The 118,547-nt window shown below is 39.4% G+C and overlaps 7 protein-coding genes across 8 annotated transcripts; 4 read left to right on the top strand and 3 right to left on the bottom strand.

Annotated features, from left to right (window-relative positions):
• Positions 1-8,189: 8,189 nt before the first annotated feature.
• Positions 8,190-18,231, bottom strand: necap1 (NECAP endocytosis associated 1). Its single transcript, XM_084739435.1, has 8 exons — positions 18,077-18,231; positions 15,319-15,419; positions 14,603-14,707; positions 14,362-14,443; positions 14,072-14,180; positions 12,329-12,476; positions 11,934-12,027; positions 8,190-11,116 (listed from the first exon to the last, which is right to left on the bottom strand). Exons 1-8 carry the CDS (start codon positions 18,169-18,171, stop codon positions 11,062-11,064), a joined length of 789 nt encoding a protein of 262 aa, XP_084595561.1. The 5' UTR covers positions 18,172-18,231; the 3' UTR covers positions 8,190-11,061.
• Positions 18,232-19,146: 915 nt separating this feature from the next.
• epn1b (epsin 1b) lies at positions 19,147-32,106 on the top strand. The gene is made up of 11 exons (XM_084739284.1): positions 19,147-19,244; positions 21,292-21,440; positions 21,563-21,670; positions 22,704-22,859; positions 24,636-24,764; positions 25,158-25,278; positions 25,406-25,581; positions 26,369-27,605; positions 28,363-28,509; positions 29,549-29,710; positions 30,227-32,106. The coding sequence occupies exons 3-11, from the start codon at positions 21,602-21,604 to the stop codon at positions 30,772-30,774; spliced, it is 2,745 nt and encodes a 914-aa protein (XP_084595410.1). The 5' UTR covers positions 19,147-19,244; positions 21,292-21,440; positions 21,563-21,601; the 3' UTR covers positions 30,775-32,106.
• A 4,645-nt stretch (positions 32,107-36,751) lies between these two features.
• LOC146313476 (germ cell-specific gene 1-like protein) lies at positions 36,752-47,432 on the top strand. Its single transcript, XM_084739802.1, has 7 exons — positions 36,752-36,905; positions 38,675-39,728; positions 42,339-42,533; positions 43,885-43,944; positions 44,096-44,254; positions 44,590-44,701; positions 45,857-47,432. The coding sequence occupies exons 2-7, from the start codon at positions 39,533-39,535 to the stop codon at positions 46,509-46,511; spliced, it is 1,377 nt and encodes a 458-aa protein (XP_084595928.1). The 5' UTR covers positions 36,752-36,905; positions 38,675-39,532; the 3' UTR covers positions 46,512-47,432.
• Positions 47,433-51,222: 3,790 nt separating this feature from the next.
• Positions 51,223-55,849, bottom strand: LOC146313475 (recoverin-like). Its single transcript, XM_084738648.1, has 4 exons — positions 55,790-55,849; positions 54,186-54,766; positions 52,757-52,868; positions 51,223-51,852 (listed from the first exon to the last, which is right to left on the bottom strand). Exons 2-4 carry the CDS (start codon positions 54,564-54,566, stop codon positions 51,767-51,769), a joined length of 579 nt encoding a protein of 192 aa, XP_084594774.1. The 5' UTR covers positions 54,567-54,766; positions 55,790-55,849; the 3' UTR covers positions 51,223-51,766.
• An 8,560-nt stretch (positions 55,850-64,409) lies between these two features.
• On the bottom strand, positions 64,410-66,078 carry tmem238a (transmembrane protein 238a). The gene is made up of 3 exons (XM_084738885.1): positions 65,932-66,078; positions 64,957-65,124; positions 64,410-64,856 (listed from the first exon to the last, which is right to left on the bottom strand). The coding sequence occupies exons 2-3, from the start codon at positions 65,105-65,107 to the stop codon at positions 64,693-64,695; spliced, it is 315 nt and encodes a 104-aa protein (XP_084595011.1). The 5' UTR covers positions 65,108-65,124; positions 65,932-66,078; the 3' UTR covers positions 64,410-64,692.
• A 133-nt stretch (positions 66,079-66,211) lies between these two features.
• LOC146313473 (coiled-coil domain-containing protein 106-like) lies at positions 66,212-72,712 on the top strand. Its single transcript, XM_084738884.1, has 7 exons — positions 66,212-66,498; positions 67,932-68,084; positions 68,337-68,528; positions 69,494-69,646; positions 69,762-69,965; positions 70,220-70,380; positions 71,975-72,712. The coding sequence occupies exons 1-7, from the start codon at positions 66,459-66,461 to the stop codon at positions 72,128-72,130; spliced, it is 1,059 nt and encodes a 352-aa protein (XP_084595010.1). The 5' UTR covers positions 66,212-66,458; the 3' UTR covers positions 72,131-72,712.
• Positions 72,713-75,160: 2,448 nt separating this feature from the next.
• LOC146313472 (CCR4-NOT transcription complex subunit 3-like) lies at positions 75,161-117,444 on the top strand. 2 transcript variants are annotated; one of them, XM_084738602.1, is made up of 19 exons: positions 75,161-75,314; positions 83,187-83,249; positions 86,971-87,038; positions 89,088-89,162; positions 90,231-90,320; positions 93,639-93,767; positions 95,709-95,804; positions 99,659-99,787; positions 100,166-100,256; positions 101,260-101,393; positions 102,258-102,314; positions 103,562-104,558; positions 105,575-105,680; positions 105,988-106,135; positions 109,047-109,143; positions 110,043-110,244; positions 112,533-112,665; positions 112,824-112,949; positions 114,478-117,444. In XM_084738602.1, exons 2-19 carry the CDS (start codon positions 83,225-83,227, stop codon positions 114,574-114,576), a joined length of 2,802 nt encoding a protein of 933 aa, XP_084594728.1. In that variant the 5' UTR covers positions 75,161-75,314; positions 83,187-83,224; the 3' UTR covers positions 114,577-117,444. The 2 variants fall into 2 exon arrangements, with proteins under 2 accessions (XP_084594728.1, XP_084594727.1); XM_084738601.1 differs by having other exon boundaries at positions 110,043-110,256.
• The last annotated feature ends 1,103 nt before the right edge of the window (positions 117,445-118,547 follow it).

Genomic DNA, 118,547 nt, shown 5'->3' with positions numbered 1-118,547 from the left:
CGGCCCAGTTTTTACAGCTATTGCACGTCTGCTAGCAGATTGAGAAGTGCAGTGCAAAACCCACAACGCTCATTTTTTGGACCGAGTTATGAAGTGTTTCAAAGGCCTGAAATACTCAGTAAATATCTTATATTCTTATATATTCAGAGGCACTTTCTGGAAGAAAACATTGATATATTGCATATGTTTTAGTAGCACTTGTGTAGCACTGTTCTGTAGCACTGTAAACATATAGTTGGCAGCTAGCAACTTTTAGCTAACATGAGTTTTGTATATTAGCATGTTAGCGCCTGACCTGAGCTGTTTGCTGTTGCTGTAGCATTTTGTACATAGTTACAAAACTATATCTCATTGTCTCGATTTTGTATGTAATTTATTATATATTTCAAATGTAATAAACTGCTTGCTTTTGTAAAAATCTCTGTTTTGAATGATTTAAAATGGTTTGATAGTTCAATTAACCAGATTTAAGACTCAATAAAAACAAATAAATTGATTTTTAGACTGATTGACCTTAAAAAATCATGGCCTGGTACGTTCATATCTCAACAATGTCCTTGTAAGTTTATACACCAATACAAATAGATCGCATGCACACACAGGCAAGCGTGCACAGACACACACGGTGAGGACCGTCCGGAGAGCTTAGCCAGATGTTTTCAAAAATAGATCCACGGTCGTCAATTTGACTCTACAACCTTTCAGCACCGAGTATGTGCTGACCCCTCAGCCTCGCAGTCACACACTGTTAACTCTTGCCAATACAATCAGCTGGATACCTACTGCAGAGGTGGAATCAAGCACACGCACAGTAAACCATGCCGACAGCCAACATGGATCTCTGACACACATGGACAAACATTGCTCTTTGAAAGACATAGTTTCACTGATCATATAAACAGACTTAATAACTAAAAAAAGCACAGCATTTAAATGCAACTGGAGCTGCATTGTGGGAGATACAGAGAAGAACATTATGTCCATCAAGTTTGTTGAGTTTAAAGGTTTATCCATGCAAAAGTATATATTATCTGCAGAATCGCCACTATTACATTTGCAGCTTATTAAATTCAGTGTTGAGATGGTGCATATTTTTTTAATTTGTGTGTAATTTCTTTCTACTACATTTCTCTTGTGTTCTTTCACAAAACACCAACAAGACAATAGCAGTGTAAAAAATATAAGTTACCTCAGATTATTCCAAGAAAGGCATACATGAGAGGGGTTTCCAGTATATTCTCTATCTTGTAAGGGGTCCTTGGCTGAAAAAAGTTGAGAATCTGCTTTAAAGATAATGAATGTTAGGGTCATAATGAATGAAAATGCGTGTAACATGATGTACTGTTTGAACAGTTTGTATGCCAAACGAGCTCTTGGAAACACATTTCCATATTTACATATCTAACTGCATGCTAGCTAGTTAGTTTATGCAGGCTTGTTTATTCACAGTGATACCTTTGGTCTCTGTTTTCCAGGCTGCGACTGTGTCAGGGCCGGCTACTGTACGATTTGTTTGCCAGAAAACATTTGATCTTTGACACCTCAGTGGAAAAGTGAGAGTCGGCAGCATTTACGGAGTGAGAGGACGGTGAGGTCAGAGGGAGAGAAGGAGCAGTGACAGACCGCAGAATGCCGAAACGCTGCCAGTGTAATAAAAAACCAGAGGAGTCGTAAATAACAAGCCGAGGTGTAAACAACAACGAAAAAACTGCTGTATCTCTTCGGCCTATGTAAGGATGTAAAACCGCGCTCACCCCCAGATCGCCTTAAAAATAGAAATACAACAGAATCATTAAAAAACACACCTGTTCAACATTTCCTGTTCAATTTCCTCAGAAATGTTACGCAGACCCTCTAGTGTGGCTTAAGAAAACCTCATTAAAATTCCTATGGACATTTGCAATAACATAAATACCTAAAGATCCTGTCTGAACTGTCATGTAGTTCACCCACACCCAGATGTTTCCATAGAAAGCTCAGGGAAGCAGCTGTGCTCTCTAACACTGTGGGGTCTTTTCTCTTGTAAAACCTTTCACTTGAGCATAAATCTCAGCTTTTTGTCCCACCTCCGTTCAAGAACAACACACAGCTGCTGCCCTGAGCTTTTGTGTGGAACACTACATATGTTTAGGGAAAGTTTGTTTATCCAGTATTTCAGTTTTTCATTTTTTATCTTGAACCTGGACCAATTCATGCATGGGTTGAGTTGAGGGTCCACAGCTTTGAATAACTCATGAAATTATCTCCAAATAACTTAAACAAGATAACATGAATATTTAATAGAAGCCAGTTCCAGCTTTGAAATAATACACACAGTACTTTTTGAAGGTTTTTTTATGTTGCCCCCATCCATGCTGCTCAGTGGTATGAATGTATAAGTCGCTGTCATAGTCTGTGTCTTCTCCTCATGCGTCAGCTGTTCTACCCCTCCCCTGTGTTTCGTGTTGATTCCCTGTTTGTCTCTCTCTCTGTGTCTGTGTGTCCTGCTGCCAATCTTGCCACACACCTGAAAGCCTTCCACCAATCAACCCCAGCAGTACAAATACCCCAGCTCTGCAATGCACTTGTCACCAGATTGTTCGGTCTGTGCATGTGGTGCTAAGGTTCAGCCAACTTGCTGCTCGTTTGTTTTGTCTCCTGTATTTGGATTTTGCTCTCACGTTTGTTTCTCTGTGTCTCAGAGCTACCACTCACCGGTTACCTGTTTACCCGCCACTCCAGCCTGCCTATGTTTCTCCATCTTAAAGCCTTAGATCAGCTTATAACCCTCATTTCATTCATGAGAATAAATCCACTTCAAACAGAAGTTTTTACTGGCAATAATGTGGCTGTATCATAAAGCACCTGCTTCTAAAATGGAGTTTAGTTTAACAATCTGTCCTGTTGAAAGACCACTGGGTGCAGAGGGTAAATTAACATCAATAATTCACATAAACTTAACTACTTTCAAATAATTAACCTCTTAGAAAGCATAAAGTAACATGGGGCTAAAACTGACCTACTTCTCTCAGCTAATAGAAACAGTTCGTGTAATAAGCACAAACTAAATTAAAAACAGAGACAGTAGCTGCTGTCAGAACCTTGATTGGTGTCATTAGTTTTTGTTTACCCCACCATCTCATGTCAAAATGGTTGCTGTGAAAAAGGTCTGTCAGCTAACACGAGAGGGACGTCAGCTGATTAAGCTCACCTGGGCCTTTGGGACCTCTCCCTCTCATAAGCTGTGTGCAGGCAGGCAGTCTGTGTGTGTGTGTGTTTGTGTGTGTGTGTGTCTATACACTTCTGTTAAATTGTGTTGACATGTGGGAGGGACTGAAGACTTTTAACAGACATTTCAAATGTTTCTAGGCATTAGTTTAATAAATGATTCTTTTGTTTATGCCAAACTCTTGTGTGAACTCCCTTTTTGTCACATTCCTTGAGTCAGTTTCAGACAATACACAGACACACACAGGACAACCCTCCCACCCCTGCTTGCTCCTGGTGGAGATAAAAATGAAGAGACCTGAGACATCAGAGGGTTTAAACACAGTAAACCTTTAGAAAGACGAGGTCTTGTTTACTTGATCCACACCTCCCCACATATATCATCTACACACACCACTCATACAGATACATATCATGTTTTAACAAATGCAACCTTGTAAATCCATTTTTAGTCACTGTCGTTTCTTAAGGTCACATCAAAGTTTGCTTGTTAAACTCAGTTCAGTTGGATGAACTCCAGCATACACGGTCATAAAAGCTAAAAACAAACGTGGTTTCCTTAGTTCCTGAAAAGCTGATTTTGGAAATATAAGAGTTTCACCCAAAAACAATAAACTGCTACATATATGAACACATACAGCCAAACCTGCACATGTTTTACCATATTTGTAGGGACCAGTCATTGACATAATGCAGTGTTTCTCAAACTTTTTACAACATGTACCATCGCAGAAAATTTGAGCTCTCCAAGTACCACCATATGACCAACGTTAGAACAGTTCACACAGGAGGCAGGTTTAAGTCCCCCTTCAGATGAATCCTAATTGGACGTAATTTGAGTCTCCTTCCTGTTTTGCACCGTTTGGCGCTGACAGGTACTGTGGACACTTCACTGGCACTTCTTAAGTAACCACAAGCACTTGTTCTCGGTTCACATGGCTGTTGGAAATATTCTCTTCCTGATCTGCACTTCTTTATGTAATGGTTCAGGTTTGGCGCCATGGTTACTATTTGTATGTCATAGATGATGCATGCCAAATGCATGATTGTGACTACAAGCTGATATTTAATATAAATACAGGAAATACAAACTTACTGTAAATTACAATTATCTCAGATTTTATGTATTTTCATTTGAAATTTTGCAATCCTCAAGACAAAGGGTTCAATTAAGAACCCTTTGTGGATGAAGGAGTTCTTCAGGGATTGTTAAAATCCTTGAACTCTTTGTCAAGGGTCCTTTGTACCATAATATAAAATGGTTCTGGGTAGAATCTCCTTCCTGGGTTCGGGACAAGACCCTTGAAATATAAATGAGTTCTCAGTAGAGGCCCTTGGTTGGGTTCTGCATAAGACCCTTGCAATACAAAGGGATTCTCAGTAGAAGCCCCTGGCTAGTATCTAGACAAAATACTTCAATCATAAAAAGGTTCTCATTAGAACCCTATGGGTGGGTTCTGGATAAGACCCTTGAAATATAGCAAAGTTTTCAGTAGAAGCCCCTGGATAGAATCCAGATAAAATCCTTGGAATATAAAAGGTTTCTCAGTCGAACCTCTCATTGGGTTTTCTGGGTGAAACCTTTCACAGATGGTTCTAGGTGTAATCCTTGGTGCTGAGTTCAAGGTAGAACTCTCTGAAAGAGTTCCCAGTGAAATGATTATAAAAGGTTCTAGCTAGCCCCTTTATTTATAAGAGTGTAACCCTAACCCAGACCGAGTTTTAACCCAGATCATTAAACTTAAGGGGTCCAGCATTTTGGTCCCCACAACTACAGTAAGCTACTGGTTTTTGGACCCCACATTTATAATAAAATAACCCACACCTACCCTACCAATCACAGTTAAGTGTGTAATCCCCGCCTTTATTCCAACTCTAATATAGCATTAATTCTTAAGGGTCTTAACCCTCATTTTGGTCCCCACAAAGCTGTTGGTCCCCACAAGAACAGTAGTCTTCTGACTAGTAGTAAAACAAGCAAACACACACTCTCACCTCCATCTAAATGGTGCTGTTGAGGTGTCGGTTTGTGATTTTAACCTTTAAACCTTCTGTCCCCACCTCACCCTCTGTTTATCCTAACAGTGCTGAAATCACGCCCAATGCCAATGACAAATTCTTCATGTTACTGAAGTGGCAGGGTTGAGATAAAGAGATCATCTGTGAGGACGAACAAGTTATCTCACAAACCGTCCTCAGCCAAAACTCATGAATTAGCAAGCTTGTTAAAGGGAGACAGTTTGACGACCATATCACATTTGAGCAGCAGGTCCAAGAGTCCGAGGGTCCTGAGGGGGGACACTGGCCGGTGCTCTGTGAATTCTTCAGATCCACGGTCCTCTCCTGACATTTCACCTGATATGTTGCATTAACGCAAAGTGTCTTCAGTATGCCGTGGTTGTGTAACAGTGAGTGTCACTGTGTGTGAATGTGTGTTTAGCCCAAGTGTCAGTGACAGAGTGAGAAAAGAAAGACAAGAAGGTAACAAGAGGACAGATCATAAATATGAAATTTTAACGCAGTAATAAATAAACGACAATATTTGAGAGAAAATGCAGACGTCACATTTGCATCGCTGTAAGTTTAAAGATCATTTCTTGTCCTGGCAGAGGATTTTATTAAGTAGACAAGATGATGAGTCTAGCAGACTGCAGTTTTATTGGACACACAGGGCAAATCCCCCGGGTTCAGTTTTATTATTAATGTTTTTTACAGATCCTGCTGCCAGGTATGACTCCTTGATTCACTGAGCATGTTGTGTCTGCCCCACGGTCTTGATCTGTGCACCACACAGCTGCATGTCTGACCAGCATTGTTTCAGAAGAGGAGGATTTTATCTGTCTGGCCAAAAGTGCCAGTGGAGAAGCCCCGCAACATTGCTATCCATTATCCAGCCAGTTTACAAAGCATTCTGGGAATTTTCTTCTACCACTCTGTTTGAAGTCTGTATCTGACACATTTGAAGGACTAGATGATGTTTATGCCAGTAGATCTCCAAAAGAAACAGGACATCCTGCCCTACATGTCCACGTGAAAAACAGAGAAGGGTCAAGGGGGAATTGGGCCTTGAACTTGGAGTTCTGCTCCAGAGCAGCACATGAACACACTGATACCTCATTTGGACCTGAAGGAGACAAACATTTCTCCTGTAATGGGTACGTGTCGTTTTCTGACTGTGACACCATCTCTGGGCACCTGTTCTGAGTTCCTCTTATCACAGCCATGAGCCAATTCAAAAATTTACTTGTCCACTTATTTTATGAAGTGCTGATATAGCTTTGAAAGTGATGCTAAGCTAAGATTAGACACAGTTACCTAAGTATTCCAAAAGCATCTAGTCTGTCTGACCCCTACCAGTGTGGTCAATCAGACAGACAGACTGTCTGACTCTGTGATAAAACCACATACCTGAATTTTGCAACTGGCAGTGAGGAGATGATGATCTTTTTATCATGTGTATTGGCAGTGTTGTTTCTGAATTACTGAGCAAAATATTATATTAAAAACTTTTTTTGAGAATTACCTTATTTCTAATACTATTAGTGGGAATGTTGGTGGATCAGTCATTCCACCACTTTGGTCCACATTTTACAAACACTGGGCAGACTGTCATTCGATACGTTAGACTTCATCTAGCATGATTATCAGGTAAAGTTTTTGATTGGTCCAATCCTTTGGTCTGCAAAATTAATGACATTCCCATCAAGTGGGACCAAGTTATGGTTTTGTAAGTCTACATCTAAGTCTCAAGTCCAAAGTCAAGTCCCCAGTCCAACGCTGGATGGGCCGCTACGTTCACAAGTTTGACAGTCCCTCCTCTTCTGCTACATAGACAAGATGGCAACCGTTGAAGGTGAAAAGTGTCCAGCATTCCACGCTCAACTTTTCGGCCGTTTGGAGTTCAACATCCGGGCAGTGCACTTCGTTTTGCCGTAACTTATGCACTCAAAACAGGAAGTGTAAGTACAGAAATAGAAGAACACAAATTGAGATGCAGAATTAGTCTCGTTAAACTGTGCTCTACACTCAGTGTGCATTTGGAAAGTTTTAGAAATTTGAAGTGCTTTCAGAAAGCGAGCAGTTCCTGCTGCAGATGCCGAGCTTCTGCATTTAGAATCGGCGGCAGCAGGGCGCAATGTCCTGCCGACTTCTGACCCAACCTGCCTGTACACCACAGACTGCTGCACCTGCCGTAACCTGCACAACAAGGAGACTGCAGCCTAAAACCGCTGAAATCAACATGACACAGTTAATAAAGCAAGTTTTACTCACTAATTTTTATGCTGGAGTATTGTAGCTAGTTTGTATTTGAGTAGCGTGTTGAACATTTAATCTGATCCCTCATCACACGGATGATGACAGATGGGAAAGTTCTTGGAAAAGGAAACAAAATCTTCAGCGAGCACGAGGAGATATCAAGTGTATTTAAAGTCCTGAATTTCTCTGTAGGTTATGTATGTTTGGCTGCGACACAGATCCAAATGAATCCATCAAAATGACACGTGTGGTGGCGTTTGGAGATTCGTGCTGCTCGGTGTGTGTTACAGAGCAAGAGGTGACCCAATTCAAACACACACACACCAAACACAGCAACACGTGGCCAAAAGCTCACACACATTCAGTCTTGCACATATGCAAGACTAATAAGTTTAAGACCAAAAGTACTTAAAAGGGCCTCAGAGTCGAAGAGTGGTGACAAGAAAATCAGAGGAAGATGAATCGCGTTCTCTCAGGAAAGGCCAGTGAGATCTGAACCTGTCACTGGTTTCCTCTTCTCACGCTCAGTCCGTCTGTCCAGCTGTCTGACGCTCTCTTTTTCTATCTGTCAGCAGAGCTAAAAGCTACTCCTCAGTGAGGTCATATCCTGACCTGACGCAATATTTCTCACTTCTACTGTGACTTTGTCTCAACCAACCCTAACTAGGTTACTGTCATGCAATGGCCAGGGAAAGCTGTGGAGAAAATAAGAACACGACATCACGTCCTTTGAAAGGATTTATTGCCTCTTTCTCATGAAACTGGTCATAAATCAAAAGTGTTAGTCCAGTGATTTTACAGCCAGAGTGGAATGAGTGAGAAATGGGACAATTCTTTTTATATTTTAGCCAGCAATGTAAACACAACACACATATCAACATATCATATCAATCAGCCCTATATCTTAATGCCAGTCAAATACAGTTCATGTGATTTTATCACAGCAAACCTTAAAAATTAATGCAAACAAAAATAAATTCACAGTTGAGAAATGTTCATGACAATTCATACGTCCTGTAAACACCATCTAACTTCACAATCAGTCGAAGCCTTTTCAGCATAAAATTAACATGTCATTTGCTGCCATTAAGACATTCATCAGATGAAGTAAGACAATCATTTTATTTTCCACACCTTCAGTTCTGAGACTGGTGTGTTCACATCTCCTACAGTAATACAGTGGGTTCAGTAATAGTAATAATTTTACAGTCTGAAATAATGGCATCAGGTAGGTTCTTCCCTTTAGGTTTAAGATCATTCGGTATTAAAATAAACGAAAGCGACAGTTCGACATTTTGGGAAATATAAACCAAGAGGTGCTGTTAAGCACATTTTGTTCCCTTTGGAAAGAGCCAGGTTCACTGCCTTTATGCTAAGCTAAGCTATGCTACCGAGCTGCTGGCTCCAGTTTTGTCTTAAAAGCACAGACACAGCAGTATCGAACTTCTCATCTATCTCTCAGCAAGACAGCAAATAAGCACATTTCCCAAAAAGTCAAACTTCTCCGTTGAGCTCAAATAATTTCATCAGATTGTCTAAATCTGCTGTCAAACCTCAGTACTGTTTCAGACTGATGTCAGACAGCTTCTACATCTGGAACTATATTTACTTAAATTCCTGCTCTGTCTATCAAGCTCTATTATTTCCATAAAACATACAGTATTTACGTTTGTATCGGTGCTGTTTTTTGCAGGTAAACTGCAGCTTCCTGCACGTTTTGCCAATTAAAAAGCCTCATGGTCATTTCACGAACATGAAAAATCCAGGTCAATTGATTGCATGTGCACTTCTGTAGCAATCACACTCCTTCCACTGTGCGTGTCAATTTATGGCATCCAGTCACATGGAAACTCAAAGCTGGTCAGAAAGAGGTCTTTCTTTCCTCGGTCTATTTTCTCTTAAACATAAAAGTGGTTGTTGCAGGAGGGGAACATTTAGGAGGTGCAGGGGGTGCAGCAAGAAGACTGCTGTCTTCACGTATAGATGTAAATCTGATGGACATTAACAGTTTACTATACAGTATATTTAATGCAAAAAGTGAAGCTAAGATTAACTTGCCAAGCCTCCCAAAATTCGATCTCCTCACCGAGGAGATCAAAACTGTGCCTTAAGATGAATAAGTGGTTTTCAAGGCAAAATAGTCCCATAATCCTGTTCTGGTTTACTTCACTTAATTCAACTGGATTTTGGAAAAGAGCGAGTTAATCTGAGTGAGTTGCTGATTTCACTTTACAATTTACTGCCAGCAGACAAACACCTATCATCAAATTCAGCAAAATATGATATATTACACTTTTAGCCATTTTTAACAAAATAAACAAACAAAAGAAACACAATAAAAGTAAGTAAAATGTAAATTACTGTCAGTAATGAAAACATGTCTGGATTTGGCTGCTGATTTCAGTGATACAGCAAAATAAACCTGCTGATAAGAAGCACGCAGTAGTAAACACAAACATGATTTTACACTGTAAACATAAATTTATACATTTAATATGCCAGAAAGGAATGCTGATGCTCCTTGTATATATGTCTATGAATATATCTCAAAACATTTTACCTACAGTATCCCAGTGAGTCTATAAACACTCTAAATATTGTACAATTGATAAATCCTTATTAAATACCAGCAGATGGCATGATAAAGGCGACTTAATCTGTGTTCAGAGAAGATTTCAAATCTTTAGTTTTCATATTTAGTTTAGTTTTCATACGAACATTTTAAATCCATTTAAATTATCAATACTTTAGACCTAAAGTAGTTGTGTTAAATACAGAAATTTTGAGACATGTGGATGAGGGTGCACTACTCCACAGTTCACAGTGTGAGGGTGAGAACAAGCGACTCATTTAATCCCCTTTTCAGTCTAAAAATCCTACTTTCCTTGGTGAAAAATGCTTGCAAATGAGGTAAAATAGTGTTATGTGTCTGAAACTGTCCTTTGTTTTGGATTTCTGATACGTAAAGTTGGACAGACTGCTGCTGTAATCTGCAAATTATTCAGGAAAATGATGATTTCATTAGACATGATAAGGCTGATTAACAAAAATAGGACTTAAGTGCCAATTCTAGAACAATAAAGAAAATGTCTGAAGTTGACAGTTATTGTTTCTTTCACTTAAGGTGAGCCTTGCAGCTGTTCGCACTTTATTCACAGCAGGTTACAGAAAGCACTGGTGCCTTTTCTCGAGATGCAGCATTGTGCAGTGTCTGCAGGGGGAGCTGTTGCAGTGACACAAACATGCCAGATTAAAGATAAAGCTCTGCTCAGAGAGCCACCTACTGGGGAGGCGATGCAGACACACAAAAGAGGAACTCAGGACGTCACACATAGCCCTTAAATATTATTGGAAATGGCTCATATCATGTGATGGCTTCAACAGATTAATGCTTCGTTTCCTGCCAGGAGTATCTGAAAGAACTCTGATTCTTTCTGAGTGAAATGATGACATGAGTTTGTTTCTACAGCTCTGTGGTGTTTCTTTGCTTTGGGATCAGTGTGTGGGAGTTAATCTCAGTGTGATGATGCACAGGAAGCTACAGACACAGATGCAGGTGAGATGGAGGTCACAACCGACGTCACAGCAGCTGACGACTCAAAACTGGATCCAGTTTCCGGTGTCCTGTGGTCGTGACGGCGGTGGAACGGAGCTGAAGACACATATATTTATGTTAGTGTTTTTCTTTGTATTTTGATAAAGGACAGTTGCAGTGTTTTGTAGTGTTTTTGCTTTCTTATGACAAATAAATCTACTAAAAACAAGGAATTGTAAGAGATGAGTATCAGTGCTACTGTTCATACTGTTGTGTATTATACAATTTGCACAAAAATGTATTTTTTCTTAGAACATAGTTGCACAGTACAGTTACATTATATGGCCAGAAATATACGGACACTCTTTCTGTCATGCATTTTCCTGCTTAGAGACTATGTTTTACTATGTTTTACAGTTTTACTGCACCAGTCCAGTTTTCTAAAACCACACCGGCTTTCAACTGCAAAGCTCACTACCAGAACCTGCCTCTTACCTGCTATTATCTCCCTGTCAAATCCAAACCTGTCATTAGAAGTCCCACGACCAGACCCGTGATTATACACACATACACCGTCACTCGCTCGTGTTGTCAACTGGCGCAGCAGCTGTGCTCACTGTTACCATCTTTGGACTGTTTGAGTTCCCTTAATTATTAATGTGATCATTTTATTTTCTCTGTTGCAGACATTTCATGTTTTACCCATTTATTTTCATTTAAATTATTTAAAATTTCTTGATAGAGGACTTTGTTTGGTGTGGAGGAACTTCATTGGCCTGCAGAGTCCAAACATCAGTATTCAGCCTTACTAACGTTCTTGTGGCTGATTGGGAACAAAATCCCTGCAGCCATGTAAAGTCAAATATGGGTGTAATGTTTAGGTGTCCACATATTTTTGGTCACGTGCTTTATATTCACAGAATGAGTTTTGTACCTTGCAGGAGCAGAGAAGTCTCCCCAAAGATCTGAACTAGGGTTTGACTGAACCACTGTGTTAGAGTTACTACTGTCCAGCTCCAGCAGGCAGCCTGACAGAGACACAGAGAGAAACACAGAGCTCATTAACTGACAAACTGACACACATTTCACTTCATTTTCCGCAGCCTGAAGCTCTAATAACTAACAGCAACTAATTAACACAGTGATTAAGAAAATGGGTCAATCCTGTAGGTTAAAGCTGCACAAGATTCACACAAACAGCAGCTGTTAAGTTGCTCTATTTGCTTAAATTAAATGTACATGTTGTCTGTGATGACTGATACAAGAACTGATGGTTATGTTGAGGCACAGTCTGACTAGATTTAAAGTTTAACTGAGAGCGCCATCTACCTGTCGCTGTGCCTCCCGTCTGAGGGACTATGTTGTGATTGGATGAGCCTGACGAAGGAGGAGGGGCTATCTTGCCTCCAGGTGGCGGTGGAAGGAGTCCAAATCCACCTGAGCTTTGTGGGCGGGGTTTATCCCTCTTTTTACCTTGCTAGAGAGACAGAGAACAGAAAAATTATATCCTGTAGAAGAAAAGAAAACATCTTAGAAGTTCATGACGGATTTTAGGAATGTTTACAATTTATCTTTGTGTTTTACTCTGTTTTCTTTACATGAAATTTAGCTTAATCTCTTTTAACACATACCTAAAATCATATGTTTATTTCCTCATGTGTTTTTGTTTCACTGCTGCAAAATTGCCTTTTGGGGAAAAATGAAGCAGCTGCTTGAGTGAGAACATTTGATTTTTAACAGTTCATGATGTGGGACAAAACAGAAAAATTGGCAATTAAATGGAACTTATAACCTGATGGATTTGTGATCTACAAACACTTTAGGTCTGCAGTTACATTTGAGCAGCATAAGTTATTATTAAGCTGCTAAAAGCATGTGACACTTCTGATTTATTCTGACTACTTGCAGGCAAATTCAATTATAAAACTGCTGACAAAAACACCATTACTTTCTACACTCACCAACGGTCCTGTTTTGTTTTAAAAGTTTTAAAAATGTAGTAAAAGTTGGACTTTTTCATTTTCGACACAGGAAGGATTTCCATTTTTCCAAGAACAATAAAAATATCAACTGGGACAGAACTATACAGTGTCTGGGACAATTCTGAACGGTAAAGAAAATTACTTCTACTACCTCTAAAATTGTCAGGAGCCAATTTGTTTTTTATCTTTGTGATAGTTTTACAAAGGTGCATACAAAGGTAAGGGTGCATTCAAAGTTTAATTCTCACGTCAACAACATTATTAAAACTTCCTTTTTTAATCTTGCTAATATATTGAAATCTTGCTAAAGTTAGACCCTTTTTAACTCAGATGGATGCAGAAATTCTTACCCGCGCTTTTATTACCAACCATTTAGTTTACTGCAATTCCGTTTTTACTGGTTTACCAAAAAAGTCAGTAAGAAAACTACAGCTAGTGCAAAGTGCTGCAGCCAGAGTTTTAACCCAAAAGAGAGAAAACTGATCACATTACTGCACTGCTACACAAAAACACTACACTGGCGCCTTCGGTTGTTACGCTAACCCTTAATTCGACTTTTATTGATTTTTTGGTTGTAATTTTATTCCTGCCACTTTTTTCCATTTATTTGTATTTTTAATTATTCTTTGCATGTTTTTATTTGTTTCCTGACTGTCATTTTACTCTTAGGGCTGCATGTGTGTATTAAAAGTGCAGGAATGAAAATAAAGCTGAGTTGAGTTTATACAGATAAAAATTTTGTCCACATGTTGCATCCTTGGTTGTTAATATGCAGCTTTATTCAAGGTTGTTTTGTCATAATATCTGTGCCAGAAAAGTAGCGCGTTCTAACTGAGCTGCACCATATCGGTCACTGTCAATAGATGTGTTTTCTTACATGTCATCTAATGTGAAGTGCATGAAAGTGTCTAAATATTATTTGCACTGTTCAATTGTGAACAACTTAGTGTACTTGTCTTAATGAAAGGTTGAATGAGCAGCAATTTAAGTCAAAAGAATTTATGACAATGGTTGTCAAATTTGGGACAGTTGCAGGACACTGAGGAAAAAAGTTAATTTTAAAATCCTAGTTTGACAAACTGGTTCTTACCCCTATGTTGAGTGTGATGGTCTGCCCCTCTTTAAAGCCCAAGTCCAGTTTGGGACCTGAATCCCCGAGCTGGGCGCTTTTACTGATTTCATTCTCCTGTTTCACCCATCTGCAGGGAGGCAGGGACACACATCAGCACACATACAGAAATAAACAATGCATCTCAGCAGTCTGAAGAAAAAACTACAGTGTGCATCTTTTAGCGAGTACAGTACAGTACTGTATATCTACGAGACAGCATCCTGTTTTCAATCACTATTTTACACTTAAACCACAGAGTCGCTGCTTACTTGAAATGGTCCTGCAAAGCCACGTTGAAATCGAAAGCGTCCCCTCGGTCCCCGAAGCCAACGCCTATGAAAGCGCTGCGACCTGCGGACGAGAAATGACATTAAATTAACTGACATGAACAACAGCCAACATAAAATTCTTCAAATCCGCATTCTTAAAGGGGATCAAACAGACACGATCAATGAATTACTAAATAAAAATAACTCTTAGTATTCAGTTTCATGACATCCACATCCTTACCGTTGTCATCCTGTATCCGTAGAACAAAGTACCGGCTGGAGTCACTGACCGTTTCCACGGCAATGCCAGGATACTCCTTCACTGGAGCCTGGGCAAACAGCTCCCCTGCAGGACAAGAGGGAAAATGACAAGAGATAAGTGCAAAATTGTGAACCATCCATGCATTTATCAATCTGTTTTACGAATCCTGGTCAGAGTCCCTGGGAGCTGGAGTCAATTTGAGGTAAAACTTGGTAAGGTACCCAATATGTCACCAAGAAAACTCTGGACTTCTGAGGGTTTGTGCCGGGAAAGTCGTAGTTGGCTCATGTGAGCTGTAATGTAATTGAGTATAACGTAATAGAGTTGCACAGGACCACAGTGTAGGATTTAGTGGCATCCAGAAGTGAGGTTTCAGATTCCAACCAACTCGCCTCACCCTCCCCTTCCAAGCAAGTAGGAAACCTAAGGTGAACACAAAAAGATCCATTCTGGGCTGCTGTAAAAACATGATGGTGTAAAATGACAGACGCCATGGAAGAGGATCCACACCCACCCTCTGTAGATATAAAGGGATCATTCTAAGGTAACAAAAACACCATTATCCTTATTCTTAGGTGATTATACACTGATAAAAAATATACTTATGAATATAATATTAAATGTTTGCCACATTCTGCCAATAGAGCCCCCTGAATCTTACACACTGGCCCTTTGAAGTACAATGAATGTCATACCTGAGACCTTGTCCTCCAGTTTGATGTACGCCACTTTGCCCTTGGCTGTGATCCTCATTCGACCGGACCAGTCTGGAGTATCCAGCTTCCAGTCAGCTGCCCTGCAGACAAACAGGGTGTTTCACTTTACCAGTGTTCAATGTTAATGTTTTATTTTTTAATAGCAACAAATCATAACACAAGTTAACTCAGGACACTTTTCATATACAGCAGGCCGACAGTTCCCATCATGAGCACGCACTTAGGCAACAGTGACGAGGAAAAACCTCCTTTCAACAGGCCGAAACCTCGAGCAGATCCACACTCTCGCTGTGAATATGTTGTGATTTCAATAATCAATGTAGTCTTTAAACTGACAGTCATTTTTAAAAAGCTGATCATCCAAAACACATCACAGCGTTTTGCATAAATATTACCATAACAACAGAATGTGTGAGGTTATTGATTAGTCAAGTGACAGAACATTCAAATTAATAAAATCTGTGAAATTCTCTCTGTCAAGATATCGTGGTATGTTTAGTATCAGTGTGAACGACAGATGATAATTATTTTTTATAGATAACAACACGTTTTGTTGATTGGCAACAATATGACATAATTGTTTGTCTAGCTGGCCATAGGATTTAAGCTCCTAACAGCACATCCTTATTTTTACCTATTAAATCAGGAAAGAATTAAAAATTTGTATTTACCACCAGTCAAATTAGAAGAACTGTTTTCACACAAAAAGGGGGGCAAAGCACCCAGATGGTGTGCTTTTCATCTGTAACAATAAAATTATCACTGTCTTGCAATCAAGTGGCTCTGACACCAGAAACAAATAACTGCAACTGTGAGTTACTGAAACTAATAGGACTGCAGTTAATGATCATTTTCATTATTGATTAAACTGCAGATTACTTCCATAATTAATCCAGTAATCGTTCAGTCTGTAAATGCAGCAACATCTTCAAATTGCTTCTTTTGTCCAACCAACAGTCCAAAACCTAAACAGTCTTTATTAACTGTCATAAATGGTAAAGAAAGGCTGCAAATTTGAACCAGTAAATATTTGACATTTTTGCTTGAGAAGTGACTGAAATGATTGATTATCAACTTATTTGGTGACTGATTTCCCACTGACCGACTAATACTGAGACAAATACCACTCAATGTATTTTATGCTGTTTTTCTGTGCGCCATTACTTTATATACTAAGCTAAAAGTTTTGAAAACTTGAATAATGACGCTTCCTTTGTCTCTTTTGTCACGGGTCAAATGTGCCCCTCTGACAAAACAACTGGCCCCAGCCTGAACCCCCCCACCATAGTAACACTGGTCTACACCACCGCCACTTAATGTCAACTTGTGTGACCACATAACGCAACATGGATGTGAGTTATGAGCAACTGAAGACATATTTTTGTTTAGTTTGAAAGACTTTTAGAGACATAAAAAGTTACTTTCAGATGTAATGTTACTTCATACTGTGCAATATTTCACAGAGGTGAATTTTTATTTTTATTTTCATCCAGTGTGTAATATCTATATCTCACTCAGAATTATGATAATACACCTGATTATTGCACACTGAAATTAAAATTCACCTATAGGCAATATGAATATTTCCTCTGTGCATATTATATATATTGTTCCTATTTTTAGATTTCCTCTATTTAAACTGTTAATATTTTTAGTATTTCCTCTTAGATTTTACTTTCATATTTTTTATTGTTCCTTTTTTAATTTTTGCTATCCACTTTGCTGCTGTAATGCTGTAAATTCCCCTGTTGTGGGACTAATAAAGGAGTATCTTATCTTACAAAAGGAATACAGGCAAGAATTAGAGAAAATTTTATTGTTTTTCATCCCTCATCCTTTTAATCATCTTCAGGGCTGCAACTAACAATTATTTTCATAGTTGATTAATTTGCTGATTATTTTCTTAATTAACTGATTAATAGTTGTTTGTTTTACAAAGTTAGAAAAGGTAAAAATAAATAAATAAATAAATAAATAAATAAAAAGTCAATCAGTGTTTCCCAAAAGTTGAGATGACATCTTCAAATGTCTTGCTTTACTCACAACCCAAAAATATTCAGTTGAAACCAAAGAATATTTACATTTAAAAAGCTTAAATCAGATGAACTTGACTTATACTGTATCTCAAACGGGACAAAAAGTCTATCACATGAGGGAGCTGGTGTCCATATGGATCTAAAGGTTCTTAATGGAAATTTTTATGATTCTCAGTTATCATCTTTCCCTGCTTGACCATCCAGTCAGTGTTTCCAGGCTGGCTCAGATGCGCCTGTATGTCTAATACAGCGCAGACACAAAGTTTTAATCAGTATTGACAGCTTAAAGCACAAACTATCCGTCCCAAAAACCCTGAAAACGCTATTTTTTTCAAATTCAGTAGTTTCCCTGAGTAAAGAGGACATCCAAGCTGTCACACGAGCGAGTAGGACCGTCCTGGCAAATCGCCCGTATCGACCCGGCATGATGACAAATACCCCCGTCACATCTCTGACAGCTCTACCGCTCCGAACAACAAAGCGACACAGAAAAGCAGCCAACGAATCAAACCGTGGCGACGTTATTTTCACCCCCGGTCCTCCAAAATGTACAACGTCCAGCCAGTGTCCGTTATTCGCGGTTTACAAGCGTGTACTGACTGCGAGCGGCGAAAGTGAAATGACCACACCGGCCGTGCGACACCAAACCCCGTTAAACCATATTTAACGGCGCCGTTAACGAGCGACCGTTATTTCTTTACCTGTACGAGCGGTTTGAAGCTCGCGGCGGGATGCGATAAACGTTGACATCGGGTTTCACGCACAGGATCGACTCGTACTCGCCCTCGGCCGCCATCTTGATTCAACTGTTATTGATGTGGGAGTTGTGGTTGTGACTCATTTATTCAGTTCTTTACTGAGGGGGGCTTGTGTGTGTGTGTGTGTGTGTGTGTTAGCTAAAGCTCACTCAGCTCATTTTACTGTCACAAAACTGCTTCATAATTTTGTGTGATGGGAAGAAATGTTTCCGGTCATTTATTTTTCAGTTTCAGAATAAAATACAAAGAAATGTATGGAGTCATATGAGTACCATAAAAAAGAAATATAAAGAGGAATAAATTAAACTAAATTAATAAGTAAGTTAAAATAAATTATAAATAAAAAAGAATTTTTGAAAACAAAATGAAAATGAGTAAGAATTTTCACTTATTTCCACATTTATTGGTTAATTTATGTATGTGTATTTAAATTATTTTTGAATTTAATTTTTAATGCCATTTATTTGTCTTTTATATATATATGTGTGTGTGTATACATATATATATATATATATATATATATATATATATTTTTTTTTTTTTTTTTTTTTTTTTTTTTTTTTTTTCCTTATTCTCTCCCTACAAATTTTTGCTTTTCCGTTTTGCTTTTGCTCATTGAAGGGTCAAGTTGTCAATCAACTAGCTTTGGGTGGGACTTCCTGCTCAGGCTGAGTAATCCAGGCAGAATTTGTGTCTTTATTCGAGCAAAAGCAATAGGAAAAAATAAGAAAAAAATAAACAGATAAATATAAATTAATGACATGTGAAAATAATTAATTAAAAATATTAAATATACAGAAAAATCAAGTAACATATGAAAAATAAACCTTTTGTAGGTTTTTAATGTATAAATACATTTAAATGAACAATCAGTGAGAGAATTAATGAAAATGCCTACAATTATTCTTTTGCATTTTGTTGTTTGTCTTTATATTTTTCTTATTCTTTTTATTTTTCATGGTACCCTTATGACTCCTTATAACTGGCTTGTTATCAATGTTTAACTGTTAAAAAAAGAGGGGGCGTGGCCTGGCAGGTGCTGAAAACTGCGGAAGCGGAAACGGCCGTGTCGTGTCGTCTCCTCCTCGAAGATTCCTGAAGATCTGTCAGGGTTAGTGCTTTATTTCTGTTGCAAATGCATATATTTAACACACAATATAACGCATGACGAGTTGGTGTCGTTTTGAACAAAAAAAGCAGCGTCTGTTTCTGTAGCACAATCCTTCCTGTGATCGCTAAAGTCTGGTATTTAAACTGGTTGTTGCTGGCTTAACAACATCGCTTGACCGTTAGCCATATTGACGGCTGCTGGTCGTCTTCAGTCGCTCTCCGAGGTGCTGAATACACGATGTGTGGCTCCTGACAGACACGTTACATGCAAGCACGTCGACTTGCAGTTGAGATGTCTCAGACTTAACATCCAGGTGCACTATAGAAGAGGTTTTAGCTCATATTTTCTCATTGCAGCCTCAGGAGGCTGGGAGCTAACTAGCTTGTAGCTTAGCTTGATGGCTGTCCTAACGCTATGTGAGGATCTGTGTTTTGTCGCAGTGGTTATGACAAACTGACAGGAGCTGTCGCACACAGCAGGTGTGGGCACACCTCTAGTCTAGATGTGTAATCATACGTTCATAATTGTCTGCTTTCCATTGTTAGTGCCATACATGCAATATTGAGACCTTAACATTAAGTCAGATTTGAGGGGGGTCCTAGACTTTGTTTCCTGGTTACCGGTGCTTTCCAAAGAATGCAGATAAGAAAACAATAAGTGCACATTTTATTTTTCAAACAGATGTCTGCTGATGACCTATAGCTGACTCTAAACAGCTGTAAAACACAATGGGACAACAGCATGTAGCCTTACTTAGCTTATTTCAAATTTGATTATAATAACAGATAATTATTTTTTTACAAATGTGTTTCTGAAGGTATGTTAGTTAGGTCAGGGGTTTCCAAACTTTTTAGTGTCAAGGACCCCCACAATAGCTGCATTTCAGACCACAGGCCTCCAATGAGAGGATTTTGCCATAAGGAATTCCCACTGAGTATTTTTTTTTTAAGTTTGAACATAATGAAGTCTTCAGAGTCAAAATGTACTCAATGTAGGATCCCTATCATTTACAATCAACCAGAACAGCCAACCCTGTTTCTTTCCTTGTCATTACAGCTTCCAAAAATGTGATAAAAATTAAAATATTCTTTTCCCTTTTGCTGGGGACCCCTTACAACCCACGCAAGGGCCCGTGTTGGTCCCCAGACCCTAGTTAAGCCACTTTTAGGAAAAATGTGCCCCCTTCTTTTAAAGCTAGAGGCAGATCAGTACTGGATATTCGGGGGCGATATCAGGGAGTAAACAAATTGACATATTGTTGTATTGACTGATATTCTTTATTTATATAAAATCCAAAATAACATCAGGACACTGAAGCAGTGTTATTTTTACTTTTAATCATTCTAAATAACGATAAATACACACATAGACCAACTTGAAATAAGGAAGAATAAAATATGCATAAAATGCTGCCTATAAAACTAAAAAAAGGGAAAATTCAAACTACCCGTGTTATGTTTTGTAAAAAATCTTAGACAACTTATACATAAAACCGATATAGACAGAGCTTTAGCTGTGCTAGGTCAATACTGTGCTGATAATATTAGCCAACCAGTATATCTGTCTGGCTGTTTTTTAAAACTTTCCAGAGGAAGAGAGTTTTTTTTTCTTTCCAGGATGTCTACAATTTGATTTCATATTTCTTTCTCTTAGTACTCTCCATGTCTCTCTTTGCCTCTCACTCACGGAGGAGGATGAGGCATGAGCATGGATGTGTTAAGGAGAACTGGATTCATCTGGTAGAAGCAGCTCTTTTATGCATCACCTGTGCGCCAGGAAACAACATTTGGTGTAGTTATATTGTCATCCAGGTGTAAACAGTAGACTTTAAGAGTTATAGGGCTTATACACAGGGTACAGTGCCAAAAGCAGGTTGTGAGAATGAAAAGGATAAAAAAAACGTGTGAAAGTTCGTCATCTGTAGGGAGGATTCGGGAGAGGCTGATTAAAAAAAACAGGAGTCTCCTGGGAAATTTGGATTGGAAAGTCTGCTCAGTGCCAACCCGTGCCTCAGCTCCTTTTATTGTTGACTGGTTTCTCCCTGCAGCTGTGGGATCTGGTTTCTGACATCCTGAGACAAGCCAATGCAGTCAGGGGGAAGAGAGACCAGCAGGATGTACGCTCACTGAGCCAGCAGCTGCACCCCATCGACATTAGAATAAGTGTATAAGACAGCACAGCCAGACTTTACAAAAGGTATGAGGGTTTGCATGTGGTTTTTGTGAAGTTTGATTATGTGTAAGCATTTATAAATTTTTGTATCCTTTACCAGTTCTCTGTAAGCGTTCATCATTGGTCACAAGTTTTCTCTGAATCAGATCGTGGTGGTTTGATTCCCCACCTCCCCCCAAGACACCATGACGTCTTCTATGCTCCGCCGGCAGCTGAAGAACCTGGTCCAGAACTACTCTGAGGCTGAGGTCAAGGTAAGAGACACTGAGATCAAGGGGTGTAGAAGTATGTGAACCCCAATATTCCCTTCGGTTCACCTAAATTTTAACTAAATATTGGATGTATTGTGCTTATTTTTAGATACATTCTCTCTGAACATCATATATTTAGCATTTTACAGTTCTATGGTTTTGGAATAATTGTTGTCTGAATCATTTATTTAAAGTTTCTGCATCAGTTGACACATGCAGTTCTCTTAATTCATAGTTGGCCCTTCTCTTAAATCCTGACCTTCAGGTTTTTAGAGTTAGGGAAATATGGGGAGATGTTTCTTGCTAAAATGCTGATCTGATGAAACATATCCATAATAACTTGGCCAAACAGATTACTTACCATTTTTGCTAACATGATGAAATGGGATGACGGCGAGGAGGACTTGCCACACTCTAACCGCTGCCACAATTTCTAACTGTGCATGTTTTTGTCACAAGCTGGCATCTCTCACCTTTGGGCCACTGCAACCTTACATTTCTTACACACTGACCTTTCTTGCTTTGTTTGTATATTTGTTTATTTGAAGTATTTCCTTTCACTGATGCCATGGCGATCAGTTTATCTCCCTAGGGTCCGTACCTAACATACAGTACATACATAAAATAACATCAGTATATATTAATACATTAAAACCAGCCCTCACTGTAACTACATTTAGGTAGAAAACTAATTAAAACTACAGTTATACTGCTGTCTGCCATCTGCATACCAATAAATTCCTCTGTATATTTATTTAAAGGATGATTATTTTTTATTAGGCAGATATTAAGTTGTAATTTATTCCAATTTGTTATGGCTCCCAGTTAGTCCTTGGGCTGAGCGCTGCAATATATCCTTTAGCAGCAAATCTGGTATTGCAGTTATGTCTTTTGTTGCAGTAAACTGTTTGGTCAAATATATATGTTGACATCTTTATGATATGAGTGCAACTTTTCAGTACTTGTTCTAATAGAGCAGCTCAGAACAAGTCTAGCAGGATTGTTTTGTGCAACTTGTAATTTTCTTCTTTTGCAGGTGAGAGAGGCGACGTCTAATGACCCATGGGGCCCGTCCAGCTCTCAGATGGCCGACATCTCCGATCTGACCTACAATGTGGTGGCCTGCAACGAGATCATGACGATGCTCTGGAAACGCCTGAAAGACGACAAGAACTGGAGACACATCCACAAGGTAACAGTCCCTTACCTTATGTTCAGACTGTGGTTTAAATGCCATTCATTGTCATTTTTGTAGCTGTTGTGTCAAACTTACCATTTCAGTATATTTATAGACACAGGACATTATCAAATACATCCATCATCTACTGGGGCTGATGGGTACCTGTACTAGCAGACCCTCTGTGGTGTTTGGTGATGGATAGGATATTATTTAATTATAGCCTAATAAGGTCACAAAAATATTTACTTGTTGCTTTCTTTTTGAAACAAGGTGATGATCAACATTCCTCTGGTGTCAGACAATAAATATATAGTGCCTCTGTTTTTTTAATTACAGCATTTCATACATTGACTAAATGATACAGGCTTTTGAAAGCCAACTGAAGTACTTTTGTACTGAGCCAGTCCACAGACATAATTTTTATGTCGATGTTCAGTATCCTGTAATATAATCATCTTGAACAAACATGTTCAATTATGTTTATACAGTGTTTTTAGTGCATACATCATGAGACACAAAAACTTGGTTCTCAATCTCAATTTATTAGTAGCTATATGATAACCTAAACCATGTAGGATGGATGCCAGAATAAACTTATAAAAGAAGCATTAATTCAATAGACAGAAGAGTAACATGAGCACAAACAGCATAGAAATAAAAAATTCATTGAAGGTTTGCTCAGCTGTGTAAGTAATAAGAGCCCAGTATCATCCTGCTGTGTCCCTGCAGACATCTTTAAATTCTTTTGATTTAGAAAAGTCACAATATGCGATCAAAACCAGAATATTCTGCATTATGTTGACTACATATGTACAGGGATACCCAAAGTTTCAAAGTTTGCCTGTGCAGCAGTTTCTTTAACGGTTAAAGCTCAACAAAAGCACTTTCTGTCCATCACATGATATGATTTATTTATCTGTCTTTAGTAAAGACCACTGCCCGGCTCCATAACACCACTTAGGCTAAGGTTGCACTTAAATTTTCATCTAGATGCCTTAGAAGAAAATGAGTTGCAGGAGTCGTTTGCCCTTAGTTATTTAAATAACCCTTTATGCATTTCTATTTCTATTTGACTATTTTCCTTAGAAAATGTACAGGTACATATGCCTCTCTTCAAAGTTACATAGTTTGTGGAATATTATACAACTGGTGACTATATGGTGATTGAAGAGGACTTGGAGATACCAAGACAGTTTGTCCTTTTCAGGACAGGGAAAACACAGGTCACCATGAGTGATGTGCATCTTGTTAGAATGTATAGATTTGACCCTCAGTCCATCTTCAAAATGCCAACAATGGATGGCGAATCCTTCCCCAAAATGTCTGAACCAATGTGGAGTTTTCAAACTGGTCTTTCAGTTGTGGCCCTCCTCCTGAAAAGTCAACATTAGTAGCTGTTTTAATTATTATCATCATTATAACATTAATGCTTGTTGTAGCAACTTTGTAGCTCGCTAAACAAATGTTAAGAGAAGGGAGAAGCTATAGCCAACACCGACAATAATGCTGTCAACCAACGTTAAAGGATGATGATGTGACTGAAGCATAACAATAGTAACTGAGACAGTAGTGTCCTCTACAGCAAAGCATTGCTTGTGTTGAAGCTTTTGCATTGTTTGTCTGTTCCTATTGAATCTGTGACTTCACACAGATTTAGTTTTTCATTGTTGTTGTCACATGAATTCCACAATAATATAGCAAACAAAAAACTATTGATTGACAGTTTATTTTTGTTTCACCAGTATACATTTCACAGTTTTACTCATTGTCATGCTTTTTTCATCCCAGTCCCTGACACTGCTGGAGTACCTGTTAAAGACCGGTGATGATCGTGTGCTTCTGAAAATGAAGGACAACATCTACATCGTCAAAGCCCTCACAGAGTATCGCTTTGTAGAAAAGGATGGCAAAGATCAGGTGATACATGTTTCCTGATTATGTCCAAAGCACGCAGCCCTTAAGTATCCATTAAAAGGTTGCATGCTGTGCGTCAAGGTTATCCATTACTGGTACTATACTATCCATATCATCACACTCCTTTTAACTTCGAGGCCAGGTTCACAATCAAGGGTTGAAAATAGATTCAATCAGACAAATGTAAGAACCCTTTGATTCAAAAGCTAACAGAGTAGACTAGACTATATCCAAAGGGCTCTAGTTAGAGTTTATTGGTTTATTTATTGGTCAAATTTTGTCTTGTTTTCCAAGAGCTATACCATTTGGGGTTTGTTAAGGTGTTTCTGTCTTTCAGCTTAAATGCTTCAATGATCCAAGCCAAATCAAAGTCTAATGTAAGCACATCTCTCCCAGGGGGCAAATGTGAGAGAAAAAGCGAAGGTTGTCCTTGTTCTTATGGAGGATGATGACAAACTAAAGGAGGAGAGAGACTTTGCCTTCAAGACCAGAGAGAAGACGTCAAAAAGTTCTGCTGGTGAGCGGCTCTGTCCTAAAGTATCACTGCTAAATACTCAGCGTCGCAACTGTTTTTAGTGTAATTCTCTTTGACTGCATCTCTCACACAAATCTGATGCAATCTTTTTTCTTTTCCATCTAACCAGCCTCATCCACGGACACCGTTAAGGATCCCAACTACAAGCCATGCTACGTCCCGGGCGCCACAGGGCTTCCCTCCTTAGACAACATACCCTCAGTGGCTGACTTGACTGCTTCTTTCGCTGCCCGCAAAGAGGAGCGTCTCAAACAGGAAGCTGAGAAGAAAGAAACAGAAAGGAGGGTAAGCAAATAACAAGTACAACACTCAGCTATAGCAAGTAGACACAATAGCATCAACACTACACCAGTACAGTGTAATGATGTGGAGTACAACAACGCTACAAACCATAGCCTCAAAAATAGTTACATCAACATCAAGACGTCAACACAGTCAACAAAACTGGACATCCCAGAACAGTTTTTCAAGGGCTATTTATTTAACTGTACTGTATCATGTGGGGTAGGGGGAAAATAGATTCTTAATCGCGATTTTCTCTTGGAAGATTAAGAGTCGATGCAGAAAAGTCAATAATCAGACTTTCAAACACCCAATTCTCCACATTATGACTGCTTATATCAATTATGTAACACCAGGCAGTATGTTCCTTTTGGCTGAACCAATTTTATGGTGAAATGTAATGGTTGTTTACATTCTAAACTAGGCTGTTTCATGAGTTTAAGCTGATGATTTTACCCTGGAGAGCTGCGTGAAAGCAAGGAGTGATCAAACTACAGCTACCTCTGGGCATGGAACTGTCAGTGCACGCTGACAAAAAAAAAACTGCCTGACTTGAAGAATGTCTGTCAACTGAGGGGTCGCCAACTCTTGATTTGAATCTTCTATTTTCAGGAGGCAGACCTATATATCACCTAGTACATACAATAAATCATAAAGTGATCAAGTAAAAACGTATGCACTGATACCAATAGCAATTGCTTATTCAACTTATGGATCTTGTGTTAACAGGATCCATATGTTAGTAAGTGTTTGTGTGTACTTTTCTGATTGTGCATTTGTAATATTGTAGGCCAAGTTGAGTGAAGATGAACTGAAATGGGAGGATGCTGGCAAAGGTGCTGATGTTAAAGGTGCTTGGGGAGAAGCGAAGGAAGAGGAGGAGAAAACAGATGCATGGGGAGCCCCGAAAGAGCCAAAAGAGGCCGCCGGTCCATGGGGCACACCCGAACAACCTGAAACAACTGACACAGCACCCAGCAGTGATCCCTGGGGGGCTCCAAGTAAAACTGAAGATCCATTTGCAGCACCAAAAACTGACAAAGATCCATTTGCTGCGCCAAAGAATGGAGAAGATCATTTTGCAGCACCAAAAAGTGAACCTGATCCATTTAGTGCATCAAAAGATGACCCTTTCAGTGCACCCAAAGACAAGGAAGATCCATTTGCTGCTCCAAAAGATAAACCAGATCCCTTCAGTTCATCTAACAATGATCCATTCAATGCACCTAAAGATGATCCTTTTAATGCTCCCAAAGATGATCCATTTAATGCTCCAAAGGATGATCCTTTCAACACCCCAAAGGATGACCCTTTCAACACCCCAAAAGATGACCCTTTCAAAACCCCTAAAGATGATCCTTTTAATACCCCAAAAGACGATCCCTTTAATGCTCCAAAAGATGACCCATTCAACACTCCAAAAGATGATCCTTTCAATGCTCCGAAAGATGACCCATTCAGTACCCAAAAAGATGATCCCTTCACTGCATCAGCATCAACACCCCCTAAAGAAGACCCATTTGCAGCACCAACATCATCTAAAGACGACCCCTTCACTGCTTCCACACCTAATGAAGATCCTTTCTCTGCACCGACTAAACCTACCCAAGATGACCCTTTTGCAGCACCAACAACACCACCCAAAGAGGATCCTTTCTCTGCATCATCCAAACCTACAAAAGATGATCCTTTTGCAGCACCAACAACACCACCCAAAGAGGATCCTTTCACTGCATCATCCAAACCTACAAAAGACGACCCCTTCGCTGCACCAACAACACCCCCTAAAGAGGACCCATTCACAGTGCCGTCCAGCCCACCAAAAGATGATGCCTCGGATCCCTTCAATGCCCCTCCCGTGAGCTCAACCCAAGGCAGTGCAGATGCATGGGGAGCCCCTGCTAGCTCTCCACCCGCCACCAGTTCAGATCCCTGGGGGGATGGGACAAGTGCCACCTCACCCGTTGACACTTCAGATGGTTTTGGGGATGCATCCAAGCCAGACAATGACCCATGGGGAGCCCCAGGTAAAGAACAAATATAAGCTTGAGCATGAAGTTAAGACTTGGAACTTGGGAACACAGTTATCTCAATAAATATTCTCAAGGTTTACTTTGTTTTTTTTCCAGAGCTTGCCTCTGGTTACTATGACTATCTTTAGTAAATGGTACTTCCTCAGGTGTCATCAGAACTTAAATCACGTGATAAAAGTAGGGTTGTGCAAAAAAAGAAGCTTAGATTCAAGATTCTCTCTGGAAAGATAACGTTTCAATGCAGAAAAGTCACTAATCGGAAATTAATTACTCAAGTCTTGATATGATCAACTGAATACATTTTTTCCTGTTTTACTTTCCCTCCCTCACTTGTGTATTTTGTCTAGTGTCTTTACCTCCCTTATTTGTGTATTTAGTCTTATATTTAGTCTTATGTCTTTCCCTCCCTCACTTTGGTATTTAGTCTTCAACCAAGAGTCAGTGGACAGCTGGAGAAAGATCAAGGAGGCTATTTATATCAGAGACCATCTTTTAACAGAGTTAGGGGTTACAGTCTACCCACATACAAGCAATTGTTACATGACCAGAGTTCCTACTTAGGTCACATGATGATTCTTGGATTAGAGTTGCTGAAGATGTGTAATATGGTTGACAGCTTTGAAAAAAGACAATAAGTGAACCTCATGTTGAGAGTATTTTATCACAGAAATAACAAACCCATCAGACTGAAATACTGGACGCATTTGTGTTTTGTCCTAATTGAGCCTGCCTGCTCTATTTCCCTGTTTAGCTGCTGCTCCAGTTAACGCAGATGATGCATGGGGGTCACCTGCCCCGCCATCAGACTTCTCCCCATCTAGTGACCCCTTTGGAGATGGAGCATCTAAAAAAGGTGATCCTTGGGGTGCACCGAGCAATGCGCCTAGCAACGGGACAGGTAAATTGCACATTACACTCTGTCTGAATGCCTAATTCTGCGATCCATCCATTATTTATGAGAGTAAAACCTCTTGTACACAGCAATGAAATGCTTCGCTCTAATTAAATCAACTAAACCTGTCTTCTGAGTCGTCTGCTAAAATTTGTGCTTGTGTGTAATCAATAGAAGTCTTTGCCAGCTGGCTCAGTGCTTGGCTGAAAATGGTGACTCTAAAAACTTAACTGTTTGTGTGCCTGCATCTATGTTTTTCTGCATTTATGTATAGGCTGGCCTTTTCTTGTCTGCATTTAAAGAGGATCTATTATGCTTTTCTTTATTTTTGGTCATATATATGAGGTTACAGTGTTCATATTAAATGTGGCCAAAGTGCCAAATAATGAGTGAAACGTATGTCAAAGTATCCCTGCGAGCAAAACAGATGACAGGCTGATGTGGATTCATCGTGGGTCTCTTATATGGTCATGTGCCCCAGGCACAGCACAGCTTTGACAAGTTCAGGCAGAGCAACCAGAGGACATCTTAGGGAAAACTAGAAAATATTTTCTCCAAAAAATATGATGCAGTTTCACTAAAATTAGTGAATAAAGTTATGAAGTTGTGTGCTTGTATACAGTAATCAAACCTTGGAAACCAACCAACCAAATTTTGCAGCCCCTCGACAGGCTTCCAGGAATCTGGCCAGTCAGAAAAAGTTTGCTTTTAAGGAGGGGGAACTTAAACACAGAGGGTGAATAGAGGGGCTGAAATAAGAAATAATTGTGTTTTTGAACTGTGAATCATGCAAAGCTGCTATAGTGCTATAGCAGAATCACAGAATGAAATATAGTCCTGTAAATTAGCTTAATAGGTCCTCTTTAATGGTAATTTCCATCTTCTTCCATTTTCTCCATTTTACCTCCATCTTCCCATCAGTCAGCAGCTGGCTAACTATCATAACTAATTAACTTCTCTTCCGCTTTGCTCTCTCTTCTTCCCTGACCTGTCCCCCCAAAGAAAACACCTTTTAGAGTAGAATTGGACCTTTATTTTATTGCAGGAAAGCAAACGGTGCAAGAAAAGGAGACGTATAAAAAGACTGCTTTGTTTCTGGGCTCTGCGGGGGCGTCGCTCGTTGACTTGGACGATCTATTTTCTTCTAACCCCAAACCCAAACAGCGCCCCCTCGTCAACACACTCGCCGCCCACACACAAGCCATCGGTAAGGACAGAAACAACACTTCACTCTGGGTGAAAAATGCCATTTGTGACAACGGCTTCTTGTGGAATTATTTGTGGTGCGCTTGATTCAATGGATGCATGATCAACCTCAAAGACTGGAAAATCACTGAGATACTAAAAATCAGTAATTCCAAATGCATTCCGCTATTGTTCAGCTGAAGTCTTCAGTCTAAAGAGAAAGACAGAGAGAGGGGTGGGGACAGTATGACAGTATTTATGAACAGGTTTGTATGGACAAGCTTACTGTGATCATGTGTTTTACCCCTCCCCTGTGGTCTCGCTGTAGTGTATAGATGTTGTTGTGTATGTGTGTGTGTGTGTGTGTGAAGTTCAGTATAGAGACTAGTGTATATTAACCAGCATATATTTAACTTGTCTCATCCCTCTCTCTGCTTTGGTGCATTTTCTCTTTGCTGGAATACTTCAAACTGTATATCCCTCCCTCCCTCCTTCCCCTCAACCCTCCATCCTCCTATTACTCCTCCTCATTTCCCAGGCGCATTCAAAGCCAGGGGCATGACATCTGGCCCTGCGGTCAGATCAGGGGCTGTTGAGACATCAGCCCCATACTGCAGTCCTTTTGGTTCCACCCTTGCTCCCTCCTTTGGTGCTCCTTCACCCACTTTTGGAGTTACTAATCCGTCCGGTGAAACTCCCCCTTATCAGCTACCGTCCCATACCGTGGGAGCGTCTCCTTCTGGTTTTAATATGCTTCAGGCAGCTCAGGTGGCTCCTCCGAGTTCAGGGACTGGAATGGAACAATCTATTTTTGTGGGAGTGGGATTTAACATGAACCCCCTCTATGGAGGAGTTGGAATGGCGCAGCCTGGATCTCTGGTGGGGAAACCTTTGGTAGACCCCATCTTAATGGGAACAGGAATGGGTCCATCCAGTTTCTATGGAGGGAATCTCCAAGCAGGAGTGGATCAGTTAGGAGGTTCTACTCTACAAGCTGGGGGTGGAGTCCCCCTGCAGCCACAGTTGCTCTCAGGCAGCGGTTTGGGTGAGGCGGTGAACGAAAACAACAACCCATTCCTGTTCTGACACCTTGACATGTAATCTGTCCTATCAGATACATGAATCTTGTTAAATGACCACACTGGGTGGTTTTATATGTTTTAGCCTTCTAAATGCATCCTTGTGCTCCTGAAAAAAGCCATAGGACTTTTAGATTGTTTTCCTTTATACCTTCCAGACACCCTTGGTTTCAGTCAACCTCACAACACCATCAAATGATATCTCTTTTTGTAGGCAGGGACTGTTCAGGAAACTCATATTTGAAGACAAAGATTAAGCAAACATTGATATCACGAAAATGTTTGCAGTTAAAGGTTGCTTTTCAGCAGCTGAGTCTGAGTGCTCAGATTACAGAGTATCCTTGAATGCACCAAAAAAGAAAAAGGTCTCCAAAACTCTCTAAAAAGAGTATATTCAGGCCTTGACAAGACGTGAGAGCTGTCCAACAGCCGGTGGTCAGAGCTAACTTGTTTGCTAGCTTTTCTGCCCTGCTAGCTTGACTTCTAGCTCATCCTCAATTTTTTTTTTTTGTTGTTTTTTTAGTGCGTTTAGTCACAGTAGCTTTCGATGCCAAACTAACATTACCTCTTTGAATCTGTCAGCCTCTGACCACATATCACACTTTCTCCTCTTGGCTTGCAGCAATGTGATCTTTGGCTGTGAGCCATCCTCAGACATTGCAGCCGGGTGCTCGTTCTTAATGTGGTACAGCAGAGTGCAGTACTACTAGATTCAAGACTCAAGAGATTTATCACCATTTGCCAAGTTCCACAACAGTACAGGTACACTGGAATTTTTTTTGCGTGCATGTATCTCAGAGTCAGTTTTGTAAAAGAGAAAAGGCAGAGAAAACAATTTAAAGAGCAGAATAAAGGGAAAATAATAAAATACACCAACATATGCAAAAAGTAGACAACAACAACAAAGTCCTGATATATATTTAAAGTCAATTTATGTTTGATTTTGTTGCCTTTCTGGAGGAGATGTTTCCACACCAAGCTTATTTTTTTTATCACCTTAGACAGAGTGTGTGTGTGTGTGTGTATGCGTGCAAATTAATCCATAGACCAACATGCATAACCAATCAGAACTGTTCTCTGTGGTTAATTGTTGGCATTCCTGCTCTTTTTGAGACTAATTCAGTCATGAGTCCCTGCTCATAATCAAATGAGCTTGTAATAATAGCATTACTTTGACTTTGGACTGAAATCACTACCAGTCTGGAAGGTAAAAAACTGTATAAACCTTTAAACTTTACAGTTTAATTTTGGAAAATGGGCAGAAGTTGCATGTAAGTAACATGTCAGGCTAAAACATTTAAAAACACTTGTATGATCCTTTAATTAAAGCCATCAGCTCCTCAGCTGACACTCGCCTCTCCTTGAGATCAACACATGTCCAGTTAATCTAATAGCCATGGATTCAATGTATGCAGCATAATATATTAACAGAAATACACACAAATATGTATGAAACCGTGGATTTAATTCAAATCTGTTGACTCAGTCGGTCCGACTCTTCTTCGTGCACAAGCCTGAGAATCAGAGAGCACCTGTGTGTGAGAGCACCTGTGTGTGAGTGTCTCTGTGGAAACACTGAAGAATTACTGTGTATTTGAGTGTTGTGTGACTCTGTGACCGGACCTGTAAAACATTAACAGACCTGATCTGAGAAAGACGTCACTGTAGGTTTTCATTCAGTGTGCGTGTGTTTGTATAAGAAAGAATGTATGAGCGTGTGTGTGTGTGTGACCCGTATGCACGCAGTGTGTGTGCAGTATATATTGTGCTGATGTAAATAGTGGAAGTAATCACAGATAAACCTTGAAGATATACTGTATATTAGAGTGTTACAATCATGAGTAACTATTTATTGATCTATTTATTGATTGATTTATTGCTTGATTATTTATTGATGCAAGAATGCAGCAAAGGCCTCCAACAAAGACAAGTTCAGGTTAGTGTGATCATTAGCAGACAGGCTCACCTGATGGTAATGATCACCTGTGATGTCAAGCGTGCAGAGGTGGGAAGTACAATACTAATACAAATACACATACTTCATTACTGTACTTAAGTACAGTTTTAAGGTATCTGTACTTTCCTTGAGTCTTTATTTTTCTGCCAATTTTTTACTTTTGTGTCCAACATTTAGACACAAATATCTGTACTTTCTACTTGGAACATTTTCAAAACAGGTTTGTTGCTTTAGTTTAATGCATTTGAGGGGAATTATCGATTTTTATTTTGCATCATTGCACACCAACTTCCTAACATCGAGACTTATTTCAACCTGAATGGACAATAATGAACAAAAAAAGACAGTTCTGTCAGTGCAGATCACGCCCAACAGATGCAATGAGACAAAAACAATGTAGAAGACGTAAGAAGACAAAAAAGAAATATCAAGATGAAAAAAAACATAAGACAAAAACAGACAGACAGACAAAAAATTATTTAAAAAAAAAAAAAATGGCGTAAAAGACAACTCAGAATACGTAACAAGATGAAAACGCTGTGAACTGTGTACTTCTTCTTTACACAAGTATTTGTATTTCTACTCGAGTACAGGACGTGTGTACTTTTACCACCTCTGCAGACGTGACTGACTTCAATCTGACTCGTCTGATCAAACACTGCATTATCAATCGACTCAGTAACCAATCGTGGCTTTCTCATCATCCCTGTTTAGATTTGTAGTTCGTTGTGTAACTGAACATGTCTTCGCTGTATCTCCTGACATTAAAGAAACTCAAATGTGTTATTGTATTGAAGTTTAGCTACAGACTTGGCTGAATAAAAACCGAATTCGAACATATCAACCTCTTTAATGTGCATGCTGTCTGAGTGGATCCTCCTCTGTACGTATACGTGTGTGCGTGTATCTGTTTGATGTGTGAGTGATTAATAAAGTATTTCAACACACACCTGTATGAAAATTCAAATCTGTATAAAAGGATCCACGTTTACTGCGTCTCTTGTAGCTCTACAGACCGCTGCCGTTTGCTTGAAGATACATTTTTGAGATGTTTTGACTTTGACAGCTTGCACAGCAGTGGGATTAAAACTCATAAAAAATCAAAGCCACCCTGAAAACAGACAGGACCAACATGACTTTCAAGGTCACATAGTTTTGAGTTGTTGGCGTATTTTTGTTTCATTGGCCTGTACGTGTCGGTACATTTCGTGTATTTTTGACTCCTTTAAATGTGAACTTCGGTGAAAAACTTGACTGAGAGACAATTTAGCTTGAAGGAGTTACAGTAGAGCAAGATGAGGATGAAAACCTAGTCCACAACACTATTGTTATCATTTCTCAAATTTAATTTTGTATGAAATGACTTTATTTTGCTGTGTATTTCAATTTAAAGCTGTGTTGTAAACTGTGACAGTATACAGTACATTTGAGAAATAAAATGATACAATGAGTGAAATGTTTTCTGGTCTCACTGTTTTCAACACTGTGGACTTTTAGTGTATTTTGTTTTAATGTTTTGGGTGATTTCTTCAAGTCCAACCTGGTCTTACAACCCTCAAAGAACTACCTTCCTGTCACCACAAGAGGGCCTCAAATACACACATATTAAGACATTCCTGTCGCCCTAAATGGAACACTTCATGTGCTAGTTGGTACCACTGTAATCTGCATAATCACTTTCCTGTGAAAAACTATTTGGTGATTTAGAATTTAGAATTTTTCAATGAATCTGAAAAAGGGAGTCCTCCTTCATGAGTTCAGACGAAGTTTTTGCCGTTCATGCAGCTGCTGCTTTTTAATTTTTTTTAATATATATTTGTAAAACCCATAGACATGACGGTGACCAATAACATTGATTTATGAAAAAAAAAAACTGTGAGATACTGTAATGTTAGTAATTAAAGTAGGTATGAGAAATGTGCCTTGGCCTCCCCAGTCAAAAAAAGTCTGGAAACGCCTCTTGTGTTACCACTAATAATAATTAGGGTCTGGTTCCATTTAGTGTAGCAGAGATATCTGCAATCAGGAACAATAACTTTCCCTAAAAAATTGCATTTTCCTCATTCCACCTCTGTAACTGCTCCATATCCTCTCTTTAAAAAACATCCTCCAGCGGCCCAGCCAGACTGCTTTTCATTGTGAAGTAGCTGATAGTTTGGTAAATTACAGTTTTAAAATCGTTTCTCCACACTGCCAACATGCAACAACACGAAGTCTTCACTGAGAATTGACTTTAAAGTCAAGCAGGAGACATTTTATAACTTTTGATTAAACTTTTGAAACAAAAAATAGTCACACAGTCATTGATTCTGGATTTTTCAATAAGGATTAGATGCTTTTAATTTTTCTGGAAAAAACACATGAAACACAAATTCTTAAAACATGTCTGGAGATTATATTTGGGTAAACACTATTTTTTTATTTGTTCAGCTGTTTCTGTCATTCATTCATTCACTGTACCCCCTGATTAATTTAAGAGAGTAAGGGCAGTGGAGTCAGTTCAGGCCACGATAAAAATTTGTTGAGAAGAGGAGGAAATGTAGGATTGAGGCGGATGTGAGTTTCCTCATTCATGGAGCGAAAGCTTAGCGTCTAAAAACAGCAGGGAGGACATTAGGGATTTGCCAGTTAGTCAGCATGTGTTACACTGGGACATGATGGTCAAAGTCCTTGTGTTGCCTTTTTAACAGCGGTCAGATCACAAAACACAAACAGAAGTTTTTATTAACCACCATATAATAAAGTTATTAAAGTACTTTATTCCTGTACTGAGGTTTCCAGAGCCGGTTTCCCTTCGCATGAGGAAAAAAATGACGCTGAAAACCATTATCCCCAAGTGCTCTAGAACAGCTGTTTTCTTTATGAAGTTTGAACAACTTCATGTGAAGACTAACTCAGAGTTTTACTGTTCAACTTCCCCAAAGTGAATCCACTTATGCACTAAAAACAGGAAGGCCAACTTGGACCTGACTTGTCAGCCTTGTTCCTGCAATGAACCCGTTATCTTCTTTGTTGTTCTCATCAGTTTGTTTAAGGGAGTAATATGTAGCAATAGCACATGCAAAATGAGTACTAAAGTCCAAAGAGCAAGCTGGAGTCACAGCAGGTCTATTAAATAAGTTTAAAATCCTATTTAATATACGATAAATGTTCGAAGTGAGTTTTTTCCCTGCCTCCCCCTCCTCCTCGGTCTCAGGGAAGTTTAGTCAGCTGTCTGTCAATGTAAAACCTGAAAACAAACGCCAAGTGCTCTGAAATAACACACAGGGGTTTGAGTTCAGTCACTGCCTGCCTTCTGCTCACCAAACTCCATTTACATTTTGTTCAATTTAACCGTTATAAACATTTACCCTCTCTACAGGATTATTATTGATTTCTTACAGCTCATAAACAGATAACTTAGTCATTTGGCAAACATTCGGCATTAATTTGAACTCTAACTAACATGAAATGGGAAGGGGGAAAAAAGTTATTCCAGCCCGGAATAGAAATTTAAAAGGAGGACACCGCAGCTGTAGTGTTGCTGCCAGAGAAGCACAATTTTAAGTTTTGTGACAGTAAATACAGTATGTTCTGCCTGGCAAAGCACAACAAAATATTGTCTACTAAATGGCTTTATTTATATTCTTCTGTTTATAATGCTGTTGTTTCAGGCCTCCATCCGTCTCATCGAGCCGAACAAACTCAACAGAAGCAAGAAAACCCACGAAGTTTGAACGAACTGTTCCTGTTTTTCCAATCAGAGATTCAAACCAACGACTTATATACTGTACAGCTGCAGTGGTTTGTGTTAAGAAGGGTCGAAGTAGTTTAGCACCACGGACCATGAGACCACAGCACTGTCACACGTCTCAGTGTAAGCCGTTCTATACCATACTGTCACATTAATCAGTATAGGAGCAGAGGTCAGGGAGGTTACGAGCGAGGAGGAGGAGGACAGATGAAGAAAACGAGAGGCACAGAGCTGTGGGGCCGGATGAATAGAGACAGTAGGCTATAGAGAGCAAAGGGGAGGGAAAGTAACAGATGGACTTGTGGGGATTAAAGGAAAATCTGGGTGGGTTTCTGATGGAAACTCACCCAAGACGGAGGAGTGAGTGATGAGGGAGCGCAGAGGAAAGGTGAAGGAATCCCTGCTCAAAGGAAATATCACAGGGTCTCTGCCGGGGGTCCCAAACATGGTGAGTGGAGCTGTTTTTTTTTTTAAATTTTTGTTTTGTTGCACGACTGTAAGCTGATCAAAAGTTGAGCGTGAACAGCAGATGGATTTTTCCAATCACATACAAGAGGGGAAAGATTTCAGCTTCATCTCGATGAGATGATGCAGAGGAAAGTAATAAACTGTGTTCCACTTGTATGAACTGTGAGTGTTAACTGTGAATCTCCTGCTGTTTTGGTGTGTTTTTGTTTTTCTGTCTATGAGGAGACGTTCAGACCAGTCAAACAGGCATTTTCCCACTAAACCCCACAGTAAAATCACTGAAAATAACGTCCTGTATGTTGGTATAGTTGACCGAGTTCATGGATTAGTTGATCGGTAAGCCTCAGCTGTTGATAACATGGACAGGTGTGTGGAGACATTATGTCTACGCATGTATAGTGAGTAAAAGTCAAGCAGAGTCAAGCAATAACTGTATGGATTATAGTTTCACACCATGAGATGATTTGATGAACCGTATTAACCCCAAACACCTGGTTGAACACGACATAATCATTTATGATTTGATTAAAATGATGGTACGTGTGGTGGGAGGGGGATGTTATTGACGTGTCGGCGGGTCACTCATTTCAAACTCATGCAGTGCTGCCAAACGTTCAAAAAATAGAGACAAATTTTATTAAATGTTTATAAGAAACGTATGATTAATGAACTGAGATTCGTTTAAATATTTCATGAAAAACACATGGAGTTCTCTGGTTGCTCACCTGGTATGGGCGTATCCAGTCCACAATCTGTATGAGACAGATTAGTCTTAAAACATACACATTTACTTTCAAAGGGAAATTCATATATTGCTTTTCCATACGGGAACACACACTATTCTAACTTCCAGGATTTATTACTTTAATACATAAGTTTTAATTTGGGGAAAATATGTGTAACAAAATGCACAAGACAGAATATTTCTATTTCACAGTGCGCTACGGCCATGTTTGTACCTTTCAGCATTAATGGGGCTTTCACAGATGTGACAGTTACCCATGATGCCATGGGCACTAACACACCCTCATACCATCACAGCTGCTGTCTTTTGAAGTTAGCGCTGGTAACAAACTGGATGGTCCTTTTCCTCTTTAGCCTGGAGGACACGATGTGTGAAATGTGACAATCCGAAATGTGGACTCATTAGAACACAGCACACTTTTCATCTTTGCCCCTTACATGTAGAGATTTCTCCAGATTCTCTGAATCTTTTCATGAATGTAGATGGTGAATTTCCTAAAGTCTTTGGAAGTGTGTGTTAAGAAATGTTGCTCTGAAACTGTTGGACTATTTGCCCTCACAGTTTTTCTTTTCAGAATTCAGAATAAGTGTATATTTACAAAAAATTATGAAGTTTGAACATTAAATATCTTGTCTTTGTACTGTATTCAATTGAATACAAGTTGAAATTGATTTGCAAATCATTGCATTCTGTTTTTATTTACATTTTACACAACATCCCAACTTTTGGGGGGATTGCAGTTTGTATACTTGAGATAATCATAAATATAATCTCACCCACATTATAAAACAATAAATTAACACTTCCTCCAAACTTCTCTGTGTTAAACTTCCTTTGTTTTTAGAATTTTGTCAGAGAGAAAGAAAAAAAAATTATTGACTAAAGACCATGTGACATTACAACACTGACCCAAATGATTTGAACTTCCATAGTAGACATGACACAACTGTTCGTAGCCACTCTTAATCCAGATGTTTTCCTCTGTTTCCCATCTTTATTTTCAGGTGGTCGTCCAGACAAAGACAGCGTGAGAGCCAGTGGGCATTAATCTCATCCACCTAACCCTGCAAGATTAACACAGATTACCCAGACCAGAGGTAGGCCTGAGATACGGGACTAATCACTCAATCCCTCCTGGAGAGGTGGAGGAACAGGTTGAGGAGCGGGATGTGCCCTGACAGTCGGACTGATTAGTTTCAAAATCCGCAGGATAAGATTTAGACGTTTATCTTCATCCGAGAGGGGAGCAGCAAACAGGGAAAGGATCCGAGACGTGACGATGGGAGTGGAGACATGGGGTAGAGCGGCAGCTCGGTGATGAGACATGTGCGGAGTCAAACGTGTCGCCTGGCTCGTGCCGTGACATCGAGAGGAAAGGAAGGGAAAAAAATTCAATTCGATGAACTCCGCTGACTGATACTGGAGCAGGAGGAGAGCTGGAGTTCCTCCTGCAACCTCTGGCCTGCACATCTGTCTCCTTTCTTACCCGCTGGAAGTGATTAAAACCCAGCTCTTCATCTTTCTCCTCTCCACTGTCCTCTGACCTCCACTCATCGACTGTTTCTCCTTCCTCGAACCCCACCCTCACTCCATCTTGCCACACGACCTCTTTTCAGATTCCTGACCTTTGTTCCACTTTCCCCACATCTCTAATCCCCTTCCTCCACGCTTCTCCTTCCTGTCATCATCTATGGTCACCGTGGTGTCACGGAAACCTCCTCGCTACTCTGATCCTCTTCCCGATTGGTCAACAGATCCTGCCAGAGGCTTTTGGAGCCATCTTTGAATAAAACAGAAGCGGAACTCTTTGGTCGTGACTCTGTCTCGTTTCTCGCTGGGTCTGTCGGAGACGAGAAGCAGCCATGCTGGAGAACATGTCCAGACGTAACCGCTCCCTGCTGTCTCTTTCCCTCACCTCATTGGCCCTCACCCTGTCCGTCTCGGCTTTCTGCACCTCCTATTGGTGCGAGGGGACACACAAGGTGGTGAAACCTCTCTGCCTGTCGCCCGTCAAGATGAAGAACTGCGGGCAGAACAACAGCCAGCCGTACACCACAGGTGAGGACGAGGATAACAGTAAACTGTTCCTTAAAGGGACAGTTCACCCCCAAATTAAAATATGTATTTTTCCTCTTCCCTATAGTGCTATTTATCCATCTAGATAGTTTTGGTGAGAGTTGCCAAGTTTTGGAGATATCTGGCTTCTTTCAAATATAATGAAAGTAAACGGTACTCAGCTTGTGGTGCACAAAGTGCCAAAAAATAACTATTTAACTCTCCTCCATGAGTAGATGCACACGTCCTTCTGCGCTGTGATGCAGTTGGCATATGTGGTTTGGTAGAAAGAAAATTGTTCCTACATGAAACGCACACAACAATATCTGTGGATTATCTTGAATAACCAGGTCATGTCTTAAGTCAGTTTTTTTCTGGTTATTAACAGGAGACTTAAACCCGATGGAAAGTTTGGGTATGGGCCTATAAACACGTTACTGGTTTTTAGTTTGGATCCAATAAAGTTTTAAAATGAGATGAAAGTTTTCCCATTTTCTCATGAACTTATTTGAATGAAAACAGTCAGACGTACTGTATGTATATCCCAAAGGCTGTGTCTGATCTTTAACCAGATACAGATTGATTTCTGAGCGTTTACCGAAAATCATGGAAATTAAATTAAGAATTACCTGTTAATCAATTAAGTAATTTCTGAATAAATAATTGTTATCTGTTATAATTATAATAAATGTATCTGTGGCTTTTTATTTGGTTGGTACGTCCTTCTTACATGTTAGTTACTTAGTTTAACTGTTTTTGTGTTGTGCCAAATACAGAGTTCTTAGGAAACATTTAGTGTGCAATATTATAAAGTGTGATGCATCTCAAATACATCTTAAAGGGATAGTTCTCCCAAAAATTAAAATTCAGTCATTATCTACTCACTCTCAGGCTGACTGAAGGTCAGGTTTAGTTTTTTAGTTCACAAAACACTGTTGGAGTTTCACAGGAAACTGGTGCTGCAGAATCTCCCAATGTAAGTGAACGGAACAAAACAACCAAAAAGAAAACATGAAATGACTCCATACCGTTTATCTTGTGTAATCTTGTTTACTTGCATGTACACACCGTCACACCACACACATAATTGAGACGGTGTGCACACACACGTGAATGTGGCTACAAGCTAAAAATCTACAGTCAAAATTCAGGCTATGTTTGTTTTCTTCCATTTGAAAACTGGTCGCCATTCACTTTCATTGTTTGGAAGATTCTGCAGTGCTGTTTTCCTGTGAAACTCCAGCAGTGTTTTGTGGACTAAAAAAACTAAACCTGACCTCCAATCAGCATGAGGATGAGTAGATAATGACTGAATTTGATCTAATATCGGTACTGGATGCTGATAGTGACATAAATCACTCATTAGATATCAAAAAGACGTTACAGATCCATGTACCGATCCAGATTTCAGAGTCTGATGTTTTTATGAGTTAAATGTAGCACAAATGAATAAATTGATTAGTAAGTTTTTCACAAGATATACAGTTTGTGCCCATATTCTTTTTTTCTCAGAGAATTCTATGAGTTAGACGTATCCTGTAGGCGGAGCTTGACCATGGACCATGATCCCGCCCTAACCTAACATGAAACAGCCAGCTGGTACTAACTCAGTCAGTTGCAGACTAACTCAACATGTCATCTCAAAAAAACACAGAAAAGCAAGAAATCAATTTGTAATGGTGTTAGTATCAACAGACATTCAAATGCAAGTATTTGAACTGGATTGAAGCAGAAAGAAGGAAATCATTGCATCTTCAGCAGGCTGCAAGAAGTGGGAAATTAAACTCGGATGTGATAATAATTCAAGCTCTTTCTCCCTGTTTAAGCAGCCAACTCACATTAAACTAACATTAGTGTTTGACTCTGTAAATCTTCAACTTTGTATTTTTGTATGGTAAATTAAAGGGTCAAATCTAAAATCATCAGTTATTATACAAACCTGCTGTAAGTAAAGCTGCATAAAATCAAACATACCGTGAATTTTACACATGTTGATTATAGATATTTGTAGTTTTGTGTGTCCAGACCTCCTTCTTGCATGTGAAGGCCCGCTGTCACATGCATGTCATCATTCACCATGAAAAGGTGTTGAAGAAGAACATGTGCCAGCGTACTGGTAATGTGAGAATAACTGCAGAATTTTATAGAATCCACAATATATTTCTTGCTCCCAGTATTCAAGCATTTTACACTTGACTTGACTGGCAGAGATTCACGTAATCCCGGCTTTGTTGCTAATCTGAGAACTTTGTCTCTGCAGCTGCATGTTATCTGCTTTCACTCGCCCGCTGTCTTATCTTTCTGCAGTGCTAAGCCTATTTGTTTTCATGTAGTACTCAATTTTTACTACATAGAAAATGACAGATTACCTAAAGAACAGTGTTTCAGGGCTGGACTGTGTTACACGCCATGACCTAAAGGAGACTTCAGGATTTATGTCAGAGTTTCCTGGCACACTGGTTTTAAAAAAGGATCCCCAAATGCAAAACGGAGGAAAATATTTCATTTATAATGAAACTTTCGTCTCTTTCCACACCTCTACTCTCTTTTCTTATTATCTTCTCTTTCATCTATCTTTTCATCACTTTTTGTGTCCCACCTGTCTCCATCCAGAGGCCCCGACCCCAGACCCGAGGAACCCGGTCTCCAACATCACGCTCTCTCCGCAGCAGAAGGAGGAGCTGGCCAGGATAAAGAGGAAGCAGCTGGCCAACGCCGTCCATTACATCTGGGAGACGGGCGAGGACAAGTACATGCTGCGCTACTTCCACACCGGCTTCTGGCTCTCCTGCGAGAAGCACAATGAAGGTTGGTGAGGGGAGCAGAAAACATGAACAGTGCGAGGGACTGTGGGTCCAAATCTCTACACGTCATTTAAAGTAAACCGGGCCTCTAAAAGTACATATCAGCAAATATACTTCAAGTTTGAATGAAGTAGGTCAGTTGTCAGCTGCAGTTTGTAAAAACACCAGAGACATAGTTGACTGCTGAGTCTCATTCCCAGGACGTCAAATACCGAATGTCAAATACCATCACACACATACAATAAATGGTGAATTAACAATGTCATGAGCCTGTGTTTAATTCTGCATTTATCTGATCCACCAACCAGCACATATTTTAGTGAGAAATCATGATATCTGAAACTGTTCTCACGGTCTTCTCCTACTAAAGTAGGTTGTTGGTAATGAGTTCAGGTGCAAAATCCAAAATGGAAAGTTTGTCCAGAAATACAGTTCACCTTTATAGATTATAAAGATGCCGAATTGACAAGAAGACTTAGGATACATGACGCCTTTTATCTTGTGTTTCTAGAGTTTTATATTTTTCCGGATATGTATGGAATTGGTAATATGTCAAATTTCTTAAAGGAAGTTTGGTGTAATATTTTCATGCAGGGTGTAGAGAGCTGTAACTCAAACTGTTTTTTTTTTTTCACCACTGCAGACAAAAAAAAAACACACAAATCACTGTAAAAAAGTCCAGTTTGTCAGTTCTTTTTACTATGTTTCGCTGCACTGTTGCTATCAATAAGAATGTGTTTTAGTCAACATGGATGATTTGCAGTTAAGCCTCTCATTAGTATTCGCTAAGGAGGACAATTTGCACAAGGCTGGATTATTGTAGCTGCAGAATTAACAGGCAAGTAAACTGAGAGCTGGTATGTATGAATGTGAATCACAGAATGAGCTGCAGGGATCATCAGTTAATGAAGAGAAACAATCAAGATATGTTATACTGTAGTGATTGGATGGTAGGTGAGCTACAACATTGTGAACATTGTGAGGGAAAATGTGCACAAAAAGCAATTGCTGGCATTTATTCTTCAACTGTGATTGTTTAAATTCCCATAGGAAGATGAACTGTGGGCTTAAAGCTGTTTTTTAATCATATTTTCAGGATTTATAATGGTTCTAAACGTACATTCTCTGCATTTACAGGAGATTTTTTTGTGGCATCCTGATGCAAATACTACATATTACACTTGTAACACTCTGATCTTTGGGCCTTTGGGCTCTAAGGACAGACATATGTTTTGCTTTAATCCTCTCAATGATGCTTGACGTTCAATTCAAAGTTCAAAGATTCAACGTGATGTATTTAAAGACAGAAAAGTAGCATTTTACTGCAATCTACATAACTCTAACTGTTCTTCCAGGGAATGATCAGGAGGAAAAGTGTCGCAGCTTCATTGAGCTGACACCAGGAGAGACACAAGGTTGGTACAAAAAAAAAAAAACAAACGAGAAAATGTAGAAAATATAAACTGTATTCTAATTTCCACCACAACAGCCAAACAACCAATCAACAGCAAATATCACCCTGTCTTCACGATAAGAACAGGCATCTTTTCCCATTCATACTTCCAGGTGTCCTCTGGCTTTCAGTCATCAGTGAGTTCACGTATATCGGTCTTCTGGCGATGGGCTTCCTGCTGATGTGTGTGGAATCGATTTGCCTCTGTGCCAAGAGGGAGATGAACGCCCTCAAGATCAACGCCTTTGCTGCCATGTGCACTGTTCTCTCAGGTGAGGATAGATGACAGTTTGTGCTGAGTCTGCTGTAAAGTGTCACTCTTTAACTTTTTGACCTTACATACTGGCAGACACTGAACTGCACATCCAAACGCAATTCCAAACTTTCTCTTTTCAGAACAAAGTTTAAAAGACAGTTTTAAGGACATGTTTCCTATCATGAGACCTGTCATGTGACATTTTGTGATTTCAATCTCGTGTGACTTAAAAGAGTTTTGGCAGGATGTTTGCTAATCAAGCATGTTGTTCATGGCCTTAATACTTTCAAATGTTCTTTATTCCTGCCTCTGTCTTTCACCTCTCATATTTTTACTTTTTAAATCTACCAGGTATGATGGGGATGGTCGCACACATGATGTACACCACCGTGTTTCAGATGACTGTGAGCATCGGACCCAAAGACTGGAGGCCACAAACGTGGGACTACGGATGGTCGTTCGCGTAAGTTTGTTTCAATTTCTGAATCTTGCTGGTCTTGGTCACACCAGCAACTGCAATTAGTAAATTTGTTCCCAGGGGCAAAGTTTAACTTTTGGTGACATTTTTCATGAAAATTTGAGTCGTTGCAAACTGTCTTGACATTGTTATTCTTTTGAGGGATAGGAGAGCTGTAGCTCGTTAGCTGTTTTGCACCATCATTTTATTCAACACTCATTTGACTCAGAATAAACTGCTTCACAACTTCAAGCCAGACATGAGGTTGCTTGACAGCTGGAGATGGTTGTACAGACTGAAATCCACTGGAAGGGCAATTACACAGAGCCCTAGCAACGCCAAACAGTGAGGTGCATGAGACATGACAGACATGGACATCATGAAGGCAGCTGGTGCTAAACTTAGCTGCTGCTAATTTGTTAAAACTAAGATTAACTTGGCTAAAACAAGCTAACCTTGAAAAGGAGCTAAGTTTACTTAACATGACTCATCTGTGGACTTATGCCACAGTGGTTGGGGTCAGCATGGGCGATGTCTGATAGACCTGACAACTTGAAATTTAAAATTTACCAACTTTCTAAGTGTTTGCTTTTTGCAAAGTAAGGGTGAGATCTATTGAGTGTCATCGCTCATATCTTTTCTTGTAAAATGTCTAGTGTAATCGATATTGTCACAAGTCTGTAAACTGGTGCTAAAATTTCCTTAGGCATCCATACTTAAAGCCCATTCATCTGGCCATTGCTCCCGAGGCCCATTGCTTTGAAAATACACACTTTGCAGTTTTGTTAGGGTTAGGTTAGTGTTGACCCTAACAACTCAGGTGATGGGGGCACAAACCAACTGAGGTAATACTCACAATTTTATTCCATCATTGGAAATTTGTCTGAGACAGTAAAATAACTTAAAATATTGTTTCATATAACAAAAACATCAAATATTAAAGGAAAAACCTGTAATTACTGATTCTGCACCACTGACGGGGCCAGCAGACACTGAACTGCAGGGAGAATGTATATTTTCAGGATAACAGGCTGTCTGACAAATGGGCTTTTGCCCCAGAGAGATATTGCAACTATTGGATTTTCAGAATAATGGTCTATCGGGACAATGGCATGGCACTCTAATGAAAGAGGTAAAATATATCCTCCTTCTACTCACCAGCATGGCGTGGCTGTCGTTCAGCTGCTGCATGGCGGCCGCTGTGGCCACGCTCAACTCCTACACCAAGACCATCATCGAGATGAAGCACCGGGCCCGGGTGAGGATGGAGGAGGTCCGTGCTGCTGCCCGCGCTCCCTCCTACGAGGAGGTCGTTCGAGCCGGCAGTGGAGGGGTTTACTCCGTCAGTCAGCTGATTCAGCTCGGCCAACAGGGGGCGCTCCTGGACCCTCTGTGGCCCAGAGGAGTGGGGCCAGCTGTCGGACACCTGGCCTGTGGCGCTGGAGGAGCGCTGCTCGTTAGTGGCGGAGGAATTGGAGTTGGAGGGATGGGAGGTGTTGGGATGGGAATGGGAGGAGTCGGAGTGGCAGGAATGGGGGTAGGAGGAGTTGGAATGGGAGGTATGGGAATGGGAGCAGGAGGGGGAGTTGGAGGAATGGGGGTAGGAGGAAATGGAGTCGGAGTGGGAGCAGTGGGAGGAGTTGGAGGAACAGGCTTTGGAACAGTGGGAGCACTGGGAGCTGGAGTGGGAAGGCTGGCAGACCATGGCGTGGTGGTAGTGGAGGGATGCGGCGCTGAAGGATGTGAAGACTGTGAACGAGAGATGGACGAGATAGATTACGCTCTGCAGGAGGACAGAGAGGACTCACTCTGTTAAGACTCGTCACGACTGACTCTACACATTATATCTGATTAAAACTGCATTCCCAGGCTGCAAGTGTTGAACATATATCTTCAAAAAACATAACTGCTTTTTGCAGTTTCAAATGATAATGGTAGCATGCTGCATTTCTAGACCATTTTCAAAGTTTGCAGCAGTTACACTATGGTCATTTCAAGTGATGTCATTCAATTTGCTGACCACTTGGGGCAGGAAGACTCACAGCTCTGATGTATCGTTGGTTTATCATGTTGTTACAGTCAGAAAGTCACCAGAGAATTGCTTACAGACACATCAAGTATAAACAGAGCAACATTGTCATCTCATTGCAGTCCCACCTCTAGCCACCCAATGAATGTATTCCAACATTCACTCTCCTTTTATGGTGGTGATGATGGAAGTTGGAGCTATTAATGATGTCACACCCAAGTTGATCATGATTTTAAAAAAAGTAAAAAAGTAAAGTTGAACGCCGTCATGAAAATCTTTGTTGTGCTTGACAACAACACATTATGCAATATTTTGTGCATACAATCACCATGGCAACATGTGCACAGATAAAAGTTGGACAGTGTGTGTGTGACTAATTTAATGAAACACAAAAGACAGAAGTGCTGATGAACAGTACATTACTACAGCTTTCACTGATATGCAGATTCTGACCTCCCAGTTCAACTAGAATGCACCATTGGTTCAGGTTTGGACTCCATCGACAGAAAAACCTTCTGCTTCCTGCTGCTTCTTTCTGGGTAGATTGATGGGAAGCCTAGTGTACAGTTGCTTCGTCTAGTTTGAAACAGCAACGTCCACCTTTGTAAGGAAGGTTTGTAACAGCAATGAGACTCAAGTCGATGTGCAGCAGAAGAACCAGCACAAGTGACCCTTCCTAAGCCCCACCCCTTTTTGTTCTGTGCTCTAATAACAAGTTCTGTACCTGTTAGCAAAATGTTAGTTAACTAGCTAGCTAATTTATCAGCTAGCTAACGATTGGAGTAAATTGGTTACCAAGTTAGCTGGCATTTTGCTAACATTAGCATTATATAAGATAGCATATCCAAGAACAGGAAAGAAATGAGAAAGTTGACTGAGGTTCTACGGGCTACCAAGCTTGCTTGACTGTTATTGGAGCACAGAGGAAAAGGGGGCGGGACTTAGGAAGGGTCAATTGGCTCAAAGGGACCAAAAGTTGCACAGAGATTCTCATTAGGTTAAGTACTGTATCACTCATACTGAACCATTTCTTGTGGGTAATGTTGTCAGTTTTAACACAAAATATTGCTGACAGAAAGCTTCAAATATTCTTGTATGGATTTCTTATAACATGCAACACTTTCAAACTCGACAGTTTTCACCCAGCTGCACTGTTGATGTTCTTAAACTCATTTTTTTAGATTGTTTCCTGCACTTGAAATATCTAAAAAGAAAAAGTAAAAAAGTTTATTGAACTGGCAATAAAGAAACAACTGCCTCTTTTTTAATAGTGTACTTTTAACTGTAAAATATTTTTTAATATGTTAAAAGCACCAAATGGCTAAAATGTGAGGCCATGCAAATAGAAGGCTTTCAGTTTTATACTCTGTTCAAATCCTGTTAACACATGTATCTGTACATTTAGTGCTAATTTTTATCAAACTGGATGTTCTTTATGTTTCATTCAGGCTGGATGAACAGTACACAGAACATCAGAAAAGCAACAGAAACTGTTTGTGCGTCCAGGATTGTCTTACAATTGAAACTTTTGCTACAACAGATGTTACCCACAACAGACAAACAAGTTTTCTCGTGTAAATCCAGCCTTACAGTGACTTCTTCAGGGATTACATGTAATTTTATGACTCATGAGATGTGAGAGGGTGTAAGACTGTGTTCAAATGAAAACTGAAAAGATGCTGAGGGATGATAATGATTTACGTGTGACTATGACTGTGGCATATGTTGTTATTTACATTTTTTGTTTGTTTGTTTTGCACAGATAGATTAAAATCCCCTCCATTAAGATGGTAAATAAAAACATACCACACTGTCTGATGATGTTTTATCACGTAATCATCACTTTATGTTGAGACTTTTGCAATAATGATAGATAGTATTTTAGTCACAGAAGTGTCAGAATAAAATTGCATACAAATGGAGGCAGCGTATCGCCATAGTAACCACTACTTGCTGGTAACTGTTGCCCAGCCGCTAATGACGACATGAGTTGTGAAGCAGGAGAGGAACAAGAGGGAGGTTGAGCATCAGATTTTTTATTTTATTTTATTTATTCATTTATTTATTTATTTGCAGGAATCTGCACTAAATGAAGGTGTTGTTTTAAGTCTGTGGAATCATTCATTGATTTAAACATTTTTTGACACACATTTTGCCATTAACAAATATTGCACCTCCTGCGATTTGAAAATTGCAGAAAGCCATATTGCAATAAAATTTCGATTAATTGTGCAGCCCTAATGTGAAGTTCAGCATGTTTTAAGCAAATATTTCAAACTTAACTTACTCCCTTAGACTTTTGAGCTGGAAGTTATTGAGCCCAAACTGAGTTAATGACAAAAATGATCACCATGTGATACAGAACCGCTTCTGTACTGTTTAGGTTCATTAGTAAAAAACATTAAGAGGGACGAGACTTTGTCCATAAGACTTTGGCCCCAAAGGAGCAACATGTTAAGACATGATTTGTTTGTATCTGTTTGAACTCCACCCTGATCTCATTCCTAAATCTCTACTGTTGAGACAAATATAATGATGTAAAACATTATAAGGATCAGTTTTACTTGCAGCCAAAATAACCAGTTTACCAGTGACCTGAGTGTTTTGGGTTTTTTTAAATATTTCCCTGTGTTTATTTCCACCTACAAAAGACAGAAAAGAAGAAAAGCGAGAATCAAAGATTACAGCAACAGAGAGATTTAGACAGATGCTTTCAAATGCTGGACAGAAGATTATGTCAATAATCTCCCCAGTCAGGGGAATAAGACTGAGAGGGAGAGATTGACATAATATAGGCAGTGAGGCAGAGATAAACAGGGCTGTAGGGTCACCAGGCACGATGCGGAAAGTAATTAAAAATGTAAATTAAGAGGCTGAATTATACAACAGTTTATGTAAGACGAGCCTCTCACACCACTTGTCTCTGATTTGATTTCATTCACAGCTGAGTTTTTACTGAAAAACCACTCAACATATGGGACATGAAGGGGTTAATTCATTTATTTATTCACTGTTAATAATCCAGTGTAGTTATTTTGAAAGTCCCATTTGCCATAACATCAGCTTTTATTTCCCAGTGTTGAATAATCTAACTTTATAGTTTTAATTATATACTTTTAAGTGATTTAATACAGTACAGCACACTACATATATAACTATATAAAGTCCATAAAGAAATCATTATCATCACCGTTACGTGAGAAAGGATGATTATTTTATTTTGGAGGGAACCCTCCAAAATTGATTTCCTCTTTGGTGAACAACAGCAAAAGATGCTTTAAAATTCATTTGGCTTCATGATGAAATACGCAGCAGTCATACTTTAAAAAACACTCACACACACAGCAGATGTCTCCCAGAAAGCGGAGCAAGAAAGTAAACTAGGTCTTCTCATTATGAAACAATATTAATGTTTTATGTAGAGGCTAATGTCTGTGTTTGTCTTGTGTAACTTAAGAGCACAGACATCATGAAACAGGCCGACTCTGAACATCTGGAGACTTTGGAGAAGGAAAGAAGGACTGAACTTTTATTTAAAGGACCATGACCTTTCTCTGCACTTCAATGTTTCAGCAAGAGCTAAATATATCAGAGCAAAATTAAAAAAGAACACTTAAGGCAGGATATTTTCAGATTTTTGAGCATCTAATCAAGATTTACCATATATAGACAGTTCTGAATGAATCTGAAATGTAGATTGTTCAACTCATTTCACCCAGTTCACACGAGTGTCCTGGTTACTGTGGATAATCCACAGACCTCACTGTAAACAGGGATCAGAGCCGTGCTGTATGTGGATTATCCTCACAACCACTGTTTTAAAATGTTTTTTCTCTTCTGTTTCAGTAATGAAACTGCGGTTTCAGACACTTAGAGATTAACCTGTGTCTGCGGTCTTACGCTGTATAAACGGGTCAAAAAGTGGGTTGAGCACATGTAGACTTACGGTTTGTTGGTACTGTGAGCATACCTGGAAATACCAGAGGGGGCGGGACACACACACACACACACACACACACACACACACACACACACCTGGAATCACAGAGGTCATACTCAAAGTTACCTCAGCCAGAGAACACCAGCACCTTTCCGGGACCACAAGAACCGACTGGTGAGAACAGACTGGTTCTCTCCATGCTGAAGTTGTTGCTGGATCAAAAGTTACTGTAACTGTGACACGGTATCCTAGTTTTTATTAGCAATAACAGAAGACTGAAAACGAGACAGAAAAATGACAAAAAGACTCCTGACACCGTAAATTCTATTACAATTTGGTGGATTTGATTTATTGAATTTACTGTAAAGGGGAATCCAGGACCAACATTTAGTTTTACATGTTGTCATACAGGAACAAACCTATTCTCCAATATGCACAACTTAACTAGAACATCAGACATGTAGGATCGTGCCACACGGTTGACTTAAGACCTGGAGAAGACACAAAATTAGACATTAACAAGTGCCCAGGTACAATTACACCTTTCTGCGCTTACAGATTGGTCACGGTTTAAAAAAACATCCCAGGGTAAAATGAGAGACTACAAAGACCAGCAGTGGCTGTTCAGCAGAAAAAAAACAAATAAGGGTACTTGAACTAAAGCACATTACATGGTATCTTTTTAAAATGTGTGCTTGAGTTGCTAGAACACACATGTGCTTTATCTATTGAAACTTCAATTAAGAGGCTAATCTTAACAGACAAATTATATTCACGTTTTATTTAGCTGTGGCAAAGTGCCAATTAGGTTATATTTGTATGAGGGAATATTACATGGTAGACAGACAGTAGTAACCTAGGAGTTCCTGGGGTGATCTCTGTATGATAAAGTAAACAGCACATATACACCGGTACCAAATGTTATAAAGCCCTGGACGGCATTTTCTATTGTTATTTTATTTTGAGAAATGGGGCATCATGGTCACACCTGCTATGTGTTCACATCATGTGACGGTGTCGTCAGGTGTCATTGCATCAACAAAGTGAAGGGTAAAACTGAAAAGTCAGAACTGGAAAGAGATAAAATAAATCTGTAGAAGAGTTACTTTGAAGGCTGGTACTGAATCAAACGAAGAGCCTGTTCGTTGTCCAACACTCCCTGGATAAACTCTCCTTCTGCAACCCGGTCTGGAGGGAGAACAGGAAAAGAAAAAGAAGATTAGCTCAAGCTAATGACATAAAATTAAATGAACTCTTCTCAAAGGTACCAGAGATAGGGATGTGGTATGGTAGGGTACTGGGGATGCATTTCTTCCAGACCTGATGGGGGCATTTAGCCTAAGTGTTGTAGTCTGCTGTTAAGTGCTGAATGAAGAGGAACGCGTGACGGCACGGAAGAACGCGTGCATTATATTGGAGTTGGTGCAGCTCATTGTGTAGCCAATAAAAACAGTCGTGTATGGACAGTTGTGCTTTGCGTTCGAGGCATTTTATCAAAAATTAGCATGCAAACAGTGGCATCGAACTTTTCAGATGAAAGGAGAAAACACTCCCAACTCAGCAAAGCACTTCAGAGACAGACATCCATATTTATTTTACAAATACAAAGTGAGCGAGGTTCAATTCATGTTAACATTACATTTACAGGCTATGAAAAATGTTATCTTTATCCTTAAATACGTTACCTGGCATTGCTTTGTAGACAACTATGTTCCACAATACTTGCAATGACTAAATGTTAAAAGCTGCTGTGTTTAGGATAACACAGTCTAACCACAGCTCGTAGTACTAGGATACTGTCCTGTCATCAAAATATGTACCTGGAATCTGTGTTTCATTTTTGTCATTTATTGTCGTATCAGATTGGGTATCAAGAATCATGGAATTGAACTGGATTGAACATTAATTTGCAGCATTTAATAATGCTATAATGCAAAATAGTGACAGTTTATGGTTGTTTGTTCTGCCCACTGTGTTTTAATATGTTCGTCCCTCCCACCTTTACATCAGGCCCCTTTTTGGAGAATCGTGAATCATTTCCATGGTCTCATATTTATTCATTAATGTCTCACTTTGAGTGATTGTATCTCACCATTGTCACCCTTATCAAAGAATTTCCAGAGTTTATCTGCCCTCTTCTCAGCTGAGTTTTCATCGTCAGGCAGCTCAGCCACTTCGTCTTTAGGAATCAGCTTGAAAATTGCCTGTTAGGAAAACGACAAACAGAAGACAGTGACTGATAGACCGATAGTGATGATCTTTACATCCTTGGGTTCCTGTCTCTTTTTTAACCTTTTTAACGATGACTCGACATGACTTTCACACCAACAGATTGGATCAGTGTCTGAAGCCTTTTACATTTCAGCAAAGACAATGAATAATCTCATCACAAAAACTAGGGAGGATGTGCAGCTCTGAGAAAACTGAAAGTACTAGCTCACATTTCGCTGCAAATTGCAGGGCTTAAAGAAAATATTACTGAAAGAAAATGGCCAAGCTGTCAAATCAGTAATGAATTGTCTTATTCAGACATACTGCAGTCAGACTGAAGAAGGATTTGGCTTTTTTAGACCCTATTTTCTGGCAATTTCTGCAGTGCACAATAACATTAGGAAATAATAGAAATTTGCTGTTTGCTAACTTTGTACCTGACGACCGACAAGATTTTAAGATGGAAAAGTTTCTTCTAATGCACATTTTTAAAACAAGTGGTTACCATAATTTACAGATCATGGTTTATCTCCGCCTGTGCTCTCACCAAAGCTCTCTGTAGCCCTTAAGTCACCCTGAACTATTTATCAGCATTAATTAAAGTCTAATCCTGTGTCTTAAAAAAAGTTACCTAACTAAGATGCAAAATATCTTTCAATGCTGCAGTTCAGTTTGATGATTGGGAATTGAGTGTTATTTCTGAGTGAGTTGATGCTAATGGATCTAAAAAAGGGGAATCTGTATTTAAAAAGAGTCACTCGTCCCAATAAAGCAGCATCTTTTTTGAGACATGACTGGGCAGTACCTACTACTGTAACCTTTTCCTTTTAAATCATGTATAATTATCATACATGTAGCTTCGTTCAGAGTTTGATGGTCAGCAAATGTCAGTCACTGCAGTCGTCTTCCCTTTGTGCCTTTTCTTATGTCGCCTCAATCATCCACCCATCCTTTTCTCTCGCTTTTCAGCAAAGCCATCACATACCAATCAACCAATCATCCATGCCACCAAATCGTACTACATTAAATTCTGAAAAGTATGCAAGGGAACCTAAACCAACTCCTAAACCGTTGTACTCACGGGTGAACCTGCCAATGGCTGGTCCAGAAACCGCTATCAGATACAACGCAGGACAGTCTAATATCAACTTCTATGCAGATAATACAGTTTTCTATGCCTCTTGTTTGTTCCTGCTAATGCCGAGTTTCTTAGCAAGAAGTCGCCATTCTCAAAGTACTCAACTGTTTCTTCAAACAATTCCCAAACATCAGGAAGCCAACTATATCACTTCCCTTTGTCAAAAACTCACCGAGCAGATTTCCTTGACCTCTGACTTGGTGATGTATCCGTTCTTGTCCACGTCAAACAGCGAGAAGGCCCACTCCAGTTTCCTGGTGGTCTTCCCTGTTGACGTCATGTGCAGAGCGATGATGTACTCTTTGAAGTCCAGTGTGCCATCGTCATTTGTGTCAAAGGAGCGGAAGACATGCTGAGCGTATGTTTGGGCATCACTGTCTGGGAAGAACTTGCTGTAGATGCCCTGGAACTCCTCTTTTGTGATGCGCCCTGTTGGACACTGCCTCTTGAAGTTTTCATACCACTGGACAATCTCAGTCTCTGAGAACTTGGTGTTGAGTTTCAGGTCCTCCAGGATCTCCTTGGACACAGCGCCGCTCTTGGTGTTACCCATTGTTGGTGGTGTCTGTGGTGTTTTAGAGCTATATCAAATGTGTATTTGTGGCCCTCAAGCTCTTCTGGGGCAGTTAACACAGCTTTGACCTAGGGAGTTGCCTCCTCTACTCAGTCAAACTGGTAAAGAGAAGACTATTCCTCAGGTATGGCCTTCTTGATCCTGGTTCTGGCCTATGATTCAGCCCACAGAAGCATATGCTGTGAAAAGAACAGAAGCCACTTGGTAAGCTCATTAATCCAATCAACCATCAGGAATACCAGCAAGAGGTGTCACGGACAGGGTTCAACTCTGGTCAAGCCTCATGTGCTTGTTTATCAACAGTGTGGTGCCTCAGACAGTTTGGCAGTTCTCTACCCCTCCGGTAGTCTAAAAAAAGCGGCAAGCCAATTTGTTATTGGCAAAAGAGAGAGAGGGTGTGGTTACTCTCATGTCAATGTCATCTTGTACGGAGGGAACAGCAATCACGTTTTCCAAAAGCACAGTGCTCTTCCATACAGATGGTACCAGCAGAATAATTTAATAGAAGCCATTTAATTATGTTACCTGACACATTTTGACAAATGCACATCAAAATGTAAAGAAGATAATCTGACTAACATGGCACTGACCCAAGAAGTTGAGAAAAGTTCTTGAGTGACCAGACTTTTTTCAACCCTGCTTTCTACGCACCAACCAAGTGTGGTTGAGAACTTTTAACCTATTGATTTTGTCTACTGATCATTTACCCAGACTCAACTCTCACTTTTTGCCGTGGGGTTGTAGTTAAAATGGAAATGAGGTTAGTTTAGTATGGTTTTGATTGTTGAGCAGGGTGGCGCAGTAGTTGAAGGGACCACCGAATAACTACAACTTCCCAGATGTTGCTTCTGTAGGCGGCACCAAGTGTCATCCACAAGATTCAGGGTCTTCAGAGGTCCAAGTCAGCCTATAGATGAGTTGGTAGAGCCCTGGTTTGTTTTTGGTTAACATCCCTACACACACCAATTCAGTCTTAATTATCCCTGGCAGATCCATACAACATGCTTTGGCATAAATAAATATTGATTAAACTTATTAACTTATTAAGTTTTATCCAATAAAAGTCGACTGAAATATTACTAATACCAGTAGTCCAAGAAAGTCAAAAGGTCCGATGGTCATTCATAGCGTTCAGTTTCTCGAGTCTTAAGCGGTGTGATATTTCAAGTTGCAAATGTAGCGCAGCTCTGTTTGTTTCCTACCTGTGTGACCAGCTGAGGAGTCCAGGACAAACACTGATGCTCTGTCTCTGAGCAGCAGAGGAAATCAGTCTCCTCTTGCTGAGATAAGTCAATTAAGCTGGATCACTCCGAGGCGGAGCCACAGCAGAACCCATGTGAACACCTGAGCTTACTGAGCTGCTGCTACTGTTTTTTGTTTTTTTTTTCTACATGAAGTCAAAAGGTCAAGTCACATTTAATTTACGAAGTGTTTCTCACAAACAGGGTTGAAAGAAGTTGAAGTAAGGGACACACATACAGACACAAACAAGATGTGGAATTGAATGAATTTCTTTACTAGTTGATGTCTTTTTGGATTAATTTGGGGGCATTTCTGTGTGGTTCCCTGTTACGTTACTGACCTCTGGGCAACGATCTTCTAGTCACTCCTGAAATTTAGACTATGAGGGAAATTGCCCCATTGTCTGTGACCTTTGACCCCTCAGGCAGCACTGTCTTAAAGCACAGGAACACTTTGGAAAACCGTTGTCAATAAACACAGTTTGTTGTTGCATCCACAAATGCAGCAGACTCTAGACTCTACCATGCAAAGAGAAAGACATATATCAACAACATCTAGAAACGCTGCAGACTTCTCTGGGTCCGAGCTCATCTGAGATGGACAGACGCAAAGTGGAAAAGTGTAAAGTGTAAAGCTAAAGAGGAAAAAGACCATCCAGATTGTTACCAGCACTAACTTCAAAAGACAGCAGCTGTGATGGTGTGGCGGTGTGTTAGTGCTCATGGCATCATGGGTAAATGTCACATCTGTGGTTTTGGAGCTGCCATCCAGACGACACCAAAACACATTGTTCACGTGTTCCAACAGCGTGTCTTCATAGTAAAAGAGTTCAGGTCCTAGACTGACCTGCCTGCGGTCCAGACCTGTCTCACACTGAAAATATGTGGTGCATTATGAAGCATGAAATATGACAACAGAGACCAAACAGGACTGCTGAGCAGCTGAAGTCATACCCTCCTCAAAACATGGTCATCGTTATGCCATTATTGTCATTACTGTGAGTTATCTGACTGAAATGGAACCGCAGCTGTTCATCTGATCAGCTTCACACTTGGTGGATGCATTGCTGGGGACCAAAAGAGAGATGTTAGAGAGATGTTACATTATAGCAATGTCTTGTAAATTTGCCATTTTCTTTCACTAAACTCAAATATTTCAAGAATCAACACTCAAACTTTCAGAATAAACTTTTGTTTCTGGAAATAGCCCAGTCTGAAATAGCTAGCTGTTAGAGACAGTTGGTTATCTCACATTCACCTAAAATGCTCATCCTGTCTGAACAGCCACCTTTTGATCGGGCGCTGACATGTGACCCGGGTCAAAAGTCAGACTTAACCCCTCATCACAGCTTGACTCCTGTCTCTGCCCACGGAGGAAAACAAGTCAGCTGACCCAACCTGGCACTGAAATGTTACCTGATTACGAGTATTCTGCAGGTTGTATCCACTGCATAAATAAACCTGATCAAGCGAAGTGACAAAGAGAGCCCCTTCCAAAACTACCTGAGACTGTCACGCAGGGAAAGACTTAAAAGTTTAAATCCAGAGAGCGGTGGCAAGAGTACGGCGGGAGATTTTATATGCGCTTAACTGAGTGTTGACTGCTGATCCACCATCTGCTCTGCTGTAAATCAGTCCATCAACTTCCACTGCAGTACACCTGCTTTACAGGGAACCGTGGTCCCTCGGTAGTTGTAAACTACCTCATTGAAGCGTGGCAGCAAGAATTTGTTGTGTGAGAGTCACATTGACCTCCCGTCTCCCTTCCCTCGCCTCTCCACGAGCTCAGTATAATGTATGGTTATAGGAGGAGAAAAAATCACAGTGACCATCCCATTCTGCCTCTCTGCCCCTCCCTCCAGCCACATTTCCACTTCCAGATGCCCTTTTGTTCTCTACCCTGTCCACCTTCCCTCATCAGTCCAGTCAGAACAAAAACCATCCCCTTTTCCCCAGTCAAGAGCCACATTTTCAGAGTTACTTCTTGCCTTGTTTTCCACATATGTTGACCTGTGCGTGTACCCTGTTACCTCAATCTGAACTTGTACCTCTAATCTGAACCTTTTACCCTGAAATCTGCATGTGTCTGCATTAACCAGCCATCTGCCTGATCCATGGACTGATCATGCTCTGCCTTTGCACTTTGCACCCTCACCTCCTGTCTAGCTGACATGTCTTTACCTTCTTCAGTACATCCTTGAATTGTGCTCGTCTACATTTGTGTCCTTGTTACTGCTGCCTTTGAATCTGGCAGGAGAAATTTGTTGCGTCTTATTCCCCATTTCTCTTAATGATGCCCACAAATATACTTACAGTATATTTTAGTTTTACTTACATCATTTTCCGGGATAAAAGTGGGTTGCATACTTTAACAATAATTTCTAAATATACACTGTAAAAATTCAAAATGTTGAGACAACTCAAAATTTCAAGGCAATGGACTGCAATAGATACACATTCCTTTAAATTATATATTTCTGATTTATTTATCAGTGGTTTCAGATACTTGCGTGTTTTGTCTGTTATTTTTCAGTTACCTGTGATGAGGTAACATGATGCAAACTAACACCTGAACTCTGGACGGCTGCTGTGGATCGAGGCGTTAACTCAGAAACTTTCCCCTATTAGATCATATCACCAAGCACAGTAACAACAACAACGTCCGAGTCTGAGCATGGCCACTGTATGTGCATTCAGTCTGATTAAGATGACATAACTTCCCTGCAGACATCCTCCACACCCTCTGCTTTCGTGGCTGCATCGATTCTTCATCGTGGGACAAGTATAGAGCAGCATCTACATTAAGCTCTCTTGGCAAACTTCTGATCTCTCTACTGTTTTAAATAAAACAACTTAATTCCTCCGCTGACGTGCTGAGGCCTAACTTCAGCAACCCTGCCTGCCTCCCTGTTGGCACCGTCCGCCGCGGCTCCACAGGTGATTTGGATTTTGCCATCTGGCTGCAGAGGCTTTGGAGAGCTCTGCGGGAGGACACGCAAAATCAATGTCACCTTTTCAGTAAAATGGCTCCTTAAACTGAGACAATGGCCACGTTTACATGCACACGTTTTCCACTAATATGGCAACATTCTGGATTTGATAAAAGTCAAGTAAACTGAATTGGGCCTTATTCTGAATGGAGCATATTCTGATTAATACGCTGCTATTATTGTGTTTTTAGGAGCATTATTTGGACGTGGAAATTCAGAATGTGCATCTCAGTTGGGGTTTTTACAGCAGTTTGTGACACAACCTCTTCTGCTCTGTGCTGTTAACAAACCAACTATCCAGGTAGAAATATGTGCATAAAAAGAATTTGTAGTTGGAGGGAGAAACACTTAAATATTATTGTAAACATTTGATAGCAACATATTTGTTGATCTTGGGCAAATATCATAATGCTGACCATTTTAATAACGTGGGTAAATGAATGAAAGAGGGAGGCTGTGTTTGCACTGTCAAACAAGTCCACCACTGGAGGAAAACTTTGGAAAAACACTATTTTGATGGAAAGAAGCTTCCATAATAAGAGTATGCACAGCTGCATGTAAACAGGAATATTGAAGGAATATTCAGTTTTAATATCCATGTAAACAGCTTAGTAGGAATGTTGTCTTTTTCAGAATAAAGACAAAACCTGGTATAAAGTGTGCTTGTAACTGTAGCTGGTGTCTTTTAAATAAAGAAATAAAGAAAAAAGTAAAGTAAAATAGTTACAAAATTAAATTATAGATTAGTGCACATGGACACCAATTGTCATCATGATCAAACTAATAAAGACAAATATAAAGAGCAACAAAGTCTGTGAAAAAAGGAGGATGGGCTGGATTTAGGCGTAAGAGGCAGGGGTTTAATTCCTGTGTGAGACCAATAATCAGTGTTGATTGTTTTAAGGAAGTTATTTTAACCCAAATCATGATTTTTTCCTAAACCTAACCAAGTAGTTTTGGTGCCCAGACCTGCCAAAACAGCGCCCATCACCTGAAATGTCTCAGCAAGCTTTATTTTGAAAGTGCAATCATGGAACCATGGAATGACAACAAAGATTTCAACGTACAAGAATCTGTAGATTAGTATTTTATAAATTGCCATGAGCATGGAGGCTTTTTGAAAAGAATTTGGATTAAGTTATTATTTTTGTTCTATTTTCTAAATTTGTTTTATAGACTTTTTTTGTTATGCATACACGTTTGACCACAGTTTCTGCATAATTTGTATTTGCAGTATATAACGGCATATTTACAAAAATGGGCTCAGCCATATTTCATCAGATTTTCAGGGCCTGTTACAAAACTTCAGTGCCTAAAAATGGGCTGTAACTTCTCCGCTCCACCCACTGATGTTTAAATCAAGCAACAAGTTTATTTCTGTCCCAAAGGTTTAAATGTTTTTGGTCAAATAAACATTTTGATTTTGTCACTTTTTGAGCTGAAGTGTTAAAGATTTGGAAAGCTCCCAGGTTGATCCTCGCTGTGTTGTACCTCGTTTCTTCATCAGATCTTTCTTCTTTTAGAACGGGGATTTTCCCTTCAGGCTACAAATACTAAAGAGTCTGGATTTATTGGATTAGGAGTTTTTGTCCCTTGGCTCTCGAGATGAACCTTCGCCTGTCTCAATCTCGCCCTTAACCCACAACCTGGTTTAGGCTCATTTCTAAGAAAGAGAATCCTTTGATTGCAGGAGGAGATTAAAATGGAGGAACAGAAGGAGCGAAGCAGCGAAGGTGGTGATTTTAGGCGGCGTAAGGAGGATTTGGCAAGGAGGATGCAAAATAGACAGAGAATCGATACAGGGAATGGAGAATCGGTGGTTACCAGAACACGGCTGATTATTAGATCCCTTTGGCCTGACTTTGCCAAATCTATTCTCAGGTGAGGAAAGTTTAATCTAGACGCTCTAATCGGCATCATGGCTCCCAGTGTGGATACTATAGTTGTGGGAGCAGAGGGAGGTCAGATCAGCAGTGAACCAGAAGATCGAAGAAATTCAACACAAAGAGGAACAACTGCAGGATTCCTGCGTGTTCAAACAAAAAACTTCATGACTTTTTGGTGTTAGATGACCAGCATGTCTGAGTAAATGGATGGAACTGCAGTAAACATGGTTTGGCTGTTTATCATTTAGAAATAAATGAGGCAAAATGACACGTGACACGTCTTTTCCAAACAGAATATTCCTAAATGCCATTTAAAGTTGATTTGCCCATTAAAGCTAACTTTTTTTTGTCTACTTGGGGGCAGCAAAACAAGCTATATGAAGTTTTAACTTTTAACTTTTAACACACCCAGAGGACATGGAACAACTTAGTTATTCATTTGGAGTTGTGTTTATGTCCACCTGATGGATGTAAGTCCGCTACTCACTTTGCTTTTAGCTCTGTTTTTGGTCTCCACCAACTCCTGAAGGAAATATTTTCTTCTTTAGCTGCTATATGCTCCGTCTATGTTCACCGGGTGGTTGCTAAGTCTGTCGTCTGGTGTTGAGCAGGTAGTTTACAGCGGGTCTTTTTCACTGTAAACGGCTGCCTGCTGACCAAAACTGAGCTGAGAGACGCTAAAATGCTCTGGTGACCTGAGGAAAACTACAGACTCGGGTGATAACTCTGTGAGTTTGAGTGACACTTTTCACCTTACACACAGTCATCTGCATTGTGATTTAAATTATCTTAATTATTTATTATAACTGCTTTAAACAAGCACTTTAATATACTGTACAGCTGGGCTTTAAAGATTTAAAAGGTGTTATTACCTAAATAACAAACATGGTCTTATATTGTATATTTATATCTATGTGGAGTAAAAAGTACAATAATGGCTCCCAAAGAAGCATTAAATGGAAATTAAGTACACTTAAAGTACTTATCTTATAATTATCAAATCATTACATTTTGTTTTTATTTATGTTTTAAACAACATCCGAACTCTTTTGGAATCTGGGTTGTACCTGATATTTAAAGACTTGACATATCTGAGTTCAGCGGCCTGACTTCACCTGCAAGAATTCAAAACAAGGCCGGTGAACTCATACTAAGTGTCCTCATAATCCCATTACCAACTGTCTGCGAGGGGACTACCCTGCTCACGATACGTTCATTCAGAGTGGAGGGGGTTTTACACACCGGGGGGTCAGGGAGCCGTCGAGGAGCGCTGACACTGATATCAGAGTCTTCATAACTACAGAGTCCTGCCAACGACCCGAAGGACAGATCTGAGTTTAGATCGAACCTGAGTCAAATAGAAGCAGATAGAAATAAGAAACTGTTTGCTGTAGTCCAGATTTAATCCACTCGGTTTACCACATGGTGGAGGATTTAACATAGCAGGCCAGCTCAGGTAAACTCAGGGGAACTGTCCCAGGACGACGAGTCAAACTGGGTCTCCAGGAGAGATGAATGTTTTTATCAGGCATCAGAGAAAGTCTCTGACTGGAAGATCACGTAAAAGTTTAAATTTCTGCACAGACACAAATTTTATAACAAGATTAGTTATTAAAAAGTCCCAAAACTGAAAATCTGCATAGACACAGACATGCAAAAAGCTCCACAGTGTCTCTTTGGCCGAGTTTTGTGTCTCCTGGTAGTCATTTTTTGTCCTTTTGTGTTACTTTTGTGTCTCTGTTGTTGTTTTGCGTCTCCTAGTAGTGGTTTTATATTTCTCTCTGGTCGTTTTGTGACTCCTCTGAGTTGTTTTGTGTCTCTATGATAGTGTTGTGTCTCTCTGTGGTGATTTTGTGTCTCTCAGTTGTACTTTTGTGTCTCCTCATTTTCAGTTTATGACTCTTTGTGGTTGTCTTGTGTTTCCTCACTTATTTTGCGTCTCATCATAGTTGTGTTGTGTCTCTTTGTGGTAGTTTTTGTCACCCCTTTAAGTTGTTTTATGTCATTTTGTGGTAGTTTTGTGTGACTTTGTGGCAGTTTAGTGGCTCCTCTGAGTTGTTTTGTATGTCTTTATGTGTCTTGACACTCAGGTCTCCTTTGAATGTCTTTATTTTTCTTTCCAGATTGTCAAGGTTGCTTTTCATAATAAATTTAAGATATTTTAATGATTGTGAAATATTCTTCACTTCACATGAAGTTAAGTTTTGCTTTGTTTGTGGTGTTGAAAGTTTTTAATTTTTAAATTCTCATTATCATATACAGCCAATAACATTTTTATATTTAAGTTTGTTTTTGAAATAAATCAAAATCTAAATGTGGCAAACCCAAAATGATTAGTCACCTTTTTGTGTTTGACCTGATTACTGTTTGTTTTGCTGTTGCTGTAATTGATCTAATGGTTTGTTTTATGGATTAACTGGTCTGTTACAGCCACTGTAGAGCAACAGGTTACAATAATCCCACAGTGAGAACTCCGTAACCCCGAACATGGCCGTGTGTTTTCAGCAACAGGGTGAAAGGTGAATCAGATTAACTGAGCAGAGTCAGATGGAAAGGTGAAGTTCATTAATCAGCCTAAAATGACTGTGATGCTGTGCTTTATACTGCCCTCTGGTGGACGACACATGCTGTTGTTGAATTTATGTTGCAGTATATTTAGTTTGCACATCCCTTTGCTCCTGTCATTAATAATAAAATATCTGTTCTGAGTTTTCCTCTACATGCCACATATGGATACTGGTCTACTGATACTGTTGTAATTCTCATTGGTCACCATTAGAGGTCGGTATAGATTAGAATTACTCCTTTAACTCTGAATGTAAGTTTAGAAAATTAACTGTTTATTGAATCCCAGCAAGAGGAAATAAGGCAGCACAAAAACAAACCAGATAAAGATACAAATGTTATATTTACATTTAGAGAAAAAGTACAAAAACATAATTTGTTGACATTATAACAGTAAAATAGCATAGCACTGTGTAAATAAATTAAATTTATCTGCCTTTGATTGATTCATTTCTCTACATGTGTCCTTGCATGATTGAATTTGGGGAAACTTACTGCACTGTAAACACGCCATACTTTTTGTCTTTTTTAAATTTTATTTTCTACCTAATTTTTTTTAACTTAATGGTGTTTTTGTTTAAATGTTCTAATGCATGTTTCGCCATGGCCATATGTGCAGAAATGTATTTTAAGCAAAACATTCAGTGATACAGTAATGACATAAAATGACATACAGTAAATATATTGTATAATGTATAATCCAGAATATGCTCTCCTCACCATATGTGGGTTCTATTATTTTTTGAACATGTATAATGACATATATAAGCAGTGCTGCATCTCTGTGTATATCAATATTTAAATTCTCATTATTTTGTTGTTTAACTGCTTCATCTGTTTTTAGTTAAAATGTATAAAAAATCTATTTTTTAGAGGGACATTGTACTTGGTTAAGAACAAACTACCAAAGAATTTGGGGATCAACTGACAGAAACAATCACCTGAAAATAAGAATTGTTGTGTTTCTGTTTAGAATAAGTAATAATAGTCCTTCATATCTACAGAGGGAGCAGGTTCTCTTCCATGGAGGCCACTATGTTGCCCCCCAGTCTGCAAACTCACCACTGGAGGTCACTAAATCCTACACACCGGTCCTTTACATAGACATTGAATTTACAAAAATGTAATTACAAATAGTCATTTTATCATGTATAAAAAGGCTTTTATTGAAATCCAACATGAAACCACAGTTTCACTAAATGTCAGTCACATCTAAAACACTATGAGAAATAATACTAATCACAATAAAATATCAATAACGACTGCGTAACAGACCATGGGTGCATATCTATAACTGAAATGCTTGTAACACTGTTCAGTGTTTTTCAGTCGTAAAAGTAACAAAGATAAATTTAACATAATACTGACAAACAAAAGGCTTTTAAACTGAAATCTAGGCTTCCTGACGCTGAGTCCCGGCGGCTCAGCGTTGGGTCCTGTATGTGAGGATCTTGCGGCTGAGGTTGCGAGCCAGCCGGTCAACGGCGCTGCTGATGTGTCCCAGCTCCTTCTTGGACGTCAGGCCCTCGATGTTTCCGCTGTACCACAGCACCCATCCAGCCAGAGAGCACAGCACGAACAGAGCTCCTGCAGGGAGACAAGGAGTAAAGTTTTTAATCTTATTTTGATGTTTTCTCTTGTTTCTTATTTTATCTCCTCACTCACTATCCTTTGCGTGTTTTCTCACCGGTATAGACCAGTAAGTCTCCGAAGTCCTGTCCTTTGATCTCCAGTGGGGCGAAGACTCCCAACAGCAGAGCGGCTCCTCCCACTAAATCCATCAACACAGCAAAGGCCAGAGCCAGTTTACAGTGGGAGAGGCCGTCACACAGGGCCATGATGAGACTGTGAAAGACTGGAGTCAGATACACAAAAATATTATATGAGAAATTTGCCTTGGTCTTTTGGTGCATGACAATAAAAACTGTAAACAGAAAAAATATTTTAAATGCAAGTCCTAAAAGTCAAGAAGCATAAATAGAAAACTGTCATGAATGTTAGTGCTGCTTTTCAGTGGACAACTCTGCAGTTTAAGGTGGAAGTGAGAGAAAACCATCACAGAGGAGACACTGTATTGTTGAGGAGGTTCCAGCAAAAATGGACCATCTGCAGTCAGGAAAGAACTGTTCTTGTTTTTTAAATTTTTAAGTGAATCGATTCAGCTGTACTTATACAATCTCATAATATGAAAACCTGTTACGTTTTGTGTGTACGTCTGAATTTGCTAATTAAATAGTAACTAAAGATTTCACATAATTGTAGTGAAGTAAAAAATATATATAAAACATATAAATCACAAAAAACTCTCTTTTAAAACATGATCATGTTAGTCCTTGGTCTATAAGAGTATAGTAATAGTATAAAGCTGCATAAAAAAGACTGAGGTAAAGTACAAGTATCTCATATTTGGTACAACTTCCGAGCACTGATTTTAAATGGGTTTTTATGTATGATTAAGTAACAACTTTGAACTTATCTTGATTACACTGTGCAGATTTTTTTTACTGAACAATCAGATTTTTTTTTCTTATTTGGCTTCATGAAGAATCGCTGCAGACCCAGACAGGACAGGTGAGGCCGTTTCTGACTTCGACCTAATTCTGTGATCAAACTCAAACAAAACATGTCATTTAATTTTAATTTAAATTCAGCTTTGACTCACTTGTTATTGTTGTGGCTCCAGCTGCACAAAATCTCGATGTATCGTCTCCCTGAAGCTCCTCCGTGCAGCTTTTCTTTACTTCCGCGTTTACCTTTGTTTCTTCTTCGGTGTTCTCCACCCACCTGCGCGCGCACCGCCCTCAGGTGACACGTTTCCGGTCCGAGTTTGGACCCGTCACAATACTTTTTCAACCTTCTCAGACGAAACACCTCCGTCCGAGGTCAGATGGGAGTCGCTGTGGAGTCACAGACAAGTTTTAGAGGTTTTGAGGAGTTTTCTTCAGCGGGGGTGAAGGAGCGGCGTCGTTGTGCGCATGTGCGAGCCGACCAAACCTGCGCGCGGTGCACCTGTTGGTCACTTATAATCAGGTAATTGCTGCTGAACGTGTGGTTTGTTGGCCGTAGAGCTGCAGGTGTGGGTCGTTTCAGGCTGTATTACAGAAGTATAACTAAACACAGAAGAGCTGAAGACAAATAATAACAAGTTTAACAAAAAATATTTGAGTTATTATTCATCTTTAGTCAGTCATGAATCCTCCAACCAGCAGAGACGATACAAGCCCGCCAGGTAACTGCAACATTTAAATGGCGTGTAAACACCTTGAGCAAACGTCGCTACTAATGCTAAACGTTTCAGAGCGTTTAAATAACTTTTAAATGCATTAATAAGTTTGTTAATAGACTTTACTGCCTGTAAACACTGACTGACTGCCTGAACGAACTGATGGTAATTCATATTAATAAGAGATTAAGGTGCATTTAACCAAATCATTTCCTGTTTCTTAATTTCCTCCTAAAAGTCGTTATTATTGTTTAGCGAATCCATTCTCGGCCTCAGTACCTCATTTAGTTTTATCCACTGTTCAACTTATTTTCTATGTTATGACTGTTTAACTGATGTACTGTTAGGTTTACTTATTTCCATGTATTTTCGTTTATTTTACTTAAAACACAAGTTATAACTTTATTAATTTTATTTTTAGCGATTATTAGAGCTGAAACAGTTTGTCAGTCCACAGTAATTAATCTACAACGGTTTTGATATTGAGCTATAAAGCAAATATGTCAAACAATCTGTGGCTACAAATGAGAAATTTTCAACTTTACTCTGTTTTAAATTGTTGCTAATTTATTTTCTTTGAGTTTCTGACTTTTAGCACTAATGGCTCAATACCAGTTTTTCATGTTGGACACTGTTAGTGCAACATTGAGTTTCTGCTTTGGGGTAACAGTTAATCCATGGATTATTAATTGACTATTAAATCAACTGGAAACTATTTTGATAATCTATTAATTGTTTTGAGTTACTTTTTAAATTAAAACAGTGTGCAGATACTCTGATTTCAGCTTCTTAAATGTGAATATTGTCAGGTTCTTTACTCCTCTCTGACCGTAAACTGAACATTTTATGAGTTGCGAACAAAACAAGACATTTGAGGACGTCATCTTGGGTTTGGGGAAATACTTATTTTTAAACACTTTTTTAAAATAATTTTCTTACTTTTTTTGGACTAAAATATGGTTGACAGATTAATCGATCATGAGAATAATCATTACAGGAAGGACTTGAAAAATATTTTTCAATTGTTAAGATTGCGACAGGATTAATTTATTGATGAATAGTTTTGAGTCAGTTTGAAAAAAAAAAACCAAATTCTCTGACTTTAGCTTCTTAAATGTGAAGAAGTGCAGTTAAGCATTTACATAATACTTTAGGCTAATGGACTTGTAAGCTTCTGGCCAACATCAGACTGATACTGATACTAAGAATTGAAATGGCACATCCCCAGTTAGGAGAAAATAAGACATTTGAAGACGTCAGCTCGGCCTCTGGGGTTTGTTTTGTACTAAGTTTGGATATTTTGTAGAATTTACCCCCAGAAAGGTTTGTAAGCCATGCATATCCATCACACATCTTTGTCTTATGAGTAGTTTAAGAAAATAGTATCAACTTTGCCGAATCTTCACCTCGTTTCCTCTTGTCTTGTGTGTGGCTGTCAGAGCACTACATGCCCCAGTCATCAACATCATCAGGAGGAGGAGGAGGTGGAGGTGGTTTGTATCTGGACGCGTATGAGGTCTCTTTTCCCCTGGAGGAGAGTATTGAGAGACCACCTGCTTATCACCTGAACCAGGGGCAGCAGATGATGGAGGGTACGCCACATCTACGACACATGACCACTGCTGTTATGATCACGGTCAACAAGTTTGTGAAGTTTTATAACTTGGTTCAAGTCAGAATATAAAAGTTTGTAACCACACTTCACAGATACTGTAATTTATCCAACTTTGAATAAAGTGTTGAGGAATATTAGGGATTTTAAAGCACTCAGTCACCACGCCTGCTTAAAAATGATTATAATTATTTTTTCAAAGTGAAAAATGATCCATGGTCTCCTCCTGCAGAGCCTGTGGTGCAGGAGCCTCCTCACTCACAGTACAGCCCGTTCATCCTGGTCTCTAACCTGCGAGCTCACCTGTACGTCGCTCTGGAGAAGAACGCCTGGCTGCAGAAGCGCATCGAGGAGCTGGAGGAGGAACGCAACTTCCTGCGCTGTCAGCTGGACCGCTTCATCGTCAGCATGAGGAGTCCCGAGGGTGAGGCGTCAGGAAACACGTCTGGTTGTTAGTTTGTTCAGGTGTAACTACAAAAAAATCAAAAACATTCAATGAGTGAACATGAGGAAAAAAATACGTAAAGCTGTCTATGACCATGATTATGGATTTGTCCAAAGTAACATGCATGATAAAAAGATTTACCCGTAGTTTACCTGTACCGTGCAATACACCTGATCGGTTAGTACAGACTTTTTCTAATTCAAAGACCCCTCATAAGAAAATATATATTGAGGAATAATTTGATGTAGCCTACTTTTTTACACAAATTTTTGGTTACATGAAAGAACAAGATAGGAAAAATGTGCTAGAAAGATATTAAGACATGTATTAAGAATATTTGCACCATGCCAGTACAAAATACCCATAATAACATTCAAACCCACACATCAAAAGAGCCTATTTAACTCTTATTGCATACAGAAATTAAAAAGCAGATTATGATTATTTAAAAAAAAGAAAAATAGAAATTATAGAAAATAGCCCTAAAAAGAAAACATAATAATAAAGAATAAAATGAGTATTCGATTAATTGACTACTAAACTCTCTGATTTCAGCTTCTTAAACGTGAATATTTTCTGGTTTCTTTGCTCCTTTATGACAGTAAACTGAATATCTTTGGGTTGTGGGTAAAATAAGATACTTGAGGACGTCATCTTTGGTTTTAGGGAAACTCTGAATTACATTTTTCATCATTTTCGGACATTTTAAAACAAATTAATTGAGTAAATGATCGACCGGTTAATCGATCATGAAATCAGTTATAGCTGCCCTGGTGTGTAGTTGTCTGGAGGAATTATGTTGCAGCCCACTGATGGTTGCAGCGGTCTCACTGAATACTGGAGCAATTTCAAAAATTCGTCTCTGTCGCGAAACATACCCTTTAACACTTGAAGCTATTTTGTTTTCTTCAGCCTCACAACAGTATTTTTATAACTCCATACAGTGCCAGAGTGGTGTGGAGACGTCCAGCGTGGTGTGAAGGTCCAGCCTGCCAGCCCTCCCTCTCCTCCCTCCCCCATGACCACCAGGTCCGGCATGACCCTCAAACGCCTGCAGGGCCCAGGAAACCGAAGCCGCCGCTGCACCGCCATCTCTGGTGAGGAAGTATCTCACACACGAATTAAATAATCAGCGCTGCTGCTGTTCATGACACGTGACTTTAACATTGGTAAATGGCGCTGATACACTAATTTCTGCTCAACTCCTCACAGCTGCGGTCAAGCAGGAGTTTCATCTGGAGGAGGATAAATACTACACCGAGGATGAATATGTAGAAGAGGACGAGGAGGAGGAAGATGACGACTCTTCGCTGGACAAGGGGTCAAAGAAGAAGGGCAGAGGGCGAGCCAACGGAGAGCCGAGGATGAAGATGAGGAGGATCTTTAGGATCACCCACGGGAGGGAGAGACAGAGAGGTGAAAGTCAGAAAACATGACCAGCATAACCCTCCCTCCAGCTGTGCTGTGTTATATAATATACAGTTTAATACACAAAGTTATTTGTCCAAGCAGATTTAAAAAATGAAAACAAGCTGTATTTAAAGAACAAGAGGAGCTGAAAGCCTTTAATTTAAATCTGTGTGGGAAACTGTGTGCTGCAGCCTCTTTTTTTCTCATTTTCACTCTTCCAGCCTCTGTTTCTCTCCTCTGTCTTCACTCCCCCTCTGCAGTTAAAGACCCAGACGGTGTTTTGATTCGGTATAAGAAGATCCTGTCCACCTACCAGCGGGTGAGGAGCATGTCCCGAGCCTTCCAGATCCACGGAGTCGACAGAAACACCATGGCCTCCACCTCCCCCATCGCCGAGCTGCTGCTGGTGGCTCCAGAGAAGGTCTGAGCTGTTTTCTGCTTCTCACCAAAACAATGGATGAAACTAAATGATGATTAAGATCCCTGGTCTTTGTAAAGCCAGCAAAGACATTTTTATTCTCATAGTCCTGTTAGAGATGTGCACCATTTGTCAAGTAGTCTGTTAAACATCGCAACTTTCACTTGTCAACACCAGATTATTAATATTATTTTATTAACACAACAGGCCAGTTTACTGTTGTATATAATCACTCGACTGGAGCAATAACTCACTCCATTCAGCTACAGCTGCAACAATGAATCGATTGACTGATTATGAATAGAATGTTAAATTAATAGGTTTGAGTAATTTTTTGGGAAAGTCAAGATTTTCTGATTCCAGCTTCTTAAATGTGAACATTTTCTGGTCTCTTCAGTCCTTCATGACAATAAACAGGTCATCTGTGGCTTTGAGAAACACTGATAGACATTTTTCACCATTTTCTGACATTTTATAAACCAAACAACCAATCGATTATTGAGGAGATAATCAACAAATGAAGCAACAATGAAAATAATCATCAGTTGCAGCCCTACATTCAGCACAGATGTAGACGTTAACCTAAAAGCAGAGCAGGACGCTTGTGCATTTCACATTTTAGCAGCATTTAAAATACATTTTGGCTATTGAAGAATAGGATTTCAAATGTCTCTTAAATACACAGAATATTTTTTAGTACATTGTTTCACCTTATCAATTAAATTGTGCTCAATTTGAACTGTTTTCTGAGTGGTCTCCTACTTTTAGACTTGTCAGCTTGCCTGAATTTAAATTTCTGTGTAGTTAACAGGAGAATTAAGTCGCCAGGAACATCCGTAATTTCCATACATATATGATGCATGTACTACTGTATATATTGTAAAACGGTACACAGTGAAAATAACACTTTCTTCTTGTTTTAGTTGTTAGATAGATAGGTGTGTAGTTGATCCAAACTTAACAGATTTTCTTTAAGTTTCTAAATGAGTCATTCTGGCCCTGGTGGCTGCACAACGTGGTTACTAAACACAATTTGCATTTTCTGGCATTTTAAAATTCAGTTAATGAAAACTTACTGTCTCTGCAAACTGAACTGCAAATTAAAATTGGTGGAGGAGAGGAAATCCCACCTTTTTGAAAAATCTTCTACCCAGTCATCGAGGTCAGGATAAAGATTTGATGTCATGTCGATCAAACACAAACTTATCTTCACAGTAGATGTATACACATTAATATGTGATCCAGGAAATTTAAAGTGTCTTCATATCGCTGTAGGACCCTTTCAGTCATAATGTTTCAGTGTTTGTGTGTTCCCCCTCTTCATTGTCATTTCCATAGAGACCTGAAACAGTGGTGCTGCCATTTCTGGCAATTATTTAGAATTTAGGACAGGATCTGTTGCCATCCTAACTTAGGATTCCTAACTTTAAATTCTTCAGTTACGACAGCTCTGTCTATCATCTGTCTTAAGATCTTTATTTTCCTGTATACAGGTAGAAAACATGTTTCTGTAATACCAAAAACACCAAATGTCATCCTGAACTGAGATAAGTCAGGATTTCAGACTTTTAAAAGTTTGTGTAATGATCTCCTGCAGGTGGCAGAGGTCGGGGAGTTCGAGGCGTCGAAGGAGAAGTTGTTGGATTACGCCCGGCGGTGCTACAAGACCATGGATGACCAGACGCACGCCAAGGTCCAGACCATGAAGAAGACTCACAAGCTGCTGCCGATCTCCTACAGGTTCAGAAACTGACCAACAGGAGGGAGGAAGGCTGGATTTGACACAAGGTGTCTGCACTAAACACAAAGATTTTCTTTTCTTTTTTGCACTTTTTCAACTTTTATTTTCAGCAGATATAAGAAATGTGAGGATTAGAAAGAATTACAGGATTAGTTTAGTTTAAATAGGATTTTTGCCATAAAGCTACTTGGTTAACTTAAGTATCTGTGATTTTTTTTTATTTATTGTGCAGCTGTTCTGGTTGGTATTGGTGTTGAAGATGGTGATTTTCATTGGAGGTTGCAGTGACAAGAATTACTTGATGTTACACATGAAAAGATTCAGTATACTGTGAATTATAGTTTTCATTTAAAAACATTTGACAGATTCTTCAGTGCCTGCAAACATTTAACAGATCAGGTATCAGAGCAGTCGGCGAGTAAATGTGTTATTTTGGACAAAAACTGCTGAATTTGTTCAGAAAGGTTTGTTCTTTGAAATATTTGCTGACACCAGATGATTGTTTACTGAAATGACTGACACTGAATTTTGTTTTGTATCAGAAGTGAAAGGAATATTTATTTATATTTATGTATTAATTAAAAAAAAAAAAAACTACATTTAATATGCATTATTGAGAAGAATATTAGTTCTGACACTTCATGCCTAAGTTCTGTATTTTATTTGAGTTCATCAGATGGATGTGCTGATGTTTTTCGTTGTTGTCATTTGTGAAATGTTCATGCAGCAAAGTAAATTACTTTAAATGTGTGATGTTTTGGGGTTTTTTTTATAATCAGGACACAATTGATGAGATGTTGAACATGAAGGGTGTAAATAAAGTAAGAATTCAGCTCAGTATTCATATGAGAAGATGAAGAAGCTCAGGCACAATATACACCAAACTCTCTTTTACATTTAAAGCATTTTTATGCTCCCGCTCAGTAAAACTTGGGTGATCAATGAGAGTTTTTTTTAAATCATGGTCTTTATGGCAGCTCACAGACTGGAGCGCCATCCAGTGGAATAGAGGAGAAACGCACATGTCCACAGGTTAGGCTAAACTGTTGTGATGTGTTGACAGGAAAAATCTACTTTGTCTACAAATTAAGGCATGATTAGAGCTGCAATAATTAATCAGCTGTTAACATTATTAAATTAATCTAACTGTTTTGATATCTGATTAATCAGTTTCAGTCATTTTTAGGAAAAAAACTCAAAATTCTCTGATTCTAGCTTCTTAAATGTGAATATATTCTGGTCTTTTTACTCCTTTATGGCTGCAAACTTAAAATATTTGGGAAACTTTTGAGAACATCTTGTTCTTTAGGAAACTCAGACACTATTTTTCAAGTTTCTGGGTTTCTTTTATAGACCAATATTTTTGATTTAAAAAATAAATAAATGAAATTTAATTATAGACACTGAAAATAATCATGAGTTGCAGCCCTGGGCATGATAAATATGAGAAATCGACATTTTGATTTTGTCACGTGTAGCCAGGTGTCTTGACAGTTTGCACAGGAAATTTGTTTAATTTATTTTTTTGGTTCATGATTTCCAGCTTCTTGAATTTGAGGATGTGCTGCTTTTCCTTTTAATTATTGTAATAATAATAATAATTTTATAATCACTGAGAAGCAAATTGATTAAAGGCAATTATATTCTCTTGTCTTTGCATCGTGGGTCAACACTTGACCCTATGACCTTGATGATACAGACAAAAAGAAAATGAAAATATCCTGTTTGATGAATGAAGATCAGACCGGCCTTTAATTCAGAGGAGCACGAGCCGCAGTAACCACAGAGGGGAGGAGGGTCAGTGGAGCAACTGTCAGCACAGTGAAACCTTTACAGTCTGATCAATAACTGGCTGTTTTCATCAATCACCATAAGACCCACCTGGCAGCTGCGGAGCACGCAGGGGGTCAGCTATAAAGATGTGAGACTCATGAATCATAATGAGGGTCAGTGACTGCAGGTTCAGAACCACAACAGTCGATTATGACACTTATTATCTTAAATGACTCCATTGTGTCTCAGCATGGGAATAATGACGGCAGGATGAGAGGCACTGAAACACCACAGTGCTGCTGATGATGTGTTTCTAAAGGCATCAGGCCCAGGAGTCAAAGTCAAAGATCAGTGGAGGAAGCTCTGCAAGACGACTTCTTGTGCATCCATTCATAAAGACTTCATATAAAACTCAGCAAAAGATGCATGCAAATAAGATGTGTCAAAAATTAAGGAAAACAAAAAACCTGATATAGAAAATGAACTAAACAAAGTAAATGAACCTTTTTGCTGTTTGTTTGGAAGAAACACACTAAACTATGATAAATTTTGACTTTTCGAGCAATTAATTCATGGTAATTTAACAATTAGACAACTGATTATTCATTATCATGATCATTCCTATACTCAGGCTTACAGACAGTCTATCAAAGTATGAAATCAGTAAGGAGAAGCTGATAATGAGTTTCTATTTACCATCTAATTCAGTGAGAGCAACAGATCTTTGCAGCTTTCTCCTCTCCAATTCCCATCCCATCACGTTCAGTTACGTTTTTAATTAAAATACCACATTTGCCCACAATAATGTAAAATCTTTACAAATATGATCAATGACAAAATTACATGGGTCTTGCCAATATTTCTTGGTATGAAAACAGGTGTAAAACTGTCTCTGGATATTTATTACAGAAAGAACAAATTCATATTTATGTGTTTTTTTCATTTTTGCATGTAACAAATAGCAGGGTAATATTAAATATTTAGGGTTATTTGGCTGGTAATAAAAGGCAGAGGTGAACTCAATTTCCCAGAACACCCTGCAAACAGCAGCTAGAAATGGGTGAAGTGGAGGGGGGCGTAAAACAAAACTCAGTTTACCCTTTCACCTTTGCAAACAGTCCAATCATAGCGGGAGTTATCCTGGAAGTAGTAAAACTAGCGTCTGTTGACAGACAGTGGGTTTTGACCAATAGAAGTGCGGGAGCGGCCGCGACGGACCAATCACAATCGAGATGGGCGGGACTCCTGTCCAACAGGGCATCGGAGGAGGAGGTGTTCCTGGTAGCCATCTTGGATGTGCGGAGTGATTGTTTAGCGAGAAGAATTGACAATTTTTTAAAGAAAAATAGCATTTTTAGTGAATCGCTGAAGATTTACCGGACTGGGGCGACTGAGGAAGAAATCGTAACTCGGAAAAATCAAGGTAAATTAGTTTCAGACCCAAAGGTGATGAATTTATATGCCTCCCCCCTCCTTTCTCTCTCCCCTTTCCAAATTGTGTCTCCCACATCAAATAGCGCAGCCGGTGGGAAGCTGCAGCTCTCCACACTGACACAACACCAACTTGTAGTCTGTGTGTTAGCTTAAAACTGAAAAGCTCAACTTCTCCTGCGGAGCCGCGGTGTGTAACTTGAGTCTGGAGTTTGTTTTGGAGTGTATCTGCTCGGATGTTGGTGCCCACAGGCTGCTGCTGCCACTAATGATGCCCGCATTGTTTATAAACATCCCGGGCGAACAAATGTTGGAGCCTCGGTCAGAAGACACTGCATGGTTGTTTGGTTTAGCTAGTCGTGTGACCAGTTTAGCTCTTATATTTCACTTGAGAAACACAGGAAAAAGTGTCTCCGGTTGGTCCAAACTCAGCTGGTCAGTTTGTGTGTGTATGTGTGTGTCAGTAGGACAACTGGGGCCTCTGTGTCCAGATGTGTGCACCTGTCTGTAAAAGTAATACTGAGGCAATTTTAGACACATTTCATCTATTGTAGTCGTGTTAATCAACCCATGATGCACTCATAACACTAGAACATACAGGCCATCAATGTGTCAGGCTTTGTTAAAATCAAACTGATGAAAATAACCGTCTAAGTTTATTTCTCTATTCACCTGTGACAGAATATTAAGGTGTAATAATGTTTCCTCAGAATCAGCATATAGATTTCACAAAACATCAGACAAACGAGAGCTGCAATTATTATTTGATTATTAGATTAATTGCCAACTATTTTGATAATGATTAATCCATTTGAGTATATTTGTAAAGATAAAAAAATGACAGTTTTCTGATTCCATCTTAAATATATAAGTATATTCAATATATATCTTTACTCTTTTGTGACAGTCAGTGACAGTGAATATCTTTTATTAGGCTTTGGGAAACAGTAATGAGCATTTTTCATTTTCTGACATTTTGTAGACATGGATCGACCACGAAAATAATTGTTGTCACCCCGAGACAAACCATAAATTATCAAGACTAAAACACTAATTAAAAGTAGAATAGGTTAAGGTGTTATAAGGTTTAAATAATTAAAGGTAGTGAAATGCATTCCTTCATGGTATATCTCAGTGCTATCAATCAAATTGATATGAGAATCACAAAAGGGGGGGTGATATCATTAATGTTTTTTGCATTTATTTTAGTGATAAACTGGTAATTAAACAGGCCATTAAGTAGGCAAGCAAGTATGTGGCATTTTTAGGTAATCAGCAGTATTGGCCAAGTCCTGCGCTCACAAGGCAGATAAACAAAAATGTCTGCAAACACATCTGCAAGAGATATTCATGGCGACTAATTTCCCTCTTGATTAAACAGATATTTTAACTTAGATTAGTTGAAATTAAAAGATCACTCAGGAAGAAGGCAAAATTGAGCAGTTTTGTTCATCATAAGGTTAAATATTGTCCCAAAAAATATTGCACATATTGTTAATGAAATTCTGCAGTCACCAAAATGTAGCGTAGACACTTTGTACCTTGCATTATGAATACTGCATATTAGCCTACAAAATGTGACGACTTATTAAATGCCTTTTCTTCAGCGTCCATATCACACCGTGTGGCTATTTTTAGCAGTGTTAGCACCAGCAGCTTGCTCTCCTCGCAGGTTAACGTCCACATGCCTGTGCTGAATGTGGTTACACAGTGTTCTGTGGTTTAAAGCCAGTTTAGGCTTACACAACCTACGTACAACCTCATTTTCATTTTCTAGATGAAAATACTGACAAACCGCGCTGCTTTTGCGAGACGTTATCTGTCCCACTTTGCCGATTACAACAACATTCAGGTCATCAGTGCAGAGAGAGGAGGGCTGCAGCAAGGCTAGCGATGATTAATTGTTAAGTCAACCAATCACACACGTGTAACATCTGTAGGCAGCCTTGTCGTTGTGACTGCTGTGGAATGATGTTAGGGCTCTACCTTATGAATTTTTGCAGTGATGTAAAAGTTAGTTTGGAGCCCTGAACTTTAACTCTCTTGCATCCTTCTGCAAATGTTTTGTCAGTTACTGTCACCTTTTCTAAATCTTTTGGAAATGACAGCAAATCTATTGAATGATGTTGCTTCTGAGATATTGTTCTCCTTAAATACAGTCTAAAATCTACAGCATAACTCAATGAATTTTTCTGTTGCATTAGTTAGTAAAAATTCCATCTAAAGCAATATGTTTGGTTGTTTCCGTCTGTGCAACAATGAATATTGAAGTTGTGGAACTTATTAAAATGAAAACTAAGCCATTGTCACTCCATTTGACAATCTCTTTGTACCTCAGGATGAATTTAAAACGTGAACATGGCCATGCTAGTTGTTTTGTAAGGTTAAATCCGATAATTTCCACCCGATTCCGATCATTTGAAAATCATGTGATTGGCCCTGATTTCCAATCACGTGATCAGATTGGGACGTCCCTAATTTTGGGTATTTATTTAGCTGTATTTGTCAGCGACAGTAGAGATGACAGGAAAAAGAGGCAGGCGAGAGAAGCTGACGTGAAACAAAGGTCCTTGGATGGACTTGAATCGGGGACATGGAAATTACATGTACATCGTCAGCATCTTAAGTAATCCAGTATTAGCCTATTAGATTGTACTATTAGCTGTTATGAGCTTGTCACAGATTTAAGAGGGATTTATTGGCAGAATATGGCAAAAATGGAGGATAATATTTATAGGTATGTGTGCACAATCACATGAAAATAAGAATAATTGTGTTTTTGTTATCTTAGAATGAGCTGCTCGTATCTACAGAGGGCACACGTCTTCGTCCATGTTTCTACAGTTGCACAGAATTGACAAACCAAACTGTATATAGATCCTTTGGCATTTTTGTGCATGTTTTGCAGCCACTGCTCGCAGGTTTGCGTGCATGCTTGGTAGAGGAAGGTGAGACAAGTTGTTTGCAATCTGCAGGCTCACCGCTAGATGCCACTAAATCTTACACACTTGTCCTTGAATATATGATAACAGTGAGACATGATAGCTTCTATTCCAATAACATCAGTTTATCTGAAGTTAAATTCAGACAAGCAGGTTGTACTTCGTATATCAGCAGGAATTTGTACACCATCAGCACAGTAAAAAAATCTCAAGGCAACTTTTTTCTCTCATCACAAGGAAGCATCTTCCACAGACAGCAAATAAGTAAGGTTATTATTTTAGGAAGAATGAAGGAAATGACTCTAAAACGTCATAAAACACAACATAAAACATCATCTCAAAACATTTCTGCTCCATCCACGTGTTTGTTATTTAGGGCATCTAAGCCAAGGCAGAAATCACAAATGAGAGATTTCACTCTGTGCAAGGTGCATTTAAGCAAATGAAGAAAAAGCTTTTGAATATTTGAGAAATGCCTCACGTAAATAAGAAGAGTATTAAACTTAACAAGAAATTACACGTGTTTTCTTTTAAGGACACCAAATGTATTCAGATTCGACTCTGGATCGTCATTTGATAAATTTAATCACCTCAAGAAGTAGTGCTTTTGTAAGGAGATGTGATTATCGTAGTCGTCAGTCTTCTTTATGCAGTTGCTTGTTGTTTTAACCTCCAGCAAGAAAAACAAAAAGTGAAATTAATGTAATGTAATGAAAGTTTATTCAAGGACACTTAACACTTTTCCTCTCGGTTGATCTAAAATAAAAATGTCATAAACAGTAGCTTTCTGCTTTTCCAGCGTGGTCAGAAATGCCTTTGTTTAACTGCACGTGTCCAAACTTGATATATGTCCCTCTGTGGACCTGCTGCCAGTTTGTGCCTTAAAGCTGAGATGGCATATTGTCCTCACCTCCATATGTTAAATATGTCAGCTCAGTCAGTGCTCCATTTTCCACCTCAGATCCCATGTTCTGCATGACTATACTGAACACAACGTGGGTCCTTTTCTGGGTCAAACGGACTCGACTTTTCATTTAGTCATGCATCCAGTTCCACCAAGGAACATTTTGCCTGTGAAATTGTTAAATTGCTGCTCGGCGGAAAGAAATGTTGAGCTGGCTGCTTTTAGAAAAAGTCCGTATTCACTTGTTTACGCGGAGAAAGGAAACATCAAACCACCTTATTAATGTATGTAGATTAATATAATATGTTGATACATGTAAGGCCATGGATCACACTAAATGGCATTATGAGAACAGAAAAAACATTTAGTTATCACATTTTAGAAGCTGGAATCAGAGAATTTTGACTCGATTAATTGTTGCAGCTCTAATTCAAACGTTAATTGTCAAAAACAATTCATACCAATTTTTTGCACTTGCTCGAGTCTTGTCTGGCTATTTTTATTTTATTTTATTAGAGAATGAAGGAAAAATCACTTTACCTTAAAGTTAAAAACACTTTTTTTAGGAACAACAATGCTGAACACATTAGTACTATTATTTTAATAAAGGACTTTTTCCAAGTCATCATTTTTTTTTTAGTTTCATAATAAATATTGTATCGTGGACTTTTGATTTTGGTACCTTGAGCGTTTGGAATCTTTACATCCCTAATAACCAGCCCTGCAATTAACAAAGCTTTGGATCAGGTGCAGTGTTGACACATTTTGTGATTGTAACACCTGCACCGGTCCGTGAAATGAAGCGCTCCTTTTGTATTTATTTCACAATCTTCACACACCTTTTGCCTGAGGCGAGAACTCTTTACCCGCACAGGCAGCCTGCAGCTTTAATGTATCTGCACGTAAGAATAGATTCTTTTTATTCTGTTTCATGCTCTTCTGAAGTCGTTATTTAGACTCAGGTAGTTGATTTTATATTTAGCTTAAAGACAACAATGATTAAATGTGAAAAAGTTGTGATGGGTTTTAAACACAGTATGAAAACCTGCAGAGTCTTCAGCTTTGATGTCATGTGCTGGAATCCCACTTGTGAGATATTTAAGGAAACCATGAAAATCAAAAGTATGTCCATGAAAAGCCCTGTTGTCAAACATTTCTGACCCGCTCCCCTAATTATAATCTGCTCTGGTTAAAAACATCAGGTTGCAGTATCACCAAACATGCCCTAAAACAATCACAGGCAGCGGCTACATGGTTCAGATTGTTGTTTGATGACATTGTTGCTGTTTTTGTGCTAAACTAGTCAAACTTGTATCATCTTCAGATATTTCCTGCAGTTACACCGGAGTTTGATGGCAGGAAAGAATTTATCAACCGTAAACGCCAACATTTGGTGTGAGTCTTTAAAAATCAGCTGTGTAGGCAGAGTGGAAATACATATGATCGTAAGTTGGCACGCCACAATACAGCTGAAGCGTGCTGCACTGAGGCAGGGGAAATGGGGCATCAAATGCAACACGTTCAAACTTGTTCTCTGGTGTTTTGAAAAACATCCTAGAAAAATGTCTAAATCATCAGCTGATGTAGACTCTGAGCCGGCATGTTTAGGAAAAGTAGATATTAAACATCGCAGACGATATAAAAGTATCTGAAGGACGATGTTTCTTTTAGTCGCAGTTTTGGAGGATGAAGGTCAAACTCGGCTGCAGAGCTGCACCTCTGGATCTGGCAGGGATTCAGTGTCTTGCCCAAAGCAGTGGGTTTCAATTAGGGGTTTGTGGCACTTTGCCAGGGGGGCCAGGGGAATACATATGCTATATAAACCATCCTCTCACCAGTTATGCATCTGTCACCCACATGTCACCCATTAGTGGTGGGAAACAGCTCTCGCCACATGGGTACTCTGTGTTGACATGGTACAAACATTTTTAAAACATGTTTTATATCCTTCTTATACCTTTCCCTTAAGTTGTTCTTTCACATAACTAAGCAGAAGTAGTAAAAATCAGAGACAATGTCAGATTATTCCCAGGGACATACAGAACGAGGTCCCCAGTATATTTTCTTTCCTATGAGGGGTCCTTGACTGAGAAAAAAATGAGAACTGCTCGTCCAAAGACACTTAAGCAGAGCAGCTACTTGCTCATAATGAAGACAGTGGCCTCCATATTTCTCCCCGTACGTCCCCATTCCCTCCTCTTTCCCATGTGTCATTGCAAACTTTTCTTCTGTGCAATTCAACTGGTTTATTTGTGTATGTTTTATGTGATATTTTTGGGGTTACTGTGTGACATCTGTCCAGGGATTGTAGGTGAAAAATAACATGCAGCAGTGTTTATAGTAGAGACGTATGATATTTGATTTTTGCGTATATCCGATGTGCCAGTATTTTCCAACTCATTTTGGCAGATTGCCAGTGCTGATACCGATATATGCACATACTTTGTTCCACTTGATTGCAGAAAACATCGAGTCTCTCCTGCAGTGGAATTAACACGTTATTATGTCTTCTCTTATCGTGATGGCCCACCGGCAGATGCAGACATAAAATAAAATACTTCTTAAAATTTACACATTCAGTGAGCAAAATAATAAAACTACTGCTGACAGGTTTTTTCTCTTTGTTCTTCACAAATTTGTCATAACGATTGAGATGCTGGCTCTTGTGGGCAGATTTGCAGTGTTTGAGGAATGTGCAGGGATGGGCGCTAATATATTTAGGGACTGGCCCCTAAATCCCATGTCCAGAGTACATTTTTGGAGGCTTATTTGAAAACAGTTCCCATGAATTGTGATGTGTTGTTTCCTGAAGGGATTGTTTCAGATGAAAAACAAGTTTTACTTCTCGACTAGTTGAGGAAACTGGCTGCACACATGGCAGTACATCATGTCCTTAGATGTGTCAGATTCTAGCCACTTAACCTCCCGCTTCCATTCACTTCAACATTTTTGTTGCCGTTTGTGGTTTTCATAGTCCGCTTTTCATGTTTCTGTTTTTACTTGAAGATTCGTGTTAAAGAAGAATCAGAATATACCAGTAGGTAGCTAGCAACGAGTACTGTGCACTGTTCTCATACAGTGATGAACTAAAAGGTGAGAAAGAATCAGGATTGTGAAACTGTAACGGTGTGTTGACAGAGACTAACAGTTTGGGGATAAAACGTCACAGAGCAACTTTTTGTGGCAGTGAGCCATTGGGCCGTGGTTTATGTTGAACCTCCTCAAATACTGACGACTGTTATCAGTAGAAATGTTATGTATTTTTTTTAAGATGACTTGTTACTGTTGAGATTATTGTGCATCCCTATGAGGGCTGTCTTGGCTAGGTTATGCTGCTATGAAAAATAACTATACATATTTTCTCTAAACATAAGGTAAATTCTCAAATAGTGCAAACTAGGGCTACACTCTCATCATAATGACTTAAATATTTTTTTTTCTGTGAAATGAAATTTAGGATGCAAAGATGACCATTCCCACTAATTGTATCGCGTATTGCAATCGCAATTTCAGTCAGAATTATCACAGTGTGACTTTTCTATCATATCATGTAGCTCTAATGCAAACACATCTCATAGAATATGATGCATTGTTATAGATTAAACTGGCCAACAGTAAGGCTTGGCAATGTGGACAAAATCAAATATCACAATATTTTTGACCAAATACCTTGATATTGTGACAACATTGTGGGGAGGACTATTGGTTCTTCTACAAAATCTGAATTCAGTGAGATGTTTGAACAATATCCAGCAGTAATTCAGATAAATAACAAAGCATGTAAAGAGAAATAAGTCTGTTAAGTTCAGAAATTTAAATCGCTTTATTGTGATGCAGCGTTTTAAACCAGGAAAAGACAACACGTATGTTTAAGATAACAACATCTAAAATCTAAAACGTAACATCTGTCCAGAGGCTGCAGGTTAAAAATTATGTGCAGACTGTTTTTTGTGCACTGTCCCTGTTTAAATAAACCAGTAAATAAATACATATCATTTTTTTTGTCTGTTTTCTGCAGTGAAAGAAGGCATGAAGACATCATCCTAGTCATCAGTCATGGCCGATAAAAGGAAACTTCAAGGTGAGATTTCTGTGTGTGTGTGCGTGTGTGTGCGTTTGTGTCATGAAACACCTGAGTTGATGCATACAAGCAGCAGAATTTGTTGTGGTCTGATCAGGTGCCAGGTGGGTGAGGTTTACCACAAATGATATAATGCCAGGAGCATGTTACAGTCAGAGTGTAATTTCTGTAGCTGTGATTGGAAAGTCCCCCTAATCAGGTCTTTGTGATAAACTCAACCCACCCGCCCCTCTAAGAAGGTTAAAACAAATGTTAGAAATTGTTTACCGTCCATCACACCTTCTGCTGTGTTATGTTATGCAACGTAAAGTGTAAAATGCTCCGTGCTGGGGTTCACGCGGCCTGGTTAGGAGAGAACCAGGGATTGTAAACTAAAGTCACATGCGCTCACAAGTAGCTTGTTTACTAAGTTGTGTAAGCTGTCATCCTGCCAGGTTAGAAGTGTTTGGCTCCAGAGAGAGTCGAAAATAAATCTGGTTTAGTTTCATCTCAAACATGGTGGATTTACCTGAGCTCTTTGCCACTTTTGCTTTCTCTGCTGCTCGTTGTAAATGAGAACACTCAGAGAGAAAACTGTAACAGAGCACTGATGCTCAGTTGATTTTGTTTTGCATGGATTCTCCTGTATTACTGTGTCAGACTGCATGTCCTTAAAACCGTTGGATTTGGGGGTTGTTTTTGGCAGTTGGGTGGAATTATATCCTGTCCCCCGACAGAATACACCCCAGTTAGCTTAAAGGTGGATGGAAACATGCTTTTTCTGTGTGCTTTAAGGCGCCAACAGGATTTATATGCTTTCACCAGCAACCTAAATGCCAGAGAGTAAGTGTAATCAGTGTACCCTTAAAGTTCCAGTGTGCAAAATTTACAGGGATTTATTGGCAGAAATTGAATATAATATTCATAATATTCAAGAATCATTGTATTTTCGTTACCTTAGAATGAGCAGTTTATATCTGCAGAAGGCGCAGGTCCTCTTTCATGGATGTTGTACGGCCATATTTCTACAGTAGCCTGGAGCAGACAAACACACACTGGCTCTAGATGTGTCCTTTCACATTTTGCTCGCTTTGGAGTTTGGGGAAGATTTTTAAAACTTTTGCTTTTAGATGTTTTATCACAGAAAGTGTGCAGTGTTTCTTCTGTATTTTTAAATGATTTTAGTTTTGTCTCATATCTGTTGCACACAAGTTGCTTCAGGGGGCTTTACAATCTGTCTGGTGGAAAAATTAAAAGCAGACATTTCTGTCCACGAACAGTTTTTCAACTCGTTTACCCTATTAGGTATATATCAGTATTGCTGTATTAAATGAGAGTTATTCATATCATCCACCCGTCGCCATAGTTTTCTGTTTGTTTTCTTCTCCTGTTTTGCTTTTCTAACTGTGACACTGCCTCTTTGTGCACAGGGTGACATTGCGTCCGTGGTTGTTGGCAGACATCTGTGCAAAAGTCTGCTCATGATGCTGGCACACTTTCACAGCTACCAGAGCATGTTTCAGGCTTCACACAGACACACTTTGTTTCTAGTGAGAACAGCCAGGGTCTGACTCCTCTGCTGCCTCTCCGCTCTGTTCTCAGAGCTTTTTTTTTCTTTTAAAATTTTAAACAGCATGACCGCACCAGTGTAGCCGATGTTGACTGATGTCAGTGCTCAGATGATAATGTATCCAAAGCTCGACGTTCGCCGCAACAAGCTTTGTAACCCGACCCAGACCTTTGTGTAAAGACAGAAAACCTGGAGGCTCTGCTGTCCCACACAAACTTTCCTCAGACTTCTTCACTTTGATGTTATTTTCAACTGACGTTTGTTACCGCAGGCTGAAAACACAGTTTGTGACAGGACTGATGATTCTCTGCCAGCATCACTCATCCCTTCACGTGCGCTCCGGTGACTTCTCCAACTCAACGGCTGTCATATTAAAAACAAAACACACGCACACACACGCGCACACACGTGTATCTCCCCTAAAAACGTCTTCATGAAGAAGAAAAGATCAAGCACAAGCACCAACTCGGCTCTGTCAAATTGTAATGTATTATTACAGAGGAGGTAGACTTTCATCTAAAAATAACACACCCGCAGCAGTATCTTAACATCAAGACTGTTTAAGGTCAAACTCAAACTAGAATTTGTTCACACAACTTGGTCAAAGACTGTTCTCGACTGAACCTTCCTCTTTACTCCTCGTTTCTCCATCAGCGGCCACACAGTTAATGAAATACAAATTGGAACAATATTAGGATCAAGATATATTAGAAATATTTGATTCAATCTGAGTTGGACAGGCTTTTTTCAGTGTCTCGTAACAGGAACTCTGGTGTTCTGCAGAATCTCAGACTGTCATGTCAGAAAAAATCTGTCATTTTATCCTTTTATTCATGTTTCCTGTAGCGTCCCCATCCTGCTCACATCTCCCAGCTTCTACTAAACCCTCCTTCAGTCTCTTCTCTTGATATCTTCCATCTCTCCTTTTCCTCTTCGCTTGTGCTTTTTGGAATTTAAGTATTAAATAAAGTTAGAGATGCACAATAGGGATTTTCTTTCAGCCCGCAGCACATTTTTGTATTTTAAAAAGAATTTGATATAACCTCTAGTTTATGCATGTCTGAGGGGAAGAAAGGCTAAAATGTAACGGCTGTTCAGATATTGTATCATGAGTCAAAAAATCAGTAGTAATAATAGAATAAGATTATCAGTCTTGTGATTTATTGGCTGGGCTCTGTTAGAAGTGCATGTCTCTCTTCACCAGCTTTTCCTTTTCATATGTAGTTCTTGCCTTTAAGGTGCTATCGGAAATATCAAGCATATGAGCTCATGCAAGACCTAACAAGTTGGGATTTTCTGTGATCAAAAAGTCTAGGAGGTGTGATGTTTCTGTTATCATCCTCCGTGTTTTTAAGCATCAAATATGCACAATTTTATGACCACTGTTGATTGTGAAATGCGGCATAAAAACTAAACAATTTCTACATTCATGCTGCACTGAAAGCATCAGATATGGCGCGCTGAAGAGAACAAACACTAGCCTTGATGTGGTCCAAGTCAGGAGCAATAAAAAGGCACTGAAATGAGCTTTTTCCTGTTTACATTTAATGGCGAACAACTAATCTGTGTCACATGACGAGGGGGGACATAAATCTGGGACATGGTGGTGATAGAGAAGCCTAAATCTAGACGTGTTTGTCTCTTCCTGTCACTGTTTATGTGATGAATCTTTCCAGTTTATTAGATACACCTAGCTAAAAGTATTGCTGTCACACACAACAGTCTTACAATCTTTTGTTGTCCTTTGTCGTTTTTGTTGAGCTGAGTGTATATTTGTGTTTGCAGTGGATGTGTGTGTGTGTGTGTGTGTGTGTGTGTGTGTGTGTGTGTGTGTGTGTGTGTGTTCCCTCTCATTTACAAGCATTATGTACCTTTTTACGATATGCATATTTCATGAGATGTCAAACACGATTTGTAAATTTCCTTCTGCTGTATGGAGTGTTTGTTTTTGTGAATGTGTGATATAAAATGGGATTAGTGCAGTGGCCTGTTTTTAACAGGCAGGTTTACCTTGTTACCTACATTACTTTGCTGAGTACAGCCTTTGACTCCAGATAATCTGCTTCTTCTGACTGGCCTTGTGTGTTTTGAAATGTTTATATTAAAGTACGTGAGATTAATTCCTTGTTTCATTAATCCTGCCTGTTATTCTGCTCCTCTTTTCTCCTCCAGGTGAAATAGATCGATGTCTGAAAAAAGTAGCGGAAGGAGTGGAACAGTTTGAAGACATCTGGCAAAAGGTAAGGATGGATTGTCATTCTGACTGCGACAAACAATTGTTTTCAATGTTGATTCAGAGATTATTGTTTAGACTGTAAAAAAATGGTTTCAGTTTCTGCTCTACAATCCAAACTGTACAAATATTAAATTTACATTGGTTTAAAACAGAGAAAAATAGAAAATCCTCACATTTGAGAAGCTGGAACCGCAGTAGAGATGCCACAGTTAGGAAAGTTTCCCACCAGTCAATAAACTCATGGGAAACAGCTGTGTTACTGAGTCCACAGGACATGTTACATGTCTCTCTGTGCAATCTGCCTTTACAAGGCAACACTGTTTACACTATTTTTCTCTTAATTATAATGTATTACATCTTGTGTGCAATTATCCTGCACAGTTATCCATATTATACCCATCTATCTGTCCGTATGTCCAGACATCTCCATATATCTGCATCATTGAACGGTGTGTATAGATTGTGTGATAAATTTAGTACTTTATATTTTAGATTTTTTAAATTCTTTTCTATATAATTTTCTATTTTATCTTAATTTTAAAAGTAATTTATCAATCACCCCTGTCAATTATCAGTCACCCGTCTTTCTACCTGTGCATTTTGAGCTGCTTTATCATGAGAATTTCCCCGATGTGGGATCAATGAAGTTGATCTCGTTTTTTCTTAAAGATATTCCTTGATGACCCTCAATATCTGTAATGTTAGTCCCCTTACTCTTTAATATTAGATGGATCTATGGATCTTCTCCTTACTATGAACAAAGCAAATGCTCACAGATGTGGCTCATTAAGTTTTGAGTTGCCAGATCTGTCAGACATCCACCACACTCACCCCAACAACTGTAGCTGACATCGATGCGAGCACGCACTTCTTGCACAAGGTTGGCTCGGTTTAGCCAAAACTGTGATTAGCTGACAATGTTCTGTTGCTGCTGTGTGGAGCAGACACTTCAGTTTGTAATTGTAGCATCTGACATAAAGAAATGCAAAAAAGTAGTGGAAATTTTCCAAAAAAAGTCCAGGATGATCTGATTTCTTCAGATGACATGTTTTTGAGTTAACAAATGTGGAAGACAAAGGAAACCAGCAGCAAACACTAGAGAACCAGAGAATCTTGGCTTGTTGTCAGTGAATTTTTTGTCTCTGTCCTCATTGTTATTATTTGTTTTCTAATTTAGCTGAATGCTGATAAAACCCTGGTAGATTTGGCCTGTGGATGATACATTTATCTACCCTGGCAGCCACTTTGGTTGGCAAGTAACCAACACTTGGAGCAAAATGTTGAGAAGCGGAGGACGTCGATGAGATGCTTTTGTGTTTTCAAACTGTGCACTTTACTTAGTTTAACTTGTTCCCCTTAATGCCTCTTAGGTTAATTTCTCTCACTGTTGTTGAACGTTTCTGCAGTCACAGTCTAAAATATTCGACCATTACCAAAACACAGTGTGCAAAACTCATGATACAGATAATAAAGTGAGTAAATACAACAGTTATTATAACGGCGTCTGAGCTAAGAGAAGCACAGAGGCCCAGAGTGTCGATGTGTTCTGCTAATAAAGAAGCAGAAAATTGTCAGTGTTTTAGTTACAAAGACCCCAGTTGCCCTTTTTCCCTCATTACGTCCTGTATTTAATATGCTGCTATGGTTGTTTTTCAGTTTTATGCTGATCACTACGAATCCATTTCACTTTCCAGAGGCTTGTTTTATCCCCAAATTTTCCTGTTCTATTTGTATTACTTTTATTTCCTTTGTGCGTATTTTATAATCCCTTTTTTCTTTTGCTTTTCTTTTTCATCATTTAATAGTGTAACTTTTGCTGCTGCAACAAGCAAAATCACCCCACAGAGGCGAATAATCCTAAAATGAAATTATAGTCAAAAACTGAAACAAGTTTGAACAAGTATGAACAAATACATCATTGACAGGCTGGTCAAACTTCTCACAGACTGTGTTATCAGTATGTACATTGTATTTCCTCCACGACGAGGACATACACTGTATGATTTTGGACGAGAACTTGTTTGACCCTCCGTTGTTGTTTTTTTCTCCACAGCTTCACAATGCAGCCAACGCGAACCAGAAGGAGAAATATGAAGCAGACCTCAAGAAAGAGATTAAAAAGCTACAGGTAAATACAGAGAACTGAAGTTCCCAAACTCCTCCAGTTGACGGGACTTAAATCCTCTCAGGTCTTCCCCAAAACAAAATAAGTAACTAACGAGTCACATGAGCTTTGATTCACATCAGACGCTGCTCAGACAGTTGATCCATTTATCTCTCATATTCTTGCGACTACATTAATATCAGTTGTAGAAATCGTGTGCAAAAGAAAACCGAGTTGCTTTAGGAGCCGGTGAACTCAAAAGCGACAACACACGACACCAGCAGTCAATGTCGCCATGACAACATCGTCAATGATAGGGAAATATGGTAAGCAGTAAAACCACGTTCATGTAGGGACGGGCAGCACTTGAAATGAAAGATGTCCCACACGGTGTCTGGGACAAGAGAAACAAATAGAGTCTAGAGAGTGATGTGTTGCCCAGGACACCTCTGCAGCACCACAATATTTTAATTTGAAATGATATTTTGACACATATTTTGCCTTAAACAAGCAGTACACATCCTGCGATTTGAAAATTGCAACAGACACAGAGTGATTTTGATAACATTTCAATTAATTATTCAGTTTTATTATCCAGGCCAAATACCTGCTAACAGATTATGTGCATATGTACAGTAAATGGGATCTCATTTCTAAACAATCAGCAAGTGAGGCAGAAACAGTCAGTCATCTTGTTGAGGTCTGATGTCTTTTCAGTTTGGGTCCTGGAATTGGATGAAAGGAAACTGATCACTTGCTGATCTGAAATTATTTAACCTACCTACACACAGAGAGGTGTGTGTGTGTGTGTCTGTGTTAGTGTGTGTATTAAATATCATCCTGGTCAGCCAGAAGCAGTGTGTGCAGCTTCATCTCTGTGTTACCATGAGGACCAAACTTGAAGCCAAGCTTGCATGCTGCGTGTAGACTCCAAGTTCACCACCATGACTGCTGAAGATGAGTCTCTGCACGTGTTCACTGATGTATCTCTCCCTCTCTCTTTCTTTCTCTGTGTCTCTCCCAATCTCTCTCTCTCTCCTTCCCTCCCCCGCTTCTGTTTCTCTCCCTCGTCTTCTTCTTCTGGTCCCCCAGCGTCTTCGAGACCAGATCAAGACGTGGGTGGCATCCAACGAGATCAAAGACAAAAGGCAGCTAGTAGAGAACCGCAAACTCATAGAAACGGTGAGTAGGAACTGAGCAGGGGAGAGGTGGGACGCACCACGTTCATTATAACGCTCCCTGCAGGACCCGTGTTTACTCTGGAGGATTGTGTTTGTTTTGAACTCTGGAAAGTCTTGAAAAGTCTAAAAAATGTATTTGACCGACTCCAGGTCTCATAAATTATTTTATTCTACCATATGTTAGTGAATTACATACTGACACTTAAATGATTTACCCACTGATAACAATCAATATACTGGTGCTTTATTTGTGTTGATGTTTGTCATTAGTGTCCTTCCTGTTTAGCCTTGACCTTAGAAACAGCAAAAATTAGGTTTACAGGACAAAAGTTATTGCAGCTTTTAACTAAATACAGTGGAAACCGTTTATAGTGATGACGGCTACAGGGATCGACCGCGTTTAGTGATTAAAAAGTTTACAACAGAGTCATTTGATGTAAAGTTAATCCTGTTATCCTGAAAACAGAAGCTGCTCTGGAAATACATTTAATACACACAGATTTCAGTGAGTGACTGTCTCATTGTCTGCCAACGAAATTTCTTTCGAGTTATAACCAGAAACTAATTCAGTGAACTTTCAACATCAGTTTGAACCCTAATTAACATGAAACGGGCAAACAGTAACACAAATTTCTGACTGGAGGACACGACAGCTGTAGTGTTGTTGTCAGAGAAGCATCAACAAAATGTTTCCTCAATTGCTGATGACATATCGTGGTCAATATATAGTAAATATATTAGAGTTTTCTCCTTTAATTTAAAAAAATAGTCTTGCTTAATTCCTAAAATAATACTTTAAATTAATAAGTGCAGTAAAAAATATAAATGTAAGTTTGATCAAACCAAATTTTCTATTTTCAGTGCAATCTGTAATGGCAACTTTCATCTACAGTAAAACCTCACAGAAGAAGAAAGCAACAAACGCAGTAACGTTCACAAGGCGGGAAACTATTTTTGGTGTTGAATGACAGATGAAAATCAAGAAAATGGATTTGTGATAAAGTGGAAAAAAGTGAAAAGAAAGTGACAACAGAGCCAGCAAAATACAGACACCATCAGGAAGATTATGTTTTAATAGGATTTATCTGATGGTGCTTTATTGTATGTCCTCATGTAGGCATTTTTTTTATATCAAAAAATGTTTTGCACCGGGGGCACTCAGTGTTCAAAAATAAGGATTATTGTGAGTTGCCAGTAAATCTTGCAACTCACTTGCTCAACTGGGAAAATGGTAAAAAAAAAAAAAGAATTAAACTGATCTTGATTAATCGTTAAAGTAATTTTTCATGCAAAATGGCAGAAAATGCTGTTTTCAGCCTCTCAAATTTGGAGATTTCCTCCTCCTATCATTAAACTGAATAATAATTAAAAAAAATAGTTTAGTTTAATTTAATTTTTCAGATTAGTCCTTTAAATCAAGAACTGCACCCAGGAGACGCTCATTATGTCATTCTTCGTGGAGAGCTGGGGAACATGGGAGCTGGTCTGATATCTAGCACCTGTTTCTTCAGCGTAGCCACCGCGGCTGCCAGGCCGCAGAGCCACGCGAGCCTTTGATGAGGGTTATTGAGATGGACTGAATGTGAGCCACCTGCCCGCACAATGAGCGACGAGAACGACTCGCCAGCTCCCTCTGATCTTGATGAGCTGGTTTTTATCCCAAAGCCGCTCTTCAGGACTTCCTGTGGTTTTGTTGGTTGACCTGAAATTATACGTTAGGTCACAAGAGTCCTGCAGGAAGCGGCCCGGGTTTGTTGGAAACATCTCGTCTTGACTGAGGGAAAAAAAAAAGGAACATCAGAATCTGTTCGATGTTAGCGCAGAGATACAGGATGTGACCGACATGAGTCAGTCTTGTAAAATGAGTTTTACAGTTTAGAGCCTCGTCTTCAGGGTTTCTAAGGCCTTTTATAACAGCCTCCAGTAGCAGTCTGTAGCCTTGTCCTGTTTCTGAGCTTTAATTTCTGCCATTTCTCATCACCGAGTTCTCTCATTTTACAGCTCCGTCTTTATTAAATTCATTGAAGAACTCAGTGGAATAAAAGACCAAAGAAGAAAAATTGCTATTTCCTCTATTTTATGGGCTGTAAAGGAATTTTAAATTCTATTGAGATTTAATTTCTCATCTTATTCTTCTGTATCTTTGTGGTTTCAAATGATCTGCAGTGACTGCAGTCATGGGTTCCTACTTATAGCTAAAAGTGGGGTGCAAGTTTAGTACAGCTGGAGTGTTTTCATTTAATTAACACCTGGTAGTGCCATTTTCTGCAATATAGCTCCTTCAGTTATGACCAGTAAAGCTGCTTTTTCTCTATAAAGCTCATTTTATATCACAGTATTATGTTAAAAAAAATGATTTATTGTGGCCTGTACTTTCTGCAGTCATGTGTCGACAGTCTTCTTGTCAGTTCGGCATCATTATAATTCATTTATATAAACTGTACAAGCTTTCTTTCTTTCGTACAAACTTTACATTTTGGATTTTGTTGGCTCGACTCTCTACCAGCCTCCGTTGCCTCCGTTTGTGGCAGAAGAACGTGGGAATGAGAGGAGAACATTTTCAAATAGATTTCTTCTCACTAACATAAGTGCTGGTTGGTCGATCAGATTAGTAATCACCCAGGTTTGACGTTTCCTGTTTTGTCCTGTAGAGAGCTTGCACTCAGGCTGAAAGATTTAGAAAAATATTAAATTGTCATTACTGATATTGCAGTTGCTGTATGATTCGTGACAACTTTCACCTCATTCTCATTTTCATTTAAAAACACATTAAGATGACTGTGGTGTGAGTATTTTGCAGGGATCTGTACCAAACAAAGATGTCTGGTTAAGTCTGTAGAATATTATTATACAGTACTTGATTTTAAATGCTGTTTGGTGCACATTTTTCCTTTAGTGATAAAATTGTTCAACCCTAGCGTGCATACCTACCAAATAATATTAAAGATTTCAAGGAAACATGAAAGCGAGAGAAACACTAAAGACAGCTCGGCTGAGTTTTACGAACACCCTACAGATGATTGAGTGCAGAAAGTTTTTTTTTATTTTGGCAGCAATGATCTTGCTTTGGCGTAACTAAAATATTTAAAAGTGGCAAGGTTGACTGATCAAGAACTGAGGATGCAAAAGCACCCAAGTCAAATAATAGAAGTGCAGCTGCTTCGTTGGCTCCACTGCTCAGGCGTCTCTGACTGCATTTTTTTTTTTGGAAATGGTTTATCATTTGATTTTTGTTTTTCAGTGTGATCTACATGTATCAACAAGTCAAGCTTTTTTATTCATGATTTGTCTTTTTGTCTGCGTTTGTTTCTGCTTGCAGCAAATGGAGCGGTTCAAAATAGTGGAAAGAGAAACCAAGACGAAAGCGTACTCAAAAGAAGGGTTGGGTTTGGCTCAAAAGGTCGACCCGGCCCAGAAAGAGAAGGAGGAGGTCGGCACGTGGCTAACGGTGAGTGTCATTACATACGGGTCAACAAGATAACAGGCTTTTACAAACTCAAAATGCAAACGCACTCGTGGAAGAATTGAGAGTCGGCTACCTTGTCATTCATATTCTCACTGATTGAGTCAGAGGACGAGGTCAGAGGTGACTTCTCTCACGAGGGCGTTTGATGCCGGGAATGTTTTTTAATTTTTTAACAAAACCTGGAAGTGAAAGTTAGAAAAAAAAGTGGAACCAAAACCAAAATAAAGACAAAACGGTCTCGACTTTCACAAAAACAGACCGAAAACCTCATTAACCAGCAGCCACTTACACTAATACATCACAGCTGTGTCTCCACAGAGAGAATTCTTACTGTATATTCAGACCAGGGTGAAAAATCCAGACAAAACATATGTCCTTTAAGGCTTAAATGAAGCCTTGTTTTTGGTCAAATTGGCAGCATTATACGATGCCTAATGATGTCTGGCGCCATCTTGACCACGTTAGTTCCGATCGTTTCTCCCTAATTTTGTTCCAAAGCACCAAAGTCAACCTAACTGTTATATTTAATTGATAATATTGAGCAGTATCTACAGCTGTTTTAATAATATATTCATCATTTAAGTAATTTATCAAGCATAAATGTTAAATTTTCTCTGGCTCCAGCTTCTCAGATGTGACAGTTTGCTTAGTTTTGGGGTTTTTGGACTGCAGGTTAAAAAATAGAAACACAATAAAACAAACAAACAAAAAAAAGAGAGCTGCTTACAATACAGGGATTAAGTTAAGGTTAAGGTATTTTACACTGTTTTCTGACATTTCATAGATCAGTGAATAAATTAACCCCAAAAACAATAATGAAAATAATTGTCATTTACTTATTTATTTAAATGTTGCTATGTAAAGTCTTACAGCCTGCATTAAGGTCATTTAATGCCTCTTTGTTTTAACCCATCTCATACTCTTACTATCGATAATTGATCATTAATTTAATGTGTAATATATTGTAAAAACTGTCTTCAGTCCACACCACAACTGCAACCAAACACTGAGATCTGGATTAGACTTGAGTTTGAACAGTTTATACAACAACATTTTTATGTTATAGCTGTAGTTCTTGTTGTGGGCCATTATAGGTTAAATAAATGTGGAGACAGAAAAAGGCTGTGTAAGTTTATTTGTACAGCACATTTCAACAACAGTTCAAAGTGCTTTACATAAAACATGAAAAGCATCAAGGCAAAATATAAAAGTACCATAAAAGCAATATTTAAAAAAATGCATTTCAATTCAATTAAGAGTTAAATAGAAAATAAAAGTAAGATTAAAGATGAGAAAAAATAGGAAAGCAATCAAACTCCTTAGATTTTGTTTAATGAAAAAGAAATACTCAGGAAAAAAGTAAAAAAAAACTGAGACTATGACTTAAAGATTTGTGAGAAAAAAATCAGAAATTCTCTGAAGTTAAAGTCACATATTGATGAGAGCATACATCAATCAATCGAGGAGCAACAATCAGTCGAGGACAGGATAACTTATCTGACAATTTGGGAACATTTTACACTACTGTGTCAAAGCCGCCACAACATCTACACAGTCAACAACAACAACACAGAACTAATGCATGTTTTTTTCTTTGGATATTACCTCCACTGTACTCATTTTGCCTAAAGATAATAATGGTAATGCATAAATAGAGAGATACTTTTTGTCATATTATAGTTACCTAAGCCAGTGGTTTTAGAGATTTTGGTTAAATGTTACATAAGATAAAGAAAAGCAGGTTTGTGAGAAAGCACAGAATGAAAGCATGTTTTTTTCTTTGAATGTTACCTCTGTTCTCATTTGCAGAATAATTGACTCATCATGACAGATCTACTTAAAAAACTAATACACCGCTGAATCACTTTGTCACACTTCAGCTGCGATATTAACTCTGCTGTTCTTCCCGTCTTTCCTTTCCAGAATACGATAGACACGTTGAACATGCAGGTGGACCAGTTTGAGAGCGAAGTGGAGTCTCTTTCAGTCCAGACGAGAAAAAAGAAAGGAGACAAGGAGGTCAGTGTGTCCTCATCTGGGATCCATTCGGTCTTTTCTTCTCCACTCTCCGTCTGCTTTGTGCCTCCTGATTCTCCCTCTCCGTTTATAGCTGACACAGTTCGGTCGGTCACTTGGCCGTCAGCCTCTCTCCTCTTTTATCTGCCTCTCTCCTCTCTGGTGGAGAGGTCAGATAATGTGTCCTCCATTTATCTTTTACGTCTGCCCTGACGAGGATAACCTTGCTGACCGCTTCTTTCACTTTCTCTCTCACTCACTTCCCCTTCAAAGTCCTCTCCAGGGGCCTCATTTATAGAAATAACTCTTTGGCTTTATCCTTGACTACTGGCCAGTCATTTCAAAGAACGTGAGAACAAGCAGGACCTGCATGTGGCCTTCATACCTCACAGCTGCAATGTCACAAAAATGACTCTTTTGTTATGTCACGGGAAATATCGGCATTGAGATACATTTCTCTGTAATTAGCTTGTATTTGTTCTAACAACCTTGTATAAATGAGACCCAGAGGGATTTATTTCTGTCTGCTGCCTGTGCAGTTATCTTAGCTGTCCAGAAGCGTAGGACCTTGTTTCTCTGTGGATATCTTATAAGAAATGTAGCACTGAAACTCTGAGATGACTTTCTGGTCTTCAGGTCACACAGGCTTCAAAATGACCAGCTGTCAAGGGCTAAAAAAAAGTTAGAAAGAAATAATGTTTGTTTGGTACAGACCCCAATAAATATCACATCATCATGATTTTCGTAGTTTTTTTTTTTTCAGTGATCATGAAAATTGTAATGCAGACCTGATCATTTCACCTAATTGTATTGCATATCGCAATTTCAGTCAAAATAATCGCAATATGACTTAAAAAAAAAAAAAGAAAAGAAACAAATTGTGCAGCCCTAGTAGGGAAGATAAACTCAAACATATTTGTATGCAGGGATGACAGGGTACCTGCACGTCTTAAAAGTATTTGTAAAAACATGCACTGAACTTAATATTCATAAAATAAGGCCTTAAAAGTATCAGATTTGGTTTACAAATGTCTTAATTTCTTTGTCCTTTTTGAAGGATTAAATAAATACCATAACATCATAAATAACAGTTGAATGTATAAAATGTTTTGTGTGTGTTTAATGTTAAAATTTACTCTGTTTGTTGTGACAGTGAGTGCAGATACTGTTTACTTCAGTGTATTGACTTTGAAGTGTGCTTAGTGTTGCCTAAAACATCTTGAAAAACCTCGAACACAGAGAAAAGTAAAAGAATGATATATATAAGAACTGAACACAAATCACAAAATACCCCTCCTTGTTAACGGAGGCGTCCACTCTATGTACAAAAATGCAGGCTACCTGCCATGATTACCATTACCACCGCTGATTGCATATAAATTAATGATTTACTGATATGCAATCAGCGATACACAGGGTCATGCACGCACTTCCACGAGTCTTTAGAGGGGGAAGCAAACAGTGAAGTTTTAGTTGAGCTTTAAAGACTTGTGACCAGCAGTGGGGAAAAAAAGAGTGAAACTCCTGCTGGCCTGAGAAGTGTTTCAGCTCACATAGGGTCTCAGTTTGTGATGTGTTTAGTTGTAAACACCATCAGCTGGTTGCACACAGAGTCAGTAGATGAATGGCTCATTGGCTCAGTCTGGATAAAAACCTTGTAACTATGATTCTTAGTCCTGAAAAAGTGAGAAATAAGTCTCCAGAGCCTGAGTTTGCTTTTTGTGAGTTTTTATGGTTTGGCCTCCAGTCTCAGGTGTTAAATCTCTACAAATGTCCTGAGTTCCACTAAGATTACTTTTTGGGAAGTGAGCTGAATAACACTCCAGATGGGGTTAATTTAGGTGAGAAAAAAACTGGCATGCCATTTTAAAGATGCCCCTGGACCTTCTGCTAACTTTTCTACTTCTGACTTTCTGCTAATCCCATGCAATTTCAAGGGAAGAATGCAGTCTTTATGAATTAAATTTGTGTATTTCAATACTTATGCATACTGGGGTCACTAAACAGTATTGGAATTGCTTAAATTGGGTCTGACTGGAAAGTTGAGATTCATTTTATTGTAGTGAAACAATTTTTTGACCTCTAGGGTTAATCACAATGTCATGAAACTTCAGAACCAGAAATAGAGAGGATGTGTGCTTTTCTCGCTATATTGACAATAAGGGGGTTTCTGAGCAATATGCAGAACAGAAGTGCTCCTAATTCAGTCACAGAAAACTGAAATTCTTGCAGAGATCTCAAATTTTTGATCCCATATGACGGCATGAATATTTCTGTGGTTGTTCTCAAGGTCTGGGTGTGTTTATGTGTCTTCATGTTTCCATCTTTTAGATGATGCGCACCACTTCTACTGCTGATGACCTAAAAACTCCCACTAAAGATCCCCTGTCTGCTCCTTAAAAAAAACTAAATGGGTCTTTCATGGGGAGGGAGAAAGTTATAGAGGTTAAAAATATCCTAATAAAAACTTTAAATGCCATTTTAGCCTGCATGAGACACGTTGTTCAGTTCCATACTTTCCTCTGTATTTAATTTTGGACACGCTGTCACATTAGGAGTTCAAATTTAGCCTTTGCAGCCTGCGTGCACTCAGCACAGAAACGTCCTCATGTTCTGACATGTACTGGTGCAGCATTAATGTGTACCGTGATGAAACACATTAATATGTTCCACTCTGCTGCCTTCACTAATGCAGCCTACCAGCAGCAGCAGCTGCAGCCGAACAACATACATCTAAAGTGTTCTTCCTGTGTGTTTTAACAGCCGAAATGTTTCTTACAATCACATTGGCTCAGCCTTTGATCCACAGAGTTACATGTGTTTCTGTTTTCAAGGTTTTATCCAGAAGAAACATCTGTATGTTTAGTTTTGTCCCAAAATCCCCCAGTGCACCCCTTTGGACCTTGAATATAGCGATAAGTGAAAACAAAAACTACAAAATATATGACATTTAAGTGCTTCAGAACATGCATGAATTAACTGTGGAGGACAAGCATTAAATATTAAAGTGGTGCTGTGCTCGTGCTATATGGCGCATAAAGCCATAAAGTGCACATGTAGGAGCACCTCCTGCCCTCACGCTGCTCTACCTTTTACATTTCCTCACTTCTGTATGTTTTACTTTAAAATTTTAACATGCTTTTTCTTCTGTTTGTTTTTCCTTGATATTTTAGTGAATAATTGATTCAAATGTTTTTGGTTTATATTAGAATATACAGTGGCGTACGTCTCCAGTCTCTGCAACAGTGGTATTACTGGTCCAGTATTTGGCTTCATATTAAACCAGTTTTACTTTGACCCAACCCTGGTAGTCAGTCAGCTATAGTTTGTCGGTACGGTAACGTAGCAGAAGTATAAAACTTAACACTTCCTGTATCCATTTCAAATTAAAAGCCCTCTTGCATTTCACTGGACAAAAATTGAATTTCTCAGTCTTTTATTGTAAAATATCTGCAAGATTGTGTTGTGGAAGACTTTCTGACTTGCAACCTACCTCTCATTCATTGGCTTTGATTCTAAAATTTGGTATTTCCGGTCTGGTTTAGCTTAATATCACACTGATCTTCAATACTCTATCAGCTGCTATAACAAAATAAAGAAATAGTATTGGCGAACGTGACTCATAGATGATCTGCAGTTGAGATTGGTGGCAACAAACTTGATCTCTAATCTCCAGAATATTAACTCTGACCATGTTTATACCAAATAATACAATTTGAAAAGTGTATTAAGTTTGTTTGTCAGTTTGTTTTGATGTAGATGTTGTTCAGGAAGAACAAAAAAGTTGTCGACCTGACTGCTCGGTGTCAAAGCGTTTTAGACTCACCGATTTCCACCTTTTCTTCTGGTTTATGCAGAAGCAGGACCGGATCGAGGAGCTGAAGAAGTTCATCGAGAAGCATCGGTATCACATCCGGATGCTGGAGACCATACTGAGGATGCTGGACAACGACTCAGTGCAGGTGGACGCCATCAGGAAGATCAAGGTTCGCTCGTGTCTTCATAAAACTTAATAACTGGAGTGTTTAAAGCTCTCTGAACTCTTTATTAGTTTTATCAAGGAGTTCACATTTCTCTGAACCCATACATACTGCAGTTTATGTTTTGTATTAATCATTCTTCACACCTTTAATGTTTATGTGACTCATAATTAGATAAGCGCACTGTTGCACTGAAATGCTGCTTTTTCTTCGGAGAATCAAAGAGTTGTTTTGCTCAGTTTATGAGTCATCGTCATTTATGACATTTACATTTACACATTGGCTGACTGAGCCACATACATCCCGGCATATGAAGCATTTCTTCCTTTCTTTTTATACACTTGTCATCTTTGTCTTTCATGTGTTTCTTCTGTCTTCATAAAGGATGATGTGGAGTATTATCTAGACTCGTCGCAGGATCCAGACTTTGAGGAGAATGAGTTTCTATACGACGACCTGGACCTGGAAGATATCCGTAAGTAGAGGAGGAGCCGAAGTTCACTCAGTCATAATTCACTTTGTTTTTGGGCAAATAAGATGCATGTAAGAAATATAAAAAGCAAAATTCGAACAAATAAGAAACAAGAAAACAAAGAAACACACTGCCAACAGATGTGCAGGTGTAGTGAAAAAGCCGAGCTTGTCATGTGGCTCCTGTTGAGGAGAAAACATTAGCTCCTTCTCATGGCCGATAGTTAACAATAAGATAACAGATAAGTTCATGTTTGTATTTTTAAAAGAAGTTCTTATAACCTTCTCTTCCTGGAGCGTTAAGAGTCATAAAGGATCAGATGTAGTGAGCAGAGATGGATGATTTAATATTCTAACTGACATCAACTAAAACTAAAAACTAAAATGTTCATTTTAGTTTTTCATCAAAAAACTTAACAAATATATTTTGTCTTTTGTAGAAGATTTTACTGCAGAATTCACATTAAATGCCTGGACCTAATTGGTCAAATGGGACATTATTAAATCAGATATTTTGGGCCTCCGCTATCACGATCCTGACTAAAGCTTTGAGTGTTGCTGTTTCCTGAACTGTTAAGAAAGAAGTAAAGCCAAAGCTAAAGTCAACTACTTCTACTTACTGATACTATAAAATAGAGCTGCAACAGTTAATTGATTATTAAAGTAATCACCCATCATTTTGATAATCATTTAATCATTTTTTGTTATTTTCTTTAGAAAAAAAAGTCAAAATTCTGTGATTTCAGCTTGTTAAATGTGAATATTTTCTGGTTTCTTTACTCCTTTATGACAGTAACCTGAATACCTTTTGAGTCTTGGCAAATTAAGACATTTTAGGACGTCATTCTGGGCTCTGGGAAACACTGATCAACATTTTCTAACACTCTATATATCAAACAACTAATCGGTTAATAGAGAAAATAATCATTAGTTTCAGCCTTACTGTACAGTAATCATCTGAATGTTTCTCCTCCACTAACTGTCACTGAACTTTTGTCCCTCTGCAGCTCAGACGCTGGTCGCCACCTCCCCACCGGGACACTCGCACTTAGAGGACGAGATCTTCCAGCACTCCAGCAGCACACCCACCTCCACCACCTCATCTTCACCCATCCCCCCCTCACCTGCCACTTGCACTACGGTACGGTTTTAAGAGTTTTATTTTGATATCAGCATAAATTCTTATTCATTTTTTAAATGCAGAAGCATGTTGCTGTGAATATAAATGAGTTGAACATGGCTGCACAAAATTTTTCATGCAGTTACAGTAAAGTAAAACAGTAATTTGCTCATTTCACTCTTTTGATATGAAAAGTAGAAATGCCTTAAAAAATGATAAATTATGAAATAAAATGTTTCTCCACCAAAACTAAACAGTCTGTCAGGTTATTATCTCTTCAGAGACCTTTGAATTTGTCACTAATAGTGGTAATATTTGTAATTCCTGAAAATTAAGCCTATTGTCGAGTTCACTTGCAGTCAAGTCAGGTCAATATCTGAAGTATAAATGTAAGATAATTGCCTTTGTATCTGCTATTGTTGTGCCCTGCCATCTGCTCTTATTGTTCTGCTCTCTTGTCATTATATCATCTGTTCTTCCTCTCCGCCCACGTGCAGCGTGTAGTGAGAGTAGTTATTATAGGTCTGATGTGTCTGAATAGAAGGCGTGGTTTTGTTAAACACTGCTGACATGAAGTTACACTCAAGCATGAAAGGGAATGTAAAGGATGGGACGTAAGCCGCAGTGATCCCTGGGAAGTGTGATTGTTTAAGTTTTAATTATCCGAGGAAAGTTTCTTAAAATGATTTCACTGTTAAAGAACTGAGAGCTGGTCAGCACAACAACAAGCTTCTCAAACTGACAAAAGTTGGGGCTGAGTCCCCAAAATAGCACTTTTGAAGAGCAATTCAATGGGAAATTATGGCTTCTTTTGGTTTAGTGTTTTTCTTGTCCTACGCCCACAGTCTTCTTGGCTTCATGTTGTTCTCCGTTTGTGTTCCTCAGGAGAACTCAGAGGACGACAAGAAGAGGGGACGTTCAACAGACAGCGAAGTTAGTCAGGTGAGTTTAAAGACTCGACATCATGTCTGCAACACGGCAAAGTCTGCAGTTAATCATGACAGTGACTTCTGAAGTGCTTAAACAAAACATTTATTGATTAGCCAGCAGGTAGATAAGTAAAGCATTTTTCATCTTTTCTCAGTTTTATTTTCATATAAATTAAATATTTGGGGGTTTTGGGACCAGATAAGCTGTTTGAAACTGTCACCTTTGACACAGGGAAATGTTTTCCAGGGCTGCAACCAAGGATTATTTTCATTATTGATTAATTGATCAACCGTTTAGGCTATAATATGTCATAAATGGTCAAAATTGTTCATCAGAATTTCCCAGCTGACAGTCCAAAACCCAGAGACTCTTCATTTACTGTCATAAATGACGAAGAAAATCAGCAAATCCTCACATTTAAGAAGCAAATGTTTAACATTTTTGCTTGAAAAATTGTTGAAACGATTAACTGATCATCAAAATAGTTGGTAACTAATTTTCTCTCGATTGATTAGTACACTAATCATTATAGCTCTACTGTTTTCTGATATTTTAGAGAACAATAATGAGAATAATTATCACAATATAGTAGCCCTAGTGATTAACTTTGGATGAAATTTTGTGTAATAAAACAAATTGAAATCAAATCAAAAGCCATTAGTTAGTAAAACTTGTAGTCTGTTAATAATCGTGTTGTTCGTTATCTTCAGTGCTGAAGACAAAGTGTTTCATGTTTCTGACACAGTTGAACATCCTGTATTCAGAGGATCGGAGTATCAGAGATTCTGGACCTGAAATCTGATTTCTCTTTCACCTTTCTGAACCTTTGAAATACTCTTAAAGGTCTCAGTAGAAGGGACACATACGTTTTGAAGATTTTTATGAAAATTGCAAACCGAATGCTGCCTTCAGATGAACCCACCCGCCGCTGCTCTTTTTTTTTTTTATCAACTTCATCGCTCAATGGAGAACATGATTTTCACTCTTTGACTTCAAAAGGAGAAGTGGGATAGATACTGGGGTGAATGGGATTTTTGTAATCCTCTAGACTTTTAACAGCTTCTCTTTTTTTGTCTGAAACCTTTTATAAGCATTATGAACTGTACCTGTACCTTTTTTTTCTGTTTTTACTGCTGGAATATCCCAGACCTCATCTGCTCTATTTTCATATAAAAACATATTTATAAAAGAGAAAGAAGTAAAAAAAATAAATAAAAAAAACAAACAAACATGTTGATGTCTTCCTTCTTCTTTTCCAGTCACCTGTGAAGAACGGAAACCCCTCTTCCTCGTTATCTTCGTCCTCTTCCTCCTCTTCCTCCTCCTCCTCCTCATCTTCTTCTTCTTCCTCCGTCTCGGGACTGAACTCATCCTCCCTGGTCTCTATGGCGACCATCGCTGGGGGAGGAAGCAGCAGCTCTGGGGGCAACAGTCATCACGGCAACTCGGGGGGTCTCCTCTCCAACACTTCCGCTGGCAGCTACAGCAACGCCACCCAGCAGCAGCCGCACCCGTCAGCACAGCAACAGCAGCAGGCCAAAAACCTCGCCAGCTCCCCCTCCTCAGCTCCCATCACCAACCCCATCACCTCCACCAACAGCCACCCCGCCTCCTCCACCTCCTCTCCCCCCAACGTCGGCACACAGGGGCTGTTCACTTCAAACAGCCAGCCCCAGGGTCTGTCGGGGGCTACGCCCACCTCCAACAGTCTGGGCCTCAGTTTGGGCCTCTCTCTGGGGAAAGGCGGCATGTCCGGCTCCATCACCACCAGCCCCATGTCCGGGAGCCTGGGCCTGTCAGGGATGCCGGCGTCCCTGAGCACCATGGCGAGCCTCCTCTCCAGCTCCACCCCGGCACCCTATGCTCAGGCAGCGGCCTCGGGTGCGGTCGGCTCCGGCCTACCGGGCTCTCTGGGCGGCGTCATCACCACGACGACCAACAGCGCGCTGGGATCCATCGGCAGCGGAAGCATCACAGTCGGCGGGCCGACGTCCTCGACGGGAGGTCTGCTGGGCTCGGCGCCGGGGCCGACCAGCATTGGCTCGGGGATCCTCGGTTTGAGTTCTGGTCAGTCGGGGGTGCAGGGGTCGTCCCTGGCGTCGCTGAGTCCGGTTGGGGGTTTAGCGCCGGGTAGCGGAGTAGGAGTCATCGGGAGCAACGGAGGCAGCTCGGGATCAGCAGGGAGCGGAGTGGTGGGAGGAAACTCGTCTCTCTCCGTCAGGCCGCCGAGCCAACAGAAGCAGAACGGTAGCACTAGTGAGTATCTGATGTCTGTGTGGCACCGGCACCTACAAGACCAGATCACTACAGATTATGGTGCCTCATTTAGGTGTCACGCACCTGAGCTGTCAATTAAAATAGTTTCCCTCTGGTACGGACGTGACAACAAACGCATCATCAAACATGCCTTTAAACATTACTGCAGCACTCACGCTACATGACCGGCAGCAGGTAGCCTGCCGTTAGCTAGAAGGCTACCTTACATACAGTCAGATTGCCAAACCGAAAGTATTTGACACGAAATTATTCCAACACCAGATATGATTGAAGCTGAAGTTTGTCGAACGTAAATACCAAATCAAAATTTATTTAGATGTTATTAGAACTGTTATTTCATGTTAAGTTGTTGTAATTGGTTTGGTTTTATTTATTCTGTGAATTTGTTTTGTAAATTTGTTCACTGTTTTCTATTTTTCTATTTGCATATTTAAGTATACAGTGTATATAAATGTATTATAAAACAATGTTAACAGCTTTTACAGTATCATTAGATGTTTAAATCTAATAAACACAATAGTGGAGTAAAAGGGGACCAATTACACTGATTTCCAGTTCTATATTTTATTCTGGATCTTCACTAGAGTAGCTTTGCATGATTCACAGTTGACAAAAATTCCTTTTATACCTTATACGGGCCCTAATGCAGCCCCTCAGTGCATCCTCTGTCTGAAACACCATTATCATAATCATGACAGAAAGTAAGGAAAAACATAATAGGTCCTCTTTAAAGGAATACTGTGAAAGTGTTTATGTTTACATTGAAGATCCTAAAAATGACAAATGCTTTATTATAGTTGTCAGGTGCGTTACTGTTACTCCATAGCATTTACTGAGTAATTTCTTGTTTTCCTTTTAATAATAAGCTACAGTTTCATAGCTATGCTCAGATTTTAATGTGAGTTAAAGTCACAGAGTTGACAAATCAGGATTTTCCTTTTTCTTTGATATTCATTTTGTCTGTCTCTCCTCTGTTTGTCTTTTTGACTTCACAGGTTACAGTGCTGTGGTAGCAGACAGCACAACAGACTCCGCCCTCAACAGTGCCAGCCAATCACAAAGCAGCCAACCCTCATCTTTGACCTCCACAGCCAATCAGCCGTGAGTATGATGAAGCGGGTTACTAGTTAAGTAGAGTCATGGAAACATGGATGAAAAATTTGTGTTATTGCCTCATTATTTTGGCATCAGATGAATGAAAATTGATCCTTCATAGGTCTAACCTGGATGAATCTCAATGAAAATGTACTGAACATCTAAACTTCTGAATAAGCACCAAATACAAAGTACCTTTAAAATCACTTGCACATGAACAAATTCCCTTATCTCGTCTGCCTTTGTTTAATTTAGGCCTCTGTTGCCCCCTTTTGTAATCCATCTCTCTCTCGTTGTCTTCCTCTCTCCCCAGTAAGGACACTGGTCCCAGTTTACTGGGCTCTTTGAGTTTGTCGTCCAGCTCCCCGTCGCCGGCCTTCTACAGTGAAGCAAAAACGGTGAGCGGCGGCAGCCTGCTGAACGGGCCGCTGTCCTACTCACAGTCCTCTGACGTCATCAAGGTGAGGATATGAAGACACACACACACACAAACACACACTCCAGCCCTGGTATGAACATGTGATATCTGATCTATGAATCTTTACATTGACAGCTGGTATTAAAATTCTTTCTCATCATCGTATTTGTGCACAGTGTGATTGGTTCACGCTCTGCCTGTAACTAAAACAATCTTTATAAGTCGATCTTTGGTTCGCTGCTCCAAAAGCTCCTCAGAGGAAGACAAAATCCTCCACTGTACATTTGGAGAACACAGCTTAACTATTTAACAAAAAGCACAAAAGGGTCTGGTTACATCAAACAAAGCGTTGCCTCGACAGTGAGTCATAAACCCCCGCCAGAGTAATTACCTGCCTAACTCAACCCTAGTCAGATAATTGTTGGGGGAGACTGAATCACTGCTACCCCCGTTCACCGCCACACTAAAGCTGTGTTCAGACCGAGTCAGGCGTTGCGGCAATTAGCGCAGGGTGTGCAGGAGTGTGGGGGTGTTTATTTGTGCTTAGTGAGTTGGGCTGCACAATTAATTGTAATATGGCTAAGTGCAATATTCAGATAGCAATTTTTTTTTTGATGAAGAGAAAATCTGTGAGAAAACAGCATTATAATGAAGTACTGTAGTAAAAGTCTTGGTCTTCAGGTGTAAGAAAACATGTTTGTTTGGTACAAACCCCAGAAAATATCACATAATCATGATTTTAATAGTTTTTTTTTTTCAATGAAAATGCAAATTGTAACCAGTAATCGTAACTCATAATGCACTCACAATGTCAATCAGAATTCAGGCTGACCTTTTTTTTTTACCATGCTGTGCAGCCATAAACAATCACAAAATAGTGTTTTAACCCTCAAAAACCTTTAACAAAACACGTTAAACCAACATGTATAAATCTTTCATACAGTGAACGTCAAAATTTGCCACAGAAACTATATAACACTTAAGCTTACCAAAAGCAGTGGTTTGAATCAGTTTTTCTATAAAAACAAATAACAAATCCAGATACAGATCATATTTTAATGCCAGGTGTAAATGTGGTCTCACACACACACACTCGTATGAACATCTTACAGCCAAGAATTTTGGTTAACAGGCGTTTATCTTTTTATTTCGTCTTTTTATTTCGCAGTACTGCCGACACAAACGAGGTGTTTGTAAATTATTGCCTTTATAAAGAGAACTTAATATCCTAAATCTCCACAGACTGTTAATTTGCAGGCAAACACGCTTAAAACTGTTTGTGCTTCAGCTATGATTTAATTAACGCTGCCAACAGTGAAATCCAAGTGGGGATTATTATGCTCTCATTGTGACTGTTTATTTGTAGTTCAGACAAAATAATTCCAACACTGCTTGCAAATTTTGACAAAAGAAGAAGAGAATAACAGTCAGAACATGATGTGTTTATTTCTGTCACCTTGAATTGACCCCTCAGAGGAAACATCTGGGATCTTGAAGAAAATCAAAAAGAGGCTCAGTTTTTTTTAAAGCAGAGATCCTGCAGTAGTGCCGTAAAGAAGACGTTCTGTTATTATGTCGGCTTTGCTTCTTAACTCCGAACCAAACAACGCAGGAATAATGCTGCACCAGTCAGTGATTTTTAAATAGCATGCTGGTGTTCTGGAAGAAAAATAGGTGTAACGTGTAAGACAGCAGCACTGGCGTCTAACGAGACATGTATCATATTCATCGGGCAGCGTCACGCCGGGGTTCAGCAGCGTCCGTTCGGGGTTCATTTCACAGTACATTCGTAATTCATCAGGCTTATTACGTGGTTTCTTTCCAAAACTCAATAATTTTAAACAAAATAATAATTGAAAAATTATTTTATTGCTCCTCCACAGTCTACGATCAGAACTGCGTCCATAGCAACAGTGTGGTCTTCATAGCAACAGTCTGTTATACAGAAATAACAGGCCTTAAATGAGTAATTGAGTATTTAACAAAGCCATGCAATAAAGCTTTATAAACCATAACAGTAGCTTTTACCGTCCCAGTTACTTGACCTGGATTATCATCTCCCTAATTTGCAGACATTTCTGTGAGGTAGCTGCTAACTGCTGTTAGTCTTGTTTCGCCCTCTCAATTTTTGGACATTTTATTTTGATCAAACAGCTAATTGATAATCAAGAAAAGAATCAGTTGTTGAAGTTGCAGCCCTTGAGATAATATATAATTTAATATCACTCAGGGTTCAAAGCTTGGTTTTTTTTGTCTGACCCACTTGCCCAAAGTCAGTCTTTACTTGCCCCTTTACGAATTGTTTTATTAGCAGTTAGCAGAATAAAGTTAATTGTCACATTTAATCTGCGGCTGCAACATCTATAAAAGGTCAGAAAACAGTGAAAGATGCCAAGATGATGTCTTTAAACGTCTCATTTTGTTAGTCCAGAAATGAAAGATATTCAGGGTAATATGATAATAAACAAATAAAAGCCTGACATCTCCGCCTGAAAATGTAATTTTCTGCCATTTTTGCCTGAGAAATTACGTTAACAATTTATCGATAATCAGTGTATTTACTTGCCCTGGGTCCAGCCCTCGCTTACACGATGTTAAACTCCTCATTCTAAAAGCATGAGGCATTAATTTGCTGTTGTAAGAGCCTCCACTCTGCTGGGGAAGCTTTTTACTTCTCCCACTGAGCCACAGGAGCATCAGTGAGGTCCAGCTCACGGTCGATGTTGGACCACATCTCGTTCTTGTTGCTCAGGTCTAAACCCCCCCGCCCCCCCCTCCCTCCCGCCTCAGCTGCTGGATGTTACAGAGGAGACAGTGAAGCCAAAGTGATTTCCATGACAACATTATCACTGGTGCGGGAACTCGAGTTCGTCCGCAGGGGCAGGTACGATAACTGTGCGCACACGTCCGGTAGAATCTGTTTTCCCATGAGTCTCCTTGTCTGTCCTCATCAGCCCCAGGAGCCTCTGAGCAGCCTGAAGTCCATGGCCGAGCGAGCAGCACTCAGCTCAGGGATGGAGGGAGACGTGCCCTCCCTGCACCTCACCCCAGGTAACACACACACACACACACACACACACAAACTCTAACACACACCTATGCACCTTAATAAAAGGAGATAGAGGGTTGCCACAGAGCAGAAATAGAAAAGCAGTAGTTTAATGGAACAAAATGTCATCTCACCTCCCACTCTCAGCCTCCTCTGAACAAAAACTGCTGATGATATTATCAGCCCTGACTCAACTTCTCTCTCTTTGTCTCTCTGACTTCAAATCCTCAATCCCTCCCCCTTCTGCACATCCGCTCTCACACCCTCCACATCCTCAGAGCCCCTTCACAGCCCGCTGGAAATTTCTTGGACCCAGTAACAGTGTTTCCTGCAAACTTTTATGATTAAAATGACATCTTTCAGCCTAGTGGATGAAATTCAATTTGTTTGTTAAGAATTTTATGGTGGAGAATTTGAGTAAACAGCATAATGAGCTAACTATCGGGAAAAATAAAGAAGAAAATCAAAAAACGTCACAGTAAGTTTATTTAAATGTTAATGCACTCCATAGTGCATATAAAATATAAGAAAACGTTGTGCTTTTACTAGCATATTAAAGCCTTATTTGAGATTTTTTACTGGTATATTCTTATTATTATGTTAGTTTGCTGGCAGTAACGTAATTGTTAACATCTATTAATCTTCTAATATTCTATTAAATTCAAGCTGGATGTGAAGCTTAATATTAATTCTAATGTTGGACATAAATTGTGTCAGTTTTTCTTAATAATGATCAAAATGATACATAAAAAAGGTCAGGTTAGGAACACATATATGCGTAATTCTTCTTGCTTGAAATGATCAAGGTTTCGCTGAAGGTAAAAGTATATGACATAAAAGTTTCATGAGTTTTTGTCCCACACATTAATTCTCTGTCTCCGCGTCTCCCGTCTCTCTTCAGACATCTTCCCCAGCAGTACTACGGCTCCGTCGGGCCCCCCGTCAGCACCTCAGCCCTCGCTGTCGGAGGTCAGCATCCCCCCGTCGTTGGGGGTCTGCCCGTTGGGGCCGGTTCCCCTGTCCAAAGACCAGCTCTACCAACAGGCCATGGAGGAGGCGGCGTGGACGCACATGCCCCACCCGTCCGACTCCGAGAGGATCAGGTGCAGTGAAATGTATTCATGTTATTTTTCTCCACCTCACACAGTAATAATGATGATGATGATGATGATGATGATGATGATGATGATGCACTCAGTCAGCATAGAGTGAAAACTAAACCTCTGTACTTCCTGCAGTACTTTCTTGGTCAGCAAAGTACAAAGTTTATTATATTAAACTGCCAAAATAAGACTTTATAAATCACTACTTGTACACGGTTTTCTGCATCAGTTATACTTGATGTCAGATTTGATTGTAAGCATGTTTTAGCAGGTCTATAATAATGCCTTATATTTTATAAACAGATAATATATATTGCATGCAGAATTATTGGATTTTTTATTCTGCTGTGCTTGAATGAAACAAAGGTACAAATAGTACCACAGCTGGTCAGCAGTCTGAATTATTTTAGCATTTTAATTATAAAAAATCCCTCAATCAGTTTGTTTTCATTTTGAGTTTTAATTAAATTTTCCAGGAGCCGATTTAAATAAAAAAGTAATATCAAAATACAGGTGAAAATCAGACACAATTTACAGCTGAAACACCGTCTCCAGTTTAACAGTTAACATTAAATCTAATCTCTTATCAATCTAAAAATAAGCACAAGTTAAATCATACAGGACTAAAACGCCTGATCCAACCAGACATGCTTGAAAAAAATGTTTGTATTTGAATTCCCAGCGTTTGCCAAAGCTTTTAATTTGAAGAGATTTAGAAGAAGTTGGTGGAGATTCAGCTGCAGCTTCTTCGTCATCTCACTTAAATCAAAGATCCACAGAACTAATCAGCCGCAGCACAGTCATTTAATACAAGGAAGAAAGTGGCATTTTATCAGCCTGCAGTCATGTAGCATACCTACACACACACACACACACACACACACACACACACACACACACACACACACACACACACACTCAGCAGGCACAATTAGAGAACAGATTATACTGCTTCTGTATCTACAGAGCTGTCTGCCCACACAGGTACAATTGACATTTAAATCCAAACACTCAAACCCTCTTGTCCTACAGTACCTGTTGTGTTTTACAGTCAGAGGAGGAGAGCGACACACACACACACACACACACACACACACACACACACACACACACACACACACACACACACACACACACACAGAGCCTGCAGGGATTTCTTCTTCTGTGTTTAAAACACGACTGTGACCTCAACGGTTGAGTGAAACAAACACACGACAGATAAATCTTTATTTCTGTCTCCTCCACACACACACACACACACACACACACACACACACACACACACACATCACTCTTTTACAGCCACATACAATAATTTCCACCTCGTTTGATTTTAATCATATTAACCTGTGTGTGTGTGTGTACATGAGGTGTGTGTTAGTCAGATAGTATAGCTCACTGGGAGTGTGTCTTCTGCCCGTTAGTGGGACATGATGAGTATTTTTGGGACTCACTGACCTGGCTGAAACGGCCTAATGGAAACAGAGAGGACAGACTGGGTTTGTCACTAACGGCCTAAAAATACGCAGTTTGGATGGAAAAGTGCATCGGGGCAGAGTGGACAGATTCAGATTTTCCTACCATCAGGGAGGTGAAACTGTCAATTGATCAGACTAATGGGTTTGTTAATTGGTCCACAAAGAGGTTCATCAAAAACCTTTTTGTCCGTCTCGATGCAGACCTGCTCGCTTTATTCCTCAGGTTTCAGTTCAGATTCAGATTAAATTATTCAGTTTTACTTCACACTATAGCCAGGGTTTTGATACTGGACGTCATTAATCTATAGTTTTTTAATCATAGTTTGTTTATCTAGTTCATATTTTAATATCGACCATTATGATTCACAGGTAATTTCATAAAACTGAGGGCCTGTTCACGCCTACCTCGTTTGGTCCCGAATTTCAGACTTTTCAGTTTGATCTGGACCAGAATTACAGATGCAAAACTTTTGCCGGATCAAAGTCTGAACCTAAAAGCCAAAAAAACAGGTGGTCTCAGCCTTTATCAAACTGAACCGTGGCCAAAGTAAAGCAGTGAAAATATTCTAAACATAACGTACACTTAACCTGATGCTTCTTGCACATCATGCCTACTTAATGATTGCAAAAGTGTGAGAGCAGAGTCGGACAGAAGAAATATTGTCTGTGTAACCGCAGCTAATGTCACAGGAGAAAAATGCTAACTTTGTGCAGTGCTCTTTAAATGTGATGCAAAGAGATGCAATCTTTTATTTTGACGCCATTGATTTTTCATGCACACATATTTCCCCCTCTGTGTGGACGTTACAGGCAGTACCTGATGAGGAACCCGTGCCCCACCCTGCCTTTCCACCACCAGGTGCCACCGCCCCACTCCGACACTGTAGAGTTTTACCAGAGGCTCTCCACAGAAACACTCTTCTTCATCTTTTACTACCTGGAGGTACGCTTCAAATCACAATATCAAAACGCAACTTTCTTTGTTCTGCAGATAACTGGTCTGACGTGTTCCGACTAATTAAATTCTTATTTTATCTCTTCCTCGTCTCTCCTGTCTGTGTCTTTTCCTTTTTTCTCGTTGCTGTTCTCCCCTCTGTGCAGGGCACTAAGGCCCAGTATCTGGCAGCCAAAGCCCTGAAGAAGCAGTCATGGAGGTTCCACACGAAGTACATGATGTGGTTTCAGAGGCACGAAGAACCCAAGACCATCACTGATGAGTTTGAGCAGGTCAGAGTCACGTCTTGAACATCCCGTGGAGAAAGTCTGTGAGATCGTTGAAGACCCGTCCCAGTGGTTTTCTGAATTTCAGCCTGTTTACTACAAATCGCTCACACTTGAAAACTCAGCCAACTGTTTTGCAAACGATGCTCACTGTCTTCTTCGCTCCTGTTTTCAGCAGCCGTTGGTTACCATGGAAGTTTCAAGTCTCCTGATTTATTTTTATTCCCAACTGTTATGAATGGAAACCGATGGCTGCTTGAAATACTAGAAAAAAAAAATACATCCAAAAGCCTAAAACTGCCCAACATCCATTTCAAAGTAATCACCAAGAATGTAAAGAACACATGATGTTAAATAAAAGATCTTAACCTTTTAATCTGCAGGATGGCAGTTAAGAAGCTTCAGAGCAGGAGCTTGTTTCCCACTTGATCCTGATGTTTTTTTAAGATTAGTAAAATGATGCTACTGTCAAAATCGAAATAAAACACTGCAGATAAGAAAACACATTTTTGCCTCGTATAAAAGGCCTGTAGATTCTTTCCAGGTGTTATTAGTTCTGAGAACAGTTGTCCATTTTGAAGCTTCTTATTGTGGCCTGCAGAGATTGAAGTTCTTCGGCAGCTGGAGATTTAAAAATCATTGTCACAATCTTGCGGCAAACATTTAACAACAGAAAGGCTGATATGTCATATATGTTGTTTAAAGACCAAGAAAAGAATAAACGTTGAAAATCAAAGATTGTCAGATTATATATTAGTTATGGCTTTGAAAGCTGCGCTTGGATTTTGATTTCATCACCAGGCTACATTTTTTAACTTCCTCAGACTAACTGAGGAAAGAGTAAGTAAATACTGCATTTTTCTGCCATTTGGACTTTTCAATTTAATGTGAGGACATTCAGAAACAATTAGATTTGGTGTTTGTGTCTCTCTGAAACGGGTCACAATACACACCGCTGCTGTCATCCTTCTGGCTTGTAGCTTGCAGCTCACTGCGCTTTGTCTTTAGCATCTTTTACCACCGAAATATCTCTAATATTTTCCATTTGTGCGTCTATGTTTTGTTCGTTCTCAGCGTATAACAGTCGTCGTACCACTGAGACTCGAGCAGCTGCTGGTAGTTGTGCTGATCACAGAGACAAAGAGGCATATTAACTAAACTTAAACTCTCTTTCATTTGCCTGTTTCTCTTAGTAATCCATTCAGTAAATGATGGTCAAATCCCACGACACAAAAACAAAATTATATACAAAACAAAGACCTATTCAAGACAGTGTTCCCTCCTAAACCCTCAACACATTTAAGAGATTTTTCTTTCTTTCAGCCTTGAACAGACTGACAGTCTGTTTCTATGGTTTGGGATCAACTGAAGCCCTGCAATCAAATGTGAATGACCTGTTTCCCTGAATTTGACACAAAGCATGCTGGGAGTGGCTCCAAAAAGATTTTCCTAGCACAGGTTTAATTGTCACGCAGACAGCTCGTCCGTCAATTCCTCTCACTTTGCTTTTTGCATTTCATTCTCGTTTTTTCAGGGAACATACATTTACTTCGACTATGAGAAATGGGGCCAGAGGAAGAAGGAAGGCTTCACGTTCGAGTACCGGTACCTAGAAGACCGAGACCTCCAGTGACCTGCAGCAAGAAAGACGGAAGACAGACGGATGAACGGACAACCGAGGAAGTGAGAGACAGAGAGGGACAGACGGAGAGCAAACAAATGAAGAAGGGCAGTCCACCTGCTGACATTCCTGGATTTGATCTCAGCTCGTTGGGGGGAAAAGGAGACGTTCGGGCTGGAGGGACAGCGAGCGGCTTCCTCCTTCTGACCCTCATCAGTGATTACTCCTCTCACCCTGTCATCCCTCCTCCTCCTCCTCCTCCTCCTCCTCCTCTACTCCACCTCCATCATCAAACCTTTTATTTCCATCTTCTCCTGAACTGGAACTCTCTTTAAAAAGACTTTGTTTTGTTTTGGCAGATAAGACACAGAAATCACACCGAATATTCAGACTATCATGTGCTTCTCCCCTCCATGTTATCCTGTTATGTTGGCTTTAAAAAAACTTTTGCTTATATTAGCCCCTTAAGAACCAAAGATAATTGGTTGATCCTGCAGTACAGACTCTGTCCCCTTTCTCAACAGAAAACCCACAACCACAGACATTAAATCTCTGCCAGTGATACAACATCTCCCAAAAGTTGCTTTATGAAGCAGTGATGCAGCAGCAGGGCAGGAATCGGGTAAAATATCTGACTTCAGTTTTGTAAATCCAGAAAGGCGCCAAGATGAACTGAAACTGCCATAAACTGAACTGGTAAGAACCCAAAAAGGGTTCTAGATGTTTGTTCTACAAACCAGAACATTTTGGATATCAAGCTGCACACCAAGCTAAAAGTCATACAGTCCTGCAAAAAAAATGAGTAGTTTAAACTTTATGATCATTTTGAATTGTATTGCATTATTTCTCTAGTTTCTCCTGCTCTCACTGATATAAATGAAGAATAATTAAAATAACAGGAGCAGCTGTCAGTGTGATGCAACAACAACGCAACCTGCAGCCTCCAAAATGATAAAACAGTTTCATTACAAAAGACTTTATTTCGATTTATTGCAGGACTGCTTTAGTATTAGACTCCTAGTTTTAGCTCAGCGTACCTAATTAACTGACCAAGGCTGCTCAAATGTTACCAGGGAACGTAATTAAACTGTTACTGTGCACTCCAGCGATGTTTAAGCAATCAGTTCATACGGACAAATACATAACGAGGCAGTAAAACACACGTCAGATGTTCTTCTGAATGAGAATATAGTCTGAACTTCCCTGCAGTCTAAACACACATTATAAGTTATTAGTCATTAAAGGAATAGTTTTGATTATTTAAAGTGTGTTTGTATGAATTCCTCCTCAGATAGTCAGTGTCTGACCTACGGACAGCAGAGAGGTGTGTCAGCTGAAGCTAAGAAATGTACTGCTGTGAACAGGGTCAGCAGCAAAACGCATTTATAATAATCAGTATCAGTTTGTGCACTGTATTTAGAATATTTTCATGAATTTGCTTTGCCTTCAAACAGATTTTTTCTGACCTGAAACGGACATTAAATTAGCTGTTATATCTCTCTCTCCAAAGCCACCAAACTAGTGATTTTAGCTCACAGAACACCGTCGCTCGTCTGCTCCTGCCTCTATGGGCCTATTTGTGTTTTTGTGTGGTTTTGGGGAAACAAAACTAAGCCTTTAAAACACAGAAAAACACGCCCCTCTCATCACCACCTACCTTTGAACCATCTCGTTTTTTTAAAGGTGCCGTAAGCGATGTTCACTGCCACTAGAGGTCACAGTAGAGCACCAGCATCGAAGACCTAAAGAAATGCGGCTTCGTTAACTCAATAAAGTTGGATACAAAAACGGTAACATCTGATCCATTGACATGTAGAAATGGACAACATGGCAGCTCCCCAGAAGTGAAGCCAAAGCATCTTGATTGCCCCCTAATGGCTGGCTGCGGTATAGGTCATAAACCCTGCTCCCTCCATGTTAGCAGATGGGACGCTGACTAAACTAAAAAATCAAAGTACACATCAAATAAATATTTTCCCAAAGGTGGTTTCTCTCCTTTTAGGTTATTCTTATCACGCTGATGTTTTTTCAAGTGCTAACTTTTCTAATCAGTTTGGATTTAATTAGTTATTTGATGATATAAAAAGGGGGTCTGCCAGCTGTGTGGGCAGGAACTCGCGGCTCCGACGCTGATCTCCACTGCACAGACTCTGGCTCCAAATGACGTCACCAGCATAAGATAGCGGCGCTTGTATTCAGGATATATTTGGTTTTAGTTTTGTACAGTGGGAGGAGGTGGAGCCGCGTCGTCCATCTTTTATTTGCAGGTCAATTTTTTCGCGTACTGTTTAGCTGTAATATAAGAAACAGAGGAGGCTCCCTGATCAAACAGCTTTCTATGCAGCCAATTTGTGTTTATGAAACTGCCGCTCTCAGATCTGAATCCAGACTAACCCTTTAAAAGCACCGAAGTAGTGCAGTAACTCAAACAACCGGATAAAAGCAGCGGCTCTCGTGTTCTGCAAGGTTAAATTTGTTTTTGTCAAAGGAGTGCGGTTGGTTTGAAGAGAGTGATTTTGATTTCGGTTGATATAACAGTAAGTTTCAGTCAGAAAAGTCTGTCTGGCAGCAAGGTTAAGTGGTGAAAATATTCTAAATATTGCATAAACATACTGGTATTTATATTTTAGGTGTCTAAAGTATGTTTTGTTTCTGAACCTGTCCACAGCTTCCTACGCCGGTCCTCCTGCTGTTTCTCTAAACTGGAGGCGTGTCGAACACACTGACTATAGATAAGTACCTCATACAACCCCACTTCAAATCATCCAAACTATCCTTTTAAATTCTAGTAGTTTTTGAGGAGTTTCACCTCTTCACCGACTCGTCCTCACACTGAATGAGGATTTATGCAAGACTCAGGAAAAAAAAAACACGAGCAACCTTCATAATATGAACTCTTCTGCCGGGAAACAGGAGCTAAGTAATGTTGTTCTCCTGCTCTGCTGCTGCTTGTTGAGCTTCATCGCCTCACAAACTGACCCCTCGGCCGGTGAACCTGCCTCTGGTGTGTAGCGGCTCTGCCTTTACCCGACCTGACCGCCGCCGACGTAACACCAACCCCACCGTCTGCTCGCCGGGGTGGAAAAACAAACACGATGTGGGTAAACGTTGGTCTTATGTGGCACCACAGGCTTCTCGCACTTAACTGTCTTTCAGAGGTCCTGTTGTATTCTTGTGAAGTGGTGAAAGCGGCTGGTTCATTCTGTGAATCCACCGGACGCTGCGGCCTAAAAATATCCTGCCCTGCCTACTCCCATCTCGCCACAGTGGAGGAGTGTGACAACACAGCCAGTGAGGTGTTGGTAGTAACTGTCTTTTACCTGGTGGGCAGTGTTATATCACAGTTTGTTTTCGGAAACACTTTTAGAGGAAAGGCATCGTCACTCGGGAAGATCAGAATATATTCCAGGGTCTAATTTAAAATTCTGCGTTGGGGCCTCGAGCTTTCACGAGTGGCTCACCTTGTTTCTTTAAATCGAAGAGTCAGTTCACCAAAATTGCATAAAAAAGCAAACATATTCTTATTTTTCCTCCTCTGGTATCTACTCATACATATAGTTTTGGTTTTATTTGCCCGTGTTCAGAGCCATTTGAGATTTCTGCCTCTAATGTTGTGGTATTCGCAACATTAAAGCATTTACTCACTTTTTTAAACAGTTTTCAGTGGATCAACTCTAAAAACAGAAGCAGAAATTTCACTCATTGACATCCAGAAAGTTATCACAAGCTCCCAGCAGCATAGCTAGCTAAATACTTAAATGTAGATTGATAATTTTATATCTAAATGTCCAAAATTTCCTGCAGTTTTGGGTGAAAAGTAGTTAATTTTGACTGTGTACCTCACCTTTTTATTTTTTACACTGCGTTCGTGCCGTGGAGGAGGGATCCTCTCATCACGAATGTTCGCTTTATTTGTGTTGACGTTGGAGGAAATAAGGGTCCAAGCGAGATAGATGAGAAGATAGTCTGCACATTCAATGTGA

This window comes from Lutjanus erythropterus, chromosome 16 (genome assembly GCF_056507025.1).
Source record: "Lutjanus erythropterus isolate fLutEry1 chromosome 16, fLutEry1.hap2, whole genome shotgun sequence".
Lineage (NCBI taxonomy): Eukaryota > Metazoa > Chordata > Actinopteri > Lutjaniformes > Lutjanidae > Lutjanus > Lutjanus erythropterus.
Note: the sequence above shows the minus strand (reverse complement) of the source record. Positions and strands in the feature narration are given on the sequence as shown.

Coding starts and splice junctions, on each gene's coding strand:
- necap1 (XM_084739435.1), bottom strand. CDS start 18,171: ATGGCGGCCGAGGGCGAGTACGAGTCGATCCTGTGCGTGAAACCCGAT. Junction 14,444..14,602: donor ACGGATACAGGATGACAACG/GTAAGGATGTGG, acceptor TCTCGTCCGCAG/GTCGCAGCGCTTTCATAGGC. Junction 11,117..11,933: donor GACTTCTCTGCTCCTGCAAG/GTACAAAACTCA, acceptor ATGTGTCTTCAG/CTCCGTTCCACCGCCGTCAC.
- epn1b (XM_084739284.1), top strand. CDS start 21,602: ATGACGTCTTCTATGCTCCGCCGGCAGCTGAAGAACCTGGTCCAGAAC. Junction 27,606..28,362: donor TGACCCATGGGGAGCCCCAG/GTAAAGAACAAA, acceptor TTCCCTGTTTAG/CTGCTGCTCCAGTTAACGCA. Junction 29,711..30,226: donor CGCCCACACACAAGCCATCG/GTAAGGACAGAA, acceptor CTCATTTCCCAG/GCGCATTCAAAGCCAGGGGC.
- LOC146313476 (XM_084739802.1), top strand. CDS start 39,533: ATGCTGGAGAACATGTCCAGACGTAACCGCTCCCTGCTGTCTCTTTCC. Junction 43,945..44,095: donor GACACCAGGAGAGACACAAG/GTTGGTACAAAA, acceptor TCATACTTCCAG/GTGTCCTCTGGCTTTCAGTC. Junction 44,255..44,589: donor CATGTGCACTGTTCTCTCAG/GTGAGGATAGAT, acceptor TAAATCTACCAG/GTATGATGGGGATGGTCGCA.
- LOC146313475 (XM_084738648.1), bottom strand. CDS start 54,566: ATGGGTAACACCAAGAGCGGCGCTGTGTCCAAGGAGATCCTGGAGGAC. Junction 52,869..54,185: donor AGGTCAAGGAAATCTGCTCG/GTGAGTTTTTGA, acceptor TTTTCCTAACAG/GCAATTTTCAAGCTGATTCC. Junction 51,853..52,756: donor CTTTGATAAGGGTGACAATG/GTGAGATACAAT, acceptor TTCTCCCTCCAG/ACCGGGTTGCAGAAGGAGAG.
- tmem238a (XM_084738885.1), bottom strand. CDS start 65,107: ATGGCCCTGTGTGACGGCCTCTCCCACTGTAAACTGGCTCTGGCCTTT. Junction 64,857..64,956: donor AGACTTACTGGTCTATACCG/GTGAGAAAACAC, acceptor GTCTCCCTGCAG/GAGCTCTGTTCGTGCTGTGC.
- LOC146313473 (XM_084738884.1), top strand. CDS start 66,459: ATGAATCCTCCAACCAGCAGAGACGATACAAGCCCGCCAG. Junction 66,499..67,931: donor AGACGATACAAGCCCGCCAG/GTAACTGCAACA, acceptor TGTGGCTGTCAG/AGCACTACATGCCCCAGTCA. Junction 68,529..69,493: donor CAGCATGAGGAGTCCCGAGG/GTGAGGCGTCAG, acceptor AACTCCATACAG/TGCCAGAGTGGTGTGGAGAC.
- LOC146313472 (XM_084738601.1), top strand. CDS start 83,225: ATGGCCGATAAAAGGAAACTTCAAG. Junction 110,257..112,532: donor AGGATCAGGTGCAGTGAAAT/GTATTCATGTTA, acceptor TGGACGTTACAG/GCAGTACCTGATGAGGAACC. Junction 112,666..112,823: donor TCATCTTTTACTACCTGGAG/GTACGCTTCAAA, acceptor CCCTCTGTGCAG/GGCACTAAGGCCCAGTATCT.